At 51.7% G+C, this 126,370-nt stretch overlaps 3 protein-coding genes and 1 long non-coding RNA gene across 9 annotated transcripts; 1 reads left to right on the top strand and 3 right to left on the bottom strand.

Moving 5' to 3' along the window:
* Window positions 1-4,836: 4,836 nt before the first annotated feature.
* DNAI2 (dynein axonemal intermediate chain 2) lies at window positions 4,837-33,722 on the bottom strand. Of its 4 annotated transcripts, XM_073235874.1 has the most exons (14): window positions 33,379-33,720; window positions 32,675-32,783; window positions 27,070-27,263; window positions 26,020-26,181; window positions 24,644-24,765; window positions 21,827-21,969; window positions 20,724-20,837; window positions 14,032-14,171; window positions 13,031-13,153; window positions 10,642-10,865; window positions 8,313-8,448; window positions 7,666-7,812; window positions 6,655-6,876; window positions 4,837-5,581 (listed from the first exon to the last, which is right to left on the bottom strand). In XM_073235874.1, the coding sequence occupies exons 3-14, from the start codon at window positions 27,250-27,252 to the stop codon at window positions 5,492-5,494; spliced, it is 1,806 nt and encodes a 601-aa protein (XP_073091975.1). In that variant the 5' UTR covers window positions 27,253-27,263; window positions 32,675-32,783; window positions 33,379-33,720; the 3' UTR covers window positions 4,837-5,491. The 4 variants fall into 4 exon arrangements, with proteins under 4 accessions (XP_073091975.1, XP_073091976.1, XP_017499465.3 ...); XM_073235875.1 differs by lacking the exon at window positions 32,675-32,783 and having other exon boundaries at window positions 10,642-10,739; window positions 33,379-33,722; XM_017643976.3 differs by lacking the exon at window positions 32,675-32,783.
* Window positions 33,723-39,693: 5,971 nt separating this feature from the next.
* Window positions 39,694-75,847, bottom strand: TTYH2 (tweety family member 2). 2 transcript variants are annotated; one of them, XM_017644004.3, is made up of 15 exons: window positions 75,646-75,847; window positions 68,913-69,085; window positions 64,056-64,167; window positions 59,062-59,282; window positions 55,919-56,014; window positions 55,294-55,366; window positions 51,202-51,271; window positions 50,878-50,933; window positions 50,455-50,547; window positions 50,114-50,206; window positions 48,266-48,408; window positions 47,403-47,588; window positions 46,873-46,951; window positions 46,320-46,366; window positions 39,694-41,610 (listed from the first exon to the last, which is right to left on the bottom strand). In XM_017644004.3, exons 1-15 carry the CDS (start codon window positions 75,772-75,774, stop codon window positions 41,595-41,597), a joined length of 1,587 nt encoding a protein of 528 aa, XP_017499493.2. In that variant the 5' UTR covers window positions 75,775-75,847; the 3' UTR covers window positions 39,694-41,594. The 2 variants fall into 2 exon arrangements, with proteins under 2 accessions (XP_017499493.2, XP_017499487.2); XM_017643998.3 differs by lacking the exon at window positions 46,320-46,366.
* A 4,477-nt stretch (window positions 75,848-80,324) lies between these two features.
* Window positions 80,325-84,960, bottom strand: RPL38 (ribosomal protein L38). 2 transcript variants are annotated; one of them, XM_017644016.3, is made up of 5 exons: window positions 84,848-84,960; window positions 84,622-84,641; window positions 84,409-84,469; window positions 81,121-81,243; window positions 80,325-80,399 (listed from the first exon to the last, which is right to left on the bottom strand). In XM_017644016.3, exons 2-5 carry the CDS (start codon window positions 84,622-84,624, stop codon window positions 80,374-80,376), a joined length of 213 nt encoding a protein of 70 aa, XP_017499505.1. In that variant the 5' UTR covers window positions 84,625-84,641; window positions 84,848-84,960; the 3' UTR covers window positions 80,325-80,373. The 2 variants fall into 2 exon arrangements, with proteins under 2 accessions (XP_017499505.1, XP_073091974.1); XM_073235873.1 differs by lacking the exon at window positions 84,848-84,960 and adding an exon at window positions 84,812-84,841.
* A 10,157-nt stretch (window positions 84,961-95,117) lies between these two features.
* On the top strand, window positions 95,118-112,878 carry LOC140848780 (uncharacterized). The gene is made up of 3 exons (XR_012129898.1): window positions 95,118-95,192; window positions 108,248-108,319; window positions 112,389-112,878. It is a non-coding gene; the product is annotated as an uncharacterized lncRNA (long non-coding RNA).
* Window positions 112,879-126,370: the final 13,492 nt, after the last annotated feature.

Here is a 126,370-nt window from a genome sequence, read left to right as displayed (position 1 = left end):
CCAGCCTGTGCCCTGGGACTGGCTTTCCCGGCTGCCCCTGAGGAGCATGTGTCAGGTATAGTTATTAATAAACAGTGGCAGGAAGCCACCTGTGGCCCTGGATTTGATAAATAGATAAACCAAGTAAAGCTTGCTGGAAACCAAATGCTTCTGCACGGGGCCCCCAGGCCTTATCCTGTTCTCAGACCCAGGCTGCCCCTGAGGCTGCACGCCGAGGCCGGCCCATTTGCAGACGGGCATGCTGCAACGAGAATCAGGTAAGTTTGAAGATGTGTCTTGAAAATGTGTTGTTCGGACAGAAAAAATTTTCCCGGCTTGCATATCAAACACCTGAATCTAATCTCTTTGGCTCAGCCCCTGGTCAATTGGCCTACAGCTATTTTCTCTTTCTTTCCTATTCCTCCCTGTGAGTATATCTCACCAGGGTGGCCCATGGAGGTAAAATAAGAGAAGCGTCTAAGCAGGAGGTCCCAGCCCACCTTGCAGACTCATTACAAAGTCACCTCTATTCTCAAAGCATTTCCCCCTCTTGCCTTCTGTGCTTTTGTTGATGACACCTCCATCCTCATCCTAGCCTCGCCTCCTAGTCATTTCTCCCTTTTCCTTTCGCCTCATTGTCTGTATTCAACTCCTGGAGCTGCTGCCTCTGCCAGGGTGTCTCCTCTTCCTCCTCCCCTGGCTGTACCCCCAGGCCCGAGCTTTTACCTGTTCTCCCCTGTGCATCATCCTGGCCTCTTGCTGTGGCCTCCCCCACTCGTGAAACATTGGCTCTAACGCGGAGGTACCTGCAGATACCTGGCTCTGCACAACCTCCTTTCAGCTCCTGCCCGCCCCCTGCTCCACTTCTGCTCTACCCACTTGGGTTCCCATCCGTCTGCACTGCTAGTCTGTTCCCACACATGCACAGGTGTTGCTCCTACTTGCTCAGGTAGCACCTGCCTGGTATACCCCTTCCAACTTCCGTCGGATTCCTGCTGGTCCCCTGTATCAGACTCCTCCTTTGTCCGCAGAGCTCTAACTTACGCCCTGAAAGACCCATGGCAGTGAGCCCCCGAGGGACCCAGGCGCTTAGTGAGTGCTCACATACGCTCCCCGCTCTAGAACTCTCCTACCGCCTGATGCTCCTCTGGGCCCGTTGCTTCTGTCCCTCCTCTGCAGCCACCACCACTGCCCACGTCCCATTTGGATGGCCACTGCAGCCTGCATGGCCTCCCTACCTTCCAATCCACTTCCACCATTTTCCTTCTAAAAGACAGGTGGGCGTCGTCACCTCACGTGAGATCCTGCCGCGGCTCCCCGTCGCCCTCCTTACTGAGCCTGACCCTTGGCCCGGAGTCCCGGCCCTCCCCACCTCATTCTTGGCCCACACCCCCTGCTCTGGGTGCCCTGCTCTCTTTGGCCGTCCTTTCTGTCCTGGTGGTCCATCTTCTGTTTACATTTGTCTGCCCAAGTCCTTTAAAAGTCATCTTACGTGTCCCCTCCCCCTTTTCTGGCTTTTCTGAGCTCATTGAGATCTTTATTCATTTACCTTAAGTTTCCACTGGGCCAAAGCTCCCTTACCTGAAAAGGCCGCTGCTGCACACCTGAGCTGTGGATGTCATCAGTGACCATTCTTTTCATGTAGCAACATTCTCAATCCCAGATATGTGACATTCTCCACCTCCTTCAAACCCACCTGCAGTTGGAACCCACTGGTTTCAGTGAACCCTGAGCTCTTCCTAAAGCCCAAGCCCCCCCACCCCCCGGGCCCAAGGGAACTTGCCCACGGTGACGGCTGTCCCGGAGGGCCACCGGGTGCTTCCACGTGAGGGAGGTCACACACAGGGACTGAGCGTTCACTTCGAACCCAACTGTGGTGTTTGTGTTACATTGACATGTGTCATTTCATTTACTCCCCCAGAAAATCCCCCAGGGCAGTTAACAAAGTTGCAAAGAGGTTAGTAACTTTGCAGCCATCACCCCAATCCAAACGACTACCTTCTCTCACCTGACACCCCAGTGTCCTCCCAACCAGTCTCTGGGCTGCCTCCCTCCATCCACGAGCAGCCCAGTGCTTCTGTAAAAATACAGATCTGGCCAAGCCAATCCCCCTTCCCCATGGCCTTAGGGGAAAGGTCAAATCCCTAGTGAAAACTCAAGGCCCCGCCTGCCTGGAGCCTGCATGTTCCCCAGACACTCCCCGATCTCCAGCCCTTGCTCACTGCACTTCTGCCACACTGACAGGCAGGCAGACACAGCCACACTGGGTGTCTTCTCTCCTCTCCCTGGACTCCTCCACTGTATGTCTCCATAGTCACATATGTGCACGGATGCACACACACACACCGCCTGGCTGCCTCCTGCCTGTTCTGAGTCTCAGCTTCATTGTCGCTTTCCCCTGGAGGGCTCCCTGACAACTCCTCCCCCACCTGGAGGCTATGTTAGTTCCTCCTATTATCCCTCTCATAGCGCCTTGTATATAACTGTGTAACTATAAAACTGTATAACTTGTGTAACTATAAAATGTTACTTTGTACCACCGTCATTCTGTATTTGCCTGTGTGTCTGTCAGCTCTGTCTCCTCCGTTAGCATACAAGCTCCGGGAGGGCAGCGTCTCTGTGTCTGGTTACTCGCTGCTCTGGCCGGCACCTGGCACAGTGCTGTGTGAGGGCAACGCTACCCAGAGGGCAAGGTCTGAGCTTCATGCAGACTTCCGTCGGCCTCTAAGAGGCATAACACTGCCTCGGCTCACCACTCCCATTTCCAGCTCACAAGCCCTTAGCACCCAGAGGGGCTGGCTCCCTGCTCTCTGGTTCTGGCAGCCAGAGAAGAGCCAAAGGGGATGCTGGTCTGACCCTGTGGTTGCCTCTGTGCCCCTCCACCCCCAGGTCAGTGTCATCCCAGCAGCCTCTGGGTCCCAGGGACTGCTTAATTTTGTTTCTAACAAAGCTGGTGAGGGGAGCTTCTTCAGAGTCCTGCCCTGGGGCCCAGGGTACAGTTGCCTCACAGACAGGAATGTGGGGCAGCGATTCCCTGGTAGCCCTCTGGGTTGTCGCAGCTGCAAGCCGAAGCAGCATCAATCAAGTGGCATATTTATCAATCAAGTCAGCCGATAGAACAGGTCTGAGAGAAGGAGCACACGCTCCCTCAGGTGTGTACGGGCAGGAGGGACCTCACTGTGCCAGGGACACCTGCATCCGGCTGCTGCTTCTGCCACTTTCCGACCTGGCTTGAATGTGTCCCTGCACACAGGTGCCATTGTCAGCATTCCACATTCCACATGCCACATCCCACACCCACGGTGCAGGGTTTCCAGAGGCCCCTGGTTCTCCAATGATGTATCACAGTATATTTTGCTCCCCTTGGGGGAGACTAAGCAGCAGGTTCTGGGTGAGGCTGGTGAACGTGGAAGTGAAGGGCATGGCTGTGAGGACAGGGAGCACCGGGTGTCGCATTCAGAGGGCCTACACTGCCCTTTGCCCAGTGATGTCTGTAGGGTCCTCCTCTCCTCTCCCACGCCCATCCCTCAAACGCCACCACGGCACAGTGGCATTCTGTGTACCCACAGCGAAGGGTTTGCAGGCCCCCGCAGGTGGCTCACAAGCACACACAAACCAAAGGCCAAAATTCTAGCATGTTCTCCCTTGGAGCTCATGGTCCCAGCCACTTACTGAGGGCCCCGTCAGTGTGCCCAGGATAGTGAAATGAGGAGCTGTGACTTTCCCTGGGATATTTTATTTGGGCCAATTTTCTCAGCTGGGGTTTCTCAATCTCACTTGGCACTACTGACCTGTGGGACTGGATCATTCTTTGTGGTGGGCCCCTCCTGTGTGCTGTAGGGTGTTGAGTGACACCTCTGGCCTCTAGTCATTGGATGCCAGTAGCATCCTTCTAACTAGCTATGTCCAGAATGTGCCCAGACATTGCCAAATGTCCTCTCAGGGGCAAAATCACCCCCAGTTGAAGCCACTGCTCTATGTGCAGCTCTATAGCTTCCTGTGTCCTCGCACAGTGAGGGACCTATCACAGGAGACTGTGCAGAGCAATATGTGTGACATGTGGGCATACTCTGCCTGGGTGGCAGTGCTGGGCAGGGAGTGGAAACCTGGCCGGCCAACTATTCTTCCTGGGAGGCCCGGGCATGGCATGCCTTTGAGTGTAAGCTCTAGGGCGGGCACTGTGGGCTGAAGTCCAGTTCTGCCACTTGGTCCCAAGAGACTCCGGCAACCTACTCCCTCTCTCTGTGTCTCAGTTGGGACAACTGTGACTCAGGGATTGATGATGGTGATGGCACTCTTCTGGGGCATAAATGTGACCCATGGTGATTGTTATAACAAGGTCTAGCCACAGTGACAATTCACTGTTTTCTTTTTTTCCTTCTTTGAGCACAAAGGGTGACTGCCCTGGGTTCCTCCTCAGTAAGGTTCTTAACATAGGCATTTTTTAAAAGGTGCTTTGGGTCCCTGTCAGGACCTCCTGATGCCCACAGAATGAATGGTAGTTGGGGGCCTTCTCCTGGTGCAAGGCTGGCTTTGAGGGGCTCTCTCGTCCACTGACGGCTCTGGCAGTGGTCACTGAACGTTCTCTGGTACGCTGTGGTTTCAGGGCAGCCATGGCCCTCTGTGGAGCCCCGTGGGCCCTGCCCGGAGCCTGGTCCCCAGGTGACCGCCCTGCAGGGCCGGGCATGAGCTGCCAGGCTCCTGTCCCCTCCACCAGCTCTGTGACACGGCAAGTCCCCTCACTTCTCCCGGCACCTGCCTCTTCCTCTGTGGAGTAAGAATGGTCAGAGTACAAATATTCCTGGGACTTTATAAAGGAATTACATGAGATAACATGAAAAGCTCTCGGCGCAGGGATCATAATGAACACTGACTGTGAGTGTTACTGTTAGTTTAATTTGACAAGAATGAAGATTCTGGGACGCTCACACATGCACAGGAAGCACCGAGCTGCTGTGAGTGATCCACGTTCACGCTCTGGAGGTAAACATGCCTTGGGGAGTTGCCGAGAAAGACATCTTTGAAGGGGACAGACTTTCTGCTCCCGGGTGGCGTGTGGATGGGGAGGGTCAGTACAGAAGGACAAACCCATTTCCTCACCCACAGTCTGCCTGAGACCCAGCCATGGGGCTTTGCAAGCTTGGGAAGGAAAATGATTGTCGGGAAAGCCCCTGAGAAGTGAATCCAGGGGGCCACGCAGGGCCAGGCTGAAAGACTGGGTGGGATCTGAGGTAGAGTAGGCCGGGAGGTGCATGGGGTGACTGAGATGAGGGGTACAGGGATGAGCCCTCCCTCCCTCCCTCTGGGGTCTCTGGGGACCGGGCTTGGTGAGTCAGGGTGGGCCAGAGATTTGTGGGGTGTTGGGATTGGCTCAGGGCCCTTTTGTTCCCTGGCCTTCTCCAGCGACACTTTAAGGGAGGAGCCTAGTCCTCTCCCTGTAAAACTAGGGCAATGCTGAGAGGCAGGAAACAGAGGTGAGGGTGTGCGCAGGGCCGCGGTCACGGCTGACCTTCTAGACCGGCATCTCTCCGCTGCCGCCGCCTCCCTTCTCCCCTCCGTCCTCTCCCTCCATTTCCTCCTCTGCCTCCAGACTTGGTTGTTCCTGCCAAGGAAAAAGCACAGAATCGTTGGTGGGGGGCAGGCCTCCCCTGCGCCCTGGGAGTTTAACCACAGAGGCCAAAACAGCCAACTGGTTGAAGCCTGGGTTGCTGTGAGCCCAGGAGACCGTGAGGTCCTAGTGGGTGCTCAGGGCCAGCTGGTGCTGACAGTGGGCACGGCCACGGGCACCTGACACTCTCAGGTACAGAGGTCCTGCTTCTGCCACTTGCTGCCTGGGCAACCTTGGGCTAGCTCCTCCTGGACACCTCACCCGTCAGAACAGTGGCTGGGACGAGAAACAGTGGGGGTAAGGACCCAGCACTGCTTTCTCAGCTCTGACCCCAGAAATTCTGCCCAACTGCAGAAAACTAAGAGTTACAAGAGGTGCATAGCAGCAGGCAGAAGAGGGCGGGGTCCATTCTGTGAACCTTAACCCCTCCTGAGGCTCAGCTTCCTTGTCTAGAGTGTTCAAGCTGCTGTAAGGAGCACATTTTGGGACCCCCAGTACCAGGCATTGGAATCTGTCAGCCGCACTGTGCTGAGGAAGGTGGCCACTGTTGGCACTGCCTTCTGGAGGGCTGGGAGGCAGGGGTGGGGCGGTGGCCTGTGGCTGTGGGTCAGAAAGCTGGACTCTAGTGTCACCTCTGGCGTAAGTAGGGGGAGCCCTCTGCTGCACCTGTACCACACGGTCAGGGGGAGCGCAAAGCCGCTCATAACCAAAAACGTCCACAGAGGTCAGGAGGTGGCGCAGTTACTTCCTCCGTGTGCTCACTTATCTCGGCCGCCCCATCTGCCCCGCTCGCCTGAGACCTCCCCACACAGCTCTTCGAGCAGGGCCGGCCCACCGTGGTGGGGAGAGGATCCCAAATGGCCCTGCCCTCAAGGGCGTGATGGCCATTTGGAGACTTCGGATTCCTCAGAAGGAGGGAGCAACTCCCCCCGTTTGCCGGACGGACAGATTACGGTCCACGTGGCCAGGCTATTTGCTCCTGGTCACCTGGGGGGCCAGTAAGCAGGCGGACCCCAGGCACCACAGCCTCTGCCCGGCCCACCCCCGCCCCCACGCGAGGCCCCTACAGGCTTTGACTTCATGGCTTCCGTCTCCCTCTTCTTCAGCTCCGTGAAGATGACGTCGAAGAACTCCTCCTCCGCCTGGGTAACGAGCTCCTCCAGGTTGGGGGCGGCGCCCTCCTCCCTCGGCTCGTCGTCCTTGCCCGCCGCCTTGCCCTTCTCCTTCAGCCGCAGCTCCCGATGCTTGGCCTCGAGGAGCTTCTCCCGCCGGGTCTCCCGCTCAAACATCTGGGGACACGCAGGGCCGGAGGGGCGGTGGGGAGAGCGCAGCAGCCAGCGGCTGGCTCCCGGCACAAGGGCCGGGCTGTGCTCTCCTTGCCCCACCCGAAGCAGCCCCCACAGGGATCTGCAGAGGGCTGACAGCACGAAGGGAGGCTGGATATTGTAGTGGGAAGGCGGGGCACGGACGCCAGTCACTCAGCTCCAAGGAGTGCCAAGGACACAGACGACAGCGGGAAGAACACCCGTTGGACCTGTGCAACGTGGCAGCCCTGGCCCAGCGCAGGGGCAAGCTCCATGGTGGGACCCCCATCTCAGGCAGAGCCAGGTCCTCAGTGTGCCCACAGCTCTGGGGAGACACTGCCAGGGCTGCCCCGGGTTGGGTATAATGACAGATCTCAGCCCTGGGACCCCTCCCCAGGGCAGCCCCCTTTCGTGTCTTCTCTATTGGCACTCTGCTAAGCCTTCATTTGATAAGTTCTGCCGCAAAAAAATACATTGTTTCAAACTAGACAATCAAACCACTTTGACAGCTGGAAAACAAGCCTGGAGAGGTCAGGGGAGAGGTAACACAGCCCATAGCCACTTAGCTACTGTGAGGTCAAGCCGGGTGGGTCCACACACCCTGACCCCCTTTCACAGTGCTCATCTTAGGACACCACACCGCCTCCCCCCAGAAGTCCACGCATTTCCTGGGAGGCGGGAGGGAGGGGCTCCTTTCCTCTGACTAGCCTGCTCTGCCGAGGGCCCAGGTCCGCACGGGCTGGGGTGCGCCTCGCCCCGGCACCGAGCACTCACGGAAGAAGCTATGTTTTTCTCATTCCTCTGCAGGGTGCACAGCCCACTAGAGACCTCCAGCAGTGTGGTCGTCCCCAGCTGGGAACCACAGGCTATGAAACAGCCGTTGTCTTGCACCCGCAGGCAGAACAGGGCCTCGTCACACACCTGTTGAGGAGCCAGGAAGACCCAGGTGAGGGAGAAAAGAGGAGCAGAGTAACTCTTTGCTTGTCTGATTATCTGGCCCCTGGGAAGCCTTAGCCAAGCACCCCATCCAGACACCCTCAGTGACTCCTGCTGACCCACTGGATGAAATTCACACTCTGAGACTGGCTGTTGAGATTCTTCGTCCCCCACCTTACCCACCCCACCATATCAAGCTACCCCTTCAGTCCAGCCCCACATTCATCCTGCAGTTTCCCAAACCCCATGCTCCTCCCTGGCCCCAGCCAGTAGGTTGAGGCTCTGGTTATGCTAATATGATAACATCAGCTCAGCCTGGAAGGGTCAGCTGCTTGGAGCCTGCATCCAGGGCTCCTGCAGGAATGGGTCTGGCAGGACAAGAGGCCAGGCATCCACTCTTTTTTCTTTTTAAATTTCCCCCAGGGGATTCTACCAAACCACCAGGGCCTGAGGCCCGGATGCCTGGGGAAGGCAGTGTTCCTAACCTTCAGGCTGAGGGCGGGATCACACTGCTTGAACACAAAGTCCCAGATGTCCAGGGTCCCATCCATCTTAGTGGTGAAGAAAACTGCTGGCCTCACCGGGCTCCAGGCGCCATCAGTAAGGTAGGCCATGTGGTACCTGTGGGGAGCCGGGTGCCACCAGTCAGGGATGCCGTGGGACGGGCAGAGAGGCTGCTGAGCCACGGCTCTCCTCCCCCAGCCCTGCCAGGCTCCAGGGTCTCATTGCTGGGCAGGAAGTTCTTCCTCGTGTCTGACTGCCAGCCATGCCGACCTCATGCACCCACAGCTCCCTGTGTGTACGTTACAGGGCTCTGGATATGGCCTTTCCTGGGAGCTGGCCACTGGTGTTTCTCCACAGCCAACTCCAGGGAACGGGCATGTGTTGCTGGATCTGGGCCCGGTCCTCCAGCCTTGGGACTCACTGAATGGAGTCAGAGGAACGATGTGCTCAGAAAAGTTCATGATATTGAGATTAGAAGAGAGCTATACTTCCTACTTGTTTCAATCTAGATTTTTAAAGATTTCTGCAGTAAAGAATGAAATTGGACCCTTACCTTACACTACATACAAAAATAAACTCAAAATGAATTAAAGATTTAAACACATGACTTGAAACCAAAATACTCCTGGAAGAAAACAGGGGAAAAGCTCCTTGACTATAAGATTCTCAATAAGAGAATGTATATAATAAACATAATGATATATATTTGAATAAGAAATTCGGCAGCGAACATGGACCATTTAAACACATGTGCAGTATGCGTACGCACTCACACACATCCCCGTTAGTGATGCTGCTGCCCCCAGGCTGTGGTGGGAGACACCCACCCACCATGAGACTACATTTCCCAGTTTCCTTTGCAACTAAGTGTAAGGACCGCTGAGCCACACAGAAATGATCAAGACAAAAGAAACTATCTGGAGATTTTTGACAAACAGTAAGTAATTTTTAGGATAAATATGTCCCAAATAGTGCATGGAATACGCTTACACAAAAGAAAAATGTTTTTTTTTCTGCAATTCAAATTTCACTTAGGTGTCCAGTGTTTTTATTTGTTTCCCTTTATGTCCCTGTGCAGGAAAGGAAGGAAGCTGCACAAACTATAGGCCACAGGTGCACCACCTCCCTCTGGGAGCAAGCCTGGAGAAAGGCCTGGGAGAGGGCAGGTGCTCTGCGCATCATCACTGCTCCCCTCTCTGCTAGCACACACCCTGCAGCTGCAGACCCCAAGGAGTGCTGGAGGCTCTACTTCCACTCAGAACCTGGGTAGGCAGTGCAGAGCCCTCTAACTCGCTCCCAGACCTGGAACAAATGCTGTCCTCTGTGCTTCCATTCCCATCCCTGTAGGATGGGGAGACTGGACTAGATTTCTGCTTCAAAAGCAAAGACAGGCTGAATCAGAAGGCTTGGGAAGATCCTTAACATGCTCATTTCTGGGCCAGACCCAAGATCCAGTGCAGCAGAACCTCAGGGCTGGGGCCCTGGAATCTGGATTTGAAAAAATATAACTGCTCCCAGGAGATCCTGATGCAACTGGATTTGGGAACACCTAGAACTGAAGATGCCCATTAGGGTCACAGTGGCGTTGGCATTGCAGGAGTCTGTGATTGCCTGGGCTGGAAGCCCAGGGCCACACATCTGAAGGCCAAGAGCGCAGCACTCCCCCAGCCCCAGCCTGGGCTCTGGGCTCTGGGCTCAGCCTGCACTGCAGCACCTCTGAGGAGCGGGGTTCACCCTGGGCAATGGGGCCATCCCAAGGGGGCTCAGCCTCACGGCATGCCCTTGGCCTCTCTCTGGGCAGGCTGGGTGAGCCCCCAAGCTTCTCTGGTCCCACAGTGGTGCTCACGGCCCTGTCTTCAGCCCCCTTGCTGCTCGTCCCCGCCCACCCTGGAAGGAAAGGAGAACCCCAGGCTCCTGCTGAGGCTCCCAGCTTCTCCCCCAGGCTTCCTGGGTTCACACCCAGCTCTGCTCCCCACCAGCTGAGAGACCAGGGGCAAGTGGCCTTGTTTCTTGTAGCTCCAGTCCCTAGCACAAGCCATGAGGTGACAAGAGCAACACTGCCTACCCTTAGGATTGTCTTGAGGGGTTACTAAAATTAACCCATGGCTGCTGTTATTACTAACCTGAGCAGCTTGAAGCGAATTCCTTTATGAAGTGGCTGTCAGTCACTGCATGACGGTGGGTATTTGTGGAGGGGGGTTTTCTCCATTTTATGGTGGGCACACAAAGGCTCAGGGCACTCCGGAGCTGGGCCACCTCTGTCCCCTCCACCCCCTGCATCCCCCTCCGGCTCCCAGCCTCCCCGCTTACTTGGTCCACATGATGGGTGACTCCCGGCTGTCTTCTGACCAGATGCGGGCGGTCCAGTCACCAACGGTCAGGAAGTTCTTTGGGTAGAACGGGTTTCTCTGGAGGGCATAGATGGGGCCATGGTGGCCTGAGAAGGTGCATACGATCTTCTCAGCTGCCGTCTTGGCCTTGCGGTTGCAGGAGACAACGATGCCCTGCTCGGTGCCCACCATGAACTTGGTTGGCTGTGGAGGGTGACACAGGAGTGGGGGGCTCTGTGAAACCCCAGCTCAGGGTTTAGCTGGCATGGAGGGCGGCCTTTAGGGCTTGGGGCAGGGAGTCTGAAGGTGCTGAAGGGCCTTCTGTTTAAACCTCTGAGTGGGCTGCGCCTCTTCTCCTCGTAGGGAGCTGCCCACTCTTCAGTGCCTCATCAGATCCCACCTTCTTCAGAACCTGCTCAAGGGCCCCATTCTTAAGGAAGTCCCCATGACCCGACCTGTGGAGAGTCTCATCTCAACCCTCTTAAAGTAGCACCACTGTGTCCACAAGGCACTTTGCTGGAATGATCCTGAATGTCTGTTTGCAGATGAAGTAAATGATTGAATGGATAATGTATAACATGAGCCTAGAACAGCCACCCCTCAACTGCAGCTTCCGGCTACTCTCTGCAGAACTGAGCTACATTGCACACCCCTGTCACTGCATCTTTATTCACAGCAGCTCAGAGGTGGAAGCAAGCCAAGAGTCCATCTGCATATAAATGGATAAGCAAAATGTGGTCTGTACACACAATGGAATGTTATTCAGATTTAAAGAGGAAGGAGATTCTGACACATGCCACATATGATGTGGATAAACCTCGAGGTCATTATGTTAAGTGAGACAAGCCAGTCACTGGAAAGACAAGTATCACAAGAGCTCACTTCCATGAGGTGCGCCGGGGAGTCAGACTCACAAGGCAGCAGGCCTGGGGGGCTGGGGCAGGGGAATGGGGGGCTATTTTTTCACAGGTACAGAGTGTCAGTTTTGCAAGATGAGAAAGTCCTGGAGATCCGTTGCACAACAATGTGCATGTACTTCATGTTACTTGCGTGTACACTTGAAGATGGTGAAGATGGGAAATTTAATGCTCTGTGTCTTTTACTGCAATTAAGAAAACCAACTGCAAAATGAAAAGGGAAGTGAAGACATGCAGCTTGAGAGGCCCGGAATCTAAGTAATAAAGTAACACAGGGCTCCTACGGGCTAGTGCGGAGGGTCCCAGGCCTGCCTCTGGCCACAGACTTCTCGGTGGGGTTGGGTGGAGGGCCTGGGCCTTGAGTCAGCGCCCCCGCTTCGCTGTGGTCTATAGCACGTGACATACCTCAGTAAGCCTCACCTTCTTTATCTGGAAAGTGGGGCTAACGTTACCTCACAAGATGGCCATGGGTGATCATTCAAGCTCATCACGGAGAGCAACAACAGGTGTCCAGGGACAGTGTGGGGACGGGGGACTAGTGGCAGCATAGTCATTATGTCCAGCACTTGGTCGGGAAATCCCCGATTCCCAGACAGAATGCGTTTCTGAGTCCTCGCCTCCACCTGCACACCCAGGGCTGGGGGTCAGTGCCCCCCAACCAGGATTCATCCCCAGGCTTGGGTGAGGACTCCCAGCGCTGGGGGGACGCCAGGGGGCCTCCACCTCCCAAGGGCCTGGGAATGATGTCACATGGCCTGGGGGCCAAACCAGTGACCATCCTGAAGGGGCCTGGCCCAGGCTTCGGTGAAACAAACCAAGAGCCAGTCTAAGCCAAGAGCCATCTGGGAAGGTTGTTTTCTTGCTTTGGTGGGAGTCTTCTTTCGTTCCTTCTAGAGGCTTCCCTCCTCCGACACATTCACATCACTGCCCCACTGTGGTATTTCTTTCCGTCCCTTCTCAGGTACTGAATGCCTTAATGATGCCTGTGCTCCAGTTTTCCAGGGAGCCTCCTCTGATCCTGCCCCCTTCCCCAGCCTCTCTCCTTTCCCCACGGGGAGCGAGGTGACCAGACCAGGGAGCCAGTGTGAGGCAGGGGCAGGGCCTCCTGGTGTTGGTCCTGCGAAGGGCTCCCCCCATAGAATGGGGCCTTTCCGGAAGCCTGTTGGTCAGAAAGCTTGCCTTCTGTTCTGCCCAGCCACTAGCCAAACGGCCGTTGTGAGCATCGGACGGCTTCCCTGCTCCAGCAGCTCCGCAGCCCCCTGCTGGCAAGTCGTGGTGAACACCGCCCAGGTCCGGGATGACCGCCTTGGGGATGCTCCCGGAGCCCCGCCGGGGCACAAGGGAAGCAGCAGCAGCCCCGGTTCACAAGCATGATCCGCTAGCCGCGGCCCGCCCTTGGCTCTGGCTGCCCGAGCCACGAACGTCGGGGAACGGAGCAGAAGGGACACTCACCAAAGTAGACTCGAACTCCAGAGACATGGCCCCCAAGGCATTTTCCAACTGCTCCTTTTTGGTGATGTCCAGGATCACTACCTCGGTGGGCTCGCTCATCTTTCGGATATCCCACCACATGACCTGGTGGCAGGCGAGGTGTCTGTGAGACCTGAGGCCCCACGGTCCTCCTGGCTTTTGCCTTCCCCACCCACTGCACCTTCCTGGGGCCTGTCTTAGAAGGGTGTGTGTCAGAGGCTACTAGCAACTGTACTTTGAGAATCACCGCTCTGGTCCGCAGTGCCAAGCCTGGACACCGTCGGAGTCATGGGCAAGTTCCATAAACTCCAGATGCCAGGGCCTCACCCCAGACTCCCCAAATCAAAATCATCAGGTGTGAGCCCTCGGATCTGTATTCTTAAAGGCTCCCCATGGTATGGCAACATATAGCAACAAAATGCACATATGCTTTGATTCAGAAATGCCACTGCCAGAAATGATTGCTGTAGACGTACCTTCACATATGTGCAATAATCTTTACACAAATACACTCTTTGCTACATTTTTTGGGGTAACAACAAAATATTAAAATCCACTGTAAGTATGGCATACCCAGTGCAGTCCTTAACAGGCACGGGCAATGAGTGCTGTATGAAACATTCAATCAAAATATGCTAAAAGAGAAACACCGGTGCAGAAGGATAGGTAAGATGCGCAGAAGGACAGTGACAAAGACAGAAATGTTTGCTTCCGTATGCAGAAGAAGCTGGTGCTGATGGGCACCCAGCATTTGGTCTGGAGGGGGAACAGGAGGCTTGTGGGCAGAGGTGGAGGGAAGGCATTTATTTCTCTGTCTGCCCTATTGTACCTTTTGGATTTTGTTTCATGTGCATGTATGACCTCTACTCAATTTAAAAATAAAATGCAAAAGGAAATGTTCCCCAGGTGATTCCGAAGGGGAACCAGGGAATGGTTTGCTGCTTCCACCCTCTCACCCTGCGCGGTGCCTGGCCAGTTGGTACCTGCCCGTCTGTGGATGCTGAGAAGCATTCGGTGCCCGTCTTTGACTGCAGCCAGATGGTGCCATACACGGGGTCTCGGTGGCTGAACTCAATTGTGGACAACTCTGCCACCAGGCTGCCCTTCCGGGTGTCCCAACAGGCTGGTCGTGGGGGAGAAATGCGAGGGAGGTGAATGGGGTAGAGGTCTTCTTCCCTGGTGCAGGGAGCAGGGCAGAGAAGGATGCTGCTGCTCCTGGTTTGGCAGGTATGTGACTGTTTAGAATCAATGCTATGTTCAAATTAGCTTGAGTTTCCTACTGGCCACCAAAGTGCCCACACGATCTTCTGTGGAAAGCTTCATGCATTCCTCTGAGCCTCTCCCACGGGCTGTGCATTGCACCAGGCCCTTGGGAAGCCGCTGGGTCTAGGACACGCACCATCCCTGAGAGGCGGGAAGCGGTCCTGCATGTACAGCTCATGCTGTGACTGCTCTGGGGGAGACATGTGGGGGTGGCCAGGGAAAGCTTCCTGGAAGAAGTGAGAAGGAGCTAAGGCTGAGGATGACCCTCGGATGGAGTGAGCCAGGCAGAGAGAAGAGTGGTGTCTCCACCACAGAGAAAGGCTCCTGAAAATAAGAGCAGTGGGGCCAATCTCCTCCACTGCATGAATTCATTCCCTGTACCCTCTGTACCTTTGCCTCCTCTGATGGGCTGCGGCTCACAGAGGGAGCGTCATCCTCTACTCCCGCCCACTAGTAGCGCATTACGTCTTCTGCTTTCCAGGAAAGACTTGAAGCTTATCTAGTTTTTGTTTTAATTTTCCCATGAGTCTCAGCAAGGACCCATCCTATTGCTCAGAGCTGTTTCTAGGAAAGATACTTCTGTGAAACAGCAAAAACAACAAAAAAACCCTCGAATCTTTACGTTTCTATTTGTGGAATACAAATCTAAGGCATTTGATCCTGGACCAGCCTGGCCTGGAAATGGGTTTTCTTAGTTAAGCCTGCTCTTCTTGGGCACAACAGTGCTCATGGGCAGGTCGTTCTATAGCCGCGGAGCCGCAGAGCCTGGGCTGTTCTGAGCTGGCATGAAAAGCCACAGAAAGGGGTTATGAATAATGAGCAAGGCAAGGCTTCTGAATAAATCATGGCAAAATAGCTCTGTTCGGTCTTTTAGAGCCCTGACACCCAGGTAATTTGGCAGGGAGATTTATGGGAACACATGTGTACCCCATAACCTGAGGTCATCCACCAGGGCGGAGACGGTAGACCTGAAAGGGAGAGCAGAGGCCACAGAAGAAAAGACAGCCTGGCTACAGAGAGTTTCTCAGAGGAGTTTTTCCAGCCATTCCAGCTTCTACTCCTGAAGGAAGCAGGGGAAGTAAGAGAATATGTCAAGGTAGGAGGGTGGGGGCCCTTTTCCCAACCAAGTGCAGTCCGTCCTTGGGGGGCAGGCCAGGGGCTTGAGTGTCTGGCTACTTCAGAGCCAGAGGTGCAGGCAGGCAGGAATGTTCAGGGCCCATGTGGGCAGGTTTCTTCTGAGCTCACCAGGGATCAAAAAGCAGTTTTCTGGCTGTGCCATTTGCAAAAATGGTGGAGTAAGGACCTCTGAAAACCCTCTCCTCCATAAAAGCAATGAGAAATCTGGCAAAAATGGTCAAAATCAACTTTTTCAGAACTCAAGAAATTATCCAAAGGCTTTCAGCAATCCAGAGAATGTTAATAAAGCAAAACAAAGCTGCTGAATCTTGGTAAGGACAGTGAGCTTTATGGCATTTTTGACTTGTCCTAGTTAAGATCCCGCACTCTCCAGGCTAATATTAACAAGACAAGAAAACAAGTGTTGACAGGATGTGGAGAAAAGGGAGCCCTTGTACACTGCTGGTGGGATTAAAAATTGGTGCAGCCACTATGGAAAGCAGTACGGAGGTTTCTCAAAAAATGAAAACTAGACATACCATACAACCCAGAAATTCCACTTCTAAGTATTTACCCAAAGAAAACAAAACAACAAGTTAGAAAAGATATATGCCCTCCTAGGGCATATACAGAACAACCAAAATATAGAACAACCTAAATGTTCACTGATAGATGAATGGATGAAAAAGTAATGGTACATATATACAAAGGAATATTACTCAGCCATAAAAAAGAACAAAACCTTGCCATTTGCAACATGGATAAACTTAAAGGGTATTACGCTAAGGGGAATAAGTCAGACATGGAAAGACAAGTACCATATAATTTCACTTATTGTGGAATCTTAAAAACAAAACAAACAAACAAATAATATAAATAGACTCAGGCACAAAGAACAGACTAATGGTTTCCATGGGGAGAGGGGAAGGAATGGGTGATATAGATAAAGGGGAAATACTAATTCATGAAAAATGTTCAATATCTTGATCTGGGAGATGGTTATATCAGTGCATACATATGTTAAAATTTATCAAACCATACACTAAGATTTATGCATTTCATTGTTATGTACCTCAAAAAAAAAAGATCCCACATTCTCCAGTTCTCTGGGAGCCTTAAAAAGTAACATTCTGCATTCCTGTTAAAAGCAGTAGCCTGGCATCCACAGGAGGGACCAAAATGGGACTGGAGCTCTTTCAAAATCTGCCATTTGAAGAATTGTCATTATTTGACTTGTCTGGTAGGTCCCTGGAAGACCCCCACTTGCCTGGTTGTCTGTATTCAACTTGACTTGGAGCTCGCACAAGAAAAAAGTCTTATTATAGAGGCAACTGTTGAAAATAATTATAATTACAAGCAATTGGTTAACTTTGCAGAATCTTGAAGTGGTGGATCACAGGGAAGCAAACAAATAGGCTAACTAAAAACATTAAGAGGAAATCCTGGAGAATAAGATGCCCATAGGGGCTTTGAAAATCTCCAACACATTCCTGGCGATCTAGAAGGCCATGTGCACATGTAGGGCTGTGTGCATGCTCAGGGCTCTGCATGTGCTTAGGAAAGAACTGAGAAGGCCTCAAACTTTCACTTCTGTCTGACCATGAGGCTCTGTGCAGAGCCTGAGGTAGAGTTGACAACTGTGTGGTTGAATGTTGAAGGCACGCTCAAGTCCACATACAGAGATCCTCAGGAAAGACTGGGAGATTTATTGGATCCAGGTGCTTAAAGAAATATCTGTCCAATCATTAACTGATCACTAAATTAACCAAGATTGTGGTGGTTGTACATGACAAAGAATACAGACTACACAGAATTAGTTCAGAAAACTCACAGAAGAAATAAACAAACAAGTACAATAAACAGCAACAAAAACCTTGGGAAGGTATGAGAATCTGATTATCAAAGTTGCCACATTATGTTACACAAAAAGACCTATTTTCTACAAAAAACTTACAAAAAGACAAAGAAACAAGAAAGTGTGGTCCATACACAAGAAAAAAAAAGCAATAAATAGAGACTGTACCCAAGGACACCCAGATGTTGGACTTACTAGACAAAGACTTTAAATCACCTATTTTTTAAAAATTTCAAGGAACTAAAGGAAAGTATGAGAATGGTATTTTACTAAATATCATAAATATCAATAAATAGATGGGATTATTTTAAAAAGAAGAACAAAATAGAAATTCTGTAGTTGAAAAATATATTACTTGAAACAAAAATTCAGTAGAGAAGCTCAATAGCATACTTGAGAAAGCAGAAGAATCACTGAATGGAAGGTAGGTCTCTTGAGATTACCCAGTCTGAGAAATAGAAAGAAAGGAAAATGAAGAAAAATGAAGAGAGCCTCAAGAACTATCAACATACCAACATACACACAATGGAAGTCTCAGAAGGACAGGAGAGAGAATGTAGCAGGAAGAATTAGGAGAAATAATGGCTGAAAACGTCCCCTATTTGATGAAAACCATTAATCCACATATCTAAGAAGTTAAATGAATTCCAAGGAGGATAAGCTCAAAGATATCCCCATTATATCCTAAACACATATCCTTTTGGCTTAAGCCAAAGCCATAGTCAAAGAAATAACCATAAAAGCAGCAAGGGAAAATGACTCATCACATACAAGGGACCCCAATAAGATTAACAGCTGATTTCTCACCAGAAACCATGGGGCTCAGAAGGCAGTGGGGTGACTTATTCAAAGTATTTAAAAAAATCTGTCAACCAAGAATTCTGTATCTAGTAAAATTATTCTTCAAAATGGAGAGAATAAGACATTCCCAGATAAGTAAAAACTGTGAATTTGTTGCTAGGAGACCTGCCCTACAAAAAAATATTAAAGACAATCCTGCAGGCTAATCTGAAAGTTACTGGAGAGTAACTTGAAGGAATAAAGAGCACCAAAGCAGATAAGTACATTGGCAAATACAAAAGACAGCACATATACTTTTGTTTGTAGCTTTTTTCTCTTATCTTATTTAAAAGACAACTGCATAAAGACATCATTATAAATATGTGATGATGTCCATGTTGTCTAAAGATGCAATATATATGACAATAACAGCAGAACAGAGGGAAGGAGGGGAGCTATACAGCAGCAAAGATTTTGTACACTGTTGAAATTAAGCTGGATTCATCCAAACCAGAATGTTATAAATTAAGATGCTAATTTTAGCCCCCAGAGCAATCACTTAAAAATTACTCCAAAATACATAGTTAAAGAAAGACAAGGGAATTGAAATGAAATGGAAAATATCTAGCACAAAAGTACATAGTTATAGAGGAACAGAGAAACAAAAAAAGATATGGGACACAGAAAAAATAGAAAAATGGAAGGTGTAAATGCTACTTTATCAGTGATTATGTTACATGTGAATGTTATATGTAAACTCTAATCAGAAGCAGAGATTTGTAGAAGAGATTAAAAAAACCCATATTCCAACTGTGTGCTAACTGTACACTATCTACAGGAGATACACTATAGGTTCAGACACAAATAGGTTGAAAGCAAGATGGGAAAAGATATGTCATGCAAATAATAAAGAGAGCTAGAGTGTCTGTATCAGAGATGACAGACTTTGAGACAAAAATTGTTACTAAAGACAAAGAAGGATATTATATACTGATAAAAGTGTCAATTCATTAGGAAGCAATAACAATTATAGACATGTATATGCCCCTGCTAAGGGTGGGGTATTTGTGTCCTCTCCAAATTCATATGTTGAAATCCTAACTCCCAATTTGGTGGTATTAGGAGGTGGGGTCTTTGGGAGGTAATTAGGTCATGAGGGCAGAGCTCTCATGAATGGGATTAGTGCCCTTGTAAAAAGAGATGCCACAGAGCTTATGTCCTTTCTCTGTTCTCTGCCATGGGAGGATACAAACAAGAAGGTGGCTGACTACAAACCAGGAAGTGGGCCTTCTTTAGGCATCAGATCTGCTGGTGCAAATGGAAAATTCTCCAGGATAGACCATATGTTAGGCCATAAAAAATATCTCAATAGATTTTAAGAGATGAAAATCATGCAAGCTTTCTTTTTGGACTAAAATGGAATAAAACTAGACTTGATCTTGGACTTTCCAGACTTCAAAACTGTGAGATGTAAATGTTTATGGCTTAAGCTGCCAGTCTATGGTATTCTATTGTATTAAGAAAATATACATCAGAATCTGTTGTGTTCTGATTAAGATAGCACCCACCAAACAACAGAGACCTAATTAATGTACATGAAGCAAAACCTGACAGAATTAAAGGAAGAAACAATTCAATGATAATAGTTACAAACTTCAATACCCCATTTTCTATAATGAATAAAACTACTAAGCAGAAGACCAACAAGGAAATAGGCTTGAACAACACTACAAACCAACCAGTCTTCATAACATCTATAGAACATATCATCTGACAGGCAGAATACATTCTTCTCAAGTGCAAATGGAAAATTCTCCAGGATAGACCATATGTTAGGCCATAAAAAATATCTCAATAGATTTTAAGAGATGAAAATCATGCAAGCTTTCTTTTTGGACTAAAATGGAATAAAACTAGAAATAAGTCATCAAAGGAAAACTGAAAAATTCAAATGTATGGAAATTAAACAACACCTACATGACCAATGAGTCAAAGAAGAAATCAAAGGGAAATTAGAAAATGCTTTGAAATGAAATGAACATGAAAATACAACATACCAAAATGTATGGGGTGCAGCTACAGCAGTTTCCCCTGACTGCCTCTCCCAGGATGGAGGTTCTTGGTGGTCTCCCTATCCCTTTGCCTCTAGCTGCCCTAGCCTACCTCAGGGTAGGTACTCAGTAAATGTTCGTTGACTTCACTTGACTATAATTTTCTTAACTTTTTACACTGAACTAATTTTAGACTTGAACTACTGGAACTGGAGACACTGCTGAGGTACCAGCAAAACATGACTCACGTGGATGTCTAGAGCTGGTCAGCTATGGAGAGTCCCCACCCCACTTCATCCTCCACAGCAAGCCTGGGCTGGCATGTGGGCCCTGGCTGGACAGTAGTAGAGGCTGGGCTTCCTCAGAGCTGGGGTGACTTGGGTTGGACAGCAGTAGGGGCCGGGCTTCCTCAGAGCTGGGGTGACTTAGGTTGGACAGCAGTAGGGGCCGGGCTTCCTCAGAGCTGGGGTGACTTGGGTTGGACAGCAGTAGGGGCCGGGCTTCCTCAGAGCTGGGGTGACTTGGGTTGGACAGCAGTAGGGGCCGGGCTTCCTCAGAGCTGGGGTGACTTGGGTTGGCTCCTGGTTAAGTGCCTGGGGTCCCTCCTTACCGATCTGCCCATTGTAGCAGCCTCCCAGGAGCACATGGGAATCTTTGGGGTTGTACTCCAAGGTGACAAGAGGAGAAGATGGCTTCAGGACAATTTCAGGCTTGTTGGGATTTTCTATAAAGCAGGAAAAGAAATTACCCCATCAGGCCTGGAAAGAAAAGGACAGGGTCAAACAGTTCAGCCCATTCTATAGGTGGGGCATGGCAGTGGGGATCCTGGAAGCCCCTCCTGTCTTTCTCCAGTCTGCAACCTCTGGTCCCTGGTGGCCAGAATCTAGTACTGTTGGCCCTTAGGAGCTCTTCTAATGGTTTAATTTTTGGTGATCAGGTTCCTCTGTGTGTGTCTGTGTGTGTGTGCTTGTATTTCTAGTCCACTTCCAGATTCCATAAGAAACAAGGTTTTGATCCTAGGTTTTTTACATAAAGCCAGCTCTCCTCTGACTTCCCCAAACCAGTTTCCTTGTCTGTATCCTGGGGATAATGATGGCTTCCATCCCTCAAGGACGCCCTAAGAACTCATTGAGCTGTTCAAGAGTGTAATGTGCTTACTTCTGAGCTACTAATGGCTATTAATAAGCACCTATACCTGCTAATAACAGCTAACAGTTATTTTCATATTGCAACAGCAAAGGGATGTCTGAGAGCATGTAGCCCACCATTGCCTGCTCCCTGCTAGGCTCTTGCCTTTAGAGTGAGCACTTCTGTCAACAAGGGCCTGTGCTCCCCTGTGGAAATACTGCCCCCACTGGCCATGAATTAAGGACAAGTCCCAGGAAAGGTGGGACAAAGGTGATTCCCCTTCACCTCCCCGCTGGGCCCCTGCACAGTCTGCTGGGGTCTCTATCTGAATTGGGATTCCATGGGGTCTGGTCTTGAGTGAACCGATTAAGGATCTGGAAGTGAAGGGAGCTCCCTGCCTCTGATCTGGCTCTGCGAGGCTGTATCTGAGCCCAGACAAGGAAAGGGTGAGTGTCTTCCTTTGAACCCCTTGCCCTCCCTGTGGGGGTCCCAGGCCCGCTGCTTCTGCCTTCCCCTCCTGTGCTATCGCTGGTCTCTGCTCTGCTCCCTCAGCCTTCCCTGGCCCCGGGACCCCTCTGTTCTCACCCAAGTCCCAGATGTATGACTCGTGGCTCATGCCCTCAGGCGCCCGTTGAAAATTCAAGCAAGAATATGCCACTGCCAACTTTCTGTTGCCATCGGGGTGCCAGGAGAGGTGTGTGGCTGGCCGCTTGATTTCCTGGGGATCCCTTTACAGAAGAGCAGGATGGCAAAAGACTGGAGGGCAAGGCTCCCCAAATTTATGAACTAACTTATTGCTTTATAAAATCCAGGCATATTTAAGCAACTGCATTTACTCAGAGAAATTGGTTTTAAAAACAAAGTTACAGGACTCCCTTAATTGGAAAACTGATCTCACCAGCCAGCCATAAGTACAAGGTAATAATAAAAATTAAAACAAGAAACAAAACATTAAATTCCAGTCAGCTATTTTCACTTGCTGGAAATTTTGAACTCGATGCTTGATTTCCCATTAATATTAAGATAAAAGGGAGGGCGGGGAATCCAGCAATCACACTCCTTGGTATTTACCCAAATGAGTTGAAAACTTCTGTCCACACAAACACTGCACATGAATGTTTATAGCTGCCTCAGTCATAATTGCCAAGACTTGGAACCGACCAAAAGATCGTTCAGTAGGTGAATGAATAAGTAAACTGTGGTTCATCCAGAGAAGGAATATTGTTCGGCATTAAAAAGAAATGAGTTATCAAGCCATGAAAAGACATAGAGGAAACGGAAGTGAATATTACTAAGTGAAAGAAGCCAATCTGAAAAGGTTGCACACCCTATGGTTCCAATTGTATGACGTTCTGGGAATGGCAAAACAAGATCCGTTGTTGCCAAGGGTCTGGGCAGAGGGAGGGATAAATAAGTGGAACACAGGGTTTTCAGGCAGTGGAACAATTCTGTATGATACATTTGTCAACACCCATGGAATGTACAACACAAAGGCTGAACTTTGTGTAATGTAAACTATGGACTCTGGGTGTGCTATAGGCTGAAATTCCTGTGTCACAACCTGCTGCACTGTGATAGTATTAGGAGGCGGGGCTTTGGGGACGTGGTTAGATCATGAGGGTGGGAACTTCATAAAGAGGATCAGTGCCCTTATCAATGGGGCTCCAAAGATCCCTTACCCCTTCCACCATGTGAGTTCACAGAGAAAAGACAACCATCTATGAGTCAAGACGTGCGTCCTTCGCCAGACACAGAACCTGATCATGCTGGCACCTTGGTCTGGGACTTCCAGCCCCCAGAACTGGGAGAAATAAGTTCTTGTTGTTTATAAGCCACCCAGCTGAAAGGCAGGGGGACAGTGACGTGTCAGTGATGGTTCATTGATTACAAGTGTACCCCTGGAGTGGGATGTTAATAGTTGGGGAGGCTGTGTGGTTAGTACAGGAGGGAGCAATGTAGGAACTGTATTTTCTGGTCAATTTTTCTGTGGACTTAAAACTGCTCTAAAAAATAAACTCTTGATTTAAAAAAGGGAGGAGAGAGAATGAGCCCAAGTTGGAAAAGTATTAAAGATTTAATGGCCCAACTTGAGACTCTCCTTGAAGTCGTCAGAATGAATGAAAGAGGGGAATGAAATGATTTTCTCACCACGATGCAGTCTCACCGCTGCTTCACTCCTCCCTGGAGAATATTACAGTGGAAAGAGTGCCAGCTGGGGTCCAGGAGACCAGAGTCCCATCGTTGGTTGGGTCACCCACCCTGTGTGCCCTTAGCTTGTCCCCTCCCTGGAGTCATTTTCTTCATCTGTCAAACGTAGAGTTTGAATAGGATGATTTCTAATGCATCATCGTGCTTGCATATTCCTATGTAAGGTCAGACGCCAGGGCTGCAGCAGGGAAGGCAGCCCCCAGCCCGTCCTGGCTCCTCGCCTGCATGCTCTCTGCTGGAGTCCATCGCATTCCATCACTCAGCCCTGGACTGGAAAAGGGTCCTTCCTGGTCATGCTAGAACTGGGTCAAACACTTCTCAGGACCCTCAGGGGGTCATGGTAGCAAAATGAACCCTCCAAAGTTGGCATTTCAGCTATTCACTTTTGAAATCTCAGGCATTCTCTGCATATATAAGCACATACACTTACACGCCCATATATACATACATACACACATACATGTATCCACATGCATATATGCATATACCCATATACACATAGGTATATCTTAAAAACGTAGGGCTCTTGATGCACTGTTCTGCACCTTGTTTGTTTAGCTTTGGCTTCACACAGTAAACCTTGGAGACACTCCCTATCAGCACACAGGGATTTACCTCCTTCATTTTGACAGCTGTGTGTATGCCACTGTGTGAGCATAGCAGAACTGCTAGAACCATCCTCCACAGATGGATTTAGCTTGCTTCCAGTCCCTGGCTAGCACACACCCTGCTGCGTGACTATCCACCCCCCCACCCCCCCACCACCCCACTGCCCCACAGTGATTTCACGCACCTGTTTTTTTGGGGGGGAAATTGCTGTTGTCAAATGCTGCCCTAGGACATTGTTACAAGCTATACTGCTCTGAGCGGGGGTCGAGGGCCCTGGTTGCCCACAGTGTTCCTGGATCACTGATGTCTGGTTCTTTGTACTTATTTTACACTGCACGGATCAACCTCCTTGCACACAGCTTTGCAAATTCACTTAGTCTTTCCCTGGAGTCAGTCCTCCCTTTTCCATCAACCAGACTCGCTCCCAAGGTAGCAGCCACTTGGTTGTTCTGCCCCTTATCAAGCTCAGAGCACAGAGGGCATTGCACCTCTGGCATAGAGTAAACTGGCAAGGAGTCACCTTCGAAAGCATCTTCCCACAGGGATGACAGGGAATGGCCAGACACTGCCTAGCTATAGAGGTACCTGAAAACTTTGATGGTTTTAGCTGAAGGGGCCTCTTCCATCACTTCCACTGCGTCTTCATCATCAAAATACCTCTGGTAGATGTCAATGGCATTATTCTGCTTGATGCAGTGCTCCATGATCTGAGGAGGACACGCCAGGGGCTCTTAGCAGTAAAGGGAGGGCCTTTTGTCTGGGAGGGACAAAAAGTATCTACAGTGGGGGAACAGGTGGAGGGGATAGAGGTACAAGATCCCAATTATAAAATAAATTAGTCACAGGGATAAAAGTACAGCATAGGGAATACAGTCAATAATATTGAAGTATCTCTGTATGTTGACAGATGGTAACTACATTTACTGTGGTGAACATCTTATAGTGCATATAGTTGTCAATTTACTATGTTGTACACCTGAAAGCAATATAATATTGCACATGAACCGTATTTTAAATTTAGAAAAAAAGGAAACATTCAGTATTTTTTCCCCATCCTTCCAGCCCATACATTTCCAGTGGGGGAACATTGCCCCCAAGGGGGTGAAATTTGGTTCTTGGAGGTAAAATAATATTACTTTTTATGTACAAAGCATAGAAATACATACAGTACATAAATAACATATAGTGTACATGATACTAAAATTTCATAGGAAGAGGCAATTAGGGAAAAAATGTCTAGAAAGGCTCATTGGGGGGACAAGAATTTTAAAAAGGTGAAGAAATAGCTGAACAGAATTAGTAATGACTCCACAGACAGGACCTATCTCTTGTATCCTCCACCCAGAAGGCCCTCCGCATGCCTCCAAATGTCCAGCAAGGAAAATCCCGAGCTCAAGCACCACCTCTCCCAGGAAGCCTTCTCTGATCCCTTCAGCAGGAAATCAACTCTCCCTCCTTACGGGGAGAACTGGTAAGGCATCCCATCTTACAGCATTTCTTCCTGCATTATATGGTGGTATCTGTGTATTTGTCCTTGACCTCTGGTGCGTTATAAACTCTTTGGGGTAGGATGTATGTGAATTTCACTTTTGCAATCTCTGCTGTGCCTGGCAGAGACCAGGAGCTTGATCTAAATGTGCTGAATGAATGAATGACCCCTACTGACAGGTAGCTGCTGCTAGGTGGGGTTCTCTGAGGTTCTCTCTGCCTCAGGGGAGCACTTCCCGAACTCCTCCTAAAGCCTGTTCTGCTCTCGTACTTCCCCGCCTTCCCCTTCGGGCTGCTGCAGTGGGCCTGTCCGCCTGATCCCAGACCGAAGGGTCCTTCAGGAATCCAGTGCTCCTGCCCCGAGGAGCCACAGGAGGTAGACACAGGGCCGGGCCCGTTCAGGGCCTGATGTGCAGCTGGGGAACTGGAGCGACGGCTGAGGCCGGAGCAGCCAGAGCCGAAGGGCGCCTTACCGAGCCTAGCTGCGTGACTGCGTTGATGTACTTCTCATCCTTCTCCACCTTCTTCCGGAAGCGGATGGTCTGCTCCAGCTCCAGGGGGTTCACATCCTTTGGCCAGCCCCCCTCGACGTGGTTAATCCCCCGGGTCTCCAGCTCAAGCCGCTCCGTGTTGACCTATACAGAAAGCCACGGTGGGAACACGCCTGCCCCTCACATGAACACTTGGCTGCTTCTGCAAACCAGGGGCTCCGTCTTCCAGCCCCTGGGCTCTGAGCACCTAGGGACGGACCAGTGACGTGCCCTTGGCCACAGCCACAATATCTCCAAGGAGCTTTCTGGTACTCAGCTGGTCACGGGTAGCCATGAAAGTGTCCCCTGTGGAGCTAGCCACTTTGCACCTGATGCCGGTGGCAATTAGCTCTGGGAACACAAGAAACTCTGTTTGAACTGTGAGTTATTGGAACCAGCCACAAGGGATTTGGGCCAAACCGAGTGTGATTTTCACTCAGTTGATTTGGGACATGATGTAATTAGTATCTCCTTTGATCTTATTTTCTCTCAGCCGTACCTGACATATTCAGGAGCTGATCACTTGGCTCAGGTAGACAGGCAGCTCTCTGGGAGTCTAAACAGCAGCAGGATCCTCAGTTAGTGCATCCCGGAGGTCCCTCTGATAGAACTTTCTATGGCACCCTTTCCTTCCCACAAGCTGGGCCGGTGCCTGTAGACACGAATGTCTGCTCCCTCAGAATACCTCTTCCAACTGTACAAATGCCTTAAGGGACTGTAGTAAGAGCCTTAGAGGTAAGACCCGAGCTCAAGGGAGACAGCATCTTGATTTAAATCCACCTGGCCCAGGGCATGGCCTGGTCCTGGGTCTTTTCCTGACCTCGGGTCTGTGGCGGGCACTGGGGCAGGTCTGCCTCGCACTTTGGGCTTCTGCACTGGTTCATTCTAACCAGCTCCCGGGTGGATGGAGTCATCCAGTCCCGCCTATCCGCCCTGCTTGGCCCCCCTCCCAGACCACATCACACTGGCCCAGGCCCTGGGGCAGGGACCCACCTCATGTTCTGACATGCTGGTGGAGCACTGGATGCCCACATCCACAGGGTTTCTCTCCACAAACTGCTTGGCCAGCTCGGGGTTAGCTGGGATGTCAATGTTCAGCTCTGCCTGGCGGTCTGAGAAGTTGCATTGCTTCCCAAACTCGCTTCGCTTCTTGACATACACGTACACAATCTCCATGGTACCAGCCGCTGTAGGGGCACAGGGGGGGTATGCAGTGAGGGTCCCCACGGTCCTCACTGGGGCTCCAGCTTCCTAGTCTGGAGGGAGGGGCCCTAGGGGATCTGACCAGAAGTTGCATCTGTATTTTAAAAAGGCATTTATTGAGCACTACCTTGTTCAGTTCTTGCAACTGCCCTCTGAAGTGGATGGTAAAATGCCATTTTACTTTGCAGGAATCCAATACTCAGAGAAACCCTGAGTGCCCTGCCCAGGGTCGCAGAGCAGAGTGGCACAGCTGCCCTACTGGACTCCGGAGCTCTTTGTCACCAAGTGGTACCGTTTTTACTGAGCTAATGTGTTTATTGGGAGGCAGGAGGAAATACTGGGGGACGTTGTGTTGGACTAAATTCCCTGCCTCATACTGGCCCTGATCAGACAGTACATGGACTTGAGAGCCCCAGGCCTCTTCAGAAAATCTCCCACCCAACCACCTGACTGTCCAAAAGGCTTACCCATTCCCAGAGTGCTCGGTTACTAGAATCTACCCTCCCTCACTCTCTGGGGGTCCCTCTGGAACATCCTGCCTCCACATCACCCCAGGATGGGGCTGGGAGCCCACCTGAGAAGGGAGAAAGCCAGACCACTTCCTCCGTAGACAGAATAGTAAGGCCTTTGGGAAGCCCTCTGCCTGTGTTGCTGGTCATGAAGGTGAGGGACTGGAAAGCAGGCTGGGCTGGGCGCTGACCTCAAGTCCTGGCCCTGCCACCAGCCAGCTGCTTGACCTTGACAGGACCACTCCGTCATTCCGACACCTGACTTGTCAGCCAGGATGCTGAGAAGGTGAAATGCAAGCACTCCAGTGTTCAAATGCAAAGCCAGGAAGCGTTTTCTCACTGATGCTAACTGAGGGTCTAAGAAGCGCAGTGGTCGGTTCCCCAAAATTGCTCTTCAACTCACCCCAAAGGGACCTTGACCACTTTGACCCTTGTCACATCATTAGACTCTGTGGGGTGCTCCTCAGTAACGTAAATGGCTGGCCATCTGCTGGGGTCTGTCTATAATATACTATGGAGTTTAGCAGAGCCATCCGTTCGCTGGCCACTCCTAACCCTCAGAAAGTATGCCTTTGATGGCAAGTTCCCAAGGCTTACACTGCGGGTCTGTGGGGCTCCTGGGGCTGCACAGAGCCCCAGGGAAAAGGCTGTAGGATGAGTGGCTGGGAAGAGGGGGCTGGAGAAGATAACTGGGCAAAAGCCTTGCCGTGGGAGGACCTACCTGAAGGTCTTTCCATGCCCAAGAGTTTAGGTTCTTACCTGTGAACAGGTGTTGCTATCTTTGAATGAAAAGGGAAAATGCTTGGATGATATGTCCCCTGTTTTAGGTCAAACCCACAGGCAGATGTCAAAACTTAGAAATATATGAAAAAAGTGCAACAGAAATGCTAGAGGAGTAATTCACTTTACCAAGCAACTTTGTATTGGAGTTTTTGCCCAAGAATGCCCTCTGGGGCACTCCAAATGATTCTATTTTTTTAAAATCTAATTACATGGACTTTTCTAGGAATTAACGGATTGTATGAATGCCAGATTGCATGCTTTACATTTGTTCAGATTATAGTTTCCATTATTTCACTTGCTTATTCAGCAAACATCAAAATTATGAAAAATCAAGATAGTGGGGTGCTGGCATAAAGATGGATATCAGTGGAACAGAACTGAGAGTTCAGAAATAAACCTTTATATTTATGGTCAGCTGATTTTTGATAGAGGCACTAAGGCTGCACACTGGAGAAAGATGGTCTTTCCCACAAATGGTGCTGGGAAACTGGACATTCAAGTGCGAAAGAATGACTGCAGACCCCTCCCTCACACCATACATAGAAATTCTCGCAAAATGGGTTGTAGGCACAAATGTTAAGAGCTAAAACTACAAAACTTAGGGGCAAGGACATAGAAAGGGAATCTTCATGACCCTGATTAGGCCAAGACTTCTTAGATATGGCATCAAAAGCATGGTCCATAAAAGAAAAGAACAATGACAAATTGGACTTTGTGAAGAATGAAAAACTTTGCACTTCCAAAGACAACATTAAGAAAATGAAAAGGCAAGCTGCAGACTTGGAGAAAATATTTGCAATTCCTGTGTCTGAGAAAGGACTTGCATTCAGAATATTTGAAAACCTACTGGGTCCTGGGGTTCTGGGCACTGGGAAGAGCAGTTACAGAAACCTACACTGCCTGCCCACCACAACCCGCAAAATAGCGCAATTCTCATCCTACATATGAAGAAACTGAAGCCCAGAGAGATTAGATACCTCGTGAAAAGTCCACAGCAGGGCCAGGACCCAGCACGTCTGGCTCTAAATGGTGAGTCTTGTGTTGGCTACTCATTTAGAAGCAGTTGGGGGGCTTTATAAAGTCACAATGCTCAGGTTGAACTGCAGACTCCCTAGGTTATAATCTCTCTGCAGTATTTTTAAAAATTCCCCAGATAATTCCAGCATGCAGCCAAGGTTGAGAATCACCAATTTAATGTGAGGGTTCTTAATCACTTGGCCAGAATTTTTCAAACCTGAGACATTCATTCAAAATACAGAGATACCAGGCCCCTCCTGCAAATGCTGGTCTGCATGTCTTAGAGGGGGCCTAGCAATTTGTGCTTTCCACAACCACCCCAGATGAATATTATGACCAGGCATGTGTCTAATATACCTGCCCCTCACCTCCTGGGCTGCAGGGAACCAGACCCATAGGTCCTGTCTGCTGACCACTGAGATGTAGGGCCGAGAGCTGCGAGACAGCCTGGAAGCGTGTGTCTGGGGTGGCATCGGGCCCTGGAGCAGCTGGGGCAGGATGGGGGTGGGAGGGTTTGCATCCACAAACCACCCCATCCCACTCCCAGCCCCAGGGCAACTTGACCTGAATCAGACTGGTAGAAAGCAGTATATTCTGAAAAGAGAAGTGTATTTTCTGCTTTCTTGTGGTTTACAAACTCTCTTCTACCCAGGAAGGGTAGAAGCAATGGCTTGGCGGGGCAGATGGTGGTCACATGAGCCCAAACTGCAGCAGGTCGCTCTAATGTGTTTATTCTATATGGACAAGGTCAGGGTCTTGTGGAAAAGAATCACATTGAATTAAACTCCCCCCTCTGCCAGCACATTGTGGAAGTACAATGGGGCTGCACCTGGGTGCCTGTCTCTCCCTCGTGAAAAGACAATCGCTCTGAGACAGCCTGCTCTTAGGGGACACGAGGAGGCTTGAGAGCACGAGAGAACTCCAGGAAGACAAAAGTAGCCCCTTTGGCCCAGATCATATTTATAACGGCTTTGCTTTCCTTTGTGGTGCTTCCCAAGGCCACGCCAGCAGTGAGAACAGAGGCATTGTTTTCTGCCTGGAGGCAGACAGAGGGGACATTTGGTGACAGGAAGACAGCTCATTCAAGGACCCAGAGCAGGCTCTTTCTCACAAGCTGGCAGGGTGTGAAGACCTCACAAGGTCAGAATAGGGTGTCTCAGGAGGTCCTCCTGCCCTGGAGAGAGAAGTGCCATGGGGGTGTGTGGGGTGCTTCCCCAACAGTACTGTCTGCAAAGAGGGCTGCAGAGGGAGGCAGGAGCGGTGTCGCTGCCCTCTGGGAGTTTTGGGGAGGAGATCAGCTGCTTGTGGGAACCTAGAGACCCAGAGGCAGTCAGTATTCTGCAGTGAGTCTCAAACACAATAGTGCTGGAGACGTGCCAGTCCGAACATCAAAAATGCAACCGTCTCGGGGGCAGTCAGATGGGAACCTTCACCAATTACAAAAGCAAAACTGTTCTTGTGCAATGCTAATGAGCGAAGTGATTCCTGGAAAGAACTTCCCAGCTTAAGAGCAAGTTCGTTTTCCAAGCCAGGGGTGGGGCTGAGGGAGCTCTGGGAATGAGTTCAGTGTTGCAGCTTAGTAGGGAGGCAGTGGAAGGTGGCACCAGGCTCCACGGCAGCAGAAAGACAAGAACATTTTCCTCCTCCTGTGGTCCCTGGGGCAGCCCCCAATCTCTGTGCCAGGCTCTGATGGCCTCTGTGGGACACCTAGCAGGGCAGAGGCATGCAAGGAGACCTTCCTTACTCCTTATGTCTGGGTGCACCTTGTAAACTTTGGGGTCCTAATGTTACACAGAAAGATGTGAGTGGGAAGAAAAGAGGGTGGGGCCCACCAAGAACTCAGGGAGTTGATCAGATAAAGCCAGGGAGCCAGAAAGGACTCACAGACATGACGCCCTTTGCAATGTGAGTTCATTCCACATGCTCTGAATCTGGGCTGACCTGGAGACTCGCGCTAGTTAAGGCAGGTGAGATTAGGGCAGAGACACGGGACAAGCATCATGATTAATTTTCCTAAAAAATGCCGAAATATGAATAGCATAATAAGAATAAGTACTTATCTTAAGGCTAAGATTCCATTTTAAAAGAGAATTGGGCAGTTAGACTCCTGGACTATTCTTTGGTAATCTGCCAACAACCTATCTTAAGGCAGGGCAAGCAGTCAACTATTATGTTCCCAGTGCTTGGGAGCAGCCACTCTCTTGGAGAACAGGAAGTTCACCCTACAGAATTATCTAGAGGACTATAGGTAGTGACACATGGTCTTTCACTGGAGATAGACATCATAAGACCACATGACAAGCCTGTGACCCACCCACCAACCCTTTATCCCATTCTTCAAAGCCTTAAGACAAAATCCTAAGCCCCTTAAGCGTGCCTTCTCTCTGAGGTTGCGTGTACTCTCCTAAGAGTGCATATTTTTAAGAGATTTCTTATTGCTCAACTTATTATGTATTGTTTCTGCTCTTCCAGTGGTGTCTCTGTCACTTTGCTATTTCATTCTGTTTTCCAGACTTTAAGCACAAGTTTTCACTCTTGCCCTATTTCAGGTAAGTAAGCGCCTCTGAGAGCTCTGATCTGAGCTTGCAAGTTCCTGTCAATGAGCTTCCCCTTCCTCTCTGCTTTATTCAAGTAAACCTGCATTTGTCCACCTTGACTCCGGCCCTGTTCCTCCCTTAGAGGGCATTAAAAGAAAACTTGTGCCCCATTTCACTGTTGCATCTCTGCCCTTCAACTCTTTGTTGCGGTGGGACAAGCACTGAGGAGAACTAACTCACCCGCTAACACTAAGGGACTCACTTGCCTGCAAGAGGCTTGTTTCCCTGGGATCCCCGCCACCAGCCTTCCCGGGGAGGCACAGCTGTGGACGCACTCTGCGGTCAACTTGGGTGAGCTCCAGGCAGGCAGAGGGTGAGGACAGGGAGAGGTAGGAGGGGGTCGCCAGAACTGCAGGGTGACTCTGGTCAGTGTTCACCTGCTCTCCCCAATACAAAGCTGTCTCCTTGAGAAAAGACTGGGGTCTTTTTACTCAGCCCCATCCCAGTGCCTGGCGCAGAGGAGGAGCCCAGTTCTCCTCCCTTTGACACCTGCCGAGGGGGTGAATTGTGACCCTCCCCCCAGGGCACTGTGCCTAGAACGCTCTCTCTCTCTCCTCTTCCTCTTCTGGTTTGTAAAACAGCACAGCCAGGTGATGATCTGAGAGGGGAAAACAGAGTCTGAAAACTGGGAGGAGGCAATTTTGCGGTTCCAGAGAAGGTGATAAGCTTTGAGCTTGTGGGAAGGACAAGCCGACCCGGTGGCCTGCAGCTTGACACTCTGTGGGCTGAGGGATGCACCGAATGATGCATTCAGAGGAACTGCCTCCTAATAGGTGATCAGTCACCACGAACTTCCATCCCTCCGTTCTTATCAGAAAGCTCTCCTCTTCAGAGGCCCAACCTCAGGCCACCCCAGCCAGGCTGTTCTTCCCACCCATTCAGGGGCAGTTCCTTTAGGCCTCCCGCCGCCTCCAGGAGAGGGTGGTGTCAGTACCCGGCTGGCTGGGAGCGGGCAGTGCAGGAGGCAAAGCGTTTAGAACCTGCAGGTCCCGGGACTCCGGGCGTACTGAGGGCAGGGCGGGCTAACGGGGCGGGGGACCCTCAGAGCGCTGGTCCTGGCATCCGCCGGCCGGCAGCGCTACTCCAGAGGACGCCCCTCGAGGAGGTTTTGCGCTCTCGGTGGCTACCCTCAGGGGCTCTCCCCTCCTCCCTCCATTCTCTTCAGCCTCACGTCCTTCCGGCACCCGCCTTACCTTCGGTCCGGTCCTCCTGCGCCGGTGCCCGCTTCGGGGCTTCTCAAACGGCTCCGCGGCGCGCAGTTTACCTGTTGCCTAGCAACCCTGGCCCGGCCCGGGTCGCCTGGCGGCGTGGAGGGCGCGCGGAGCACGTGACCTCCCGTCCCGCAGCGTAGGAAGCGCTAGTCAAACAGCTGCAGCAGTAAACGTCTGTAGATTTTTGCCAAGGCGCTTATCCAAGACTGCAGATATGCCCTGAGCAAGATCGTGAGCGTGCGCATGGTAGTCCGCGCCTCCGAGGTCCTGGCCCTGGTTGGTGAGGCCCACTCCGCTGTTCATTTGCTTGTGGTCTGGCAGGTCGTTTACCCGCCCTTCCTTCAATTTCCTTGCCCACTGAAGGGGAATTATAACACCCAGTCTCCCCTCTGTTGCTATGTCCCCTGCACGTTGTATTATAACCTTAAGTATGTCTGCACCAGCATGGAAACTCCCGGAGAGTAGGGGCTGGCTAGGTGTTTCCACCAGCTAGGGGCTTAGTTGCGTGATTGGCACTTTGTAAACATGGATTCATGTTCACTTCGTGAATGAATGAATGAAATGAGATTTTTCCTGGGGTTAAGGCAATGAAATGGGATAATGTAAGCTAAAGGGGACTGGGGGCTAGAAGACTTGAGTTTGAATCCTGGCTGGCCCATTTCCTAATCCCATAACTTTGGGTGAGTTACTTTCTTTTCCTAAGACTCAACCTTCCTGTCTGCAGAGTGGGGGGACAGTGACAGTATAATTGGGAGGGCCAAGTGAGAAGACGTGGCAGAGTGCCCAGGCACATGCTGATGGCAGAGTCTGTGCCCAAACACAGGCCAGCTCTGTACTTCCTGCTGCAGGGAGTCAGGCTAACCTGAGTTCTGGGATGGGTGCTAGAGATTTGGATTGGTGTAGAAAAGGGGTGTGTCATCCAAAAAGTGGAATTTGAGGTTGGAACTGGACCTTGAAAAATGGGGAAAGGAGTGGGAAGAGCTTTCCAGATTCAGGGGAGGGCATGACATAAGCAAGAGCGGGGTGGTTGTCAGAAAGGTATTTTGGGGTTGGCACATCATAGTGGCTGGTGTTGACAGCCCTGGAGGGAAGAATGAAAGAGGAATCTGCAGAGGTCAGCTGAGACCAGTTTGGGGGGTCCTGAGGGGCAGGCCAAGGCACCTGGCAGCCTCCTGTGGGTTTTTGGAGCTGTGAGATTACAGGGAGAAAGCAAGCAGCCCACTCCAGAGCCCAAGTTCCCTAACCGTGCCTTCACCACTACCCACCCACTTTTAGCTGTGCAGGTGCAACAAAATTCCCAGCAAGGCAGTACTTTGCCCACCCACACTAACAAGCCCCTAGGGACTGCTGCCACCAAGAGCCCCTCTGCTCCCCCTCCCACCAGCCGAGCAAAGGACTCCCTTGGGTAGGTACTGAGGGCGGGTGGTGCAGGAGCATCTGAAAGCCCCAATGAACTCGCTTTGTGTAGCCAGAGGCGAATCAGACGCAGACGGTGTTCAGAAGGAAGCAGCAGATGGGCTCCACAAGGGAGCCTTGGCGGGTTGGGAATGCAATCATAGACACCCTCCTCCACCCACCCCCAGCTCTGGGAAGCTGAGGCCCTCTGCACACACATTATTCCCTGGCCCAGGAGGTGAGGGGAGGGGTAGAAAAGATGCAGAAATGGGAAACATTGAAAGGGAAACTGCAGACACCTTTCTCATATCATTGCAATGATTTATTACAGGCTCACTCGGGCCTGCGTGCTTGTACCTGCCTTGGGCAGCTCTGTTCACGGGCCAGTCACCACCCCTTGGCAGGCCCATGTCAGCTGCCCTGGGAAGCCAGCAGGAGTGCACATAATTAGGAATATGAACAAGGATCTAGTTTAAAAAAAATGTGGTGTCTCTCAGATCTCTGCCCAATCACAGCAGAATCAGCACCTGAAGTTCTTTGCTGAGAACAGCCTCTGCCCCTGGACATTCCCCAGGCCAGTCCATAATCCTTCGCCCTGCTGTCCACCCCTCCATTACTTTTCCAATTTTTAAAAATTGTGGTAAAATGCCTATAACAGAAAGTTTACCACCTTAACCATTTTCAAGTGTGCAGGTCGGTGGTAGTAAGCACGTGCATATTCTTGTGCAACTATCACCACCATCTGTCTCTAGAACTCTCTTCGTCTTGCAAAACTGAAACTCTGTCCCCATTAAACAATAAGGCCCCGTTTCCACCTCTCACCCACAGCTGCTCACAACCACAGTCCTACTTTCTGCCTCTGTGGTTTTGATAACTCTAAGTACCCCATATCAGTGGAATCGGTGTTTGTCTTTTTGTGACTGACTTACTTCACTTAGCTTAATATCTTCAAAGTTCACCCATGTGGTAGCATGTGTCACAACCCTCTTCCTTGTTAGAATTGAACAACATTCCGTTGTATATATACCACATTTGGTTTATCCACTCATGCACTGATGGGCACGAGGGTGGTTTCCACATCTGACTATTCTGAGCAAAGCTTCTATGAACGTGGCTGTACTAATATCTTGAGATTGTGCTTTCAACTCTCTTGGGGAAGTGGAATTTCTGGATCATATGGGAATTTTATTTATTCAATATAATTTATTAATTTTTAAGTTTTTGGAGAACTACAGTATTGTTTTCCACAGCAGCTGTACCATTCCACATTCCCACAGTGCACAAGGATTCCGATTTCTCCACAGCCTGGCCAACACTTGTTATTTTCTGGTTTTTTGATAGCAGCCATCCTAATGGGTGTGAGGTGGTATCTTATAATTTTGATTTGCATTTTGCCAGTGATTAGTGATGTTGACCTTATTTTCATGTATGTGCTTATTGGCCATTTGTATATTTCCTCTGGAGAAATATAAATTCAAGTCCTTTGTTTTTTGAAAATTTTTTTGTTCTTGTCGAGTTCTCTATATTTCTGATATTCATCTCTTGTCAGATATATAATTTGCAAATCTTTTATCCCACTTCGTGGGTTGTTTTTTTTACTCCGTTGATGGCGTCTTTTAATGCACAAAATTTAAAAATTTTCATGCATCCAGTTTGTCTATTTTTTCTCTCATTGTCTGTGCCTTTGGGGTCATGTCTAAGAAGTCACTGCCAAATCCAACATTGTAAAACTATCACCCTATGTTTTCTTCTAAGAGTTTTATAGTTCTAGGTCTTCCATTGAGTTAGTTTTTGTATATGCTCTTAGGTAAGGGTCCAACTTAATTTTTTCTTATGTGTATATTCAGTTTTTCCTGCACCATCTGATGAAAAGACTGTCCTTTCCCCACTGAATGGCTTTGGCCCCCTTGTCAAAAACCATTTGATCTTATATGTGAAGGTTTATTTTTAGGTCTGTTTTATTCCATTGATCTGTATGTCTGACTATACCAGCATCACTCTTTCATTTACTGTAGCTTTCTAGTAAGTTTTGAAATCAGCAATCTGAGTTCTGCAACTTTGCTCTTTTTCAAGATTTGTTTGACTACTTGGGTCCCTTGAGAGTCTACAATTTTAGGATGTTTTTTCCTATTTCTGCAAAAAAATGTCCTTGGGATTTTAATAGGGATTGTGTTGAATCTGGCGATCATTTTGGGTAGTATTTTCATCTTAACAACATTAAGTCTTCTAATCCATGAACATGGGATGTCTTTCCATTTATGACTTAATTTCTTTCACCAATGTTTTGCAGTTTTCACTGTACAAGTCTTTCATTTCCTTGGTTAATTCCCAAGCAGTTTTTCATACTTTTATAAATAGAATTGTCTTTTAAATTTCCTTTTCAGATTGTTCATTGTCAGTTTAGATTTACAGAAAAATTGTAAAGATACCTTTGATATGGCTGGAATGTTTATGTCCTCCCCAAATTCACATATGGAAATTCTATGTTATATAGTATTTGGAGGAGTGGCCTTTGAGAGGTGATTAGATCATGAACGTGGATCTCTCATGAATGGGATCAATGTTCTTATAGAAGAGACTCCACAGGACTCCCAGGAACACAGAGAAAGGGTGCCATCTATGAACCAGGACACCTTCTTTGCCTCTTTGTAAATTCTGTGAAGTCAAGGATCACAGGTGCCTTAGATCCTTCTGTAGTCCCAGGATTTAGAGAAGGTGATATACTAGGCCAGGGGCCAGCAAACTGTAAACTACTGCAAAAGATAGTAAATATTTTAGGCTGTGGATTAAGAGGTAAAATCAAAGATGTTTGTAGATACTTACGTGACAAGAGAGAAAATCAATTCCTATACATTTTTAACAAAATTCATAATGTATTAATTGACTACAATTTTTTTGTAATGTAATACTCTATTAGTGAGAAGAATGGAATTCTTTGGGGAGGATAACATTTGGCTTGATTGAGGTTCAGAGTTAGTTTTCTCTACCATCAAATTCAGTCGCAAATATTTGATCACTAAAAAAAAACATTAAAAATGGAAAAACTGTCTTACTATACTGATGGACAGTGACTGCAATGGGGTATGGGGGGGACTCAATAAGGGTGAATGTAGTAACCACATTGTTTTTCTTGTGAAACCTTCATAGGAGTGTATATCAATGATACCTTAATTGAAAAACACTGTAAAAACTATATTCAGAGTCTGTACAGGGCAGTAGGTCAGGCTGGGCCCCCAGCCTGGTTTGCTGGCTTCACTGAAGCAATCAAAGCATTTTCAGTTAAATGATTAGAAGGGGGAAGAAAGGAAAATAAATTATCCTGATCTGGGTACCTCTGTCAGTGGCACACCAGGGTTCTTGAGTGTTACATCAGCAATTTAGCAGAGAAGAGGCAGCAATATCCCCTCCACCCTTCTCCACGTACCCCCCTGCTCTCCCACTTCGAAATGTGAGACCTGGAAGCTTTGGAGGGGAGAAAACCAGAGGAGAGTATGGCTTAGGACAACTGGAGATGAGTCAGGTTCGGAGAAGGTTTTATCCAGTCTGTGGGCCACTCCACGTGGGTGCATTGGCCCTGAATGACTGACTCAAGACATATGCCTGTTCCTGGCAGAGGGTCTGCCTCCCAAGGGGCCTAATGGGGTTCATTGCTCTTTCTCTCTGGGAGTAGACTCCTGGGTATGGAGACGTGTTTGGGGATGGTAAGGCAGAGCTGGCAAGCTGGTAGGTGGAAGAGGGGCATGCCTGGCTGGGGGACCTGCCCACCCCACACCTTCCCCTTGGGTGAGAAATTGGTACAGGCTGAGATAGGAAAGGGGGTGACACATGGTGATCCAAATCCCCCCTGAGCTTGTGCCCTCCCCCGTGGCCCTCTCCCTCCCTCCTGCAGGGCCTGCCCCAGCTCAGGGCTCACTGCAGATTGGAGACAATGAAAGCTTCCAAAGCAAAATCTCCTTTGGGTATTGAGCTGCAGTTACCTTAAAAAAAATCAAGAGTGGTTCTAGAAAAGAGTTTCTCTTCCGCTCTTGGTCTCCTGAGACAAGAAGGGAGCCTATCTTGCAGGATGGGGTGGGGGAGTATTTCCACTTCAGGGACGCCCGGGTTCTGACGCTCAGCTCTGAGGGATGCAGTCTGAGCCTGGCATGCTGCGCTGCACGGGGCACTCTGCCTCTCGTCTCAAGTGCTCCCAAAGGATGCATATGCTGCTCCCTTCAGGGAGTTCCATGAAATGCTGTCAAACACCTGTGAAAAGCACAGGTGCCACACAGAAGAGTAAACAGGAGCTTAGGGCCATGGGCTGAAGCTGGAGTATTTCCTACCAGCCATCCCAGCTGGCTCCATGGTTCACAGACAAATGAGATACTGCGAAGAATGCATGAAGGATGCAGTGTGACTTGGGAGCCCCTGCCTGCCAGGGGAGGCACCCATGGAGGGGCAGAGTTTAGGAAGCAAGTGCAGCTGGGACTCACTGCAAAGCTGGGGAGGTGGCCTGCTGAGTGACCACTGGCCCAACCCCTAGCATTGCAGAGGTGCCTGGCTTTGGTTCTGGGTTAGACACTCGCTCGGAGTCCTTATCCCCTCGGCACCTTTGCTGGCTTATCTGCAAAAAGAATGACCTGTGTTGTGAGGTTCGATTAACAATTAATGTAAACACTTGGGGTGGCCCCTGGTACATGCAGGTGTTCAATAAATGCTATTTATTATTAGCAACATTAAGGGCAATGATCTTTGGGGGAACTTTGGAGAAAGACTAGGGCAGTAGCTAGAGGAACCGTGACATTCAACAGCCCCATATTTCAATACTTGCATTGAAATCTGCTTTGAAGCCCTCACCCATCTGGAAGGGATTGGTCAGTACCCCAGCTATTCCCACAGTGGAGGGAGTTACAGACTGAATGCACGTTTTAGTACAAGTGGTTTATTTCTCCCCAGGCAAGGGCACAGAGGTGTGCCCACCTGGCTCCTTCAGGAACCCAAGGGATTCTACTTTAGTTTACATGCATTAAAAACAACTCTCTAGCCACCAACAACACATTAAGAAGCAATACCCTGACGCTGGAGTTCCTCTCTGTATGCGGCTTGGCCATAGGTGTGTTTGCGGTACATGGTATGTACAGGTTAATGCAGGTGAGAGCCCTGGCTGCCCAGTGGGCCCCATTCTGTCCTGGAGGCTTGGCTGGGGGCTGAGAGCCACTCTGCTGTCAGTGTTTTGACAAGAAGGTGGTGCTTCCAAAACGGAAATGGAGTCTTTGTCCCAAGCCATACCACCCCGTGTCCCTGGCTTTGGTGTGCAAGGCTGTGGGGTCATCGGTATTGTGCACTCTGAGTTGGCAGGAGGTTGGAAGCACCAAATACCCTCATCCTGGACCCTCAGTGGGTAGGATGGTAGGTCATTATTTCCTCCTGGTCAGTCCTCTTCTCACCTGCCAGGTACAGTTTGGGGGCCTAGGAGCACAGGTGGGCACAGGGTGTAGTGAGGTGGAGAGGAGGCCTGACTTCAGGTCAAGACACAATTGTCCCACTTTGCTAAAACTTTTTATAACAAACTTATCTAAAGACAAAAGGGAGGGGACAGTTGACTTGGGCAGTCCCTGGACCAGGGCACTCGGCTCAGTTTTCTCTTAGTTCTTTCCTGTCTAAAAGGGCCTCCCTCCCTGAGTGGGATGAACCCATATCCCCGTCAAAGAGCAGCTTGAGACAGGATGTCTCACTGATCTTTATTTTGTTTAAAAACCCCCCCTCCCTCTAGATCTTAAAGAACTGGCTGGGTGCTAGCAAAATTTGCTAAAGCAGTGGTTTGCAAACCAGGTGGAAGGGATAAGGCCCCAATCTATTGTACGTCCTGGATGTTCTAGGATTTTCAATTCTTTGCATAATCAAAATATTTAAAACATTGGAAAAAAAAGGAGTTTAACGTTGCTTTCAAAGTGTCTGCTAATTAATACCTGAGACTGCTCCTATGTTTGGTGAACAAACTCACAGTATCGATTCTGCAGTGGCGAGGCGACGGAGGGCGGCAGAAAGGCAGAACATGGCAGGCTGTCACCCACATTCCCATGGGGTCCCACCGTGGAAGCCCACCGTGGAAGGCATGAGCTTGTGGTCCCCCTGCTCTGCAGCCCCCAGCCACCTACTGCAGAGCTCTTTGCCGCCTTCCCTCTGTGCCCAGCTGGGGAACAGTGACATCACTTCCCTTAAAAGCATCTTCCTCTCAGCCCTTCCACCTTGACCTGCAGGGACATGCTGCCCATCTGTGCAGCCAGGAGGAGAGAGTGACTGAGAGAGAGAGGTCACTGGGCTTCTGGCCATGCTAACAGGAGGCACAGTCCTGGCAATGGGAACCTGGAGAACATACACCTGGGTGGTGGCGCCTGACCCGGCCCCTCCTCACTGCCACTTCCCACCTGGCGAGGGTGGAATGTAGGGGTGAGCTGAATCAGGCTCCCATTTAGTGATGGCCAACCACCTGGGGGGCATTTCTGGTGTGGAGAGGAGGCCAGAAGAGGGAGAGGCTGGCCCATGTCATGGGTCTCCTGTCCGCCTGGGCCTTTGGCATGCAACGACCGCACCAACCCCAGGCTGATTCTCCCTGAATCTCGGCCACTCCTCTGCCTTCCAATCTCACGGCCCTGCACGCAGTCTCCAGAGGCCTTCGGTTTCTATTAAAGAAACAGGGCTTGTATTTGCAGTAATTAAAAACCAAACAGATCGAGGTGACTGGAACCCTGAAGGTGTGTGTTAGGCTGGAAACTCATTCCCATAGTGCCTCAGGTGCTCATCTGCCACGGACAGGTAGGTGGCCCTCATGCTGGGGGAGTACTGTGGGAGAGAGAAGAGGGGACAGTCAGAGCGGGGTCATGCCACGTCACCAGTTAAGCTGGACACTGTACTAGCACAGGGCCAGGAACTCGGGGAATGAGAGCTGGGCCAGCTACCGCAGCCAGGCTCCAAGTTTTAAGCACAGGTCTCGTGGGGAGTGGGGGGAGACTACAGTGGCTTGAGCAGGCATCACAGCCGGCAATGCTTCCAGCCCTGGAGCCACCAGGAAATGTGCTTCCAGCCTCAAATGCAAGGTGCAAGCACAGTCCGGCCACCCTCCCTGTGCCGTGGCTGCCACATCCACTGTAGTGCACACCACCAACACACAGGATGGCGTCAGGGTGCACAAGTGCACTTAGGAGCCTGCCCAGTGAGCAGGCCAAGGGCATAGGCCCATAGACTCCGAGACCCAGATTCGAACCCAAGCTGTGCATTTTACCCGTTCTATAACCTTGTCTCCAACATCTCCAAGCCTCAGTTTCCTCACTTGCAAAATGGACTTACGAGCACTCAGCACTTGTATGGAAAGGATGAAATGCTACAAAGCTGCCAGACCCCTAACACAGCTTGGCTGGGCATCAGAAACACTTGTGGAGCCTAAAAAGACCTGATAGCCAGGTCACACCCAGCAATGTTTTTAAAAATTGAGGTGAGATGCACATAACATAAAATGAGGCATCTTAAAGTACCACCGGCATTTTTTCAAGCAGCTCTTCCAAATGGAGACAGGCTGGACATGCAACGACCTGCCAGCCGCTGCTCCGAAGCCAAGACGGGGCTTCTCATGGGATCACACCCTGCCTCGTGGGACCTGTGATTCTACATTTCTAACAAGCTCCAGGGGCTGCTGGTCTGTTGACTCTGAGTAGCAAGGCTCAGCAGGACCCTGAGTGTCCCAGGCCACTGGGGAGGGAACAAATGCTGCCAGCTGGTTGTGGGTGTGTCTGAGCCTGAGCCAAGGTTCTTTAACCCAGGGGTTCTCAAGCCAGGGCGATTTTGCACCCCCAGGGACATTTGGCCGTGTCTGGAGGCATCTTCGGTCATCACCACTGGGGGCTAAGGAGTGGAGAGCATTGCTGGCATCCAGTGGGTGGAGGCCAGGGATGCAAGCCAACACCCTGCGGCACACCGTCACCCCGTGGAGGCTGAGGAAGCCTGTCTTGGGGCAGAGGTTCTCCCGGGGGCCCTCCTGACAGGCAGCTTCAGCCGTATCTGGGAGTACGTTAGAAAGGCAAATCCCAGGGCGCAGCCCAGATTTTCTGAATCAGAAACGGGGGTGTGTAGGGTGCATTGGGGGTGATGGCCAGCAGCCTGTGTTGTAACAGGCCCTCCAGGGGATTCTGATCCATGCTCAAGGGCAAGAGCCTCCTCCCTGAAGCAGCATTTCCCAACCTCATGTGCTGTAAGGACCACCGGGCTGCCTGTTACACTTGAACTTCCCAAGCATCTTCCCTGGAGATTCTGTTTCAGCGAGTCTCCACAGTGAAGTCTGGTGTTGGTCTTTTTAACAATTGCCCGGGTCATTTTTGCCCATCAAGCCTAGGACAAGGGGCCCGGGAGGACAGGCGGCACTCCCGGAAGGCAGAGCCTGGGGAAGACACATTTCTAGTCAAGGGAATAGGCTGTACATTCGAATCGCCTTGCTTAGCATCATCCACTATGGTGAAAGCCGCATGTGTGCCAGAGATGGAGTTGGCAGAGGGACGGAGTGGTCCATCGTCAGCCTCGCTGAGTACTGGTGAATATTTAGAGCAGGCACAGGGCAGGGTGCAGAGCGGCCACCAGTGCTGTTAGGGTGGAGGCACCCTAACAGGGTGGACACACCCTCAGCGGCAAAGTGGTCCCTTTAGGCGCCTCCCATGGAGGGGGTGAGGGTCTTCCTTGGGGCAGGTAGAGCTTGGTAGGGCAGGGTAGCCAACTCTGCAGAGCAATTAGAGTTTCTGGGCATGTCTTAATTCTAGTGAGGCGGGTGTGCTCTGACCTTAAGCCTTGTGAAAAAGGTCAGTTCTTGATTCTGCTCACGGCAGGGAGAGTGGCCTGAATTTTTCAAAACAGAAGGTAATCTGAAAGTTATTTGTATTTGGCATCACAGGGCATCGAGTAATTCTTTTTTCACAGCAACAGATTTCCTCTAATTATGTTGTGCTCAGACTAATATTAAAGGCAATCTGCATTCTTGAGCCTGTAGCAGCTGGTGGGAAGAAAGGGAACCCAGGAGGCTTCTGGTTAGAGAAGGAAGCCTGGTGGGGTTTAAAACGTGCTGCCTCTGAATGCAGGCTTTGGCCAGCCCCCTCACCCTTCCTGAGGACCCCCGAAAGTGAGAGTGAGGCACGGGTCTAGCACTGTTTGTAAAAGGGAAGCAGGTGAGGCGCTTTGGGCAAAACCAAGATGAGATCATGTCAGGGAAAGAAGGATGTTTGGGGCCGGATGTGGCTCTTTGAGGGGGCGGGTGGCTGTCCTGTGCTGTAGGAGGCTTAGCAGCATCCCTGGCCCCCACTCACTAGACGCCAGCAGCATCTACCCCCAGTTGTGACAATCAAAACTGCCTGCAGATTCAGCCAAATGTCCCCGGCGGGGGGCAGTGCAAAATCACCGCTGGTTGAGAAGCCCTGCTCTCAGGTCTGGTTCGAATGCCACGTATTGTCTCGGACCTGCTCAGTTCCCATAGCGCAGCAGGAACAGTTCCTGCCTCCAGGTCCCAAAGTCCTGTATGGCACTTACTACAAGCTGCTTTCTCACGCAGATCACACACTTCCAGAAGCCAGGTGCTGGAGTCTGTCCTCTCAAGCCCTGTCACTGCTTTCTCGACCAGCTTTATGCAATAGTCTAAATCCTTTGTTGTCATTTCAACAGTCTTCACAGCATTGTCACCAGAAGTAGCTTCCATCTCAAAAAACCACTTTCTTTGCTCATCCGTAAGAAGCGACTCCTCACCCATTGAAGTTTTGCCATGAGGTGGCAGCGATTGAGCCACATCTTCAGGCTCCACTTCTAGTTCTAGTTCTCTGGCTGTTTCCACCACATCGACAGTGACTTCCTCCACTGAAGTCTTGAACCCCTTGAAGTCATCCATGAGGGCTGGAATCAGCTTCTTCTGAACTCCTGTCAATGTTGATATTTTGACTCCTTCCTTATGAATCATGAGTGTTTTTAATGCACTTAGAATGGTGAATCCTTTCCAGGTTTTTTATTTACTCTGCCCAGATCCATCAGTGGAATCAGTGTGGCAGCTACAGCCTTATCACATGTACTCCTTAAATAATAAGACTTGAAAGTCAAAATGACTGCTGGATCCCGGGGCGGAATGGACGCTGTGTTGGCAGGCATGAGGACAAGAACTCCCAGTCTCTCTCCACCAGAACTCTTGGGTGACCAGGTGCATTGCTAATGAGCAGTCATATTTTGAAAATAATATTTTTTTCTGAACAGGTCTCAATAGTGGGCTTAAAATATTCAGTAAACTATGTTGTAAACAGATGTGTCATCACATCTGTTTTTCCATACATAGAGCACAGGAAACTAGATTTAGCATAATTCTTAAGGGCCCTGGGCAATGAATGGTAAATAAGCCCTGGCTTCAACTTAAGTCACCAGCTGCATTAGCCCCAACAAGAGAGTCAGCCTGTCCTTTGAAGCCTTGAAGCAGCACTGACTTCTCCTCTCTAGCTATGAAAGTCCTAGATGACACCGTCTTCCAGCATAAGGCTGTTTAGTTTACATTGAAAATCTGTCCGTGAGCGTAGCTGCCATCATTCATTACCTCAGCTGGATCTTCTGGGTAACTTGCTGCGGCTGCTCCATCAGCACCTGCTGCTTCACCTGCACTTTTCTGTTACGGAGACGGCTTCTGCCCTTAAACCTCATGAACCAACCTCTGCTAGCTTCTGACTTTTCTTTGCAGCTTCCTCACCTCTCCCAGCCCTCCCAGCATTGAAGAAAGTTAAGGCCTTGCTCTGGATTAGGCTTTGGCTTATGGGAAGGTTGTGGCTGGTTCGATCTTCTATCCAGACCACAAAAACTTTCTCCACATCAGCAATAAGGCCGTTTCTCTTTCTTTTCATTCACATATTCACTGGAGGAGCACTTTTCATTTCCTTCAAGAACCATTCCTTTGCATTCATGATTGTTTGGCCCAAGGCCTAGCTTTCAGCCTCTCCGGGCTTTCAACATGCCCTCCTCACTCAGCTTAACCACTTCTAGCTTTTGATTTAAAGTGAGAGACAGGCGGCTCTTCCTCTCACTCGAATACTTAGAGGCCATTGTAGCATTGTTAATTGGCCTGACTTCAATATTACTGTGTCTCAGGGAATAGGGAGAAGGAGGGAGAAGGAGAGAGAGAAGGGGGAACACCCAGTTGGTGGAGCAGTCAGGACACACATTTATCAATTAACTTAATTATATGGGAGCCGTTCATGATACCCCAAACAATGACAACAGTAACACCGAAGATCACGGACCATACTGACAAATGGCAACGCCTCCTATTGTGGTAAGCATTTTGTAATGTATATAACGGTCAAATAATTACTGTGTACACCTGAAGCTTCCATAATATTGTATGTCAACTGTACTTCCATAAAAAAAATCCGTGGTCACTGATAATCATAATACAATAATAATGAAAAAGTTAGAAATGTTGTGAGAATTAGCAAAATGTGACAGAGACATGAAGACAGCAAAGCTGTTGGAAAAGTGGTGGATAGACTTACTCAAAGCACAGTCGCCTCAAACCTTCCGTTTGCCAAAGACACAATATCTGCGAAGCGCAATAAAACGAGGTATGCCTGTAAAACCTTTTTAAAGGCTAAATAAGGCTCTTGCTTTACAATCCAGCAACGTTTTCTTAAGGGTCTGGGAGTATCTTTTTGCAATGTAAGCATCAAGGAAGATGGCCCCGTCTCCAGGGCAATTAGCGAACACTGATAGCCACCCCATTACCCAGTGGATTTAGGATGAGCTAATGACAAACGGTGCTGTGGAGCCCTCTTGCCTGAGGACAGGTACCATATATCTTGAGGGCAGCTGTGCCATGGGGTGTATCTGTCTGGCTCTACGGGTGAGCTTTCTGTCTTTGCAATCGCTTCAGTGAATAGCCTGCGATGTGCATGGCAGGCTGGTTTAAAGGTTATTCGATAATAAAAGGGTTTCACTTTTTCTACCTTTGTGGAGCTAATTCACTGGGTTGGCAGGAGATCTTATCTTTAATGATTTCCCCAGCAGGGGCCATAGCCATGACTTTGCCTCCCTCTGGAGCCCAGTTACCGTGGGGGGAGGGGAGCCTCTTCCGATGAGTGGCACGTTCTCATAGCGCGGGTTCCCACCGAAGAGCACAGCCTGGTTCCTGTGGGGCCAAGAGGAGAGCTCAGGAAGGAAAGGCATTGGTGGGGCGGGGGGATGCACTCAGATTTCTGTGGGTGGGTCCCCTGGGTGTCCATATGGGAGTGGGCAAATGGAAATGGACCACACATGGAGCGGAGTGTGGGCAGGAAGCTTCGGGAAGCAGCACTCCGGGCGGCCCAGGGGAGAAGCAGCAGAGGGGGCACGGGGGCAGCATGGCCCAGACTCATCTGGATGTACAGGGCTGAGGAGATGCTCCCTTGGGGGCCTTCCCGCCAGGCAGCCCATGGCTGCAGTGGGGGGCACACGGCTTGCCTTTGATGCCTTCTTCCCTGCCTGGCTTCTGGACCCCACGTGCTATCTGCACACCCCACTCCCCGAGGGCTAGGAGGGGAGGCACTGCCCCAGCCAGGAGCTGGGGAGGCGGAAGCAAGGCCCCAGGAAGGCTGCCGTACATGTACTCTGAGACGGGGGCATTGGAGATGGTCTGGGCCGGGGGCTGCAGGCTGGTTTGGCTGCCCAGGCCACTGCTGTAGCTGCAGAAGCTGCGAAGCTGCCCCCGAGGTGGGTTGTGAGCAGCGATGCGCCGGGCCTGGGGGTTGAAGGGGTCCTCATCGTCGATGTCATCGTAATCCCTGTCCCTAGAACAACACGTAGGATATGGCCAGTGGTGAGGAGCGAGGGAGGCTCTGAGGCAGTGGAGTCCTGGCCTGCTTCCAAATCTTTACTCCCAGAGCTTGCTCTCTGTCACATGTCTCCTTGAGATTCCTCTAAAACGTGTCGTCGACCCTGCCTCATGCAGATCACTCCACCCATTCCCAACTTCACATCCACCTCCTCCAGGCAGCCCTCCATGCTGACCCTGTGCACACTGACCCTCCCAACTCTGCTTCCTCTTGTCTGATCTACCCTTAAGGTGCGGAAATAGCACCTCATCTCTATCTCCTCAAGGAGACTGTAGGTGCCCTGATAACAGTGCTACAATCTGTCCTTCTGGCATTCTGGGGGTATGCTTCCTGGCACCAAAAGCTTTCCTCAACAACTCAGGCCACACAGTCCTGTGGAGGAAGAGAGGACAAAAAAGGGGTGCCAGGTTGTGGCAAGATACTGTCACCATCTTCAGCCCTGGAACCTCCTTTTGGGGTGGTTCTGTCTAGACTCTCAGGGAAGTTTCTGCAGAAATCCAGCCAGCCTGTTGGGGCTGAATGTCTGGGGCCCCTGCTGTCTAGTTCTGCCCCAGGTTCTCAGCTGTCTGGTCAGCCACAGAGCAGAGCCCCCGCCTGCTCCCGCAGGAGCCCACCTATCCCTGGGCACCCACCTGGTGGTAAAGTGCTTCCAGGCCTGTGGCCCCACACAGATCATGGTGGAGAAGGCCAGGGTGGCCAGGAGGGAGAAGAGGCCGAGGTAGAGTAAGCCCTCAATGCCGTCGTAGCAGATGCCAGTGAGGGCGTCCAGGTAGTCCTGGGGGAAGAGGAGGGACACGCAGTTGGAAGGGAAGTGGGGGCACAGCCTGCGGTCTGAGATCTTCTCTGGAAGCTCCTCTGACCCAGCCTGGACATAGGAGCTTCTCCTTCCCCCATCCCAGGCGTCTTGTACAGCCATTAAGGGCCCACGCTCTGGAGCCCACACATGGGGCTTCTTGGGTTCATGCTATGAGCATTTACTGAACCCTGTTGTGTGCTAGGCAGGGCTGGCTCTGACTACGACCGATGCAGTTGTAGGCAGGCAGGGGAAGCGAGGAGACAGGAGTGTTTAATCTGAGGCCAGGATGGCAAGAAGGAGCAGAGTATGCCTAGAGCAGGCGAGGCACAGGGGATAAGCTTGGCATGTTCAGGAAAGAGCACTAGGCAGCAGGAGATGCGGTGAGATGGCACCAGACCATGCTGGGCCTTTTGGGGCAGGCAAGAATTTTGCATTTTTTCATAAGGTGATGGGAAGACATTGGAGGTTTTGGGAATGGAAAGGATGTGGTCCAACTCATTTTTAAAAAGACTATTCTGGCTGCTGTGTGTGAAAGGTCATGGGTGGTAAGTAGGCAAGAGAAAGTGGGGGACCAGTTAGCAGGTCCTACCTGCCCCCAGGGGAGGATGGTGCCTGGATCATGGTGGAAGTTATGGAGGGAGAGAGAAGTGGACGTACTCAGCATAGAGTTGAGAGTCTGGTTGCTAGCACTTGCTGAGGTATTGCGTGTGGAGGGGAAGGATGGGGGGCACAAGGGTGACTCCCGTGTTCTCAGCTCTGAAGTCAGACTGCCAGGATCCTGAACTCAAGCCTTTCACTTGACAGCTCTGGAATCGTCAGTAAGCTACTTTATAGATACACATTCGTGTATGTAAATACATGCATATCTACCTACCTACCTATAAACATACACACACACACACACACACACATACACACGAGTTTCCTTATCTTTACAATTTTCCATGTGTATCTACCTACCTACCTATAAACACACACACACACACACACACACACACACACACACACACACACACACAAGTTTCCTTATCTTTACAATTTTCCATGAAAGCAAACGTGTTTCACAGTATAACTGTGAGGACTAAATGACATATTGGATACAGAGTGCACAGAACAAGGTTGGACACTGAACCAAGTGCTGAATCAGTGATAGCCATGATCATTACGACGACTATTTGCTTTAAATCCGCCTGGGATGTGAAAGCTGTCAACATACACTGGCTGACTGCTTGGGAACAGGGGGCTCACATACTCCCAGAGTGTCCCCTGCATTCGTGTCCATCTGATATTCCGAGGTCCTGGAGGGGTGACCCAGGCAATGAGAGTGGGTATCTGCTTGCATCCCAGGGAGATGGACGGGTTGACCAGATGGCCGGGAGTCTGGACAATGAGGAACAGCCTCTCTTCCTCATGGAGGTCAGTGTTTCCCAACGTTCTAGTTAGCCTGACCCACTCTTCCTGGCCCTGCCCCCTGGTACTTTTCAGTCTCCCTGTCTCAGCTACTCTGAGAATCAAGAAGCCAGGTTCCTCTTCCAACTTCCTGTTGTCTAGTTTCTGCCCCATTCTGGGGCCTGAAGGGAACTCAGGCAATCACTCTTCCAGCCTCTAGGGGATTCTTTCTGGGAAAATGTGGCCTGCAGGGGTGCCCCCCGGCCCTCTACTCGCCCCCAGGGCCACCCAGCACCTTGTGCAGCCCTCGGCAATCCAACATGGCTGTCAGCTGGTGGAAGCTGGACTCCGAGGAGTTCAACAGGAGTTGGATTTCGAGCAGATCTTTCTGAAGCAGAAAGAGACAAAGATGCAGATGGACAGAGACTGAGAATGAGCAGAGGGGAGAGCCTGTGGCTAAACCACAAACAGCAGTGCGGCCAAGCGGCCTTTAAAGTCAGAGGCTAGACTCCCGGGGGAGTGAACACCCTCCAAAGCCTGAGGCTCAGGTGGGGGCGAGGTGGGGGAAGGGCTGTCAGGGTCCCCTGGGCTCTCCGTCTGTCTCCCAGCACAGCTCCCACAGGAAGTGTGCCTTACCTCTGCCGTGGGGAAGAGGGCCACAGCAAACTGCAGCAGGCCTGCAACCTGGATCTGCATGGTGGTCAGCGAGCGCTGGAAGATGGTCAGTGCCTACGCCGGGAGAGAGCCCACCTCCCGTGAGCCTCCACCTCCCAGGCACCTCTCAGCTCTGAGGGCCTGCCTCCCGCAGCCTTCCTGCCAGCCGCTGCTGTGGTCCCATCCCCGATCATGGCCCTGCTTTGCAGGAAGCCTTCCCTTCTGCCTCAGGCTTCTTGGGAGCTGCAGTCCTCTTTGCTACTCAAAGTGTGGTCCTTGGACCTGCGGCATTGGCCTTGTGGTGAAGCCACCTCCACCCTACGGGTCAGTGCTGGGCTGGGGTCCAGAGGGAGTGAGAGGATGGAGGGCGCTATGGGCAGGCTCCCCTGGGTTGGGTGGGCATACCTGCTGGAAGGGGCTGTTCCCACTCTGAGTACAGTACAGGTAGTAACGGGTCACCTCTGCAAGGCAAAGACAATGGCATCAGGCAGGAGCTCACAAACGACCAGGTCCCATCCATCCTCGGTGGCCAAGCCAGTCTCCGAGCTCCCAAAGAAGGCAGGTTCTAAGAAAGGGCCCAGAGGTCCATCTGGACCTGAAGTATGGGGGTGGAGAGGGGCTGGGAGACTGCAAGGCTGAAAGAGGTAAGTAGAGGCACAGACTGGCTGGCTGTGGGCCTGGCCTGAGCACCCAGAATGGCGTGGACCACGGAGGCCCAAGAGCTGTTACCTGTGTGGATCTGGCTCTCTGTGACGTTCAGGATGAAGGTGTCTGGAGCCACGCAGAAGTCACTGGTACCCTGAGCCAGGGAAAGATGGGCAGGGTGGGGGAAGGTCAGGACACCAGGGCCCCAGGAAGGGCCAGGCGCCCTCGGCTCCACTCACGCGGACCTCTCAGTCCTGACGGGCAAGCACAGCCAGGAGCCAGCCTTCCTGGGCTGGAACCCTGGGTCTGCCCCTTCCTAGCTCTGTAACTCTGGGCAAGTGACTTATTCTGTCTCAGCTGCCTCACCTATAACATGGAGAGAAAAACGCTGTTCACCTATGAATGAATCTGTGTACGGTGCTCAGACAAGGAACTGGCAGAGTAGGTGCTATGTGCTGGTACTCTTTACTTTTGCTTCTCATGCCTCCTCTGGGATGGACTGCAGGGGCAGCTGAGCCTGGGCCCAGGGGAAGCTGCAGGGTGTGTGGAGTTATTTGCTCTGTGGCCTCATGTGTCCATCTCTGCTTTATTTTCTGTCTTGCTGTTATCCAGTCCCATATACTCTGGGGGTGTCAATCTATGAAGCCTCTCCCAGACCCTCTTTCTAAAGAATTAAGTTGGTGCTGAATCCATCTTTGAGCCTTTGGGTGGGGGTCCTGCTCACTGTGAGATGGCAAACAGGAAGAGAGGGGGCTGGGAGTCAGAGGGTATGGGCTCCAGGCTCTACCACTGATGACCTGGGGGACCTGGACCCCACAGCAGGGCCTGGCTAGGTGGCCATCAAGGGCCTATGGGGCTGAGAGGGAGCAGGCTGGGCCCTGGGAGATGTGACAGCAACGATGCCATCTTAGCCAGGCCCTCCACAGGTCCAGCCTGAGGTGCCAGTGGGGAACTTTCAGAGCAGCCGGGGTGGGCTCTGGTCTCCCAGCCTGTTCCTAGGGGTGCCCCTGGCGCAGTGCATGCCCCCCAAGCAGGGGGCCCCTCCTCATGGCCCTGAACTACCATGCCCTGTCCTCCTTTAGGACCCACCCTGGAGGATCACTCATTCATTCACTGAGTTGATAAATATTTACTGAGTATCTACGAGATGCCATGAAACAGTGGCAAGCTGTACTGTGGCACTTACAGTCTAGAATACGTGTGTATGGGTGGGGTTGGGAAGTAAAATGCCCCTCTAGAGCTTCCAAAGAGCAACATCTGAACATGCACATGTGCCCACACATAGCCACGTGCTCAGGACCCTGGGAGAATTGCTCTGTACACATATCCCTAACACACATCACCAACCAGACTGGATTACTACCATAAATCAGAGCTGCAGCATCAGCAGGCCCAGGGGTGCACCCCCTCCTCCATCACTGCAGTGGCAGAGACTGGGGAGCCAGGCCAGAGCTGCGGGTGGGGAGGCTTTGGGAAAAAAACCAGCAAGGCTGCCATCTTGGTCTGGGTCACTGTCAGGAGGTTTGGGATCCAAACAGTGACAAGGGGGTGGGGGGTCACGGGGGGCCCTGTCAGAGAGTCTCCACCAGGGATGTGGCCTCTCACAGCCCCCTCCCCGCACCTCCAGACCCTTCCACGGGGATTCACCTTTGCTATCAATGAAGACAAGGCCTCTACAGTGCGTGTGTAGGCATCATTCACTCAGTGGGGGGGTGGGGGGGCACTGAGCACAGTTGGGGCAGGAGGAGAAGCCACCCAGGGCCCAGCCTGGCTAGTGGCTGAGCCTGCAGGCAGCTCCTGAGAGCAGAGGTGACGGTCTAAAGGGGTCCACCTGACCTTCACATACCACAGTTAAGTGTGTGGTGAGCTGCTTACTGGACATTTGCTACGTGCCTCTGTGGGCTAACCAGCAGCCCTGTGAGGCAAGCACCATTCATGTCCCCACTCTACACATGAAGAGACTGAGGCCTGAAGAACTTCCGTGACTCCCCCAAGGGCCCACCTCTGGGAAGGGGGCAGGGAACGTGGACCCAGGCGGGGGTCCCAGAGGCCTCGCTGCTGCTCCCCGACCTCCCTGGGGCAGGCTCAGTGAGGCAGCCAGGCCCTGCTGGTGCGGACCTCCCAGAGCCCTCCCTGCGTGGCAGTTGCTCTGCGGCAGTGCCCGGATGGCCCTCTCCCTCCCCTCCCGAATCTGCTTTCTCCCTCCTTCTTGGGCCCTTTTGTCAGCTCTGGCCTGACCCCCCAGATGTGGAGCACATTCTCTCGGCAGTGCCCCCTCCTCCCAGGGGTCCTTTCTGTGGGACAGGCGGGGGGTGCGCAGTGTCAGTCCCACAGCTCTCAGAAACAACACACCAGTCCTCAGAGCAGGAGCAGCAAAGCCCCACAGAGACTCCCCACAATAGCCTTTGAGGGTGGCCAGCTCCCCCTCACCCCGCTTCCCATTAAAATGCAGCAGAGCATGCAGCCTCGTCAAAAGCCTGTTCAGCTCCACACCATCTCCCTCACACTGGCCGGCCTGGAGGAGGATCAGGAAAACGCCTTTCTCTGCAGCTCCCTGGCATTCTAGAGCACCCAGCTGGGGGACTAAATCGCCTCTGGTTTCCTTGAACAGGGAAGCCTGGTGGGGAGAAGCCCCTCAGGGAGGGAGCTGTCTGCCACAGGGCAGCTCATGGTGGCAAGCTGGAGGCCACTGCTGCTTCCAGAAGGCAGAGGCTGCCCGGGGACAAGAGGGCCCGGAGAAAGCTTGCCACGTGCAAGCGTCTTGTGCTTACACTTGTCCCAGCGGGAGGGGCTGTCTGCCAGGCAGCTGTGCATGTGGCCCTGGCCAGCAGCCACTCTCTGGACTATGTACAGCCCACCCAGCTCCTGATGGCATGAGGACACTTTTGAGCTTGACCTCAGCCCTCCTACCCTGCTCTTCCTCCCCTGTGTCTGGAGGGGACCCGGCCCTTGAGACATAGGCACATGCCTGTCCAGTTCTCCCTGCACCTCCCCAAAGTGCATGGTAAAGGCGGCGCAAAACAGGCCACACCACCTCCTCTCTCCTCCAGAGACGCTCTGCAGAAAGCTGCCAGTAGCCCAGCAGTGGCAGGGGCCGCTCATTCTGTGGGCGTCCTGGAGGAAAACTGCCCAGGGCCAGAGCTCCTCGCCAGCCCCCAAGTCACAGGCCAGGCGAGCTTGGGAGGCCTTCCAGCAGGAGCCCCCATTCTTTTGTTCCCAGATAGCTAGGGCAGAACAGATGTGGGTCATGGGGTTAGCTGGCAGCCCTTGAATAAGGCAGGGGTTCCTGAACCCCCTTGGTAAGTCCTACCCCCTTACCCACCCTCCCGCACCCAGCATGCACCTCCGCTGTATCTGCTAACACAGGGTGGCAGTGACCCGCCTGCAAGTCCTTCTTCTGCAGGCTGTGACTCTATCACGAGCAAACATGTCCTTCTGGTTTTTGCATCCCGAGGCACCTGGCACTCCTGAATGCCACACAGCCAAAAAGTCATCTGAACAAACGAATGAATGAGTGACTCATGCACGCAGCTTAGGTCTACTGAAGATGAAACATACCTCTACAGAATGCTCCTCCCACCTTCTGTGTGTGTGCTTTTAAACATTTTGAGGCGCCACATCCAGAAACATATACCATTGTGTTTCAGGCTGTGTGTGTGAGTGTGAGGCAGGGGGACAGGGCCAGCTGAACACCACATTCCATGCTCCCAATGCCTGGGGAAGCTGGCCCAGGAATGTGCTTCTGAAGCTGGACGCTTCCCTAGCCTGAGGTTCATAACCTGCCCGTCCCCACAGACCTGGTTAGTTCTTCACACCCAGAGGGAAGTCACCTGGCCATCCACACAGGTACTTACAAGAAGTGGCTGGGGAGGAGTCAGTGGGGTGTAGGAAAGGGACCAAGCATCAGGCATCTTATCTGGGCTCTGCCCCTGAGTGCCTCATGATTGTGAGCAGGCCTCTTCCTTTCTCTGTGCCTGTGTGCCCATCTGAAGGGTGAGGGGCTGGTGTGGACGATCTAAGCCCCCTCTGTTCTGAGATTCGGGGATGCTCGGTTAGGGAGTGAGGCCGTAAGCTGGCCCTGCCCTGAAGGCGCTGGATCAGACACACTGAGGGACCACCAGACAGATGGTCGTGGTCACACGCCCCACCACCTCCACACCCCAGTCCCCCACTCACCACTGCTGCAGCTGCGTCAGCAGCCAGGGACGTCCAGCTGAGGAGCAGGGCCGGCACCCCGCAGCACAGCATCCTGGGAGAGGCACACTGGTGGGATCCGGGCCACGGCTGGCAGGCGGGCACACCAGGATGGCTGCCACCCCACCAAACTCCAGTGTCCCTCCTCCCAGCCATGACCCTGCCCTCCCTGGCCCGGAGATGGCTGCAGTGGCCCTGAAGGCAGCCTTAGGTCCTGCCTGACCCATTGGATGTGGTTATGGGAGAAGGATATGGAACCCAATGCCTGGAGCATAGGTCTCTGGGCCAGAGTGACACAGCAGTGACATGGGAGCGAAGGAGGGGGGTTGCTTAGTGATGGCAAGAGGCTCTAGTGCCTGGGCTGTATTTCTTTACCTGCTCAACAGAGTCAGGCCCAGGGAGGGCGGGGACACTTGGAGGAAAGCCTAGTTCTTGCTTGGTGCCCAGACAGTGAGTTGCGGCCGTTACCTCCCTTGGGCCGGGAGCTGAGGAAGGGGCGGAAGGCATGGCCAGGCCGAGCCAGGCCCTTGTCTCTCACTGATGGCGGTGCAGTCACCCCAGTAACAGCCGGGTTTTTTATCCCAGGCCCCCGGACAGGGATACTCACAAGGCCAGGAGACACCTGGAGTGTTTGGCCAGCCCCAGGCAGGCAATGAAGCAGATGACCAGGTCCAGGATGAAGAGCAGGAGATACGAAAGCCACCTGGGTGGAGGGGGGATGGTCAGGGGACCCCAGCTGGTGCCTGAATGGCAGCCCCCAGGCCTGCCTGAGCCTCCACTCTAACAAGCTGCCAGAGCCCGCAGCCAAGCAGACTCGACGAGGGCCTGTCCCCTGCCTTGGACAGGTCGAAGTTGGATACAGAGGAGGACAGGCTCTCCAGGGGCTGCCTGGGACCCGCCACCAGATGATTTAAGTTCATTTCAACCAACATTTGGAGCAGGCACTAAGCGTAGCGCCAGGGAGGTCTGCATGAGTGGGCTCGGTCCCAGATCACCAGGGCGCCCCAGGTCAGGACATCCCCGGGCACCCCTCACTCCCTGGGCCTTGCCGCCCCCAAGGCTGAACTGAGGGGAGAGCCGACTGCACACCAGCTGGGATACCTTGGCAAGTCCCTCACCCCTCTAGGCCTTGGCTTCCAAACCTGAACAAGCAGCTGGAAGCTTCACCTCCCAGGGCTGGGTGAGGATTAAGTGTTCGCTCAATGCTAAGGATAATAAGGCAAGGGGGAGGGGGGGATTTCAAAGTCCCTGCTTCCCTGCTTCTCCAAAGCCCAGGCTGAAGAATCTGGAGTGCCTGAGGTCCAGAGTGGCCCCACGTGAAGACCCCTCATTCCTTTCCCTTCCAAATAGGGTCCAGGAGAGGTCTTCACAGCTCAGTGTCCACTTCAGCTCGCAGCTGCTTCCGCTTGCCCTGCCCCGGGACAAGCCTGAGCAGCAGCAGAGGGCTGGTGGGCAGGGGAGGCAAGGGGCGGAGGGAAGGGATTTCTCCTGAGTCCCAAGACTCAGGGTCATTATTATTTCTCTTAATGCAAGAGCCAAACAAGTTGGTCGCCCACCCCCCCCAGCAATGGTTTTCTACTTCACTAACGCTGTAAAGAGAGTCAGAAGGAGTTTGGAGTGTGGGTAGGGGGCAAGGTGGGGCAGGAGAAAATGACAGAGGCTCCCAGGGGTAGGGAGTGTGCCGGAGGCCACCAGGCAGCCAAGTGAGTTTTTCCCCCTCATTAAAACCCTCGAGCAACTCCTTGCATAGGGAGGGGTGTCTGGGGTTCCCAGGAATGGAGTTGGGGGCTCTTGGGAAAGTACAGAGCCCATCCCCCACTAGGACAAGGCCACCAAAGGGCCAATTTTCTTAGAACCAGAGTCAGAGCTGGAAGGAACCCTGGGAACCGCCTCATATAAAAGTGCTAAGAAATACTTGCTTAGCTGGATGGCTATGCTCTGGAACCATCTGGAAAGCAAAGAGGACCCCCAGCCCCTAAGGCTGGGTAGACCGAGTTGTAAAGCCTCCGTTCCAGGGCTGCAGAGGTGCGAGACGGAGCAAGCGAACAGCAGAAGATGAGGGGAAGGGACGGAGCAAGGCCGCTTTTAGGAGCCAAGGGCACTCACCTTGGACTAGACCTTTTCTGCCTCTACCTGAACAAGTGGGGATGGGGCAGAGGAGCCCCTCGATCACCCACATTCGAATAGCTGCTGTGAAGCTGTCACCATCCTTCCTCATTTTTAATGAATTCACCTTTAAAATAAACCCCTTTTCATATATAAATAAACTCATTTCATCATTGTCATTACCAAAATGCACACACTAGGTTCCTTCCTAAGTGTGCATGGTCCTAACATGCGTGGTCCTACACTAGGTCTGCTCAGAGATAATACCAGGGTCAGGATGGGCACTTGCTTTCTACCTGCCTTGCCCCCCAGGACAATAAGATTTCAAAGGCTCAGGCAATGAACAGCCCTCATGTCACAGGATTAATCAGATGACACTGTCTTGGGTCACAGGTCACAGCCAGCCCTTAGAGTTCGCAGTTTCTTTCTGTTGCTTGGGAGAAAGGCACTTTTGCATGTGAGAAAAAAAAAACCTAGAGTGAAGTTGGATGCTGGGGATGGGATGCAGGGGCTGATGGGCTGGCGATGGGAGGGCCGGGGAGCGTTATCCAGGACCGGGAACTCCTGAGCTTCCCTGCTCAGGGCCCTGCCGTCTCCCACCCTGGGGAAGGAGAGCCCTGGACAGGGACCGTCAGGGGCATTTTGTCCGAGTCAGTGTTATTTCAGCCTGGGGTGAGCTTTCTCATAAAGGGGAAATGAATCCGGAAAGCCAGACTAATTCGTGCAAGGCTCCTATCTTTGCGAACAGCTTGAAGAGGGGCGGACGAATTGGTGGATGTGGTGAGAGGTTTCCAAAGGGCTCATACTTGTTCTTCAGGGCTCACTCACTCAGCGCGCCCTTGTGCCCCCTGGTGCTGGGCCCTGGGCGCACTTCATGAGTAGGTGTTGCCCTTTGGCCAGAAGCCACGCAAAGCGGAGGCTGCTGCCTCCCTCCTTGGCTCTCCCCAGAGTGACCTTCACTAGACCCTGCCCAGGGAGGAAGGCAGCGGGGGCTGGGCAGCTGGCCAGTGCCACACCTGGGATGGGATTTGGGGAATGGGAGGCGGAGGAAACAGAAATGGAGCTCCAAAGCTTAGATGATGTAGGTATGAGTCTGTATACCTGAGTACATCAAAGGTGGGGTGGTGCCCCTTGGCAGCCCCATCACCCAGGTGCTACATAACTGGGCTGGGGGCATCTCCAGGCTTGCTGAGAAGCTGCCATCAGGGGAGGCTCTATACACACAAACAGGCTGCTGTCTGCCTGACCCCCTGCACTCCTGTGGCTGAGTCTGTAGGTGCGGGCAGTCCTGCCTCATAAACCCTAGCAGGCAGGGGGCCCCTGTGAACCACTTGCACACTTCACCCAGCACCAGCCACAGAGAACACTCATTCTAGAGGAGCCCGAGGTCAGGTCAAGCCTCCAGCACGGGGATCTTGGCACCTTGCTGCCCCTCTCTGGGCCTCGGTAACTGCCTATTTAAGGAGGCTGTTCTACATGCCACCATGCGGGCCCCACAAGCTTTCATGTTGAGCTCTGACTTAAGTTAAGGGCTTAATAAAGACTTCTGGTGGCACTTCCCTGTGTGGGCCCTAAGATGCAGGCTTGGATGAAGGATGCCAGTGCAGCCCAAGGTCCCTCCCTCGCCCCACATCGGCGCCTCACCTGTAGTGCTCCACGTAGCCGGTCTGCTCAGCCAGCTCGGTCAGCTGCACTGTGACTTCCCTCCACGCGGGCAGCCCTGACAGCTGGACAAGGATGTTGCCCGCCATCTGCTGTATGAATTTCAGGGTCTGGATATAATCTCCCCGGGCAGCAAAGATCTCGCTGAGCCGGGCCATGTGCTGCTCCAGGTCCACCTTCATCTTCTGGGTGGTTCCGGACACCTGCGGAGCAGCTGGGATTGCGAGACTGGCCTCGGGTGGGAGGAAGCCAGAGAGGTAAACCCCCTAACTCGACATGCGAGAAGGTCATGGGCAGCAGGAGACACCTGTAGGCATGACGCCCCCATCAGCCCTGAAATGCTCCTGAGGCTCTGCTCAGGGAGAGAAATGTGACACAGGGGCCCCCAGGACCCACCCAGCCCTCCTGTCCCTTCCCGCAGGGGGCAGGCCCCGATCTGGCCTCAACCAGGCCCTGGGCTCTGAGATCCCGCATCTTACTCTAGAGACTGACCCAGACGGGGAAACAAGCAAGGGATCTATTTTGTTTCCTTGAAGGTTCTCCTAAAACTTTAAAGACTGTGGATTATGGAATCGGTTTGAGTGACGAATAGAATGTTTAAACCGAACAGTCCTCTGTTGCTACCTGACCTTTGTTCCCACAATAGGATTTCTAAATGGCTCACAAGAGAAAGGCTTTGTTGTCCAGGGAGCGACAGTGCACAGCACAATGTTCTGAGCCCTGAGCCAGAGACGAGGCCGAACAATGGGACTTTGAAATGACATAGAGAGACCCGACCCTGCCTCCGAAGAGCCTGGACATGTGACAGGAGGAGGAAGTCGGCGCCTTCTCTGTGTGCTCCGGTCGCCTCTGCACGTGTCTCCTGCCAGGTGTACGTACAGGGCGCTGTCCCTTGGCTGGGCCTGAGGGGCCTGGAGGCTGGAGCTGAGCTGACCCGTAAGGAAGGAACTTTTTACGCAAAGGCAGAAAGGGAAAGACATGGCAGTGACTGCCCTGGGCTTTCAAACAAGGAGCACAAGCAGGGCTTGGGTTGGAAAGATGCTTTCAAACAGCCCAGATGCAGGGACCCTGCAGGACCCAGGGTGCAGCAGGGAACCCCTCCCCCCCCCCCACCCCCACCGCCCAGGTTCCTCTGAAGCCTGCTTTGAGCCTGGGTGTTGGCAACAAGAGGGAGAAGGGCTTTGTTGTTTTGAAATTGTCCTGCTGCCCCAACAAACAGAGCTGGTGGGGAGGGGAGGGCGGGTGCCTTCTGCTCTCCGTGGCCTGCAAGGTCACTAAAAGTGACACCACGCAGAGGGCAGGAGCTTCCCACAGCGAGAGTGCTACGGGAGGCCGATTAGAGGCCACTCCTGGTGTTGAGCTGGGGGCCTTCACAGCAACTTTGTGGCCCTTCCCATCTGCGCTGCTCTGTGAGTTCCTGGTTCCAGAAAAGAGAATGGCCCTCTTTGTTTCCTTTGGTTTTATTTTTTCAATGTCAGCAGCTTGTTTCTGTTCTTACAGCTGGTTACGGTTACGGACTAAGATACCAGGACGCAGAGATACACTGTATCCTACAGATCAGGCAGCTGCGAGCCTCACGGAGGTAGGAAAAAACCATGTAAAAGCAAATTCAGTAACTAAACATCACCCTAATAAACTGTCCTTGTCAATCCAGTAAGGTTGATGGACAAGTATTCTGTAACCATCGATCCGAAAGGCGCTATTATTAAATGCTAACATCAGGAGAACTCGTACTGTGATATTCTGACATTTCTATGTCATACCTAACACACGTTAGAGCAGAGCTGTTAAAAATGGTCCGTGAACTTTTCCCGTAAGACCACATTTTTCCCCTTTCCACAGCTCTAGAGCTCCACTTCTCTATTTCTTAGATCCCACCTTGGAAAAAAACTAAACACAGTAAACATCTGCCAGGTCCTCTCTTCCCTCCTGATGTCTTCCCATGGCAAACGAGATGAAAAAAGAAACAAGAAATTAAAATCACAACGTTGACCTACTTACGGCCTCCCTGCCCCCCCACTAAGGGTTCTGTACATCGAGTCCCACAGGGAGACAGAGTGGGGGTGTCCTAAAGATGGAATGGGGCTCTCCCACGGGGAAGAGGCCCGGCTCCGCTCCCCAGCTGGGGTGGGGCTGGGGTGAGCGGGCAGGGGGTGGGAGCTGCTGTCCATGTGAGGGAGCAGTGGTCCCTGCACCGGCAGCAGCAGGGCGATCAGCTGGGAACTGTCAGCCCTGCCCCAGACCAACACACTCGCAAGCTCTGGGGTGGGCCCGCAATCTGTGCTTCTCGAACCCTCTGGGGGATTTTGACGCAAGGTGAAGTTTGAAAACCTTCTGGGAAGGAGGAAGCTTCTCAAGGAGGAGGCTTTCTAGTAGGGCAGATGTGCCAGGTAAGAGGGCTGGGGCCTCGGCAGGGTGGAGGGAGGGCCTCCATCCCAGGTCCTTGAAGGGAGAGGCGGAGACCAGAACCCCTGGGTTCTGGCTCTTGCTCTGAAACTCACTGGCTTCCAGAGGAGACAGAAAGGCAACCTCCCCTCTGCCCCAGTTCCTGCGCCCAAGGGCTGCCTGTGGGCCTGCTGACAGTTCAGTCTGGAGCCTCAAGGTGCCACCCTGGCCTCTGGATCATGTGGCTCAAACCTGAGTCAGCAGAGCTCACAGGGACCCTTATTCTGAGCTGAGACCCTGAGGGGTGAGGCGTGTGCCTGGGCCCCGAGTGGGTCACAGGAGCACAGGCCTCCTTCACTGGATGGGGTGTGTGGGCTGGGGGTGCTCCTGGCCTGGGAAAGGGGCCCCAGGATGGTCCACCTCACTCTGGCCCAGGGCTGAGTTGCCTGACCTGCCTCTAGGAAGTCCCGCCTTTCCACCACCTTCCCCACCAGCCCAGGTCTCTCTCCGTCAGGTGATGAAGTAATGATGTGATACAGGAATGATAACAATGGCCCTCAGGAGCACGGCCATGCCTGTGGAGGGTACCGTGTAGATTGCCAGGCACTTCCCGGCCTGACCTTGTCCAGCACCATTTCTCTGATGTTTGGCCTTCACCCCGGGATCGGGGGAGTCCTCTGCGCTCTGCTCCCCCTATTGGAGCCCTTAGGACTGGGAGTGTTGGGTGCCCATCCTGAGGCCCAAACCAGCATCCCAGGCCCTGGCAAGGGCCCAGAGCCCTGCCTCTCCACCGGGGGGTGCAGCCCAAGCCTGGGCACTCTGGGCGCCTGGAGGAGGCAGGAGGAGGCGGTGCCAGGATGGAGGCAGCTCCCAGATGGCTGGACCACTCCCAGGACTCCCATCCTCACTTGTCAGAAATGGTGGAGAGAAGCCGAGGGGCTGAGCCCCACAGGACGCTTCCCTGTGGGAATGTAGAGACGTGGGGCTTGCTGCGGAAACGTCCTCCCGGGCTGGAGCACGCAGCCCTCTGGCACACAGACCCAGCCGGGGGCGCTGTTTACAGCTCAGCTCCTGGCACACGCTCAGCCCCTGGGCTACGGACATGATGAGCTTGTTTTCCCATCAGGACTGCCCAGGGGACTGTCCTTTCAGGGATGGGTTCCTCCTCCAGGGGTTCTGGTGCTGAGGCACAGGAAGAGGGGGAGGCAGAGCCTAGGGGCCGTAACTATGGAGGCCCTTCCACCCAGGGCAGAGGTGGGGGTGTGGGTGTCCAGAGGGTGGGTCCCCCCCACTCCAGGTGTACCTATGCCTCCATGGGCTGGTCGGCTGTGCTCGGCTCCACAAGGCTGCCCCACCTTCACTGCAAATTGCTGCCCCAGCCCAGTGTCCACACAGCTCTATCTCCCAGGGTCGGGTCCCAGCGGCCACAGGGGCTGGATGGCGAGCTCTGGAGGAAGGGCTCAGAGAAGCGCCTCTGAGGCCAGAGCCACCTCACTCAGACATCCTGGGTGCTGGTGGGCAGCACAGCTGTCTCTTTAAGGTGCCCCCCACCCTCCGGGGCCAGCTAAGGGATTAAGGCCTTGAAAGAGCTTAGCAAGGAGGCAGGCAACAAAGTCAAATCCTCTTCCAGCGAATACCAGGACACGTACAAATGCTCCAGTTGGGGCTGGGTCTTGTGGTTAAGGCTGCCTGATGACACAAACGACCATTTGCTGAGGTTACCCGCCCTGCTGGGGACCTGGCCCAGATGGGATGGGGGACAGCATGGATGTCCAAGGACCAGTTTCCCTAAAAGCTGCCCTTTGCCTTTCCTACTGGAGCCCAGCTCCCAGGTGCTCGGGCACTGCCTGGGAAGTCAGCCAGAAAGAGCTGCTGCTCACAGCGGCGGCGGCATGCACCTGGGGGCCGGGGGCCGGGGGCCAAGGTCCTGCCAGCTCAGTCTCTCACTCAGGCTCAACAGAGCAGCCCCTTCACTGGAAGTCTGGCATCTCCTCTGGCCAACCTGGCACCATCCTGCATCCCGAGCTCCTAGCCGGGGTCACAGCTGGGATGCCAGCATCTGGAGGGCACTTCGCTGGGTTTCAGGCAGTCTCACCACCCAGGGGGCTTCTGGGGGTTTTGAAGAATTTTCACCCTGCATTTCCTGGACCACACAAGACTGGGTGCATGGCCCTTAAAGTGAATATAAACACTGCGGGGCTGATTTTCCACGTTCAGGGTCCCTGGGCCAACAGGAAGGTGCAGCTCTCCTGGGCTACAGACATGATGAGCTCGTTTTCCATCAAGACTGCCCAGGGGACTGTCCTTTCAGGGCTGGGTTCCTCCTCTAGGGGTTCTGGTGCTGGGGCGCAGGAAGAGGGGGAGGCAGAGCCTAGGAGGGCTCTGATCCCACAGCCACCCGGGCCCCCCCGGACTCATACAGCCTTTCTCCTCTGGCCCTCGCTCCCGTCCCTGCCGCCCCTCCTAGCCCCAGAGCAGGCATTGCCCGTCTGTTCCTGGCAGGACCAACTGTAGCCCCAGAGGGAGGTCAGTCCACCCTGGAGCCCAACTAGCTGGGGCCGGATTGAGGCCCAGCTGCCCACGAGCCTTACCAGCACATCCACACCGGAGAAGGTATGGTTCACGTTGTCCAAGGAGTAGAGCAGCTGGTACACGCCGTCGTTGGTCTCACTGTTTCCATAGAAACCAACGCCCACTGCAGCACTACAAAGCAAGACCCCAAAGTTAGAGGTGACGCCCACAGGAGAAGGGGGTGTCATTTTTAAGAACACAATTTTTTTTTTTGCAGCGTAAACAGCAATCATTTATTTGCTCATGATTGTGCAGGATAAGCAGGGCTCAGAGGGAACAGGTCTGTTTCTCATTTAACACACTATTTTTTAGAGCAGTTTGAGATTCACAGCAAAACTGAGCAGAGGTACAGGGATTTCCTATAAACCCTGCCCCCCATAGGCACAGCCTCCTAGCACACTGGCACGTTTGTTACAAGTGATGACCCTACACTGGTCCATGGTTGACTTTAGGGTCCCCTCTTGGTATTGTACAATCTATGGGTTTGGAAGAATGTATAATGACATGGATAGCCTCATATACAGCAGGTTCACTGCCCTAAAAAAAATGGGTGATCTGCTTATCCACCCCTCCCTCGCCCTCCCCCTGGCAACCACTGACCTTTCTGTCATCTCCATAGTTTTTGCCTTTCCCAGCATGTCATATGCCACACAGTACACAGCCTCTTTACTTAGCAATATGCACCTAAGGTTCCTCCATGCCTTTTCATGGCTGGATAGCTCATTTCTTTTTAGTGCTGAAAGCCGACTGTCTAGGTGGACCACAGTTTATTTACCCATCCACCTACTGCAGGACATCCTGGTTGCTTCCAAGTTTTGGTAATGATGAATAAAGCTGCAATAAACATCCCTGGAGAGCAGGTTTTTTACTTTAGTTGAAGAACTCTTTCCTGGGGGGAGTGGGAAGATGATGTCAGTTGTGGCAGGTGGTGGGGAGGGTGGTAAAGGTTGAGGGTCAGCTTGCCCCTGACCTGGCCGACTAGCTAGCTCTACAGTGTATTTCATTCAGGGGGCAGGAAAATACTACTGCCCTCCAGCCCAGTGGCTCCGAAGGGTGGAGGACTGTGATGTGGCCCTAGGGATTCTGATGCAGGGAAGTCTGGGCAGGTCCCAGCAACCTGTATCTTTATCAGCTCCCGGATGACTAACAGAGTTAGGGTGTGGCCCACGGAGGTCTCCTTACCTGTTTCTCCTGAAACCTTCAGGAGTTGGGGACTCCCCCTCCCTTCTCTGCCCTTTCCCCCTGCTTCCCCACGCCCCCCGTTGAGGCAGCGTGTCCTACCGAAAACTTCCAGGTTGTAGAAAGTTCCTTCCTAGATGGAGCCAAATCCTACCTCCCTAACCTCACCTGCTGGTCCTTGGCTGTCCTCTGGGCTGCTGGGAATAAGCCTCTTGTTCTCCAGGACACCCCGCCAAGCCTCTGAATGTGGCTGTGCGTCACCCTTCCTCTCTTGCTCTCCAAGTCCGACATGTGGCCTCAGACCCTTGTGCACATTGCCACCATCCTCTTGGTCCGACCCTCTCTAACTGGCCCGCGTTGCCCTAAATCATGGCCTCTGAGTGAAGCGCCCAAGGCCAGGCTGTCCACCCAGCTCCAAGCACTGGGAGCCTCATCTCCCTGCCTCTGACCTCATGGCCTACGAACCCCTGGATTTCGTCACACTGCCTGAAGCCCAGCTCTCTGCCTTCCTAGAGGGCTGTATTGATTTTTGTTTTGTTTTAACCCAAAGTTTGTCCCTGAGAAATTTCATCTAGTTGGTTTTGGTCCAACGTTCCAGCCTGAACAAGTCAGTTCACAGCTTGCCCCTGTCTTCTAGCATATTTTATGTGGCCCGTACCACCAGGGATCACCTGAAGACTCATTAGGCAGCCTCCTGTGTTTGCATCCCAAACGCTAGTTTAAGGGAACAAGATAAGTGTACACATGTGTACACTTACACTTTTCCTTTTAACAGGACAGGACCGAGGAAGGAATACAGAAACCTCCTCCCAGGGTGCCCTGCATCGGTGTTTCTCAGGAAGTGGTCCCTGGACTGCAGGATAGGATCAACTCTGGTATCTGCTGAAGTGTAGGTAACGGGCACCCACCCAATCAGTGTGGTCTGGGCATGTGCATTTTAAAACAAGGTTCCTACAGGCTTTGTGTGTCTAACACACATGCACAGGTAGCCACTAGTACAGCTTGGTGTGCCACTGTGCAATCAGTATTCTTTGTATTCACCAGAACTGGTCAACCAGCTTTGAATGCATTTAACTGCACCGCTGTCCAGTCCAAAGTTCTCCACAGCAGCCACTGGGATACTGTGAGGAACTCGATCAAATGTCCAGCTGAAACATTCACACATTAAACCTATTGTAGTTCTGTGATTTTCTACTTAGTAAGTTTATTATTCTCTGAAAAATACCTTTGGTTTGCCCCTTGTAACTTCCTCTTCTGGTTATCTGTGCCATCATCTAGTGTTTTCTGTGGATGCTGCATCAAGCCAATGCTTTTCCATCCTTTCTCAAGCCTCCCTTTTCCTGCTTTTGAGAACAGAGGCATTCTCTTTCCTGCCTTACCCTGGTCTGTGGGTTCATCGGAGGCGGCCCAGGAGGGGCTGTGCAGTCACACCTGGTCTTCCAGGACCAGAAATCACCCTAGCTGTTTAATGAGGGTCCCTTAGCTCCCTCTTGGGAACATCAGTCCTGCCTGGGCCCCAAGACCATTCTGCTTGGGGAAAAAGACAAAATAAACCAGTCGGCGATTTATGCCCTCTCCGTGGTGACACCACTATCCGTTCCAAATATAAAACCGCTCTCCCCGGAATAGTGGAGCGTAAGGGGCTCTCCTCATATACCTTTTGCCTCTTTGGGAACCCCTTGTTTATACTTTCTTCTATGGATTCAATCCCCCCTCTTCTCCAGGATCCTTGCTCTCAGAGCTCAGCGTGATCCCTCCTTCTTGATCCCTTAACCTCACCTCAAGCCCCTTATGCTTCTGCATTTTCTACTCCCCTTCCCTAGCTCCCTCCCTCAGTTCACCCCAATCTGAGCCCAGCTCCAGTGGAAGGACCCAGGCCCTCCATTCCAAGTACTGTTGGTCTCCCCACCCCTGCAGCACCCTCCAGCCCAGGCCTCTCATATGCATTCTGCTCCAGCCACACTGGCTTCTTCCAGTTCCTTAAATGCTCCACAGCCCCTCCAGCCACAGGGCCTTTGCCCGTACCCCTCTTCCCTCTGTCTGGAAGCACCTCCTTCTACCTTGCTCCCACCTTTGCCTAGTTAACATCTCACTGTTTGGATCTTGGGCCCCTTGCCACCCAGTGATACTGACTGGGGTGTGCCATCCAACTTTATGCCTATTCCTTCAAGCTTATTCCTTAGTTTGTAATTACTCAAACCAAACAAGCATGTGATTCTTTGCTTCTCCCAGTAGACCACGAGCTCTAAGAAGGTAGGACTGGTGCCCGTTCTTACCACTGGCTCGCTCTTGCCTGGTACAAATAACGTGGAATTTCAAAAATGCATGTCAGGTAATTATTACTTATCGGAATTGACCTCAGAGTCATTCTTACTGTTCCTAAGCATTCCTCTGTCACTTGCAGCGTGTTTTTAGCAGTCTGAGTTCCCATGAGAGACGGTTCCCTGTGTGCCAAGCACCACTGGTTTCTTGTTCTCTTGCACCCGGCCTCTCCCTGCCCGCTGAGCTGTGCGCTCCCAGCGGGAGGCTTCCTCATTCCAGGTGTTTTGCAGGAGCCCCTCTCTGCCGGGAGTCATAGTCACCTTGGAACTCCCGCCCTGGGATGGAACACTTTTCTTTAAGTTAATGCTTTTAGCCTCAGCTGCAGCCTTCAGCCAGCCACGTATGCTCAGTGCATGTCTCCCTGCCCCCTGGCTCCAGGTTCTTGCCTGTCTTTTGGCTTAGGTGACCCTCACACTGCAAGCGGGACGACACCGTGAACATGCTCTAGCAGAGAGGAAAACTGCAGTGGCTGGGTGAGCTGCCGGCGATGAGGACCCAGGCAGGCTCACTTCCGGACTGACTGTGCCCTGCTGCCGAGACAGTGGGTACCTCCCACTGTGGGTTCTTGGGGGCAACGGACACTTAGCATTGAGGACCTATGCCCCTTGAGGGTGACCACCCCTGGGAGCATCTCAGGGTGGATCTGAGGCTTTGGAAAAACTTCTGTAGATAGGAAAATAAGGAAAATACAATAACTAATGCCTGAAAACAGAGCCAGCATCGAGTGGACACTGCACGGAGCAGCATGGGCTCCTGCCTGGGGTTAGAAATCCTCACTTCACCATCCAAAGCAAAGGAGACCTGGCAGATGGCACTAAGAGCTATTGATCTCACGAGCAGATGGGATTGATCTGCGCTGCAGATAGATTTTCTCTGATCTCTCAGACCCAGGGCAGCAGCTGGAAGGAGACAGGAATGCAGAGAGGAGACACCCTCAGTCCAGGCACGCTGTCTGGGGAACTGCTCAGGGAGCTCCCTGGTGGGGCTGCCAGAAACATCCCTGCCAGGCTCAACAGGCCCTCGTGGGAGCAGGGGGCTGGAGTGCACTAGAGAGAGGCCTGCCTTCCTCAGGCATCCAATGCCCACTGCTAGGCAGGAAAAGGGACAGCCTCCACCCTAGGCACAGGTTCTCTCCACTGAGGTGCTGGGAACTTAGGAGAATGTGTCCAGACAGCTGATGAGCCACTTAGGGTTGTTGGGGGACTGGTGGCAGAAAGGGAAGAAGGGGTTGTCATGGTCATGGGGCCAACCATTGGCAAGACACATGCTCAGGCCCATGTCAGCTCACTTTTCATCCACTGGGCCCGCCTCGCCCCCTGCTGCACTGAGAAGCCCCCGAGCCGCACACACCAGACCCAGCACAGAAGGTCACTCACCAGCAGATGAGCCCGGCCACCACAGCTGTCCAGGTGACACAGCAGGAGCTGCGCCGCTTGGTCTGCATGGCATCGTCCTGCCTGCGGCAGCACACGCAGACCAGGTAAGCCGCGAGGAAGATGAGGTTCAGGCCTAGGCAGACGGCGGCCACCAGCCCCAGGAACAGCAGAGACTGAAGGGGGGAGGCCAGCATCAGCGTGGGGTCTCACGGCATTTAGGAAGAGCCTTGTGCTTGGCTGAGCTCCGCTGGGTGCGGGGGTGGGAGCTGTGACTGCCCGGGATGTCTGTCGTCCCTTCCCTGTCCGTCCCTCCCTCCTCCTCCTATGATTGAAGCTTCCACTGTACCCTGAGTGCCTGTCACTTGGGCTGGGTTGGGGAGATGGAGCACAGACCTGGGGGGTGGGCAGAGGCCATGGATGAGTCTTTGGGGCATGGTCACTAGGGGAGGTGAGGGAGAAGGAGCAGCCCAACGCTGGTCCCAGGGCTGCGGCTTCCGTACCTAGATGGAGATCTGCATTAGCGTCTGCCTGATGAGCCACTCTGAGCCACTCAAGGGACAAGGCAGGGGTGCCAACTGGCAGTGGGGGCTGTGGACCATGAGCCTCAAGACTGATGGGGATGGACCAGGAGGGGGATGCCCACAAGCAGGAGGGCACTGGGGAATCCTAGAGGACACAGGGCTTGGGCAGGATGTCCTGGAATCTGAGTGGGACCTGGGGTGGGGCCAGGAGGGACAGCCTGGGGCATCTGCTTCCTCTGAACCTTGTTCCCCACCATGCCCCCCTCCACCCTCGGCCACCCTGCCCTATGCCAGTGGTAGCAGCAAAGCCCAGAATTCTGAAGGGGGCAGAAAGTGCTGTCTCAGGCCCACTGAGCACCAAGGGTCCTGCATGGGAGCTGCTGTCTGTCAGGAGGCCCAGAGCCCACACCCCACTTGCTGCCCAGTGTCTTGATTCAGGCAGATGGACACCAGACGGCACCAGGATTGGTGGCCACCAGCCAGGGCTAGACCTGGCTCTAAGTCAGGCTCGCAAGCTGACAGTCTCACCCGGCCTCCCACGTACCCCCCGAGTAGTTCCAGGTCTGGAACCCCCAGGGCTCCAGTCTGGGCTGTCAGGGTGGGAGGCGAGAGCTGATGGTGGTGATCAGTAGGGTGGGAGAGCTGCTGGGACCCTTCCAGTCTGAGGGGGAGACGAGATGTGTGCAGGACTGTGTACACGCCAGGAGACAGCCCTGAAAAGCAGAGCCTGTGGTCTGCCTTCCTGAGGCCTGGGGCCATTTTAGTGTGGGGCACAGCCTCTCAGTGGTAAGGATGCCTGCGGGACCCACCCTGCTCTTCCCTGGGCCGGAGCAGTAGCTTGGGAGGGTTTTGCCGGCCTTTGGACCCAACTCAACCTGCTCTGCTGGTCACCTGGACCAAGGAAAATGGCCAAAGTGGTGGGGACAGCCCAGAAGGGGAAGGGGAGGTGGTTCACTCAGGAGTGGGCATGGTGGGTGTGGCCCAGTGTGGCTTTCACCTGCATGGGGATAAGCACGTCATAGGTGCTGCCAGGACCTGCCTCCCCAGCCTCGCATGGCCGCCAGCAGTGTGAATGGACAGCTCTCCTCCAGGCAGCTGGGAGGGCCCTGTAGACCTGAGCACAGTGCCCCTGTGGAAGTCCTCGTGTGTGGGCAGGGCTGGGGCTCCCCGGCCTGGCCCAGGAGGTCCCTGGCCTGGTGAGATGGTGGAGGAGAGGAGCCACCTTCCTGCCCCGGCCTGGGCCCCCTCACTGGAGCGTCCAGCAGGCCAGGCCAAGGACAGACACTTAGAGCTTCACTACTTAAAACCATGGCGCTGACATCTTCTGCAACACAGACTCTTGTCAGAAGGCAGAATCTCAGGCCCACCCTGGACGTAGGTGTGATAGTGAATCAAGCTGAATCTAGAGAGGATCGCAGGAGATCTGTATCCCATTCAAGTCTGGGAAACACTGATTCGTGTCCACAGACTTTCTCAAGCTTTTTCCCAGCTTGACCTTTTCTTTAAACAGACTCACCTAGCAGAGCCCAATATTCAGAGCCTCCTCTGACGGAGGAGTGGATGTAAATGCCACACTTTGTCCTGGCACCCCCCACCCCCAAACCCTGAGGCCCCTCTGCTAAGATGCAGGGATCCTCTTAACAATTTGCAAACTGCTGGGCAACTGGCATGCCCTCTGATCCAGCAACTCCACCTGGATATTCACCTTATAGAAAGGAGGGCTCCTGTCCCCCCAACACACACATGAATGTTCACAGTGGGTGAATACAGCAGTAATAGCCAAACACTGGAAGCAACCCAAATAACCACCAAGAAGAGAACAGATACATAAAATGCGCTCTAGTCACACAATGGAATACCACGCAGCCATGAGCAGCTGCAGCTGCACAAGGGGGTACGGATGCATGTCACAGGCGCACAGGAGGTGAAAGCAAGCCGGATAAAATGGTAGTGACTTCAGGGTTGACTTTATATGAGGCGCCCAAAGCAGGGAAGCACCACTGTGGTGGTAGATGTTGGAACAGCAATACTTTGGGAGGGTATCAGCTGGGAGGGAGGTGGAAGGAGCCTCCTGGGGGTCAGAATACGCTTTGATCAGGATGGTGTCACTCTCTCTCTCTCACAAACACACATCCACACATGCATACTCATGCATTGAGGTGAACACTTAAGAGTGTGCACTTCCCTGTAAGTTATTCCTTACGGAAAAAAAGCAATGAAAACCCAGACAAACCATCTGTATAGATGAGAGTGGTTCACATCCACATCACCCAGGTACCCTTGACTTCTGGCTGGCCTCCTGGACCGTCCCACTCTCAGTCTACCCCCAAACAGAAAGCCCATGGACTCTATACCATGTGTCTCCACCCAGCAAGGAAGGAGGACCCCCAGGAAATGGTCAAGACATGGCCTGGGGCCATTTCAATCTCTGCAAACCACAGCCTGTCCCCACCCCCAGTCCCTGCAGCTAGCTGGCCCTCCTACTTCATATTCTCACAGCCACTCAGCTTCCTGACCTCCTGCAAGCTCAGTCCCATGGGCAGGACCCTGGGATTCTGCGGCTGGGGCCTCTCCAAGTTGGACAGCTGGCCTCAATTAGGTCAGCCATGATGTAGTCCAGCTCCGAGGAGGCCAGGCCTGGGAAACCCAAATGCAGGAGGAGCCCCTTTATCAGCAGTTCACCTCCAGAACGGTCCCTGGGTGCTGGGAGGGAATGGGTGGGACAGAAGGGAGAGAAGGAGGTGGGAGGGGAGAGAAAGGGAAGAAGGTGGAGGGGAGGCGGGGGAGGGAACAGGGAGGGAAAGGAGGCCTAACCTGCAGATCCATCTCTCATAATCCCCTTGCTGTCACCTGCCACCCTCTGAGAGGCAAGTGTTTCTCTGTGTAATGAACACTGCATGTCCCCTGTGCAGTGGGGGAGGGGGAAGCTGGGAAAGGGACGATCTTCCAGAGGGAGCTGGGAGCTCTCAGCCCCTCCTGCTCTGACAGACACACTAGAAAGCGGTCTCCCATGTCCCCCCAGGCCTCCTCAGTGCCCCGCAGCCCCACCACTCCCATATTTTGCCCCAACATGGAGCCCAGAGCCCCCACATCAGGGTACAGGCCCAAGCCTTTCTCCTCAATCAGAGTAATTTCAATTAGTTCTAGTTTGTCACTTTGTACCGAGAAACCCAGAGCACTAACCCAGGACCCACAGTGGGGGCAGCAGGGACAGCCTGTCCCTTCACCCTGAGACCCCAGGATACAGAGCATGAGACAGCCCAGCAGTGAGGCCAGAGGAAGGGAACTGGAGCACAGGGAGGGAGAGGCTCCTCCCTGACTACTGCCCCCTCCCCCGCAGCCCCCAGCAGGGGTGGGGAGCGGGTGCCTGTCGATGACCACGACTGCTCAGGCTGCATGAATGGGGCTCCCTCGTCCTGACCGTGGCTCCTCTCAGATCCCGCTGGCTGTGCTCTCTGCCTGGCCTTTCCTCCTGACACTTGCCTCCTAGACGGGGGTGGGGGTAGCTGTAGTTCTGGGTCTAGGCCCCACTCTGTCCCCTCCCCTGCCTGAGGACACACACTTGGGACTCTCTGGGGAGTCTATGAACTGAGCCACCCAATGTGAACACATGAAAACACACGCCTAAATATAAGAAGTTAAAACCCCCCCAACTCCCTCATGCACAACGTCCCTCAGAATGGCTGGCCTACAGAAGCAGGCAGAGGAGCCGAGGCAGGATGCTCACAGGGGGCCCCTGCTCATTTGGAAGCTTGGGGCATGAGTGGAAACCCTGTCTGCATGTGTATCTGTCTTCCCTGACCAGTGTCTGTAGCAGATCTCTTTCCTGTGTCCCAGTGGGTACTGGACTTGGACACACAGCTGAACCTCAAGGCCAGTCCATCTAATGGACCACATCACCGGGTCCTACTACATGGTATGGGACCCTGTACGTACTAAGCATGTTACATGGACTTTCTCAATACTTGCAGATGAGGGAAGTGAGGCTCAGAGAGGTACTGAAACCTGTTGTGGTCACACAGTGGGAAAAGAGATTCCAACCCAGACAGTGGGATGATGGCAGAGTCCCCAGCCCAGGTACTCAGCTGCTGTAGCCCCGAACCCAGAAGGCCGGGCTGCCTTGGGTGTCATGTGACCCCAAGGCCCGACTCAGGCTCGCTCAGTACTGAGATGACAGACAGCAGAAGGTGCCCAAGCCCTGGTATTAACTGACCTGCCAGTGGACTCCGGCAGTGACTGTCACTCAGGACGAAGGGACTTCTAGGAGAAACTACAGTCAGACAACCAGAGAAATGGCCAAAGTAGGAGCCACCTTAAAAACAACCAGTCACACTTCCCATCCAGGCCCTCTACACTCACCTCCCAGTCAGTGCCTTTAGGAGGCCTACCAAGCTGAGAAGAGCAGGGGTGGGCCGAGTATCTGGGGGCCCAGTGGCTGTGAATGGGTGTCTCTAGCTCAGCTAACACCTCTCCATGGGACTGAGGCTGGTGGGGCAGGCTCAGGTCCTGCCGGCCACAGCTGCTGGCCAGACAGGTGCTGTTTTGGTGGGGAGTGGGGTGGTGGAGTGCCCCGCTCACATCCGGAGGTCTTCTCCACCCAGACAGGAGTTTAGATTTCCTCCAGTTGGGAGGAGAAAGCTATGGTTGGAGACCCAGGTGCAGTATCAGGGGTGCAGGGTTTGGGACACAAGGACGGACGGACACACACACACACACACACACACACACACACACACGCAACAACACAGCTGTCTCTGAAATTGTATCTGCCTCTTTTCATACACTCCTGGGGAGTGGAAGATTCCCTGGAGCCGTCCTCAGGCAGCCACATTCTCAGGCAGCACTGACTTCCCCACGCAGGGCTCTGGGAGAGGGAGGGGCAAACACAGACCAGGAGGGAGCCTGGCAAACTGCCTGACTGCCTCCCCGTCCCTGCCTAACAGCAGAAAGGGGTCCTGAGCCTCCCCTCCTGCAGGGGCAGGCACCATCTACCTGCCTGGGGCCCGAGGGTGACAGGGACGCTAGGGGTTATTATTAGCCGCCCTGTCACCAATGCACTGCACACCCTAAGGGATCAGGATCCCCTGCACCCTGCAGAAGAGCCTGGAGAGGGAAGAAGAGAACAACTCCTGGCTAAGCCTCCAAGAAGGCCCCGCCTCCCCGGCTCTGCCCCACTGGCTCCACACCTGAAGAGGTGACTGAGAACCTCACACTGCCGACTGAGGCCACTGGGGCTCAAAGCTCTGAGATGCGCCCTGTCAGGGGCTTCCCAGCCTGAATCTTTGAGGAGGCAGAGAACTGACTCAGCCAGGCCACAAGGGCAGGAGCCGGCCTGGCCAGACCTGAGAAGTCAGGGAGAGTGCAGCCGTCTCTGGTTGGAGATGTCTGGGAGCCCCCACCCCAATCCTACCCCCAGTGGTGCAGAAACCACAGAGGGCAGGGCCAGCAGAGCAGGGAGAGGCCACAGAAGTGCAAGGGTGAAGCCACGACCCTAGAAGTCCAGGGCCTAGACGGTGTGTACCTCATGTACAGAGGGGGAGGGGAGGCCTGTGTGAGAGGCTAGTCTGGGGGCCACCTTTCTCTCCCCAAACATCCACGGGGTTGTGGGTTCTCAGCGCCCTGGAGGGAGGTCACTTCCCATAGCTCAGCAGCCTTCCAGGAGGGGCCCAAGCAGAGGTGCTGGCGGCGGCTCCCACCCTGCAGGCAGGGGGCGGAAGGGCTGCCGCGGAGACAACTAGGGCGACTCGTCAGGCTCTGTCCGAACTTCTCTCAGGGCGCACAGACCCGGGAAGAGAGCGCCCGGGTTTGCGGATTTGTCGGGTTTGGAACCGCAGAAGGAAAATCCCGAGGCTCACCCCCTCCCGCCCCCGCCCTGCAGCTCGCGCGCGGGAATTACCGGGGTACTGGCACAAACACCCCCCGCCGCCCTCCCCCTCGGCGCTCCGCCCACCCCTGCAGGCAGCCTCCGTCCCTCCGCCCCTTTCCCAACGCCGACTCAACTCCCATCTTCCCAGTTTTCCCGGTCCATGAGATTCCTGGACGGGTGGACCGTGGGCCCAGGGTCCCGGGGGAAAGGGGAGAGGGGTGGAGAGTCCGCGGAGCAGAGTGGGGGGCCTGAGAGGCGCTAGTGAGCGGCGCCTGGGAAGGGGAACAGGCGGTGCGGGGACTAGCGGCGCCGGCCGTGGCCCGGGTCCGGGACCGCGCGGACTCACCTCCTGGTAACGCTCATCGCGGGGCTTGAACGTGCTGTCCACCGGCTGCAGGCGCAGGCCGAGGTGTGGGACGCTGTGCAGCCACACGACCCACCAGGGTGCGATGTACTCCACGCGCGCGGCCGGCATGGCTTGGCAGAACTGCGGCCGCTGCAGCCGCTGCCACTCGGCCCGGGACGCGCGTCCGCCCGCGCCCCGGCCCCGCCCCGCCCGGGCTAGGCCCCGCCCCCGCCCCGCCCCCGCCCTGGGCCCACCCTCCGGCTCCAAGGGGCCGCGCGCGAGAACCCGCCGCATTTTTCTGGTCTGGAATCTGTCCTGACCCCACCGGCTTAAGAGCGCGGAGAACTGAAAGCAGGCCCAGAACTCTCCTGAGTCGGCTTCACGGCAGCTTCTAGGCCCCGCGGTTTCTCATTACTTAACAAATCAAGGATATAAAGTGTCAAAGTGCAGGGAGCTGCTGATGCGTTAGGGGCGGAAGGGAGCATCATTCAGCCCCTGGGTCACTAGTTCTAAATTCACCTCCAGACATTTATTGAATATTCATTGTGTAAGCCACTGGACAAAGAGAAGTAAGACGCCATCCTGCCCTAGAGCGCGCCTGGCCCACCTGCCCCAACAACTGATGCTGACCGGGAAGCACCCGGCGGAGAAGGGACGCCTGATTCTGCCTGCGGAACGGGACAGACAGGCCCCCCGGAGGAAGGGACCCTTGAGCTGAACAGAGAGGAGGCAGGGCAGCACGGGGAACCCGCGAAAGGCCGCCAACAACCCCTTTGCTAAGCACCTACTACGTGCCAGGCACTGTTGTATCAGTGAACAAAAGCAGACGCAAGCCCTTGACCCGGAGGGTATTAGCGGCCTGGCAGCAGCACCTGCGGAAACAATCCGTGCTGTCGGGGGGCGCTTTGGAGAAAAGTCAGGGCAGAGCAGGGTCAGCGGGCCCCCAGGTGCGGCGACGCCCTCAGGCGCCCGCCTGGCTCTGAGCGCCCAGAGGAGCGTCCTGCAGCTGCAAACAGCGCACTGTGACCCGCGGACGCGCCGGGCAGGCCAGCGCGAGTAGGGCTGGAGACAGGGCCGCCTGAGGTCTGCCTAGTGGCAGTGTTGGACTTAGGAGGTCCTGCAGGGATGGCGCCAGAGTTGGACTCGGCTCTCTGCAGCCAGTCTGAGGGGCGGTAGCGAGGGGGCAGACACACCAGTGGGAAAGGAGACGGGGAGAGACTTCCTGTCCTCGGCTTGGGGAGCTGATTGCGGTGCTCCCAAAACGCCCGCAAACACGCGTGGCTGCTGGACCAAACGGACCTATTGCGGTGCAGATCAGAGAGCTAGGGGTGGGAAGAGAGTCCTGTCCTCTGGTAGGGGCTTCTCCTCCCCGTGGTCACAGTCCGGGTCACAGTTCCCCCAGCCTGACTGCAGCCATCCTATCTGCGCATGCCCAAAGCTGGGGCCCAGAAGGCTGGAGAACCCTAGTTCTCATCCGGGTTTTCTGTCATTAATTCAACAAATCTTGATTGAGCACCTCCTTTATTCTAGGGGATACAGTGACAGATAAAACACCCACGTTCCATTGCATGGGGTCTAGAGTCTAATAGGGCAGGGGAGGCAGCCTTACCTCTCTCAGTGATGCAGCTTCCAACCCTGTTCAGTGCTGTCAGGAGCTCCGCTGGGCCTGAGGCCAGGACTGTCTCCTGAAGAATGACAGAGCGCAGGATGGAGGGGAGGGCTCTGAGCGGGGGGTGGGGGTGGGGGCAGTCCACCTCCATGCACTGAGATCAGGGACCACGGTGGGCTGGAGACGTCAGTGGAAGGGGAATCGAGCAAGTGCATTCCCTAGGGAGGGGAGGGACAAGGAGAGACTGGCAAACTGCAGGGGGACAGATGGGCAGCCGGCTGCCAGAGGGAACTTGCTGGGCAACAGAAATATTCTCTGGATTGCAGTGGTGGTTGCCCGACTTTAAGTGTTGGTCAGAATTCACAGAACTCTACAGCATGAATTTTACTGTAAATTATACTTCATTAAACTTTGCTTTAAAATAAATACCTCACAGGGAGACAGGCAGGGCTGCACACACAGCCCCATAGGCCCTGGGAAGGGCTTTGGTGTTTGAAGTGGCCGCACCTGGTCGTAGAAGAACTCAGGCCTCAAGCAGTTCTGCAGACCCCCCAGTGGGCACAGATAGCTCGCACGGCCCCAGCCGCCTTGGCATCTGTGATAGGCCTGCCTGGTGCCACGTAGGCCCCCGCCCTCCTCCCTGTCCACAGCACATCCGCTACAGCTGCTGATCCTTGTGCCTGGGAAGTTGAGGATTTGGCAGTCCTCTAGGAAGATTAGTCACAACTGTGAACTGTGAGTGCCTTAGGGGAAAAGTAGTGTAAGACACCAGAGACCCCCCAAGTGGGAGAGGTCTCCTGGGAAGTGGGGTGGAGTCTGACTGGAGGCTTGACCTTGATACTGGTACAGGAAAACCTTGCCAGAGCTGGGGCTAGGCCCCAGAGAGGGAGTGGGTGGGGAAAGGGGGAACGTCTGCACATGCACCTGGATACATTAACTGCAAAACTCACCCCTAGGGCCATCACCAGAGCCACCTGGGTGCAGCACCCACACCCAGACCTGCTTGGCCGGTCTGCAGCCAGCAAGACAGTGACCATTCTAGCTTCTTTCCCCAGGGGCCTGATGACCTAGGCGGGTGAGCCAGGTCAGAAGAGAAGCAGAACAGAACAGGAGACTTTCCAGGGACATTAGGGAGTTGAATTTGAATAGTACTCCTGTGGGTCCAACCAGCAACTGTGGCCGACACCAGGACATTCATCTGGAGCCTGCAGAATAGGCTCACTCAGCAAGGCAGGTGTCAACTTTGGTCTTGAGACCCTGAGGTCTTAAAAACATATCTGTGCCTCAAAGGAGCTTAATCAGAATCTCTAGAATTAGCCTTGGCCACCATGGCATATTTTTAAAAAGTACCCCAAATGACTTCATGGCACAAGCTAGGGCTGAGAACCACAGTATGAAAGGGTGCTTTCTCCTGACGAGGCGGCCAAAAGCCTGCAGGGACGTCTCCTAGGAGCTGGGGCTAGTCTCTAGGCCATGTGCTGGAACAAAGGAAGCCCAAGTGTTAAACCCTCCCTCTTCCTGGGAATCTTGGTCGTTGAAAGAATGGGGAGACTGGAAAGTGCCCCATCTGGACCTGTCAACACTCACTCTCCTGGAGTAAACAAAACCCACACCTCTCGTGACTGGATTCAGATACTACCTCACACCCTTAAAACGGTTGTAGAAAAAAAGTCAGCTAATGATCTCAGGCGCTTAACTCCTTGGGAATGGATTTTATCACGTAAACAATTTCCAGACTTTTCACAGGCGCTCATTTGTTGTAGTATGTCGCCACCTTGTGGCCTGCCCCTGTATGACCCATAACCATCTCCCTAATTTGCTGTGGCAGGGCTTCTGCTCTACTTGTTACTCATTTATCCCTTAAACCAGATTGGCATTAGTTGATTTATCTGCTATGACCATATGGAAAGCACATCAGCATGGCAACCTCTATCAGCTGCACAAGACCGTGTGTTGGGCACATTAGACTTCTGGCCAAGGGTGTGAGTCCTATGCTGGGCCTGTTGCCTCACACAGGACTCCTTATTTCAGGCTCAGGGAGGGTCGTTTGCTTACGTGTGCATCATGTGGCACCTGGCCAACGCTGCTCTCTGTCCTCTGGGTTCCTCCTACCAAGGCAGGAGGAGTGCATGTGGGTGGACTGGTGTCCTTGTCCAATTCAGACACAGTGGGCAGAAACGTTTGTAGTGTGCCTGGATGGTGCCTGACGGTCATTTCTCAAGATCACGCCAGTTGGCAGTGGCAGAACCATGACTCAACTGCCCAGTCAGGGGTGGCTGGGACCTGGGCCACTGCTCACATGGGGATTTAGGCCTTTTGTGCCTGTTGAAATAGGGTGCCCCATTCACACCCGCCACCCCAGTGAACTCAAACCTCTATCTTCCGGCCTTTGGGCCCAGGGTCAGATCCCTGCAGGAACCTGGCTCCTTCCCTTAAATGTCTACTGGATTTCATAGACCGACTTCTGTCCCAAGGTCTATGTTTCTGGATGCTCCCTCCTTTTTGCTAGGCTGACAGCCACTCATCTCTGCTCTCAGCTTTAAAGGTCCCTTCTCTGAGCTGTTCATCTGGATTGTCCTTTATCTGCATTTATCTTAGCACATCCCATCCTGCTCAACTCCACCTCATCAAGAGCAGCAATTAGGAAACACACAAATGTCTGTCTGAATAAAAAAACCTTACTCCTAAGCTTGCATCAAGGAATACTATAAAAGCACGCTACATTCCAAGGATGGGATGGCTGAATTTGTAACTATTTCCAAGAACACTAATCGGCTCTTACTTTTAAGTCTCATTTTTCATTATCAGGGAGCTCATTTTACCCAAGTGACTTAAATCTCATGAGGGCATACTGGCTTATTTCCATAAGGAGCCATCTTCTCTGCCTGTTTCTATTTATTTTCAAACTTAGGCTAAAAAAAAAAAAAAAGGATTGGTTTCTTTGACCTCTGGGATGGCAGCCCAAGGTTCGGGATGCGAGGAAGACGCAACCAGGATCCTCACCCTGTTCCCACCAGAAGCCAGGACACCAAGTTAAGAGTTCCCTCCCCATCCTCAAAGACAAAGGACATTTTCAGAGGTTAAAAAATTTTAATACAGTTCACATTGTCATGCTTGGTTCACTTCAGCTCCTTCACTGCCAAACCTACAGGACAAGAGATACAAAAGCGAGTCATAAAGAAGATACAATCTGAGTTAACTGTTGCTTGTCTAGATTTGGTGCTTAAGCTAAAGGGAGCTCACAAACCTGACAAATTACGCCCTCTAGGGAGGTTCTGCGTAAAATACTAAGTGTTCATATTAAAAACACTCTCTCAGCCTTTAGGGATGTCCCAATTAGCTCTCACAAAGACCAGCAGTCCTGGGTAGCTTTCCATGGTGAGGAGGCCGTCTGCAGGACCACTCGGCACTCCTCGGCCACGGTCTCCACAGCTCTCAGCTGTTCTGGGTCCTTCCATCACCAGGATGGGCCCTTTTGTGGAGCCTATGCTCACAGCCTGTTATACTTCATCAGTCTTCCGACCTGCACAAAGGGGGGTCGTCATCATCAATCCCAGTAGCTATCCCAGGAGGGTGTGGTGAGTGGCACACAGTGTCAACTGTTACTGTTCTACATTCGAAAAGCACTTAAGGGGTCCGGGGGCAGGGGGGGGGAAGCAGACAGGGATGAAACAACCTTCCCTCAGGCCAGGGAAACTGGTATGGGACAGAACCTCTGAGAATCAAACTGTCAGCAGTAAGAGCAGAGACTCAAGACAAACCACAAGACGGACTTGGATAAATCTGGGGACAAGTTGAGAAAATGGGGGCAACACATACATTTCCCACATTTTTGGTGGATCCCCTGGAATTCCAGGCCCACTCACCTGGCGGCAGGGACTGCTTCAGTTTCTCTGCCTTCTCTTTGTCTGTGATGACCAAAGTATAAAGGTATCTGCTGCATCGAACTTTAAACTTCACATTATCCTTATTTTTCTTGATCTTGACAGCTATCAAAGAGACCAGTTGGTAATTACACGGTGTCACAGGAGAGAGATGGCAGCACAGTTCACGTGCTTCATCCTGTTGCAAGAAGTGGTACTTGTGATTGTGACCACCAAGTGTGCTGCCTCCGTTAAGGCAGAGAACAAGGTCCCTTGGTGACCTCAACATTTGAAAGTAGTGCCAGAAATCCACATTTCCCTTTTATTAATACTCGAGCCTAGGACTTAATCTTAATGGGCTTATTTGTACTTAAAACATAGGTCTCTGGTACACTGAACATGACCCAGCATGCTCTGTATCCAATCTTTAAAATTTTTTTTTTCTGGAGATGCAAGTAGATCATGAAGTAAAGAGACTATCTGCTGAGATCAAGAACTTTCCATCACTCTACTTCTGGGGACCAATTCTTTGCATATGTGGCAACCTTCCTGGCAATGGTAAAGCTAAAGCTCCCCACACCCCACCTGATTTAGAGGGTACATGCAGAAGCATTTCCTGAAATTTATCCAGAATTCACTTTCTGGGCTCTTTACTGATGCCAAATTCTGTCTCAGGACCACAGCTCAGCCAGTAAAGAGCCCTAAGGGGCTCACATGCAACAGGGCACGGTTTGCAATTTTGCAGTCTGGCTATGGACGAATGTCAGTGCATTTTCCTGTGGCTGGCAGCTCATCTGGCTGCTGGAAGACTGGCTCACAGCAGGTCAGTCATTTCATGCACCTATTTCTCTGCCTTCTCTTTGTCTGTGCCCTCTCATTCCAATTAAAAAAAAAAGCAACTCAGACGGGCTCTTTTGTTGAGCCTATGCTCACAGCCTATTATACTTTATCAGTCTTCCTACCTGCACAAAGGGGGGTCGTCATCAATCCCAGTAGCTATCCCAGGAGGGTGTGGTGAGTTCCCCAGGAACTCATTATAAAAGCAGTAAAGTGCCTATCGAGAATCAGGTGGCTAAGGATTAGACACAGTGCCTCACCCAAGTACCTGACTAGACACACAGGCACTTGGCACCTCACAGAAGCAGTGCAAGACTAACTTGTACTCACAACCCACAACTCCATTTCTGCCAATGGCTGCTAAAGGGATAAGGCACATCACAGAGAGCAGAAACACTGGCTCTGAGCCTGCCCGAGGCACTGGCTGCCTTGGCTTCTGTTTGAATAAATCCAGAAACCTGGATATTTAGTCAAACAACCTATTTTGCTCCCTTGATACTCTGCTTAAAGCTAAGTATACTGCATTGCCCGTAACAGCTGTTGTACACCTACGACCTAAGCTGACTGCTAGTAAGACACGGATGTCTTAAAAAAAAGAAAAAACTCATTCAACTTTATCATACATTGCAGTAATTCCACTTAAGGGTATATACCCCAACTGCCAGCAAGGCCAACAGGTGTTTGTGCACCAACGTTCACAGCAACAGCATTCACAAAGGTGACCCCCAAAAGGAGGAAGACACCCAAATGTCCATCGATGGATGTATAGATTTAAAAAAAAATGTGGTCTATCCAGACAATGGATCATTCATTCTTAAAAAGGAAATTCTGACGAAATGCCACAACACGAATGGAGATTGAAGACATCACACTAAACGAAATAAGCCAGTCACAAAAGGACAAATACTGTATGATTTCGCTTATGAAGCACTCAGCGTACTTCATGATAGAGAAAAAGTAAATGGTGGTTTTTGCCAGGGGCTGGAGAGAAAAGAATAGGGAGTTACTGTTTAATGGGTAGTTTGTTTTGCAAGATCAAAGACTTCTGGAGATGCAGTGTGAATGTACTTAATGCCAGCAAACCGCATATGTAAAAATGGTTAACTTTAAGTTATGTGTATCTTACAACTAAAAATAAAAAAAGTTTTTTAAGAATCTTATTCAACACTTACTGAACACCTGTTATGTCCAGCAGACCATGACTCTTACCCTCACAGACCACACTGTTTAACATCAGGCTCCTAGAACAGAATTAAATTGCGAAGGAAAACAATGGATTTGTGTCATTCCTTGAATGTACCAAGGTCTCTAAATGGATCACCTGATGGGATCTCTGCACCAATCCCATGACACAGACACTAGTATCGCCCCCTCTTAGGACAGAAGGAAGTGGTGGTGCTGTGTTTAACTTCTTGAGGATAGCTACCTACTGACAGAGCTGGGATTTGAACTAGGCAGTGACCCCAAATTCCCTGGTCTGAACAAAAACTGAAGCGATTATCTCTTTACAGTACAACAGCACAACACAAGCATGTGGTCCCCAGTGCCACCAGGCACGGTGGACATTTCCACCAGATGCCACCTATTCCCACAGGTGGTCACCATTTCATACAGTACCTGAGGACCAAAGGCAACAGACTGTTCAGGGAACAGGAACACAAACATGACAACCCATCACCCGCAAAAACACTAAAAGGCTCCCCCACACATTATTGTCTCACCCCACTCCCATTCGCCAGCCACACTGTTCTACTCTCACAAGTTAGCTGATGCTCTTCTCCACTCATCTGAGTGGGAAAGGAGGCTATGAGGAGCATTTGATGTAGCAGGCGGTGGATAGGAGGCAGAAAAGCCTGGGTCACAGAAACAACGTATGAATTCAGCATCTATCTTGCAGGTCCCCAAACCACCTTCAACTAAAACAAAGGAGTTAACAGAATTCCCTCCATCTCTGGTGTTAAAAAAAAGAGAATCCATATGCACCAGGGACCAGCATGTATCAGTAAAAAACTTGTTTTTGATGCATCACTTCCTTTTCTCTTCATTTACAGGCCAGGAAACACGTAACACTGAAATTACTTAATAAAATTCATTGTGAGCAAGGCCTGTACTCAGCCCACCGTCTGCCCAGAACTGAACACGCAGCACTAACGCAGGCTCGTGGGACACGAATTTCCAGACTTCGATCCAGCAACGCTTCATATGCACAATGGAACAGAACACACTCAGGACGGCTTTTAAAATGCTCACGTGAGATCAACTGATTAAACCTCTGACGGAAAGAACATTTTTCTTTTGGGAAAAACGATAAAAATCACTGCTTCCAGACAGCCAGGCACGTGCTTAATCAGGTTCCCGTCTCCCGCCTGACATTCCCGAGATGCTCCCGAGAGCAGCACCAGCACAGGGACCGCTCCGCGCAAACACGACCCTTCTCTTCCACCCCTCGCTTACATTTGGCATCCTTACGCCTGGCTGTGAGCAGGAAGTCTTTGATTTCCTCAATTTTACGAGGCTGCAACACACAAGAGAGAGCAGTGAGCTGCAGAAACACCTTATTTCTGGCAGGGACTTGACCAATCACACCCAGCCTCGGGAGACCCTTGCCAAGGCGTCCCTCCCTCGCCCCGCGCCTCCCCGGGAAGGTCCAGCAGGGGCCGTACTCACCATGGCCACGAGGCCGGCACCTGCGGGGAGACAGGCATTGGTTAACAGCGCGCGAGAACCTGCGGCGCCCCCCGTTCCCCTCCCCAGTCCCGGAAATCCGGGCCCCACCGCACTTCCCCCTCTGCCCCGCACCCCTGACCCAGGCCCGGGGTCTCCAAATTTTACTAAGCCATGGATTACCCCGGATTACCCCCTATTCCCCTAATACTGCCCCAAAGATACTCACAGCAAGCGCCAAGCAGCGAGGCAGACGGAAGAGAAAGGGACTTCCGTTTCCGGGCAGTTAAACCTGCCCCCTGAGGAAACAGGGTACGGTGCTTGCAAAGGGTCAAGATCTACCGAGGCGTTCGCATTTCCCACTGCAGCATAACGGCCCCCTTCTGGTCCAGATTAATAGTGCATCTCCTCGTGATGGCCGCGTGGTTCTCCACTTCCTGCCTTCGCCTCCCGCCGACCCCAAACCGCTCCATGGCTTTGCGATTCTTTATTTCAGATCCCGTTTGAAGACCCAGCACTTGTTATCTACCACGTTCATTATACTGTGCATTGGGCATTGCATATACATTCATATACTGTGCATTGCACAGATATCTCGTTTAAACGAAGGGGAACTCCTGTGTACATTCTAGATCCTCTTTCTAGGGGTTTCTCACATTTCCTTCTGGTCTCCTTTCCCACCGGCATTTAATCTGTCACGAGCAGGGTCCTCTTTTCCATTTGCCGCTTCCAATTCCTTTAAGAAGTGGTATACAACATAAGTAATACTTCCAATAGCTGACACTTAGGGAACATGTTTGTTGGGCAGCCACTGTGTTGAGCACTTCACTGGGGGGCCTCTGTGATCCTCAGGCTACTTGTGAGAGGTGGCTCTTGTCCTTACCCCAGTCTCACCCATGGGGGCACGAAGGCTTGTCGGAGCTGGGAGAGGTGAAGCCAGGACTGACCCCCATGCTGGACAGGTCCCCAAGCCCAAGCTCCTGTTTTCGAGGCTGTGCACCAAAAAACGGGCTGGCAACTCTGGAAGACAGCATTTCCCTGGCCCCTTTGGGTCCTCCCAGCCTCCATCCCATCTGTGCCTGATACTATTTTCTTAGTACACACTTTAGCTCTTCTATAACGTCTTTTCAGGCAGGCTCTGGGAAACCTGAGGCTATTGATTTTATTTTTATCCTCCACTTTTATTTTTAACCTCTCTACAAATGTCTACATTTTATTTTATTTGTTTCCTTCAAATTTAATAACTGCACAACAGAATGTAATTATTGCCTTGTGTTTATTATTACAGAGCAGTCCACCTAAAGAGAAAGAGTACTTTACCACGAACTTTACTTTGAACTCATTCTCCTTCCTCCTTCGTACCCTCCCCGCAACCTCTTATCCAGGTTGGACAAAGCCAGGTTGAGCATCTTCCTAGGAGGACTGGGGATACAGTCCTTGCTTCAGGGAGACCAGCACAGTCCTCCCATGCGCTGGACACCTTTCAAAAGAAGCCAAACTATGTTTCTGTAACTATTGAATGCATGTGGGTGTTAACATGGGAAAAGTTAATTGGGAGGAGCTTAACTTTAGATGTCTGAAGGTCAGGGTCAAGTCTGAGAACCATGGGTGCCTTAGCCCTAACCTGAGAAGGACATCCCCAAATCCCTCAGCCTGACTTTGCCAGCCCTCCTCCGTCTTAGGCTTGTACCTTTCTGGTCTTTTCTCCCGCACTGCTCTGGCCACAAGCAACCACCCTTGCAGCCCAACCAACTGGCTTCTCAATGCAAGGGGCACTTTCTAACTCCGGGCATTTGCCTGTGCTGTCCTCCCTGGTACTGAGTCCCGATCCTCCTTCAAAGCTCAGCCCCCACCCCTCTTCAGGTAGGACCCTTCACCTCTGACCCCTGTCACTGGTCACTCATGCAGCAGTTACCTGCACACATCTCTCCATAGACTGTGCAGCAGCGTTAAACTTTTCATACATTTGTTATGGAGGTTTCTTTGAAGGCAAGCTTTCTTCTGATGACTCTCAAGATGTGGTGCTCATATATCTGTAGTGCTCATATATCAACATCATGAGCTTCTCAAGCTGGCTGCAGCATCTGAGATCACTCACTGTATGAATGGTGGACGGGCTGATGGAGGGATGGATGGACGAATGAATGGATGGAGAGACACGGGGAGGATGGGGGGATGGATGGATGGAGGGAAGGAGGGACTGATTGGGATAAAGCAGTGCTTGGCATATAATAGGTCCACAGAAATATTTGTTGAGTGAATGCCTGGTACTTTCTTCCCACTGCAAGACCTACTGGGCAGGGACAAGGGACAGGGGGAGGGCTGCCCCTTCCTTTGGCAGCAATTTCAGAGAGACAGGCTGTTCACCCTCTTGAATTGTGTAATAAGAGAATGTAGAGGTATAGAAACAAAACACAAAGGCCAATCTGTTCAAGTACTGAAGCGTTTCTCCAGCGACCCCAATGGACCAAGAGTAAAATAAGCTACAGCTACTGAAAAGCGAAGCATGATGCCTGGAGGGAATGCCCGCCATGCTTCGTGGGAGGATGAACCCAAAATGTCATGGCGTGGCAGGGGCTGTTGGAAACGAAGGGGCCAAAGCCCAGGCCTTCAGTGAAACAGCCTGTGTCTCCGAGAGTGGAGCCCCGGAGGCTGCACTTGGCAGGCTTCCCTGTTGATGCTGATGCACACATGCAGCGGGGGGAAACCCTCAAAGGGGCCCAGGGTGGACCCTGTAGGAGGTAAAGTCCCCCAGACCCGAGAGCAGGGCATAGCACGGTCCAGCAGAGCATAGTTTCTGGAAATATCGTTTCAGTGTGGCTAGTAAGGCCTGGGAGTAGGGGCAGGGGAGCAGAGGCCAGAGGGGGCTGTAGGGGGTTCCCGTCCCTGCCTCACCTCCACCCTTGGGAACTGGACATGCCCCCATTGCAGAGCCGCAGCTTGGGTTTGGGATCCCTCCAGAGCTTCAGGAAATGAGGAGGCTGGGCCAGCTTGGCGGGAGCTGTGGTCAGGATGGTCAGGACATCAGCAGTGACAGGTTGGTGGGGTTTGGTGTTTCATCCGACCCATGTCCACAGCACCAAGTGCTGTGCCAGGTGGTATAATGGGGAGCAAGCCCCTCCCTGGCCCTTGGTGGGGGCTCCAGCTGGGATGCCCATTGTCTGCATGAAGGCCCGGGGGGAGAGGGTGCAGGAGTGGCCCCCAAGTGGCCTTTCCTACTGCCTGTTGCTCTGTGGGTCTGTGCAGGTACCCTGGGCTTGCCCACTGTGGTTCCGGGCTAGCCTTCTTCACTGGTCTCCAAAATGAGGTTTTGGGGGGTCACGCTACCGCTCTCTTTCCTCCCAGGGCTGTTGTGAAGCCTATGGGGCGCTAAGTAAAAATCTAGTCAGTGCCACCCTGACTTCCCTCCAGGGGGGTCTGTAAGTAGCCAGATCCCCCTGGCGCCCCGCAACAAGGGCCAGACAGGAGGGCCAAGGCCATGACCAGAGAAGGAGAGAAAGGGAAGCAGCCCCTTTCGGCCTTGAAGTCTGCAGTCTCAGGCTGACAGTACTTGGGAGATGCTCAGTAACATTTGCACTCTGATTCATACCGGGCTGGCTGCTTTCATATCTACCGTCTCATTTAATCTCCCCAAGAGGCCACGCCTTGTGCTACTGGCAGGACTGGCCTTTAAACCGTCTCAGAAGGGAGTTGCTTATTGAATCTTAAAGGGGTTTAGCAGTGGGGAGTCTGGAGTCCTGGGCTGAACTTGGTTACCTGGGAAAAGGGTGGGCAGGGAGGGAAGGTAGCAGGGAGCAGGTGTCGGGGCTGGAGCTCTTTGTGGGGAACCGGAAGGGTGAGGCTAAAGTGACCAGGTTATTTCCGGCTCCAGCCCTGCAGAGTCCCGGAGAACCTCAGATGTTCTGAAGGCACACGGGTCTCACGGTCTCCCAGCTGTTGTACTAAAAGCCCCAAAGCATGACAGGTCAGATTGGAGCAGATGACTCATTGGTTGATTAAATAGATTCCACCTATTTTTAGAGAGCTCCTCAGCTGGCCAGGCCCTCAGTGGGTGCTCTTCTAGTCCTGGAAACATCCTTCAACACACCTTTGTGCCAGGCCCTGGGCAGGTGATGAGGACACAGAAATAAGATCCTGCCTTATTTTCTTTGTCTCTGTCACCATTCCAAGGGCCCCCCAGACTAGCAGAGAAGGCCATGACAAGGCAGGGCCATATATGCATATATATATATATATAGTGGCACCAGATGAGGGTCTGATCCGGGCTGGGGATGGGATGGGTCCAGGGAAATCCTCCAGGAGGAAATGTGATGATGCTGATTCGCAGAGAGAGAACCCACTCAACATACTCAGAGCAGCCTGCCAAAACATAAGGAAGCGATCAGACTGGGTGGCTTCAATGCAGGAGGTCTTCCTGGAGGAGGCATCATGGTATAGGGTGGGAGAAAAACTGTTCCTAGAGATAGCCAGTCTTGGGTCCAAATCCTGTGTCTGGCTGGGAACCCTTGAATGAATCTCATGGCATCTGTGAGCCTCAGTCTCTGTTGAGGAAGGGTAGTAATCCCTTCCTCCCAGCCTTCCTGGCCATGTGCCATGGTACACAGCCTGTACAACCCTCCGTGTCTGCCTTGCTTTTGAGAAATCAGAGATAAGAGGAACTGAAGGTGTCCAGCTAGCTGCTGGCTCTGTGGCTGTTAACTGTCTGTGAGTCCTAGGCAAGAGCTGCCAGCGACTTTGGAGAACTGAGGCCTGGAGAAGAGGACGTCGGCTGAGGGGCAAGTGTCCTCCTCCGAGCTTGGTGGGGCAGGCAGGGGGACCCTCAGAAAGCCTGCCTGGTCTCCAGCGGGGCATAGTCAGTTTTTGACAGATGACATCTCCTCAACACCCCTGCCTCCCTCCACCGGCCTCTTCTACTCTGTGAGGTGCCTGCCTCCATGGTGTCCAATCTGCTACGAAAGAGGACAGATTAGACTGCATTCACTGGCGGTGAGGAACATAATATTGGGGCATAGGGGCAGGCACCCCTCCTTTATATCAACATGTGCCAGGGTGAGGGGACACCAGAGCGAGAAAGAAAAAGGGCAACGTCCCTTCACAGTAAGGAACAGGGGCCAGCCCTTCACCTTGCATATATCTTGCATTATGCAGGCGGAGAGGGAAAAATCAATACAGCTGTCAGCAGTTTAATGCATCCAGTCCTGCAGACGGCCCCATCTCAGGATGCTCCAGACGGATGCTTCAAATTAAAAAACAGGGAGTCAGGGGCAGGAGGGGCTGAAACACGGGTGGGAGATAAACACCCTGACAGACCAGAGGGGAAGAGGGGATGGAACTGAGGAACTGGGAAAATTAAAGTCCATAAATCATGAGTCTCAGAGAGCATCCTGGGTGTGAATGACAGGAAACCCTTATCTTCAGCGGTGGGTCTTGGGGCCCGTCTGCCAGGTGGGAGTCCGGGGGGAGGGCAGAGTGTGGGCAGGCCTCTCGTGTCCGTGGTGTTGATGCTGGATGTGGGGGTGGGGGTGGGGGAAGCAGGATGAAATGAGTGATAATCTCTATTCTCATAACCTGGTGGATGTGGGTGTGGGGTCCTTTGAGTTGGGGGCAGGCCTGTGGATGGCAGGACCTCCATGGGGGGACAGCACTTTGCTGTGCTTGACTCTCCCGGCTGAGTCCCGCCCACCTGTCCTCTCCGTCCCTGTAAGTCCGTCTGTCCACTCCTCTCTGGCGCCCCCTGTCTGTGGGTTAGTATCCTGCCTGCTGGGTGCCTGCTTTTCCCCCAAGGTCAGATACTCTTTCCTTCCACCCCCTTACACTGAATCCTTTCTATCAGAGGCCCTGGGGGATGCTTCAGCCCCTTCTTGGAGCGCCTGGATAGCAACCCTTGTGGGACCCCTGGCCAGCTGGTATGAAACACTGGGAAGGACGTGAGCATGCGAGGCGCCTGCAGTCCCGCTGTCCTCACCTCCTGCCCGGAGCCCACCTGTCCAGGGAGGCCCCCAGGGCAGAAAGCCAGAATCAGCCCCACAACAGCGTGGAGGGCAGGGCAGTGCAGGGGGTAGGAGAGATCCACTCCTATCCACATGGCTTCCCAGCACCCCAGGGACCCTTCTAGGTTCTGATGGGAAACAGGCACAGCAAGACTGAGTGCTTGGAGGTGATTTTACTAAAGATGGGTGGGTACATGAGACCAGAAAGGAGACCTGCCCCTGGACCTGGGGGTGGTAGGGGGTGTCCCCTGACTCAGACATCCAGTTGTGTGGCAGGAGGGGCCCCGCCCCGCCTGTGGCAACACATCACAGAGAAAACTGGAATGGTCATCTTGAGTTCATGCTCTCCTCCCCCTTATCTCCTGCCAGGGCACCCCACTGGCTGAACCCAACAGGTTCATGGGTCAGGGTGAAGGCACAGACCCAGAAACAATGGAAGATATCCACATCATCCTGGGGTGACCTCATGACCTAACATGACCGTGTCACTGGCTCCTTCATGCTCCCAAGCCAAGAAGTCCCCCAGGGCTCAGCCAGTTCACCTCTGTCCTGTCCATCATCCAGGTGTCCGTCACACTCCCCGATCCCCTGATCCCCCAAATGCAGGCCACGATCAGGCTATTGTGCCAGTCAACAGGTGCAGACGGGCTCTGGAGGAAGCGCGCCCTTCACACACCTGAGTCACGTGAACCCACAGCCACACGCCTGCCTGAGCTTCCAGAGAAACGGGCCTGAGTTTGCTTCCTTGTGTGCGTCGATCGCCCAGGACAAGTTCTGCCAATTAAACTGGTGACCGAGTTTCCAAAAGCACTCCTGGGAGTGCTGCAATGCCTCGCAGGGCGGGGAGATGAAGGAGAAAGCTTAGGGCGGCGGGCTGGGAGCAGGGGCTTGAGGGGGCTGGGCTCCCTACACGGAGGCACCGCGCATCTGCATCCTCCCCGCCTAAGAGCACGCGGGCACTCGGGGGAGGGTCCCGTGGAGGAAGGCAGAGCTGGGAAGGAGGCGGCCTGGGGGCAGGCCCTGCAGGCCAGCAGCCCCGCAGCTGGGGTGGGAGCTGGGTTGCTATTCCCAGGTCCTCCCTGTTTCCTTCTCTGAAGTGTGAGCAGGGAGAACAATTTGTACTAATCTAGACTCAAACCCAGGGGGACAGGGAGGCGGCATGCCTGCTTGTGAGCCAGTGGGGGGAAAGTGGAAGGAGTCCCCATGGTAAGAAGCCTTTGCTACCACCTCCTCCCCAAAGTCTCCCGTATGACGGGAATCACAGAAGGAAGGATGGAGGCAGGAGGGGCCTGGCAAGCCCCCTGCCCTGCTGGGTCTCGGGCGAGGGAGTTCCCACATGGGCCATGGCTGCTCCCACTGTCTAGACCTCCGAGCGATGGCTCCGCCTCTCCTCTTGGCCCCCAGCCCCCAGCTCCTGGGGCACCTGGTGAGGTGGCTCCGGCTGCTCCGTTTGCCCTGCTACTGCTCCCCTGGATGGAGCTGGTGGCCTCCGGAAAGAGTCAGCCTCAGGAGCTGAGGGGCAGGAGGCACCGAGTGCAGGGTGGAGGTAGGGGGGCAGGCTGGGCTCTGGCCGGGTCATGACCCTGCTCCTGTCCACTCTGTTCATAACCTCCCTCTCAGCCCTTGCCTGCCAGGCTGATCTGCTATCAATGGAGCAAGACAGACAGATGCAGTTGGCTTGTTAATTAGAGCAGATGAAGTCTTCAGCCAGCCCTTCCGAGCCGTGGGGGAGAAGTGGCCGTAGTCCTCGTCAACGTGGCCCTGCCCTTGGATTTGACTCTGAGAGCAGGGGCCTGGGTGGGACTGGAAGAGCATCACCATGTGTGGCTGGCTGGAGTCATGCTGGACCCGGAGAGGAAGCCTTCTGAGAGGGCAGTGAGGGACCCTGTTCTGTAGCTTCAGGATAGAATGGGGGACAAAAACACTCACTGTGATAACAGTCTACTATGTGTCAGGTGTCACACCGGCTGCTCCATGAAGATCATCTCCTGTAATCCTCACAGCAGCCCTCAATTAGGCAAATTCACACTCCTCATCGTACTGATGAGGCCCCTGAAGCACAGAGAGGTTAGCTACCTGCCCAAGCTCACACAGTTAGTAGCTGGAGGAAACGGATGCTTCATTACTTGGGCATGGAGTGTTTCCTCATTGAATCCCTCAAAACCTTTTCCCTCCCTCTCCAGGGACCATCTGGGTTACAGGTTGCTGAGAGAAGGATCAAAACTGTGAGGCGATTCATCTAATCTACAAATACTTACTAAGACCTCCTTGGTGCCGCCACTGGGAATCTAGAGATGTGTAAGCACCTCCTTACGGAGCTTGACCCCAGCCTAGGAGATGGGCCAGCTCTGCCTGCTGTCCTCAGAGCCAGCCCCGCAGCTCATGCTGAGGAGGTGGTGGCTGTGTGAGCCTGGCCCAAGTGACCACGTGGCCTCAGATGACTGCACTGACCTAGGACAGTCCTGGGTTTGCAGTGTCAACTTAAAGACTCTGGTGTGTGGCTGGTTGGTCTGGGGTTTCGTGCAAGCTGGGAGGCAAGGGGCATTTCTCTGGGAAAAGCACAATGGCAGGGGTGAGCATGTCAGAGACCAGGTGACCGCTGAGAAGTGTAGCTGTTGCACAACTTCCTAGCACCTGTGAGAGCAGCTACACTTCCTGCCCTGGGCACTGTGAGGTCCCTCCCCTGCACCTCCCCACACACATATATTTCTGTCCTTTCCTCTGGCTGGTTTGAATTAGTTGTCATGTTTGGAAATGGAATGACCCTTAAGGGAGAGGTCCTGGTTGGGGCATAGGGTCCCTGCCCCACTGGGACACACAGGAGGGGAAAGGACCACCTTTCTGGTCGCCTTAACAAATGACAGGCAGAGCAGACGCAATCCCAGGAGGGACATCCGGCAGAAGGCACAGTGCACACAAAGATGGGGAGACGCAGAAGTGCCCGAGAAGCTTGGGGACCTTCAGACAAGAGTGTGCTGGCAATTGTTTAAAAATCTGGCTTTCTGACCGAAAAAGTTTTCTTAATTTGTAGCATTTGCTGAATCCTGTAGTGTAAATATTCTCACCATGGCGGATTTCCAGCTGCTGCTGTGATGTCAGCTTGAATATGTAACAAGCAGCTGAGAAGACCCAGTTTCAGCAGGCCACTGGTGAGGTCATCGGCCATTGCCTGAATGGGGGGGATGTGCAGGGAGGACCAGAGGGGAGGCTGGGGAGGTGCACTCAGACATGGTTGCAAAGGGTGACACCTTTGGGAGTTTGAGTTTCAGCATGAAGTGACAGAAGCCCAGGCCCTGACTGGGCAGGTTTGGGTGCGCGTGAATCAGCAGCTATGTGCTGTTTTTTGCCCACTGCAGCCCAGCCTTTCCTTGACCTGGTCACCTGGATAACACCAGGGAGTCTGTTGGAGCCTCCTGTTAGACCCGGAGAGTGGCTCACAGAATGTCAGGTGCATTCTTTTCAATAAGGAGGGAGAAGAGGAGTGCTAACACCCCCAGCCAGCTGCACCTCGGGGCCATTGCTCATCTTAATGAGCTCATCCACATTTCGTTTGCTAATGAGGAATTTAATGGTCACAGACTGACAAGCCAGACTGAGAGGAGAGACCAGAAGGTCACTGCGAAAATGAAGTGTGTAGCTGAGTGCCACACCGTTGCCATCCCACCTTACCATCCAGAGTGCCAGCCTAGAGTGGGTGAGAGGTGGAAGTAGGGACTGGCGCTACCTTGGCTCCAAAGGGGGCTCCCAGCTGGGCCCGTGGGTCAGCACCATGGACAGGGGTAGCATTGTTAAATGCTTCCATGATCTGCAATGTCCTTTGTTCCTTTTGTTTCCTGATAAAGTTTGTTTTTCCTCTCTTGGAAACCTTGCACACAGTTGCAGATGGGTTAGAACCTACAGTGTGTACGGCAACCTTTGCCCACTTTCGCAGCACCTCCGTCAGGGTGTGAAGATGAGACATTTCCTTGGCTGTTTTCCCTACCACTTTGTAATTACTTGAGTGCAGGGTCTGAGTTATCCTCTCTATATAATGAAGGCTGACCACATGCCTAGCACCGTGAAAGGTGTATGGAGAGAGTTTGTTGAGAAGTGAATGAATGAATGAACCAGTGAATAAATGCATAGAAGGAGGATTGAGTGAAAAAAATACATGAAAATGTGAAAAAAAAAAGAATGATGTGCTGGATGAAACAATCAATGGATATAGAATCTTGTCCAGGCTATTGAAATTGTGGGGAAGGATTTGGATACAAAAGAAATATCCTATTTCTTAGGTTGCATAACAAGATAGGGGAGTTAGAACAGAGATTTTCAGAAATTCCTACATTCAGTCCCCCATTTTTCCAAGATATAGAACTATTCAGAACAAAAACTACACTTCCCAGCATTCCTTATAATTATTTCTGGCCACGAGACTAACTTATGGCCAATGGGGTGTTAGGAGAAGTGGTATAAAGGGAGGCAACATGCTTTTCCTTCCTTTCTTCCTTTCTGCTGGCTGAGCTGTGGGGGTGATGGCTGGAGCTGGAGCAACCACTGTAGTTTTAGAAGCCAGCCAGGTTGGAGCAACATGACAGAAGAGGGGTGAGTCATTAAAGACTGTAGAACAGAGCTTCTAGACCAGCCCTGGGCTGGGCTAACATCCAGACTGCAATGGGAGAAAGAGATTAACCTCTTAACTTTTTTTCCTGTTGTTATAAGTTTCAATGTGTAGGGGACCCTAATCATAAATAATATTTGTGCCATCATGAAAGGGAGACTCAAACATAAGAATAAAGGGCAAATCAGTACCATACATCAGTGCAATAAAAACCATGGAAGCTAGCATCAAGCAGGGTTGCCTGAGCTTAATCCAGGGGGACATCTAAGCCAAGTCTCAAAGGAGGGAAGGTGGGCAGGGGGTAATTGTTAGAATGGTGATGGGGCTCCTGAATCCTGGGCTCTCCTCTTCCATCCTGGGGGAGCTGCTTGCATCTCATCCTGTGCTCAGCATCCTGGGAAGAAAGAAGGTAGCTGGTCAAGGCTGCCAGGTCAGGGTGGTCAGGAATCCTTGCTGGGTTTGGAAATAGAGAAGAACCAGAGACCAGAAGGAGAGAGCACTGGACGGGGAGGCAGGTTGTGTCAGATCTTTGGTTGCTCTATTTCCTTTCCCATGTGGGAGGGCTGTTGGTCAATAAGGACTGGCCACTGGGTTGGGCCTGGTGGTTGGGATAGGACTATCCCAACTATCAGGCTGGGAATGGGGAGGCCTGTGGATGTGAGGCTGGCTCAGGAGGGGACATCTTCCCATGGCCTGGCTCTGTGAGTTTGGGGAGGCACCTCTGAGGGTGTGGTAGGCAGAATTGTAAAATGATTCCCATTGACCCACACCTTTGCATAATCCTCTTCCCTTGAGTGTGGGTGGGACCTGTAATTTGCTTCTAACCTGTAGAATATGACAAAGGTGAAGGGATTTTGCAGATATAATTAGGGTCTTTAGACAGTTAACTTGATGTTAATTAAAATGGAGATGATCCTGGGTGGGTCTGACTTAATCAGGGGAGCTCTTGAAAAGTTGGTTTGAAAACCAGAGACTCTCCTGCTGGCCTTGAAGAAGACAGCTGCTAGGAGTTCTACAGCTGTAAGGAAATGAATTCTGTGAAGAACCTCAGGGGCTTGAAAGAAGACCTGTGCCTCAGAGGAGACTCCAGTCCCAGCTGAGAGCATCCTGGTGAGACCCCAGCAGAGGCCCCAGCCTAATCACGACCTTGCTCTGGGCCCACAGCACCTGAGGTCATCCATGGGTGCCCTGCTCAGCCACTGAGCTTCTGGTACTTTGTTACGCAGTGCTAACAATTCAGAGGGTCAGGTACGCCTGCTTTGGCCCAGCCCCACCACCTTCCTCTCTAAAGCTGGGAGATGAGGTTGGAATTGCTGCCTGCGGCAACGGGACAGCGAGAGAGAAAATTAAAATCCAAGATGGAGAGATTCACAAACTGTAATCTCGGCAAACAGCGGCACTTAGATTTCCCATTATTGATCCCTTCAGTGCATATTCTCCAATTTCATAATTACAGGAGGACTTTTTCAATTTGGGCTGAATTACCTCCCCTCCCCCCACATCCCTCCTTGATTTCTTTAAACTCCCCGTGATGCACAGTAGCTGGTATGCAGCTGTGGGGTCTAAGTAAACGGTGCTAATCATTTTAATTGAAATCCGATCCCTCCGGCGGGGAAGGCTCCTCTGAGTGGCGTTTTCTTATCTCCCCGGAGCAGGGAGCAAATCCTGCCCTTGGCTTGGGGCCCCTGCTCAGGGACGTTTGCTTCCTGGGGCCCACCCCTTGTGAATTACCAGGTGCTCCCTGGTTGCTGGGAGATGCTGGGTACAGCTAAACTTTATTCTCGTGCCTCCCGCCCAGTTCAGCCAGTCTCTGCCACCGCCCTCCTGAGAACACACACCAGGTCCTCTATTCTCTGCTCTTCTCGGCCTCAGGGTGGGTCTCCTTAGCTAACCCACTGGCTTGCAAAGTGGGGGATGAGTGTTCTGTCCGCCTCCACCAGGAGCATTGGGCAACATCTGGAGACATTTCTGGGTGTTACCACTTAGAATGTTTCTACTGGCATCTAGTGGGTGGGGCCAGGGCTGCTGTTGAGCACCCCCAGTGCCCAGGCCAGGCCCCCACCACAAGATATGGTGTCTCTCCTGAGGGTTTTAGCCCCAGGTAAATTAACTATGGATTCAGTGAGCCTGAGGAATGACAATGGAACATTCTTGGGGTAAAAGGGTTTATAACCTGCTTTATTCTCCCAGTGGTAGGTTGAGCACTAGAATCATGTCCGCATCCAACAGTCTGCAGGTCTGTAATCTACCTCCATCTCTGCCTCCACCCAGAGCACCGGACAGAGCTCTTTACAGAGTGACTCAGTCAATACTAGTTTATTGCCTATGCGTCAGGAAGCATCAGCCTAGCAGAAGGCCAATTACGTCATCAAGTAGTTTAGGGTCAGGTGAGGATCCTGGCCATAGGAACTTCCATTTTCCCCATAAACCATCTGGCCCAAAGTGTCAGTAAGTGGTGTGGACGGGGAGAAACCCGGAGCTAATCTGAGTCCTTCTCAAACTCATTTCTTTTTATAGAGCAGAAGGGAGATAAGTAGGCAGTAAACTTGGATGATCGCGTGCGCGCACGCGCGCGCACACACACACACACACACACACACACACACACACTCTCTCTCTCTCTCTCTCTCTCTCTCTCTCTCTCTCTCTCTCTCTCTCTTACTTTTCTCCACCTCTGCCTTCACTCCTGGTGGTGCAGGCCTCACCTCCTCTGGAGTCTTCTCCATGTCATGGGCTGTGTGATCCAGACCACCATATGACAGTTTCCTTAGCATTTGTCACCCCTGATCAAATCTAGTTGTTCAAGCAGAACTAATACATGACGAAGGTCTGGAGGATGGTTACCTGTGGGAGGGTGTGATGGGAAAGGATGGGAGGGGGTCCTGGGTTCCTGAGGGGAGGGGAATGTCCTATTTACTGACCTGGGAGCTGGTTTCTACTGCTGTCCACTACCATGCTATACACCTATGATCTGTGCATTTTATGTGTGTATTTTATAACTCAGTAAAAAGTATCCTTTGAAATGATCTTGCTTGTGCTTGGTGAAGTCCATCTCACCCTTGATTAAACCTCATCCGGATGGAGACCGTATCCTACTTCTCTCTGTGTCCTCTGTGTCTTTAATCTGGAGGCTTTTTCTCTCTGAGACAGTGCCTTCACTTGTGAGGATATGATAAGGATATCATAAAAATACTTCTTGTATTAAATTATATAATAGTAATAACAAAATGTTTACTTGGCACAGTGCCTGGCACATAAGGGCTTGACCTGTATTATTACTTAGCTGCTCTGTTAAGGTTTGTTGAATGACCGAATAATTTGCCTGGAGACATTCACACATCTGAGCCCACCCACCTGGCTGCCCAGTGCCCTGGGGCCCCAGTCCCATCATACTAGCTTGGTCCTGCTGTGGGCTGACCTGTGTGTCTCTCTCTTTCCTTCATTCCACTTCCTCAAAGAGATGACCTCAGCCACATCTCCTGTACCTGGTCCCTCTGCCCAGAGCGCCTCTCCATCTGCTGGACAGGAGCCGGTTCAGGAGAGATTGTCCCACTGAAGTAATTACTGCTGCAGGCACCAGGGAGACATTTACCACTTGCTAAAAAATATTTTTCTCCAGCAAGTCCATTAAACCAGGCATTTAACCAGGAACCGCAGATCTCGGCCCCACAGACACCCTGTTGCTCTGTAACCCAGGAGCACAGGGAGCCACTGACTTTGTCAATTTTTGCTTCTTATCACTCTATTCTCAGTTTTTAGCAGGAAAGATGATTCCGTGGCTGGCTGACTCCCTCCACCTTGTGAGAAGCCCAAGAGTCTTTGGCATCTAGGATCTCTAATCGGCTGTCTCAGGGCACTGAAGTTTGTGATCCTTTATTCATTTGACTGACACTCATGGGGGGCTTACTAGGTTGGGTGCTGGCGGTACAAAGATGCAAAACAGTGCCAGCAGCCAGTGTGCGAGTCGTTCAGTCCCGCCCCCCATCTGCACTGAGGGGCCACAGGGGGTCCCCTCTTTTCTCCTAATGTGCTCTCCAAGATTCTGGCTGTGGCCATTGGAACCCAGGGTCAACATCCAAGCCAAAAGCCATCAGGTAGATGAGAGCCGAGTAAGGTCATCTGCCCAGGAGGGAAGGCTTGGTGAGACTGCTCAGGAGGGGCGGCACGTCTCCCACGTAGAGGAGTGGAGACAGCACCAGTTTCGGGGGGGAATGACCAGCCCGAGGAGGAGGAGCAGCTGGTTCCGGAGTTAGGGACCCATTGCTCTCACTCTCTCCAGGGCTGGGCATGTTATCGTCCCTTCTTTTCCCCACCCTCCCATCCATAGATCGTCCCTTCTGCCAAGGTCCCTTGATAGAATGGCTGTGTGTCCTCCATTGTCCAGGTCGCTTCTGGGTTATGCCTAGTGTCTGTCTTGGCATAATAATTAATGGTTCCCCCTTTCACTCTAAAAAACATCCTGGCTTACATCTTAGGTGACATGGGAGGGGCCCATGAGGATGCCTGTGGGTGGCACGGACATGAGACGAGGTGGAGAAGCTGTGGTGGGGGTGGGGTCTGCGTGCTGGCCCGACGACTGCTCCTGGCGTGTCCCCAACCACGTGAGTGCAGAAACTGAGAGGAAGCATTGAGAAGATTTCACAGCAATTGACAGATTAGTTTTATGTCTGTTGATTTAATAGTAATAAAAATTAGGCTTTGTTTTGTGAGTTATTTAAATTTCACTTTTCTCATCACTTATTTTTATATTGATTTCATGGGGTATTAATGGTCAGCCACTTTGGGAAACAGTTTGGCAGTTCCTTAAAAAGGTAAACCTGAGACCCCTATGTTTAAAGGGATCACATAAGCTAGCAATTCTAGGTATGTATGTGCCCAAGAGAACTGAAAATACATGCTGGACATGAATATTCACAGCAGCATTATTCACAAGAGCCAAAAAATGGAAACAATGTAAATGTCCATCAACTGAGGAATGAATAAACTAAAGGTGGTATGTCCATATAATAGAATATTCTTCAGCCATGAGAAAGAATGAAGCACTGATACACGCTATCAAGGGGGATGGACCTCTAAGACATGTTAATTGAAAGAAGTCAGAGCTGAAAGGTGTATGATTCCAATTTGATGAAATGTCAAAAACAGGCAAACGTATAGAGACGGACAGTAGGTGAGTGGTTGCCAGGGGTTGGGGGAGTGACTGCTAATTAGTGCAAGTGTTCTTTTCAGAGTGATGAAAACGTCCTGGAATTAGATAGTGGTGATGGTGGCACAACGTTGTGAATATACTAAAACCACTGAATTGCACACTTTAAAAGAGTGAGTTGCATCTTAAAAACTTTTTTTTAAAGTATTGACCTACCACCGGTTGGAAACTAAAAAACCCTGGTCCGGGTCCTGCACTACAGATAGCTGAGGAATTCTCACCTGGTTCACCTTACTTGAGGAAACTGAGTTCCAGCCATGTGGAAAGCAACTCAGATTTACTCCCAATGGGTGGAATGGCGGGGGTCCGGAGCCCATGCCCCCCGCTGCCCGCCAGCAAGCTCAGCATTAGGGTATCAGCCAGGTGTCTGCCGTGCTCTGTGCCTGGCAGAGCTGGACATCAGTCAGCTCTGAGAAATGGGGTGTGGGGTGCCCTGACAGCTCTGAAAGTCTGTCCTCCGCACTGTGCTCCCAAACACCTCAAAATCAAAGTTCTACAAGAAAATACTTTTTTCTGGGAGAGGGCGGGAGTGGACTGGCCTGCCTGACCTTATCTCTCTTTCCACTTCAGCTGGGAGGTGGCCCCCCTGGGGAATGGGTGCCCTCTGTCAGGCAGAAAGCGTACCAGGACTGGGACCAGCTGCCCCTGCCAGCAGGAGGAGACCAGGGGCTGTTGCCCTGCCCTGAGGGGCTCCGTCATTTCCTGAAAAGTCCACAGGGGCTTGTGGCCATGAGAAGGTGTGGGCAGCACCAACCGACAGTCAGGGCTACCTGTCTGATCAGCACCTGGATTTGCTGGTCCCTGAGCAAATAAATCAAGCAGTCTGGAGCTGGGGAGAAGAGTGACAATACAGCAGTGATAAAAATGGGTGCCTACTCCATGTTCCGCTCTATGCCAAGAGCTTTAGTCACTGTCACTAACTAGCCCCAGACCTCTGTGGGTGTAGTTACTGTTTCTAGGTTGCTGCTGAGAAAACCAAGTCTTTGGGAGAAGCTAAGTGGCTTGCAGGGTCCCACTGCCACCCTGAGGTGGAGGCTTGAATGCAAGCCTGCTTGCCTCTCCCCTGCGGTCACCGTGCCCTCTCCTGTGCCCATGCAGAGCTGAGAACTGGCTGCCACCAGGAGAACAAAATCTGCAGAGGCAACAGGGACAAAGAGCTGCCTGAATGTGGCAGGTTCACATGGTGCTGGAGGGTCACCCACATTTTCCCTGTCACAGCCCCACCTGCACAGAGAGAGGGGAGGGAGGCCCAGGGCCTGAACAACCCCAGGACCCAGCTGGGAGGCAGGGAGTGGACCAGATGACCTATAGTCCGTTCGGATGTCTACTGCCTTGTGGCTGACGCAGGGAAGTTCTGGGAGATTCCATAGCTTTCAGGCCCTTCCCTACTTTCCCGTGCTTGGGGTCTGGGGTGTGTGGTGGGTGGGACCTGGGGTCTTGGTGCAAATGAGGGGAAACAGGAAAGACATAGGAGCCCCAGCCCTTCTCAGGGTTTCAGGGGAACAGGAGGGCATGCTGAAGCCCTGTACAGAAAGCATCCCAAACAAGAGCAACCTGAGGCCTCCAAGGGTATGGGGAACAGCTACATGGGGGAATCTTCTGGAAGAGAGAGCTTTTGAGCAGGGAAGATGAAGGAAGCCAGCAGGAGGAGGTGGGCAGAGGCTGGGGGTGGTGTTTCTAGGACAATTCCACCATCATTTAGCTTTCATTGCGTGACTCCTGACTCCACGGCATCAGTCACTCTGATGCACATCATAAAAATTACAATTGATGTTTCAATTAATTATAATTTACAGAGTGATTACATTAAATTTCTCTTTTATTGTATTTTAATGGCTTCAAATTTCTTGTTGATGAAATTCAGCCCCCTGCTCTGAAGCCATGGCTGCAGGGTGGGGAGGAGTCTTGGGACCTTAAGGGGGCAGGTGGGCTAGTGATGACTCGGGGGGCCCCTGAGGCTTTGGATATCCCCCTGGCCCAGTAGTCCACACCCAGTCTTTGTCGTAGGCATGGGGAAGGGATGTGGGGGTGTGGGGTGTGGGTGCGGAGCAGGCTTGGGGCTGTCACCGTGTGGGCATCTGTGTGAAATTATCCTGCTACAGGAAGAGTATTTGCATCTTCCTAACTAAGGATCAGGGGGAATGAGGTGGAGACAAGGGGAGCGGTTGGGGGAGGAGCCAGCTCGGAGAGCACCGCCTCTGCCCCCCTCCCCGAGGCTGTGGCAGAGCCAGTGAGCTGTGCCTCTTCCCCGGGCTGCCAGACCCGAGGCTTCCTGGGATGGGGCCTCAGCGACTAGAGCCCCAAATGCCAGGGAGACGGGAGAAGCTGGCAAGAGTGGGAAGCTTGAGTTTGTATTTCTTGCTGTGCCTGGCTGGGGCAGCCCGTGGTCAGCCTGTGGGCACCCCCAAGGGCTTGACGGCACTGGGATTCTGGTCCCCAGTGCCTGTGGCTGCAGACGGGAGCACCACGGAGGCAGCTGTTTTTGAAGCTCCTTGTCACTGGACAAGGTGTCCTGCATAGACCCGCCTCCCATCTTTCAGCTCCAGAAGGATGATGGCTGGAGGGGGTGGCAACGAGGGGCTTGGCTGCCCAGGAAGGGCCCGGGGATGTGCTGTCCTGAACCTGTAGCCTCTCAGCCCGTGCTCAGCCCCAGCCTTGCTTTGTAATCACAGGGGTTAGTGTGGGGTGAGTGGTGCCTGGCACTCGACGGTAGGGCTTGGTAGGTGAAGGTGGCCCAGGGGTGCCAGGACTTTCTGCTACCTGGTGACTGTACACAATGCCACTGGCCTTGAAGAGGCTTCAGAGTGTTTCCTAGGAAGGCCCCCAAACTTCCTGAAAAGCAGCCTGGACTCTGCCATGTCTGAGCAGGGACTGAGGACAGCTCCGTGGGGCTTTCCCTTAGCCTCCCTGTTGTCAGGCGGGAGTGAACACATCCAAGTCCCTGGAACTGGGGGTCGGGAACAGATCTGAGGCCCTGAGTCAGGCTGCAGAACAGCCAGCTGCCAGGAGAAGCTGTTCCTGGCCAGCGGCTCCGGATTTCTACTTGGGAGGGGCCAGGAGGGCTGCGAGGCTGCTTGCAGGGCTGAAGCTGGGCTTATGTGGCCCTGTTTGCAGCTATTCTGGGGCTGGCGGCTGATGGAGAAGAGGGTGGAGGGGTCTGACCTCAGGACACCCTCTTCCCCCAAACCTGGGACTGTCCCTGGCCCGGGGTTCCCACTTAGGCTGGATGGCCAGAAGGAGCCCACAGGGAGGTGTGCAGAGACTGGCCAGCTAGCATGTAGAGGTTCTGGAAACCTTACCAAGGAAAGAAAGATTTTTTTGAGGAATGGAATTTTCAGGGTGGAGGAGATAGTCACTGCACTTTCTAACTTTCAAACAATTAAATTAAAAGAGGAGGGCGAAGGCCTAGTAGGGGTTTTACATCCTCCTGATCCAATCAGAACAAAGAAATGGCAGCTGTGCCCAGGGCCTCATCGGCTACCCAGAAGCATTTACCTTCCTGATGATTGCAGTGTTCTCAGCAATGGCTACCAAATGCTCCAGTCTTTCCTATAATCAAATTTAAATAAAAGAAACAGATCATTTATCAATTTTACCCAAGTATTCTTCCCTTTGTCCAGAAATCCTTTACCCCACCTGAATGCAGGCAGCCGGTTTCACCTCCCTGGGTCTGTTTACTCCTATGTGGCGATGGTGATGCGGGGACATCAAGCTAGACCACTTCCAGGACCCTTCAGCCTCTGCCCTGTCTCACATATGTATACGCCCTGAACACACAGCTGAGGAAGGAGTCCGCTGACCCATGGCTCCAGCCACATAGCCACCATCAGCAGGCGTGGCTGCAGGAAGTAATCTGAGCCCTTGATCAGGTGCTTTCCAAACCCACCCTGCCCACTGCCCAGCGAATGGCACACCGGGCATCTCGGTCTTGCTTCCCACGTTGGTTTCCTAGGGTGGCCATAACAAACGACCACAAATTTGGCGTTTTAAACGATGGAAATGCATTCCATCACAGTCCTGCAGAGCAGAGCGGGACCAGCTGTCAGCAGAGCGGGGCTCTCCCGCCCAAAGTTCCTGCCTCCTCCAGCTTCTCATGGGTGGCTCCTGGTGTCCTTGGCTTGCGGCTGAGTCACCCCCATCTCTGCTCGTCTTCCCTCCGCATCTGTATGGATTCTTTTCTGTCTCTTGTAAGGACACTCTCACTGGATCGGGGCCCGCCCTTGTCCCGTATGACCTCATCTCAAGGCCTGTGTGTTCTACATCTGCAAACACCCTATTTCCAGATTCTGAGGTCCAGGTGGTCATGAATTTTGGAAGGATGCTGTTCAAGTCACTGAACCTGCACTGCATCTCTCCCTGCCTCGTCCTGGCAACTCTTCCTGCTTCCTTTGGGAATCTCCTGTCCACGCATCCCTGCACGCCATCCTGGCGGGTAGTCAACAGTAGCGTCCTTCTCTGTCTGCCTGGCCACCGCAGAGGCAGGCGGGTGACTCCAGGGCAGCTTTTTCTGTCTCCCAGACCACGGGAATGGAGCTGGAGGGCAGGGGATCTGAGGCAGCCCACTTTTGGATGTTCCTCAGGGTATCTTCAGTGGGAGAGGGGGCCCTCTGGCTGAACTAAGGTCATGCCCACCTGGAGGGGTCTGTGGCCGTCTCCCTCCTTCTGCGTTACATGGAGGAAGCTGGCATGCAGGATAGGGTGAGGCCAGCGACAAAAAGAAGCGGAAGCTGGAGGTGGTTACCTGGTGGTTGGGGTTAGGAAAGACAGAATGAGAGAGACGGGGACAACCCCCATCCTCCTGGCATCCAGGCTGCCCATTGCCAACTCCACCTTTTCTTCCCCTGCAGTCATGAGTGAGCTTGAGTTGTGTTTCTGCCACTTGCCACAGGGCCCTGGCTGATGACAAGCGGGTGAAATAATGAGTGGCCATCAGCAACGGGATTCAAGGCAGGCTAGGGAAGTAGCCATCAGCGGCACTGTTAGAAGGGAGTCCTGCTTTGGGCAGCGGGATGGACTGGATTAATAGTTTCAATAATCACATATTAAGCACCTACTGTGTGCTGGCTGCTGGGCCTGCAGAGATGAAAGACAACGGTGAAGTTGTCTTGCATCCACTTAAAGTAGGTCAATTAGAGGATAGCAGCACATGGCCGGATGGGAGGAGCCCTCTGTAGCTCCCAGGTGCATCCCTATGGCTGGTTCACAACAGGTGCTTGGCAAGTATTTGTTGAAAAAATGAGTTAGATTATCATATGGTTCACCTGTTTATTGCTGCCAATGATTCACACTGCACACATCTTCTCCCTCCTTTGCATACACACACACACACACACACATACACACATACTGGCAGCTGTTTGGTATGGGGCTGGGCACCTGGGAGTGCTGAATAAGCATCTGTGGTCCACATGACAAAGTGGCTGGCAGATGAATGATGGGCAGAAAGCTGCCTCCAATCCATCTTTCTATCTGTGACCCTCCCCAAGGTGGCGGTGAGGCCCCCCACCCCCTGCGTGGCTTCTGGAATCTGGGCTTGTGCTCAGCCTCTGTGGCTTGCTTTGTGGATTATCCACGGTGTGTTTCCCCCAAGGTCTTTGCCCCTGTGTCCCCCAGGATGCTTCCCAGCCATCTTTAGCAAAATCAGGCACATGGCCATTTGAGCACTTGTCTTGACCCCCAGAGTGTCTGGGCATCTTTGAGGGCACTTCAGGGGAGAGGGAGGGAAATTGCTGAGGGAAGCTTGGGATGTGGGGGGTGTCTTCCTGTTTCTAGATACTTCCATAGCCCCTCTCTTTGGGGGCTGAGCCTTGCTGCAGGTCATCGACGCAACCACTAGATGCCGGTGTTTCTTAATGGATGGAAAGTGGATCCTGCAGCAATGATGAAGGCGAGAGAAGTTCTAATCTGTTTTAGGGGATGACAGTTCCTGGGTCACACCCATTTTAGAGACAGGAGCAATGAGTTGAGGGAAAATAGCTGAGGCGTAGATAAGGATTTGGGTGGATAATATGCAGTGGATCAGTCTAAGAACCCTAGGGTTCTGACCCCCAATTCTCTGGTTCAGCCTCTTCCTTCAGCATCTGCCTCTCCTGGGGTGCCCAGGATGGAAGCTGCAGACAGGTGAGTGGGAAAGAAAAGGGAGAGTGGGGAGGTGGGGAGAGATGGGGTGTGGCATTGGTGAATCATGCTTGGGAGGGGAGGGTGGCCTGACAATGAGCGGGGTGACAGCAAAGGCTGGGAAAGCCCTGTTCTCCCTTCCAGCATCCCTCCCTCCTTTCCTGCCTCGCATCCTCTCTGCTTCGGTCTGTGGTCTGCTGTCCAAGGAAGTGGGACGTGGAGAAGGGCCACGAGGCTGAGGAGGCTCCACTTTCCCAGCAGACTACATCCCAAACTGGGATAGGCTGTGTCTCGTTCCTCTGTGGAGTTCATCTTTCCACACCCCTGCTCCACATCCTTCAGACCTAGACCTGGGACAGTGCCAGGTGCTCAGGAGGCCATCAGGAAGTGTGTGCCTGGGTGCAGGTAATGGAGTCTGAGCAGTGGGGGAGGAGCAGAGGGTGGCCAAGAATGAGAGATGATGCTCCCAGTGCTTGGGGGGCAGACCCAGGTATCCCAGAGCCCGAGGCAGGGATTGGCCCCCGGGCCCCAGGTACAGCAATCCTCAACACCACTTAGGGTGGCGACAGTTCCGCAGCCTGTGCTCACCTCCGTGACTGGGGCACCTTGGGGCGGCCCGATGGTTGCTTATGAGGTTTAGCCAGGTAAGAAAGGCTGTCTACTACCTGTAATGTGTTCTCCATGAGCCTAAAGTTCTATCATTAGAAGCTGATTTATTTAGGTCAAGACATGACTCCCCTTAGGAGTTTTGTATAGTTTCTTGCATGTAATAGGCCATTCAGTAAATATTTGTCAACTGAGTCTCCATTAAAATGAAAATGCCCTAAGGAGAGATAAATGGTTTTCATTTTGCTAACACTTCACTGTGAATTAGTTTATCCCACTAACTAGTGCCCTAACAAGGTTTTGAGGGGAAGAGACACAGCACAGATGTTTCGAGGAGGTACTTGGGGAGACGGGGAGGTTTGGAAGCTGGGCAAGTGCCCTGGGAAGATGTGAGTGGGCTAATAGTGAGGGGAGTGTGCTCAAGGTCAGCACAAGGACACTGGGGGGTATCTGCTGCCAGCAAGTGTGACTGCACCCCTCCTCTGTCGGAAGGCCTGTAGTGATCTCCACAGCCCTCAGGAAGATGTCCCAGCTCCGTACCAACAAAGGATCTTAGAGAGGCCCTTTCTCATCGGGTCTCCTCTTACTCCAGCCGCAGGCTTTGACGTTCATGATGCTTCGGTGGAATTCTCCTTGAACCTAAAATGAGGCTGCATTGCCTTCTTCCCTTTGTGCTTGTTATTTGTTCTTTATGCTCGGTTCGCTATCCCACACTCTTTGCCCTGGTAATCCCGATTATTTATTCAAGTTCAGCTTACATGTTACTTCCTCCAGGAAGTCTTCCATGACCTATCCAGTGTATAGGAAGTTCTCCTTCTAGATGACCCTGAGGCATTCTGTTGCTATGCTCTCGTAATAGTTATATCACAGAATTATAAGAAATTAATAAGAAGTAGCACATGGATGCCAATGTATGGTGCAGAACCATCTGCCTACTGATCTGATTTACTTCCTTTTCAGACAACTGGTCAAAAGAACTGCCATTGAATCTGTACTGGTGCTTCCGTTCTTCAAATGCAACCACTATGTTTTTTTTTGTGTGTGTGTGTATGAGATCTTTGCTGGTCTTTAATATCACCCTATTTCTATTTCTTTGTTTGTTATTTGCAGACCTATATCGATTCCCTACTGTGAAAAATGAAGATTTGGTTTACCTGCCCCATCCATATCCTCCTATTTTTGGTAATTTTATTATATTTATTTCTTATAGTAGTTACTTTAGCAATTTTAAGTAATACTTAAACTGTCCAGTTCTTATTCCCTTCATGTGGGACAGCGGTCTGTGGGTGCTCACCCTGTACAGTGAGGGCACCACTGGATTTCCTGTCCTTCTTATTGCTTCTCCCACCCCTGTTGGCTTCCTAATTTATGGCAGCTTTATTTTTCATTCTATGTTCCTAAAGTTGATGACATTTACTTTCTATTCTTTGACCACCTCTATGTCACCCAGTCTAACTGCCCTTGTGTGATTCCTCGGTCAGCCCAAGGGTCTCTGGCCCCCCACTCCTGTCTGCTTCCTGGAATGCTCTTTCCTCTCATCCTTCCGATGGGTGGCAGGTCCTGAGGCGAGGGCTTGGGAGCAGGTTGCTCATTTGGGAATGTGATCCTTGGGAGCAGGAGTGAGGCAGAAGGGTAACCCAGGGAGAAGCGAAACCAATGCAAGAGGTTGGTAATGGCCATAGGTCACTGCTGCGCAAGGCCTTGGACTGCATGACATGTGGCTCAGACCTTTGGGCAAGGGGCCAGAGGAGAAAGCATTTATCTGTTGGCTCCTGTCCTCATTGGTCCACTGGACAAGGCGGCCCCAAGAATGTGAAGACCTCTGCTCTTTGGGACTGTAAGGGAGTGAGGACCTTCCGGTGTCCCCTCCATAGTGACAGAGGAGGCTAAGAGCAGCAAGCTGGGAGTCACAGCATAGGCCGAGGCTAGGCACTGCCACGTCACACCTTTGGGAGGCTGGGCTGTTCAGAATAAGTTGCTGCAGCCAATGATAGAGGGGGCAGTGGGGGGACAGTGGCACATGGAGGCGCCGGAAACACCTTCCCTGACCACCTGTCCTCAGGGGGTCTCGTGTGATGATCCACTAACTGAGCACCTCAGTTGTTTCCCATGTAATGCTTAACCCCAGTTGTGTTTGTTTATAAGACACACAACATTACATTAGTTTCAGGTTACAACAAAGTGATTTGATGGTTGTGTGATAAAATGGTCACCACAATAAATCTAGTTAACATCTGTCAACATACATCGCTCCCCCAATTTTTTTTTCTTGTGATGAGAACTTCTAAGATCAACTCTCTTGGTAACTTTCCTGTATGTGACACAGTATTAGTAACTATAGTCACCTGGCTATACAGTGCATCCCTATGACCTACTAATTTTATAACTGGAAGTTTGGACCTTTGGGCCCCCTTCACCCATCTTTCCCACGCCCCACACCCTACCTCCAGGAACTACCAATCTGTCCTCTGTATCTATGAGCTGGGGTTTTTGGTTGGTTGGTTTTGTTTTTGTTTAGATTCTACATATAAGTGAGATCATTGGTTTTCGTCTCTGTCTGACTTACTTCATTCAGCAAATGCCCTTGAAGTCCATCCATGTTGTTGCAAATGGCAGGATTTCACTCTTTTTGATGGCTGAAGACTATTCCCTCATATATCCGTATGCCACATTTTCTTTATCCATCCACCGATGGACGCTGAGGTTGTCTCCGTATCGTAGCTATTGTAGATAATGCTGCCGTGAACACAGGGCTGTTTTCAATGTGGCCTCTACATAGGCTGCTGCCTCCCTTTTATCACAACCAGCTCTATTTCATCCTTCATGTTTTATTCGATGTGTCATCTTTTCAGAGATGCCTTCAATGACCCACCTAAAGTGTCCTCCCAGGGCTGCCGTCCATCTCACCATCTACTTCTTCATCCTTCCGTGCTGTGCTGTACTTCTTATTCAGACATTGTCTTTCTCCCAGGTTAGAACATAATCTCTATGAGGGCAAGGCCTTGTCTGGCTTGCCCACGGCCGTGCTGACTGCCCTCTCTCTGTGACGGCTGTCGGGGTGGCACTCCACAAATGCTGAGTAAAAGATTAATGGATGAGAGAGAGGCTGACAGGGGCCAGGCAGCCCATCAGTGTCCAGCCCGAAGAAGTTGGAATTTCTGTGCACTGCCAAGGGGTCGGGGTCTGCTCTTTGGGTGGAAGGGCTGGGCAAAGGCCCCAGCGAGTGTCTGTGGAGCCCAGCTCCCCTGTCGCATCACACAGGAAGGCTTGAGGTAGGGGAGTGGAAAGGTGCTAAATAAAGCCAAAATCTCATTGTCTCCGGTCTTTTGATTACCAAGTACTTAGACTGCAGTTACACAGTCAGCAGTGATGAGCTGTGATTGCAGACATTTCCCATGGTTATTTTTTTCCCCTGGAAAATAAAGTGATACCTGTAATTTCCCAAAGATGTGCTCCAGTCTACCGCCCAAAGGCAGAGGCTGAGCTGCCTTCCTTACCCCGGAACCAAGGGCCCCTTTTCCCCCCTTTGGTGAGCAGGTGGGACGGCAGGGCATTAGAGGCTCCGTGTCCCGGGCTGGGTTCTGCCACTGACTCGCTGGATGATTCTGGTCCTCAGTTTACCCATGTGGGGAGTGGAGGCTGGGCTGGGGTGCAGGGAGGGAAAGTGGGTGGGGACTGAATCCCAGTGGAGCATAAGTACCTCAAAGAAGGAGCTTTCAGGAGCCCTCTCTGGGCAAGGGAGGTGGAGAATCCAGGCGGCCTGGGCACCAGCATTAGCCACAAGGAGCTGGAGGCTCAGGTGACCTCTAATCCTTGGGCAGCTGCCTGCATCAGCTTAGGACACAGCCAAAAAGAGGTCACAATGTCATCTTTTCTCTGCTCTCTCCCCTGTACCCCTGCAGCTCTAGATTAGTCCTAACCTCAGAGGCCCCTCAACCTCCACCAGCTTCGACCTGCCGCCTTGTTTGCTAGACCCCTGCTCTTGCTCTAGGGGTCTGGAGCCTGGAAACTGCCTGGTTCCACTGCCCGGGGTAGGAGGAGGGGAAGCCCCTCACCTCACTGCCTGGGGACCCCTGCGTTCCTGGCTCCCTGAGCTGTAGTTGGTCTGGGCTATGCTTTCTGCTGGGACCTGCTGCAGCGCAGACCCTGTCCATGGTGCTGTACTTCGGTGGCTTCACTCCCAGGGCTTCCTGAGGGCTGGGCCGGGCCCAGAGAGCTGTGCACAGTACTATTTTAATGGGAAGGTGTGCTCCAAGCTTTCCAGCTCCCAACAGCAGGTTTTTCCAAGCACCTCTGGAGCCCGGCCTGTTCCCAGCCTGGGATCAGACAGCCTGTGCTGGCTTCTGGGCTCAGAAAGATGGGCAGGCAGAGGTGAGTGGGGATGTTTGCTCTGCTTTCCTTCTCCGATCAGCCCTGCTGCTAAGTTCTCTGCTTCAGACACCCTGAAGCTGAACCCGCTATCTTGCTCTCTCTCCTGCCCTGTGCCGAGGCAGGCCCGCTGGAGGTTTTTGTGGGCTTGTAACACTGGGAAACTATATGAGAGGCTCTCACATATGCCACCCCCTCTTTCTTTCTTTACTTAGACCTGGAAGGGGAGGACAACCTCCCCACCTTGGTAGAAGTGATGAGTCATTCCTCAAAGGTCTGCAGGAAGATTTACCTACCGAGCAGGCAGTCTCATGCCTGGCCCACGTCTGCTGGCCCTCTTCTGATCCAGGCCACCCAGGGACAGTCCCTGAAGGCATCTGCTGCCTTCACAGAGGTGCCCCAAGCAAGGACACACATCTGAATTTCTGCCCCAGGGCTGCTCCTCTGTGGAGGGTGCCAGCAGAGCTGGGCAGCTCCTTGTTTCCAGCGGGGAAGTGCAAGGGTAATGTGGGCAATGTGGGCAACGGTCTGCGCTCCCACCCTCGTCCTGCCAGGCCCCAGCCCAGAAGGACTTCTGCACCATTTGCAGGAGTCCTGGAGGAAATGCGGCCCCTTGCTCCCAGCGGCTGTCTCTGGGTTCACTTCTCAAATAAAACACCCACACACATGTCTTTATCTCAGGCTTTGCTTTTGGGAGAACCCAAGCTAAGGCACCTACATTTCAGAGGGTCCCCAAGGGGACATGAAGATAAAGAAGAGCTGAGGTTTTGGGGTCCGAGGTTGCTTCTGAGTCCTGGCTGGGGCACTCCCAGGGGGCAACGGGGCAAGCTGTAGATGAAAATCCTGCCTGGTGACCTTACTCACCTCTTCTGTTTTGGCTTAGGGAGGCGAACAGGACATGGCAGTGACGGGAGCCTCTGGACCTGGGCCCGGTGGGGTCAGAGGGCAGCCAGCAACCTGGCCCCTTCAAGTTGGACAACGCAGAGTCACAGAGGAAGGTGGCACCCTGGCCTGGGCAAACGCGGGAGCCTGCTGACGTCCAGTCCCTGTGGCTTGGTTGTTGAAGTTCTGTGCCATTTTCTGTGGCTCTGGTGGGGACCCTGCTCGGCTCCAGGGCCAGGGTGATTTCCTTTGCTCCCACTTTCTCTTCTGGCTCCGAGGCTTCTCATGGCTTCTCAGTGTCATCTGTGGCTTCGCCCGGTGTATGCCTTTCTCAGGGCTGCTGTGACGAAGAACCCCAGGCTGGGTGGCTTCAAGCGACAGCAAAGCATCATCTCGCAGCTCTGGAGCAAGGATTCTGAAATCAAGGTGCCAGCTGGACCTGCACCCTCTAAAACCGTGTAGGGGAGCCTCCTTGATTCCTCTCTTTTCTGGTGTTCTCTGGCATTCTTCAGCATTCGTTGACTTACAGACCTGTCACTCCCATGTCTACCTCTGTCATCGTGTGGCCCTCTCCTCCCTGTGTGTATGTGTGCGTCCAGACTTCCCTCTTGGTACAGGGACACCAGTCATACTGGATTAGGACACACTCTAAGGGCCTCATCTTAGTTACATCTGCAAAGACCCTGTTTCCAAATAAGGTTGCTTTAATAGGTATGAGGGGTAGGACCTCAACATATCATTTTGGGGACAATTCAACCCGTAACACCCATTGTAGTCCCTCTGCATTAGCACCTGGGATGGGCTGACGTGACCTGACCACTGTTTGCCCAGGTGCTTATGAGGTGGCCATGCAAGGTGGCCGGAGAGGAGGGAGCAGACGAGAGGGGCAGGGAGTGCATGGAACATGGGGGGCAGGGTGTGGGATGGGGGAGTCAGGGTGCCTTGCTTTCAGGACTATGTCTGAGTGATTGGTTGAGGGTGGTGCCAGCCATTGAGATGGGGAGGACTGGGGAGCAGACAGGACTTTAATGATGCGTCATCTGGAGACCCAGCTTTCTCCCTGGGCAGGTGATCCCTCGTGTAACAATAGGTGGCCTGGCCTTTGGGATGGCCTCCGGCTATTCTGGGGTGGGTATCCCATTTAGCTCTCTGTCCAACCCCCGCCCCCTGTATGTGCAGACCCCTGTCCCCAGTCTAGTCACTCCTGCTGCCCGCCAGGCCTCCACTGGTCAAGGCCTTCACCTGGGGAGTGGGTGAGGCCCTCACCTGGGAAGGAGAGTGGGGGGCAGGGAGGGCAGTTTCCTCTTCTAGAACCCGCATTTCTTTGTTCTCAGCTCATGATCTCTGAAGCGTCCCTGGGAAATGGGACCCATATGAAGAGGCAGAGCAAGTTCTGGGGTGGAAGCAGCCAGCCTGCACCCCAAGAGACTGCTTCCATTATTGGGTAGCTCTGGACTCACTGCAGCCCGAGAGCCCCAATAGGTACCAGTTCCCACAGTGTGGGGCTGGAGGCCTGGGGGGGTTGCCAAGAAGAATGGCTCCCTTGGGAGAGCTCTTCCAAGGCTCATGTGAATTGCTACCCACAGTACATTTCTGGATGATGAGAAGCCTGCAGGTGGCGAGATGGGCATCAGTCAGCCGAACGAGGGCATGGGGGCCGGGCTGCCCATCAGACTCCAGCAGGGTCACCCTGAAACTATGGGAACCTTGAGAGGGCTCCCTAAAATATGAGGGCCCCGCAATCACCCTCTGAGCCAGGCTGGGATCCCAGCAGAATTTTGACTCTGAGCAAAACACAGGGTTTGTCTCGAGGTGTCCCATCGATTTCAGGAGGAGCCTGGTGCTGTTTGGGTTGGGGATATGGTTTAGGTTTGGGCTGCCTGGAAATTCCCAGGGAGACCCTCGTTAGCACGGGGAATGCGAATGGCTCGGGTGGGACAGCAGGCCCCTTCCTCTCCTACAGGCCCGACTCACGCACCATCCAAGAAGCGTTTATGGAGCATCTACTAGGTTCCAGAAAAAATTCTAGTCGTTGGAGATATAATGAGAAACAAAACAGACAACAGCCTTGTGGAGCTTACATTCTAGCAGGGGCGGAACATAATAATGATCATCGTAATTAGTTAGTTGTGACGCAAGTTAGGAGGCCGTAAGTGCTACTGCAAAAGAGCAGAAACTGAGGAATGGGGTGACTGGGGGGAGACCAGGATAGGTGCAGATGAAGTAAGGGTGGTCAGGCGAGGGCTCTCTGGGGAGGTGAGACACGGGCAGGAGGAGGTGAGTCATGGCTTGCTGTGCAGGCTCGGGGCTGGACTGTTTGCTGGGTGAATCATACCTCACACCCCTGGCTCTACTCATTCAGGTCCTCAGGAAAAGAACTCAGGTCCAGGTTCCTCCCCTGCAGGGAGACCGTGATGTCCAGGATGTCAGCATTAGCCTTGGTCCGAGACCTCAGAAGCAGACAGGGGCAGTTAAGAGGTCCCAGACTGGATTCTTGGGGACTCTTGGAAGCCACCCCCTCCCCTCAGCACACGTGACTTTGCCTTCATTCCCAGGCAGGGCACCCCTTCCTGCACCTTCCCCTTGAGGACACCCTCAGAATGGCTGATTTCATGCGAACCCATTAAAAAAGCCGCAGTGCACTAGGGAAGTGGCCATAATCCTTTTGTGCAATATCTCTGTTCATTGCATTAATGATCCTCTCCAGATTACCCATTTCCTAACAAACCATTAACCAGAAAGGAGGTGGGAGAAGGGAAGGAGGCCAGAGGGGGCTGAGGAGGGGTACGCAGCTGCAGAGCTCCAGCTAAGGGCAGACAGCACGGTGCAGCCTCCCCTGCTCCTCCCAGGTGGGGGTGAGGGCAGGGGCTGGGGGCTGGCGTCTCTCTGGGGTATCACAGTCCTTATGAGGCAAGGGGGCCTTTACTGGGGCTACGGCCCCTAGGAAGGCACCCAGGCTCTGAATCTGACCCACAGCAGATGCCTCCTTCCCCCTGGCTAGGGCAACGCTGATCCTGGGGCCGATTCCCTAAGGGGAATGACCCTGGCTTGAGAGTGACTCAGTGCTGGCAGTGGAGGAAGTAAATTTCACGGTTCGTTCAACACTGCACAGGCTGTGAGTGGTGGCGCTGGGGTCTGACCTCTAGTCTCTTTAAACGTGCAGAGCTTGATGGTTGACCAAAGCCTCCTGCTACTCTAACCACCATCAGGGGTCAGGCACTTGTTGCCCCCGCTTCTGGAAGGTTGCTGATAGCCTCAGGGCTGCCCATGCTGGCCCAGCTTGGCTCAGTGACGTCAGAGCCACTCCTCACAAAGGACGGCTTCCTGCAGCCTCTCTGCTCTGGTTCTCCGGGCACCTGGAATCTCCTTGCCACCCTTAGGACTATGCTGCGCCCTGAGGCCCTTCGCTCAACAGGCCTTTTTGCCCTCCGCCCCCTTTCCCCTTCAGGTCTCACTTTGGTCATTCTTATGACCCTCTTCCAACAGGAAAGCATAATAAGATCTATGGGATTTAATAAGATCATCCAAGCCTTGGCGCTATTGCAGTTGCCTGGTGACACCGCGTTCTTTTGGGAGGTAAATTTCCTTCTCTTTAATCCACTGTATCTTAAGCAGGTGACCCACTCTGTGTTATTGCAAGCAGGTTATTATTACCATAAATCCTTCTGCCCTTAGTTCTTCCATTTACATTAAATATAGTCTCTGTTATGGCGCCTAAATTAGCTTTCATATGAGGAAATCTCTGTATGATTTAAAGGGGATGAGGAATATGAGTGAGGCTGGGGCAGGGGAGGGCAAAAAGGGGAATGGAATGAAGGTTTCTCACCCCAAAGAGGGAAGGGGCCTGGGCTCACCCTGCCTGATGCACTGCAGGCCCCAGAGAATGTGGGCATCTCTGGTTTCCGAGTATAATTCCAACTATATGACATTTTGGAAAAAACAAGAAGACAGAGAAGGTAAAACGATCAAGGTTGCAAGGGGCTTGGGGGAAGAGAGAGCAGGATGAATAGGTGGAACACAGGACTTTTAGGGCAGGGAAACTATTCTGTAAGGTTCATTGATCATGGACACATGTCACAAAGAGTCAAGCCTAATGTAAGCTATAGCTATGGATGTGAGTTAATAAAACTGTATGGATATTGGTTCATCAGTTGTAGCAAGTATGCCACACGAATCCAAAATAAGAAAAATAATAAGGGAGGCTGTGGGAGAGGATAGAAAGGGTATTTGGGTACTCTCTCTACTTTCCAATAATTTTTCTGCAAACTTCTCTTAAAAAAAGAAAGTTTATTAGTTTTTTTAAAATGATGGCAAGAATGTGTATGCCTGTAAGAGTCTCCCAGCCTGGTGGTGGTGGAAGTGACATAGGCAGCCATTCATTTTCTCTCAGGAACTTCTGGGAGTGCTCCGTGTCCATTTTGAATGGGAAGCTTTGTTCTAGGGTCTTGGGGTACAGCAATAAGAACACAGCCCCTGTGTTCCTGGAGTTCACAGTCAGAGGAGGGGAGTTTGGCAATAAGCAAGGAACCAAATAAGTAAATAAGAACAGCTCAGGTAGTGATATGTTCTACGGAGAAATTTCAAAAGGCGGCATGAAGCTGGGTTTCTTCCGTGGCTCCCCTACCGCCAGGTCAGCACATGCTGGAAATGGCTCCGTCTCCTTGCCCCCAACTTGAGGCCTGGGGTGGTTCTACCTCCAGGTCTTGCATTTTACCTGGTGGTCTTCCTACCTGCTGGCCTTAGGCTTGTAAATCGTCCCCTTGTTGCAGTGACTTCCAGTTACCCAGCTTGACTGCATTACCTCCTTTCTGTCAGGCATCTGACTGATGGAGCCTCTCTCAGGAACACAGTCATGCCAAGATCTGGGAGAGAACTCTGGAAACGGGGACCCACAAATGCAAAGGTCCTAAAGAAGTGCGAGCTTTCAAGAGAAAGCAGGTCAGGCAAAAACGAGGTGGGCAGAGGAGTGAGCCGTGCAGACTGCAGTCAGTGTCTAGCTTGGCCTGACCGCGGAGGGTAAGGCAAGCCAGGCAGAGAAGATTATGGTTTTCTGTTTGTTTTTTAAGTTGCGATTTTTCTTAGCATTTTTAGAGGTAAAATTTACATGAAGGGAAATGCACACATCTTAAGTGTGCAGTTTGATGAATCTGACAAATGAAAACACTGGTGTATCTGAACCTCTCTCTAATCAGAATATAAAAATTCCCTTGTGCTCTTTTTAGGTAATCCCACCCTCTCCAGAGGTGATCACAGCTCTGATTTCTATCACCATTGATTGGTTTTGCCTGTTCTTGAACTTCACATAAATGCAATCCTACTGCAAGTACCCTTGGGTGTCTGTTCCTCAGCATATTATCTGTGAGATTTATGCCTGATTTACAGGTATCTGCGGTTCGGCCCTTTGTACTGCTGAGGAGCATTCCACTGCGTGGACATGCTCTGCTTGGTCTTTCCATCTCCTGCTAATGGACATTTGGGTTGCTTTTAGTTTATGGCCATTATAAATAGTGTTGCTATGAATTTCCTTGCACAGGTATTTTTGTGGATATATGTCATCATTTCTCCCGGGAGTTAAAAGTGCTGGGCTGTAAGAAAGGTAAATGTCTAATGTTTTTCAAAGGGGTCAGACCGCTGGAAATTCCCACCACCGGTGTGTGAATCCCATTTGCTCCACATTCTCAACACTGGTTATCCGCCCTTTTGATTTTAACCATCCTGGTGCATGTGTAATAATATCCATTGTGGTTTTAAATTGTATTTCTCTGATGACTCATGATACTGAGATTTTTTTTTCCTGTGGTTATTTTGCCATTCTTCTACTTTCTTTTGTGCAGTGTCTGTTCAAACCTTTTGCCCATATTTTTATTAGGTTGTTTGTCTTTTATTGATTGTATTGTTTGTATACTCTAGACAGAAGTCTTTGGTTAGATATATGTATTGCAAATATTTTCTCTCAGACTGTGTTTTGTCTTTTCATTTTCTTTTTTTAAATTGACATATAATTGACATAACATTGTATTTGTTTTAGGTATGCCACAAATGATTTGATATATATGTATATTGTGAAACGATTACCACGATAACTTTAGTTAACATCCACCACTACACGTAATTTTTTTTCTTGTGGTAAGTGTTCTTTCATTTTCCTAGCGGTGTCTTTTGATGAGGAAAATCTTTTGATTTTGTTCAAGTTAATGTGATCATTTTTTTAAACTGTTAATGCTCTTAGTGTCATTTCTAAGTAACCTTGACTTAGCCTGAGTTCATAGAGGAGAATTTTTTTCCCCAAGAATCTTTGTAGTTGCAGCTTTTGTATTTTGGTCAATGAGCCTCCTCAATTTAATTTTATGTATGGTATGAGGTAGGAGTCAAGGTCTATTTTTTTTCTATATAAATATTCAGTTATTCCACCATGTTTGTTGAAAATATTTTTTCCACACTGAATTACCTTGGTGTCTTTAAAAAATTCAATTGACTATGTATACATGAGTCTATTTCTGGACTGTCTATTCTGTTTCATTGATTTATTGGTCTATCCTCATGCCAATAACATACTGTTTTGTCACTTTATAGCAAGTCTTAAAATCAGGTAACAAGAGTCCTCTGACTTCTTCCCTTTTTACAAAATTGTTTTGGTTACTCTAGTCCCCTTGCATTTTCACATGAATTTTAGACTCAGCTTGTCATTTTCAAAAAAGAGCCTGCTAAGATTTTGACAGGGACTGTGTTGAATCTATAGATCAATTTGAGGCTAAATATAGTTCAATCCATGAGTATAGTATATTACTCCATTTATTTAGGGTTTTAACTTTAAAGCAGTCTTTTGTATTTTTCAATGTAGAGGTCTTGCACAACTTTTGCTATGTTTATTTGTTAAGTATTTCACATATGTGGATGTTATTGTTAATGGGATTTGTATTTCATTTTCTCAAGGTTTTTTGGTAGTATGCAGAAAAACATGGTTTTTGGCATACTAGCCTGTGTTCTGAAATTTTGCTAAATTAACTTTTTAGTGCTAGTAGTTTTTTAGTAGATTCTTTAGTTTTTTTTCTTATAATATAAACAATCATGTCATGTGTAAAAAACATTTTCTCTTCTTTTCTAAGAAGTACACCTTTTGTTTCTTTTTCTTGCTTTATTTCTCTGACTAGAGCTTCCAGTATAATGTTAAGTAGAGGTGATGAGAGCAGAAATCTTCCTGTTTCCCCGATCTTAGGAGAAAAGCATTCGGTGTGTTGCCATTAAGTATCATTAGCTATAGCTTGGTTGTACATGCCTTTTAACTGATTGAAGGTATGTTTTGATTTATCTTTTGATTCTTAGTTGCTGAAGGTTTTAAATCAGGTGTGGGTGTTGGATTTCCTTCAGTATTTTTTTCTGAATCATTTGGAATCTCGTGCATTTTCTCCTTCAATTCATTAATATACTGAGTTACATAGCTTGATATTGGATTGTTAAACCCATCCTTCATTCCTCGGTTAAGCTCTACTGGGTTATATGTTGCTGTATTTAATTTGCTTACATTTGTAAAGGTTTTTTTTTTTTTTTAAAACTATGCTCATAAGGTTCATTGATCTATAATTTTCTTACTCACATTATCTTTTACAGGTTTTAGGTATAGGGTTATGCATATCTCATAAAAAGAGTGGGGGTATGTTCTCTCATTCTTCATTTCTGAAAGAGTTTTATGTAAGATCGGTGTTATTTCTTTTTTATGTGTTGATACCATTACCAGTGAATTATCTGGGTCTAGAGTTTTCCTTGTTGGAAGATTTTTAAAAATTTTAATTAGAATTTTAATTTCCTTAATAGGTTGTACAGCTATTCTCCTGTTTCTTCCTGAGTCAATTTTGATACTTCATGTTTTTCAAATAATTTGTCCTTTCCATTTCAACTGATACATTTTTTGGGGTAATGGTGTCGATGATATTATTTTATGATTCTTTGAGTTTTTGTAGCATTTGTAGTGATGTCCCCTCTTTTTCATTGTACTAGTAAATGGTACTTTCTCCTTTTTTCTTGATCCACTTTGGTAGATGTTTATCAGTTGTACCGATCTTTTTAAAAAAGCAGATTTTGAGCTTTGTTAAATTTCTTTATGCTTTATCTGTTTCCTGTTCCATCGATTCCTGCTATTATATATTTTCTTGTTTTCCTTTCTTCTGTTCACTTTGTGTTTAATTTTCTCTTCTTTTTCTAACAGCCTAAAGTAGAAACTTAGACACTTAATTTAAAACTTTTTTCCTTTTTAATAAATTCACTTTAAGTTATAAACCTCCCTATAAGCACTGCTTTAGTGGCATCCCACAGATTTAAAATAATAAAGGTTATTGAAGTCTAAATTGTATACAATGAAATTCACCAATTTTAAGTCTACAGTTTACTGAGTTTTAACGAATCTAATTACTCATGTGAGTACCACCACATCCAAAATATAAAACATTCGCATAATCCCTAAGAAGTTCCCTTGTGTCTCTATTAGTAATCCCTTTCCCACTTCTACAGCAACCATGGACTTGCTTTCTATCACACAGTTTTGCCTTTTCTAGAATTTCATATAAATACACAGTGTGTTGCTGTCTTTGTCCATTTGGGCTGCTGTAACAGAGTATCATGGTCTGGGTGGCTTTTGAACAATAGAAACTTACATCTCATAGTTCTGAGGCTGAGAAATCCAAGATCAAGGTGCAAGCAGATTTGGTGCCCAGTGGGGTTCACTCCCTAGTTCATATGTGCCATCTTCTCACTGTGCCCTCACATGGTGGGGGAAGCCAGGGAGCTCTCTGAGTGCCCGTTATAAGAGAACTAATCCCATTCATGCATGTGACTTCTGGGGGACACAAGCAGTCAGTCTATGGCAGTAGTCTTTCGTGTCTTGCTTCTTCTTACTTACTGTAATGCTTTTGAGATTCATCTATGCTATTGCATGTATCAGTTTTGTGTTGTTGTTATCTAGAATTACATTGTACTGCAATTTGTTTATCTATTCTCCTGTTGATGGACATTTGAATTGTTTCTAGCTTTGAGTTACTGTAAACAAAGTTGCTATGGACATTCATGTGCAAACATTTGTGTGGACAAATGTTTATATTTATCTTGAGCAGGTATATTGGGGTTTATGGGTCATATGGTAAATGTATGTTTAACTTTATAAGAAACTTTCCAAAGTGGCTGTTCCATTTTGAATTTTCAGAATAAATCTGTTTTCTGTTACTCTATCTTGGCTAGAAGTAGCAATGTTATTTGGCTTTGAGGAGTCAATTATCTTTTAAAGAGATTGGAAAATGAGAAAAAATATTTTATATGTACCTACATATTAAGCATTTCTGATAGTCTTCCTTCCTTTGCAAAGATTCAGATTTCCATCTGGTATCATTTTCCTTTTGCTTGAATATCTTACTACATTTCTTGAGGCTTGGAACTGTTGGTGATGAGTGCTCTCAGCTTCTGAATGTCTGAAAAAGCCTTTATTTCACCCTCATTATTGGAAGATATTTTCCCTAGTTATAGACTTTTAGGTTGGTAGTTGTTTTCTTTCAGTCCCGTAAAGATGTAATTCCACCATCTTCTAGGTTACATAGTTGTTGAAGAGAAGTCTGCTGTAATTCTTGTATTTAATCCTCTGAAATGTCTTTTCCTGTCGCTTGTGGGCACAGGTTTTAAGCAATTGCTTTGTGTGTGTGTGTGTGTGTCTTAATGGTTACTCTCTTTGGGATTCACTGAGTTTCTTGTATCTCTGGATATATAGTTTTCAACAAATTTGGAAAATATTTGGCCATTATTTCTTCAAATATGTTTTCTGCCACTCTATTTTTGTGGAATTTCAAATACACACAGGTTAGAACATTAATACTGTCCTATAGACCTCTGGTTTTCTGTTTTGAGTCTTTTTCTATCTGTACTTCATTTTGGATAATGTCCATTGCTATGCCTTCAAGGTCACTGATTTTCTGTAGTATCGAATCTGCAGTTAGTCCCCTTGAGTGAGTGTCTACTTTTTATTTTTGATATTGAATTTTTTTTGGTGTCTCGAAGATCTTTTTGAGTCTTTAATATAATTAATTTCTGTCTTCATTATGTTTATGTTTTGTTTATATTCTCCAGCCTCCTAAGTATGTGTTATAGTTTAAAAAATGCTCTTATCTATTAATTCCAGCATACCTGTAATTTCTGTGTCTGCTTTCTCTTTGTGGAGGGTCATATTTTCCTGTTTCCTTTCATGACTTGGTATTTTTGACTAGATGCTGAACATTGTGAATTTGTGCTGGATTTTGTTTCTTTCTTTAAAATATTTTGGATTTTGTTTTGGTACATAATGAAGCTGCTTGGATCAGTTTGATGCTTTTAAGGCTCGCTTTCAAATTGTTTAGGCTTTCCCAGGTGATCATTTAGTCTGGAGCTGATTAAGCTCCACTACTAAATCAATAGCTTTCTGAGGACTCTCTCTGATACCCTGTGTATTAGGAAGTCCTGCTATTCTGGTTGGTGGGAAAACAAGCTTGGTGAACATTCCTTGTCCAGTGTGACCTTCAGGAATTGTGCTACCTACTGCTTTCCAGTGGTTCTTTCCCCTGCCTAATGGAATTTTACCATCTCCACACATGCAGATCAATAACCAAAGACTCATGGTGACTCCCTTTGAAAGTTGTATGTGTGCTCTCTCTCTTTGCATCTCCTTTCGGCCCAGTGTTCTGCCTCCCACATCTTAGTCCTCTGTCCCCACAAGCTCTAGTTTGTCTCTTCTCATGTTTGCCAGATACTTTGCTCTGTTTGGGTTCCTCCTCCCCTTGCTGGGGCTTGGAAATCCTCTTGGTGTTAAGCTGGAGTGTACCTTGTTTTTTCTTTTATACCAGGAATCACTGTTATGTCCTGTCTGTTATCCAATATCTGAAAAAAAGTTATTTCTTACATTTTGTCCAGTTTTCTAATTGCTTCCAATAGGAGGGCAATTCTTGTAGCAGTTAGTTCTCTACGAATGGAAACAAAGTCTATCCCACAGATTTTGATGTATGTTCATTAGCATTCAATTATAAATGTCTTCTAACTTCCCTTCTATTAAGATGTATAGTGTTTAATTTGCAAATATTTGGATATCTCATGTTGACTAGATTTATAATTTAATTTTATTGTGGCCAGAGAATATCCTGTGCAATATTACAACATTTTCCATTTATTGAGACTTATTTTATGGCACAGAATATTGCCTATCTTGAATATTTCATGAAAATTTGAAAAGAAGATTTATTTTGCAGTTGTTGGACGGTGTTCTATAAGCACCAATTAAGTCCGATTGGTTGTCAGTACTATTCAGATCTTATTATACTTATCGATTTTTTCTAGTTGTTCCACCAGTTACTAAAAGAGAGGATTTAAGTTCTCCAAATCTGATCGTGGATTTTTCTATTTCTTCATATAGTTCTGTCAGTTTTTCTTTCATTTATTTTGAATGTTGGCTTTGGGCCTTGCCTTGGAGGCTGGAAAACCCTGGCTCACTATAGACACCAAGCCCTGGTGTCTGCCTGAACCATCAAGGAGGAAGTATAGAGCCTCCTCCAAGGAGGAGACCAGCCAAAACTGAGGGCTCTGGTCTGGTCCTGAGAAAGCTAAGCCAGGCAAGGCCGTCTGTGGCATCTCATCTTTGTTATATCAAGTGGAGGATCGGGGAGAGCCACACCTTTCTCAGTTCTATTTTAATCCCCACAGAGTAGGTTCTGGGTTGGCAGTTCTCAAGATATGTAGAGTTAATAGGTGGTGGTGTAGCTGGCCTCCAAGATGGCTGTCAACGAGTCCCACCCCTGATATTCACACTCCTGTATAATCTCTCCCACCCTGATATGGCTTACCTGTGTAGCCAATAGGATATTGTGGAAATGATGGTGTGTGACTTCCAAGGATATTTCACAAAAGACACTGACACTTCCATCTGTCTGTCTTTCTCTCAGATGACTCAGTCTGGGAGAGGCCATCTTCTTTGTCATCGAGACACACAAGCAGCCTTTGGGAGAGGCCCACAAGATGGGGAACCGAGGCCTCCAGCCAACAACCAGCTCCATGTGAGAGCAGTCTTGGAAGCAGATCTTCCCGCCCCGTCCAGCCTTCGGATGCCGCAGCCCCAGCCAACATGTTGACTTACAGCCTCCTGAGAGCCTCTGAGTCAGAGCCACCTTGTCAAGCCATTCACAGATTCCTTGTTATTATAATGTGAGATAATGAACACTTGTGGTTTTAAGCCACTTGGTTTTAGGATGATTTTTTATACAGCAACAAAAAACTAATATAGGCGGACTAGAGCCAAAAAGACAGTAATGCTTGAAGGAGTTTAGGATTATATAAAGTTAACAGATTTTTTTACTACTCTGAGACTTCTCAAAAGCCTTTGCTATGCTACTCTGCATTGTGAATATGCCAGAGAGTGGCATAATATTTAGGCTTTCCAAAATTTATTTGACTGCAGATTCCTTGGGTTCTATGCACCCCCGCACCCCTGACACACACTTTTTACTTTTTGCAGAGCATTACTGTCAACTAGTTTGAGGAGATGCTGCCTGGGGTGGCTGGAGGAAGGGGAGGGATGCTACTTCATCTCTTTGGCATCAGTTTCCTCACCTGCCAAAAGAAAGAGTCGGATTTAATACCATCAGGACTGTTTCTGCCCTACCGTAACTCTGAGACTGGGTGAGGTGCGTGTGCTCCTCCCCCACCCCCATCCAGGTCACTTCCCAGCCCATTTCGGGGCATCTGGGAGAGAACTCCAAGCCAGATGAATCAAGGTATCTAGAAGTCATAGATACGCTTTATGTTAACGCTTTATGTTAATGACTGATGGGAGCGGGTAATTGGAGATGGCAGGAGGGTGCACAGTTGTGAAGAAATTTTGGTTTTTAGAGAAAATATTGCATTCAAAGAGCTTAAGAATGATTAATGGAGGTTCTGGAATTACAAAGAGCAGCCGGTAGAAACTGTTTGGAACAGAAATTTCTCAGGGGAAGTAATCTTGAGGAGAGTGTGGGCCCAAAGTGGGGGCACTCTGGGGGCAGGGGACTGATGGGGAGGAGAGACATGGCCTGGAACAGGAGTGAGCCTGGCCCAGTGGAAGGTCTGGCTTGGCGTCTGGGCAGGGTTGGAGCCAGAGGGACTGGAAGTTACCATAAGAGCTGGACGTCGTGTGTCCCTGTCCCCCTCATTTGTATGTGGTTGTGTCCCATGCCTGCTTCCCAGCGTAGACACAAAGCCGGACTCAGTGGCCCAGGGGTTGTGTCCCATGCCTGCTTCCCGGCGTAGACACAAAGCTGGACTCAGTGGCCCAGGGGTTGTGTCCCATGCCTGCTTGCCGGTGTAGACACAAAGCCGGACTCAGTGGCCCAGGGGTTGTGTCCCATGCCTGCTTGCCGGTGTAGACACAAAGCCGGACTCAGTGGCCCAGGGGTTGTGTCCCATGCCGCTTCCTGGCATAGACACAAAGCCGGACTCAGTGGCCCAGGGGTTGTGTCCCATGCCGCTTCCTGGCATAGACACAAAGCCGGACTCAGTGGCCCAGGGGTTGTGTCCCATGCCTGCTTCCTGGCGTAGACACAAAGCCGGACTCAGTGGCCCAGGGGTTGTGTCCCATGCCGCTTCCTGGCATAGACACAAAGCTGGACTCAGTGGCCCAGGGGTTGTGTCCCATGCCTGCTTCCTGGCGTAGACACAAAGCCGGACTCAGTGGCCCAGGGGTTGTGTCCCATGCCTGCTTGCCGGTGTAGACACAAAGCCGGACTCAGTGGCCCAGGGGTTGTGTCCCATGCCGCTTCCTGGCATAGACACAAAGCCGGACTCAGTGGCCCAGGGGTTGTGTCCCATGCCGCTTCCTGGCATAGACACAAAGCCGGACTCAGTGGCCCAGGGGTTGTGTCCCATGCCTGCTTCCTGGCGTAGACACAAAGCCGGACTCAGTGGCCCAGGGGTTGTGTCCCATGCCGCTTCCTGGCATAGACACAAAGCCGG

The sequence above is a fragment of the Manis javanica genome, chromosome 4 (assembly GCF_040802235.1).
Source record: "Manis javanica isolate MJ-LG chromosome 4, MJ_LKY, whole genome shotgun sequence".
In the NCBI taxonomy this organism is placed as follows: Eukaryota; Metazoa; Chordata; class Mammalia; order Pholidota; family Manidae; genus Manis; species Manis javanica.
Note: the sequence above shows the minus strand (reverse complement) of the source record. Positions and strands in the feature narration are given on the sequence as shown.

What these genes read in the sequence shown, in the direction of transcription:
- DNAI2 (XM_073235874.1), bottom strand. Translation starts at nt 27,252, where the DNA reads ATGGAGATTGTGTACGTGTATGTCAAGAAGCGAAGCGAGTTTGGGAAG. An exon ending in AAAACCATCAAAGTTTTCAG is followed by an intron (nt 21,970 to 24,643) that starts GTACCTCTATAG and finishes TCTTCTGTAAAG; the next exon opens with GGATCCCCAGGAAATCAAGC. An exon ending in CTGCTACAATGGGCAGATCG is followed by an intron (nt 14,172 to 20,723) that starts GTAAGGAGGGAC and finishes CCCCACGACCAG; the next exon opens with CCTGTTGGGACACCCGGAAG.
- TTYH2 (XM_017643998.3), bottom strand. Translation starts at nt 75,774, where the DNA reads ATGCCGGCCGCGCGCGTGGAGTACATCGCACCCTGGTGGGTCGTGTGG. An exon ending in GTGGCCGGGCTCATCTGCTG is followed by an intron (nt 64,168 to 68,912) that starts GTGAGTGACCTT and finishes CTTGCTTTGTAG; the next exon opens with TGCTGCAGTGGGCGTTGGTT. An exon ending in GGCTACGTGGAGCACTACAG is followed by an intron (nt 56,015 to 59,061) that starts GTGAGGCGCCGA and finishes CCCTCCACCCAG; the next exon opens with GTGGCTTTCGTATCTCCTGC.
- RPL38 (XM_017644016.3), bottom strand. An exon ending in CAGGCGTAAGGATGCCAAAT is followed by an intron (nt 81,244 to 84,408) that starts GTAAGCGAGGGG and finishes TCTCTTTGATAG; the next exon opens with CTGTCAAGATCAAGAAAAAT. An exon ending in GAAGCAGTCCCTGCCGCCAG is followed by an intron (nt 80,400 to 81,120) that starts GTGAGTGGGCCT and finishes CTTGTCCTGTAG; the next exon opens with GTTTGGCAGTGAAGGAGCTG.